Source organism: Triplophysa rosa, linkage group LG21 (assembly GCF_024868665.1).
Source record: "Triplophysa rosa linkage group LG21, Trosa_1v2, whole genome shotgun sequence".
Taxonomy (NCBI): domain Eukaryota; kingdom Metazoa; phylum Chordata; class Actinopteri; order Cypriniformes; family Nemacheilidae; genus Triplophysa; species Triplophysa rosa.
In genome coordinates, this window is record NC_079910.1 from 11,419,440 (window position 1) to 11,559,077 (window position 139,638).

Below are 139,638 nucleotides of genomic sequence, written 5' to 3' on the forward strand. Positions count from 1 at the left end.
TGATTGCAGACGCAGACCTTTGCTGTAACCTACAGTAGCTATTGCACAAATGCATATGTTTACACATTGTGCCTATGCCCATATAATGTTGATCTATATTGAGTCAAAACATATGGATGCATTAAACACCTATTATATCGAATCGAAAAGAGGTTGTTTAAGTTATTCCAATACCATGTAGTATGTAGTACATTAATACTACAGGTAGGGGGCGATAGAGAATGTAAACTAATACAGATTCTGATAACTGGGAAAGACTGTGGGACATATCAACAATGAAACGTGTGTTTACTATTTTAATGCTTATTCATGAGTGTCAGGATATTGTACGAAATTCCGTATTGAAGCTTCAAATTCTTGCCTACATCTTTCACTATGGCATCTGTGCCTCCCTGAACTTGGCTCTGTCATGCATTTATTCATGGACAGTAATCCTCTCTGTGTTTGCATCGGTGGTTTTGACTGAAGATTTGTATCTGCTGAATCACGTGTTGCAGCTTTTATTTACAGTGCATTTCTCTTGACTGATCTGACTTGGTAGTCCTTTACTAACTGAAAAAAGGAGTATAAAGTATAACAACTGCGTCATATACTACACACTTTCACACAAATAATCCTTACGCTTTCCTAAACTTAAATCTATTTAAAACAATAAATGTGGTATTGTGTAACGTTTGATTTATTTTGTAACAGTAGAAGAGACTCATTTAAATATGCGCGCATTGCTGTTCTAATACGCACATTCAGGCAAAAGGCTCCCCGGAAAACGTGAAGTGGAGTTTTTCTAATGGCGTCACTGACGATGTCCGAGGACTGTGGCGTAAATCCGCTTCAGGATGAAATCCAGCGCGTTGTTTCTATCAATCGTTTACACAGCTGTAACAAGACTTCGGAAAGTCCGTCAGTGGTTTTTGATAGCTGTGAAAGTCTGTGGCGCTTCTCATCTCAATGGCTTTATAGTAAAGAGCAGACTGACCATTGAGAACAACCAGAACAAACATGTGAGTAATCGCTTGGATAAAACTATAATGCGATGTAAATAAACGCGGTGTTTTGTTGGCACGTTTATAGATTATTATTGATATTACAGAGTGTTTAATGTGAAAGTACATTTTGTCCAGTAGTTACGTATGATGATTTATGAAGATGTATGACATACGATTGGTTATTTTCACGTTTTTAGAGGCGCGCGACAGCACAAGAAGGCTAAAGGACCATGCGCGCATTTCTCTTGCTCTTCATCTGTGGTGAGTGTAACATAACAGAAGTGATAAACATTGTGCGATGTGTTTTGGCTAAGTACAGTACTATAATAGACTGTCAATATTTAACAAGAAGCTAATATCTTTCAATATATCTTCATGCAATAGCCAAATCTAATGTAGTTTCACTTGCTTGTACATAATGGTTTACATGTGCAGTTATTATTTTTATAAAATAGTTTTTTTAGATGCGCTTTGTTACTTTTCCATCTTTTGAATGATTGAACTTTATATTAGAGGACATCATTTACGCATCTCTGTTTGGAAATGAAAAAGAAACAAATTTCTTTCATAGTAACTAACTTCTATAAACATTGTTTATTTTGATCTCGCCACTAAAGGAGTTGAATACGAATGTGTTCGTGTCAGGATCAGAGAACCGCAGATCCTAAAACTCTCCTATGTGCATAGTAACTCATCTAAATGTACTGTATTCCCAAGTTTAATCATTCACAGAATGTTATCAGGACCCATGATGAATCTTTCTCACCTGCTTATACAATAGAAGTTATCAATGTCCCAGTACAGTTCAGCTGACCTGTCTGAAAGGTAGTGCAGACCATGTTATTACCCCTTCCAGCACCCAATTAACTTATTTAGTTTTTTCGTGATGTCAAGTTAAGGCGGAAATACATTTACAGGCATACTGAAAGGTAAACAAGAGGTCGACTGTATAGTTAGATCAGATTCTCTCATCTTTGTAATAGTGTTAAACATATGAAAACGTTATGTTTTCTGTGTTCTTTGATGAATGAAAACATCCTTTTTGGAAATCAGACATTAACCTCCCTTTAAAGAACTACTGGACGTTACAGAACAGAGGTTACATCACCAAATGTTTTTACTCAATCTAATAAGGTTTATAATGTGAAGCCCACTTCGCATTCTGATTCTCCGTTTTTATCTTGTACACATGTTATAGTCTTAAAGTTGTCGGATATATGTGCCATATTTACTCGTAGGTTCTCTGGTTCCCCTGCTTTACTAGTCTCGCTCATTAGACCACTTTCTCCACTGTGGATTTACAGAGTGCCGTGTCTTTCTGCATCATTTAGCGTTACTGTCCAGCTTTCCTCCGCTGTGAGTTTGTGTAGGTAATGGGCCGCAGGGTTCAGCAGGAGCCTCTCTGCCTGAGATGATTGATAAAGCTGACATGTGGAGCTGTGGAGAACGTAAAGGTGTCAGAGGAAGAGCGGTGATGAGACTTGTGGGAGTGTTATTTTTGGTAATGCTCTAATGAAAGGAGCAGCCGTGTGGTATAGGCAGACATCAGATGAGATGCTCTGATTTAGTTTTAGTCACATTATAGACTGTCTACTGCCCGTCTGAGTTTAATCTGAATTTAAAAGCCTTTGAAGCTGTTGTACATGGATCTTGTGACTTGGGTAACAAAGGGTTCACTAACACTGATGGTGGTACACTGTAAATCCCGTAAAAAAACAGATAAAGTACTGGCAGAAAATTACCAGTACATTTTCCTTTATTTTACGGACATTTCCATTAATGCTAAAATGCAAATGAATGCAGTGCAAAATGTAAAATACAGGTAAAACAACTGTAAAAATGAACACGGAAAATTCCTTCATATTAATACAGTATATTGTGCCCTATTTTTATGGCTTTATTTAGAGTGTATAACAGATCGTCAGATACAGTAACAGTGACGGTCACAAAAAGTGCATACATGTACATACACAGGAAGGAGCATGGAAAAGAAAAAAATGGATTTAATTTAGTGTTACTTTATAAACGTGTTGAGTTAATTCACACAAGCATCATGGACTTGATGAAACTAACATGAAAAGCGAACAGAGTCTTTGTTCGTAATTTGCTCCTAAGGCAAAGCTTTGGTTCAGTGTGAGGAGAGAAAACTTCAAAAATCTCTTTCTTCTTATTTGCCTTTAAACTTTCTTTTATTCCATCGATGTGTGATGAGATCATACATCCCCCAGTGTGCAGCTGTGTGATAGGGATAGGGATACAGGTAACTATCCACAGTGGTTGAACACTGTTTCCAGAACCCTGAACTCTATTACAATTGGGCATTAAAACTAAGATTGAGAAGGGAGAATAGAGGACATGGTGAATAAAGGGGGATGGAGAGGTGCTTAAAGGTCCAATGTATGAAATTTAGTGGCATCTAGTGTTAGGGTTGCGAATTGCAACTAAAGGCTCACTCCACCCCTCCCCCCTTTTGAAGCACTACGCCGGCTAACGCAGAACTAAGATGTCCCCACGTTGTTTCGTTTCTTTGCCGAAGGAGATAACTTATTTACGAAACCCGCTCTGTAGAGCAGTTTGTCCATTTAGGGCTATTGTAGAAACAACATGGAGAATTGCATGTAAGGGGACCCGCGGTGTATGTAGATAGAATAGCTCATTCTAAGGTAATCAAAACGCTTCATTATGTAACTTCTTCATACACCTCTGAAGACATAGTTATGTATATTATATTGCATTTCTGTCGATAGAGCCTCCAAAAATTACACACTGGAATCTGTAAATGAAAAGAAAATGACAAATATCTGGTTACATGAGAGAGATTTCTCCCCTCTATTTGTGAAGAGCGAGAAATGCCAGGCGATATACACTACGGAATCAAATATACAATGTCAAGGAAAAGCCACGAGAGTTTCTGTTAATTACAGCTCACATTCCCTCAGACATAACATCATATTTACAAACTATTTCAGTAGGCCTGTCTGTGTTATGTTTGATAGTAACTGGCGTGTCAGTTTGACGTTTAATAAAAGTCAGACCTGCTTTCTCACACAGAGTTTTGGCTGTTCTTCTGTGTCATTAAAAAAGCAGTTGTTCGCTTTAAACCTGACACCCCACACAACATAAACCACACATGGCTTTAGTCTCAACACGCACCTTTGGACAAAGTGTATTATCAGTGCATGTTGTGAACTGTAGTGGATGCTGGGTGGTATGAGGACTGGCATTTTGATCATAACTATATGATGGTTTCTTTGTTCTATTCTGTATGTTTTCCATCTCTTGGCCTCTATATGTCATGCTATCTGCGGATGTGTATTACAGATGTACCCCTTCAGTGAGACAGTAAATGAAGTACTTTAACAGACTCATGTCATGCAGGTCAGAAGAAGGTGTGCAGCGTATTACAAGGCCTGAAAGCTTATATTTCAGGACTGTCTTCAACAGAACATCGTTTTTAATTAGCTGGCACAGTCCCTCCAACCTCTCCAAAGGCCATTTCAATAGATAAATCACTTGATATGATAATGAATCTCTTTACTTCATGTCATTTTAAGATGGCCTGTGTTTATACCATGTGCATGTAAGACCTCACGAGAAAAAAAGATATATAGCTCACAAAAGTATGTTTTAATATGTTTTAGCTTTATTTTCCTAGATGAGAAATACATTCATTTTGAAATCTGTTGTATATTTAGTACTTGATATGAATGAACAAGATGTATTCATCTATAGAGTACTATATGTATCATAGATGTGGAGCGTAGTAAAAGTCGGTGAATGGATCGCTTTGGTCATTTGGGTCTGAAGGGTTAGGGCAGAGGGCATCATGAGGGGTGGATGTGCGAGAGCTGGAAATAGCAGCCGGGCTGGAGGAGAGAGCAGACTGAGAGACTGGGCTGTGGGCTGCAAATAGCAACAAATACCTCTTGTCAGACAAATGTCCAAACTGCCAAAATAAACATGGTGAGAAAGGCAGCAGCAAATAAGCAGCAGAAGTACTTAGCATCCGCATCTATTCTCTATATTTCACATTTGCCCACAAGGGTTCTGAATGCTGTATTGTTATTATAGGGATGCTTTTGCCAAGACTGTGACAGTAGTCAGAACTGTGTGAAAGTTAGTAATGTCAGTTTTACTGACACCTAAAGTGTAAAGTGTCCACACCTGCCCAATTACTTGCAGAGGACATGTTTACATTTTATTCAAAGGAAGGAGGACATATCACCAACATCCCAAAACCAAGTGGCATTTATTTTTCATATAAAATAGTGTATGATTGTACAATCTCAATATATGCTGTTCAAAATTGAGACAAAAAACACGTTTTCAAACTCAGTGATACATTTCGTTGCTGTCGGAAACCCTTAAAACCTCTTGGGGCGGTTTCCCGGACAGGGATTAAAACTAGTCCTAGACTAAAATAAATGTTACAGCTGTCTAAACTGAAAACAACTTGCTCTGACATCTTAAAATACATAAGTGCCATTGTGTTGTCTCAAAATGCACACAAGTAATTTTTTTTTGTAAGGCATGTTTGTAAAAACTGCTTAAATGTCCTAAATTAATTTGGACCTAGTCCTGATTTAAACTAATCCCTGTTCGATAAACCATCCCTGATCTCCAAAACTGCCACTTTACAGGAAATTTAAAAAATATGTTTTTTGAGATGACATTTGGTTTGATATTGTATTAGCTAATGTAATGACATTTTTACTTGTGGTTTGAGTGTCCAAATATTTTGGGGTTGGACAACTGTATAGCAGATACCAAAATCACTCATGCTTGTGGAGACACTGGGGATTTTGTGTGCAGGCCTGGGATTTGATTTTTTTGAAGCTGTATCACAGAAAGGGTCACAGGGTCGGTTCTGGTAGCACTCATTTAGGAGTTCTGGCTTCCATCCATCCCAGCACAGATCCCCTCCCTTCCCCTAGAGGATTTTTACCCTTGGATAAAATATTCTGGACGAATGAAGGAAATGAGTCTCTGCATTGAGCCGAAACAGGAAATAGAGGTTTAAAATGAAAGAATGGATTTGAAATGAAAATGCTGTTGATATTTGACATGCCCAAGTAGTTTGTGCTAGTGGCGTTTGTTCTTTCGTCAGTATTTGTGTTTTTCTGTCCTCCTACTGTAAATGGACTATTTAGGACGTGACCGGCTGCTTTCTGTCACTCAGCTGCTGAAGAATGTGCCGAGTTAGTGTCACTTTTTCTCCACCCGTCCAAATGAACACTCCTCAAGATTAGAATTACACTCTGGGGATAGAAACAGACACAAGGAGGTGATTCTCTGCCTTCCCCGGTGGAGAACAATCAACCCCTGAAAGCCGAGATGCAGAAAAATAAAAAGTGGAGCTGGCGTCAGCTTTGAACAAAGCAGATAGTCCCAGTTGTGATAATCTCTATCATACTCTGTGCCAAACCCAAACCAGCAGAAACGAAAGACTGCCGATAAGAGTGGCATGGAGGTAGGCTATATTACATTTATTGAAAAATTATTTAGGATAAAAACAAGAAAAACACTGTGTGTGAGAGAGAGAGAGAGAGAGAGAGAGAGAGACTTTCATTTTGTCTCATCCTGTGGGTCATGATGGGAGATTAACTCAAGCAGGACAAACAGGACACCGCAAAGTATGATGGGAAATACAATGTCTACAGTCATTGTGGATGCGTATTCAGAGATATAGATAACACACTCTGCCCTACTACATGCTTCACTGTTAACATTGTGTCTATTCTCAGTGAAGTCAGTGAACCTTATCAGGAGTTCCTATACCCCCCACTCATTCACAGCAAGAATTAAAAAACTCAACGGGACTCATTTTGAATCTACGTGTCTGACTGTATAGCTCAATTGAGAATATAATGGAAAATATAATAAAATACATTAAGTAATACATTTTCATAATTGGAACCAAGTGCTTATGTTTGTCAATATATGAAAAGCAGCAACTCCTTCAGTACATTGTTATATTGTAATAAATGAACAATGTGTTATTCTAAATATTCAGATATACAGTATATGAATTGATTTAATAGGCATACAGTATATTGACAGCTAATATAAGATAATATATTTTCTATGCACAAGGGATCAAACATCGTTCAGAAAAGGATTTTTTAAGCCAACATGCATTTTTTTATGAAAACATAATCTTCACTAAATTTATGAATCATCTGTTTTATAATAGTCAATCTGCACAAAACAGGATTGGTACATTGTACATTAGATGTTTTCTTAAAGAACAGACTAAACTGTGGGGTCTTGTGAGATCTCAGTCAGTACAGTAAGGCAACAGCAGGTCTTTGTTAGCTCAGAGGTATTCTTGCCCTGCCAGCTGTCCACCCACATTCCTGAGAGCTTGTCCATGTAAGGCAGGAGCTGAGAGTGGCAGACTGAAGGGCAGCTTTTCTTAACCAAACCTCCAGGCCCAGTTTAAAAGCTGGATATCTGAATAAGAGCCTATTAAACCAGGCCAAATGGTAGCTACATGACAACTGTGTATTCCGCTTACACTCTGTGCTTGAAAATGAAGTGTGGGTAACTTTTATTAACTTGTTTTACCCCGTGCAATACCTTGCTGACCGCCCTCTAACTTTGACTGCTGTCTGTTTACACCATTCTGCTCTTAAACGAATGAAGAATGTTGGAAACCAAACATTGGCCCCCATTGTCTTTTATTGTATGGACACAAAGCCACTGAGACATTTCTTAAAATATCTTCTCGAAAAATGTGAATAAAAGATGGATTGACAAAATTTTTCATAATGTTATGTCCCTTCAGCCACCTGCTGCGTCATTTCATTCCATGTACAGAGGAAGCTGAAACAGACACTTCTCTGCCCCTCACACACAAATTTAAGCCTTTGCTTCGCATAATTCAGCCCGTGTGTTCTTTCTCACCATATCTCGGGTCATCCCATTGCCAGAAAGATTAAATGTAATACCAGATTTGTCAGGGCCAGATTTGTTATTGCTCAATAACTGTATTTGGTGTATCTGGTACTGTCTCTGAGGATATATTCATCCTGTAGGAAACAGAACAGAGATGCTTTAATTCCCTTCGTGTTTAGAAGGATCATTTTTTCTCAGAGACATTGCATCCCTCCTGCACTTTGCCATGATGCCTTATTTAGGAGTTTGGTGCCAGGTCTGTGTAAACTGCAGGGTGTGTGGCTGTATGTGGATTTGTAAGGTTGGGTGTGTGGTGGCAAAGTGGTGAGAGATGGAACAGTTCCAGACACACATCTGTCTGGTGTTAGAGAATCAGGTCTATGATGAATGTGTCTGTAAACGCTGTACACAAGAAGTTCCCAGGCCTCTCAAGTTGGTTCATGTGACCACACTTCCTAATGCTGTTTGTACATTAGGTTTACATTGATTTCATTTCTGATTATGGCGTGTTTAAAATTAGACGTCTGTTAAGCTTTTGTGTTGCTGTCTATCTCCACTAAACATTTCTTTTGTAGATTTTTTTGAATGAGCTATTTCTATCTACGTACACCACAGGTTATACACTGGACCTTTAAGTGTTATTTTTGTAAAAACTATTTCTTTGTTTTTGATATGTTATGAAATATGATATTTGTATTCTATATTTTATTACAATTGGGTTTAAACCATAGACTGTATAAAATATGGACGTAGTGTCCGTGACGTCACCCGTAGGTTTGTGAAGAGTAAAAATGAGTCCTAAAGTAGGCGGAGCCGGTCGTCGCCATCTTGGCAACACGCGTCATTCCTGGATAATCGTAAATTGGCAAAGAGGCGGACGTGGTTGGAGCTGAGGCGCCCGGTTGGCTGAAACCACTTGTCACTCAAGTGGTCACGCAACTATTTTGCAGAATTTTAAGGCTTAATATAAATTAAACTCGTGAGTTATGAAACAAATCACCCGGCTCACAGTTGTCATGAAGGGTAAAATTACCTATATAAACCAAAATAATTTTTTGTTCCAGGCTGTAAACATGATTTTTTGTGCTGTAAAGTTGGCCATTTTAACATGGGGCTCAATGAGATTCTGCTCTGTTATGCAGCCAGCCTCTAGCGGCCAGTCAATGAATTGCAGTTTTAATCACTTACGTATTGGTTTCACAAGAGAGACCATAAGATTGCCCCTTGGTTTAAACACTTACATTTAGTAAACACTTTCAATTAGTTAAACCAGATGAAGTATTTTCAATTAATAGACAATATGGTATGTGTTATATTTCATGAATGTGTTCTCATCATGAAATACAAACTATTTCTGACACTGTCTCTTATCATATCTGTCCTGTTAATAAAGATAATCTTTCCTGTATTTGTCCTCACTTGTGCGACTCGTAAGGCAGTAAACCCAAAAACCCAAAACATGTCCATCATACTGAGGCAGCAGTACTCCTCACAGAGCCACAGCTTAAGAGAAACTTGGCCTTCACTGAATGTTAATGGAAAATTGCTGTAGCTCTGTTTGACCAAGCTGGCAAAACGTTAAGGTTCAAATATTTCTTCTTTCAGTAGAGACAAAAGGTTCTGTCCTGTTCTTCAACATTAAAGATAAAAGAATAAATCATACTTTCGCTGCTTTTCTCTTTATTTAAAAGTCCTGGCGACGTCCAACGCACAGGAGCCTGACCATGCTCACGGCTGTACTTATGGAAGCTGTTATCCCGCAACCGGTGATCTCTTAGTGGGTCGGGAGAAGAACCTGAAGGCGTCTTCCACCTGTGGCCTGCGGAGGAGAGAACCCTACTGCATTGTTAGCCACCTACAGGTAGAGTCCTGTTAGTTTACCTAAATCATTACAAACATCAAATACAGAAGATCTGACCCTTTCCATGTCCAACCTTTTATCTTTTGTAGGAGGAGAAGAAGTGTTTCCATTGTGATTCCCGACGGCCCTATGATCCTTCTTCCAACACCATGAGTCATCGTTTTGAGAATGTCATCACAACCTTCAAAGAACATCGCAAGAAGTCCTGGTGGCAGTCTGAGAATGGTGAGAGCACGAGAGATTCATGTTCTGCATGTTGGATTCAAACCTGCAATACTCACATAAGCACCAAAGCTGCAGGAGTAAAGATCCATTGATGTTTTGATGGAAATACGCATATCCATTTGGTCTCAGAGCACTGTATCACATATCAAATTTAAAGTATAATGTGTGTCAGGAAATCTGATTGCTTCTCTGAGCCCTCTAAACCCAGCTGCATGGCAAAGACTGAAAACACTTCACATAATATTAATAGAAGCTTTATGTTCAGACTGCTCTATTAATAACATACAGCGAGAGGTCAAAGTTTGCGCACAGAATGAAGCCCAAATGGGACACGTTAGGTTTAAATGTAAAAGCCTGAGTGAATTTAAAATAGAGATTCTAGAATCAATGCATATATTTAGAATTGAAGTTAGTACATGATTATAAAAGAGCGGATAGGAGGATGATGTTGGTTGGTTGACTTGGCTGTTTATCAAAGCTCACCCTGACACACACTCCCCAAACCCTGCAGTATTAAAGATAATTACAGACGGGGTCTGCTGCTGGCATACCAACAAAGAGACGCACAGAGGCATGAAAGAGGCGCCAAAACTCTGAAAAACATACAGATCTGTTGAAGCCAAGCTTGAAGTCTCCTGAACCTAATGCATTGACAGAATGTGGCCTTTGTATTGTTTAACTTGTTGGGTGCTTTACTTTAGTATGTATGAGTGCACTTGACATCACATTGTAAGGTGTTGTGTGAGTATCGCTTAAACATATCTCTAAACATTTGCTGGTGTTGGTGTTTTTATAACTTAATTTCAAGGCATAATTTACAAAATACGTACTTCTTATTTACTCACCCTAATGTCAGTCTAAACCTGTGTGCATTACTTTCTTAAGAACATTATAGGCACAACATAAAGTGTAATTAATGAATATGTGTATAAATATTTTTGTTTATTTTACAAAAATATATTTTGATTGAGAGTCATTTTATGCATTACTTTTATCTAATTCAATACCCTTTTAATTCTTAACAAACTGTACTGACTAAGTTACATTTTACTGATATGTTCCCTTAATAGTGTGAAACGGGCCACTGTGTGACTCCTCTTTGAACACCGAAGTGAGAGAATTAAATATGGGTGTTCACAGGAAATGGACACTATTTTTGGTCATGGTTGTCATGGCACTGGTGACTTCTCAGAACAATGTTGTATAATGAACAGCAATGAACAGTAGACCAGTTGTCTCCTAAGAGTGCACCCAAAAATGTCCCCTGTCACGACCCCTGTGTTAGGGTTGTGTGGAATTGCGGTTAAGGGAGTTTTTGTCTGATTATTATAAAGAATGTCTTGTGTGATGTTCTACATGAGAAAAGCAGGTGCTACACACTCATACATGAGAGCAGCTTTCATAATGGCTCTTTGCCATGTGCTCTGGATTGAGGCTTAACAACTTCCTCCTCCAGCCAAAACACAGCCATTGAATCCCTTTCCTCCACTTCACCCCTCCTCCTCATTCTCTTCGGCTGCTGCGGTACAACCTCAACATCCCTTTCCTTCCTGTTTTTCTTGATTAGCTCTTGCAGGTTAAATCCAGCAGCCACACTTCTGGCCCACTAGAACAATTACTGTATAACATGAACTCTTTTCTGTGTTTAGGAAAACCTGATGTTTACCTTCAGCTGGACCTGGAGGCAGAGTTTCACTTTACTCATCTCATCATGGCTTTTAAGGTGAGAGTCTTCACTAGCTCGCTTCACGAGAAGTTTATGAGCAGTTAAAAAGAGTTTTTCAGCATAATTCACCTCAGGACTGATGCTTTGCTCTGTTTTGTTTTTAGGGTAACTTTGTAACATTCTGTCGAGGGTCTACAGATGAAAAATGGCCTTTTTGGTTCATTCTGGCACATAAATGTTTATTAATAAACACACAAAATATCAGACTCTTACAGTGCCACTATCATGAAGGGTTTCATTGATTTTATTGAGTATTTCAAATTAATACCATTTAGATCAACGCATTCAACAATGTCTATTTTATATCAAAATACATGGATGAATTATATACATAAACAGAACATGGATCATGCTGTATCTATGCATAAATGACATGAAGTCAAGTGAAAGTTAAACACTACACAGCTCCAGTCTCACTTGTTGTTTTTGTACACAGACGTTCCGTCCAGCCGCTATGTTGGTTGAGCGATCAGCAGATTTTGGACGCACCTGGCAGGTGTACCGTTACTTTGCTCACGACTGTGACTCTATATTTCCGGGAATTTCCCAAAGTCCTCTTCACAAAATTGATGATGTCATCTGTGAATCACGATATTCCGACATTGAGCCGTCGACAGAAGGAGAGGTGAGGACAGTGTGAAGAGGAGGTTGTTTATCAATAAGTTGCTATAGACAGTGAACGAATGCAGATCCGGTAAGGCATGATGCTGGCAATGGTGAGGTCATGGGTTTGATTCTTAGGGAAAACTTATAGTTATAACATGTATACACTGTGATCATTTTGAATTAAAGCATTTGCCAAATGCATAAATGTCCAAAGTACTCATTTCATTTCAAATATACACCTTCCTGCATATTTCTTTTCTTAGGTGATTTATCGTGTCCTAGAACCTGCTATCCGAATCGATGACCCATACAGTCCCAGCATTCAGAGTAAGTGAACCCTAACATCCCAATCAAGACACGACATGAACTTTAATGATACCAGACATACACAGAGTTACTGGAAGACACAGGTTGTGCACAGTTGGGATGTATAACCCTTCAGTCACCCACACACATAACTTAAAAACTCCATGTTTTTCCTCTCTCAGCACTTCGCCTTATAAATCAAACAAGTCCAAAGTTATTGAGTGTCCGTGAAGCGTAACTACAGTCCATCCGGCATGCTTTTGCTAAAGATTTCCACGCATGACTTACCGCAAACCTCCCACTGAGTACTGTGACTACGGCTCATGGGAGACAGGGTCAGAGGTCATTGGTTAATTGGTTAACAGGGATTACAGAAGTTTTACAAAAGTTGAAGGGAGTTCTTAGAATTGGTTGGATTGATTTAGGGCCAGCGCACACTTTACCAATATCATGTTTTTTAGTGTGTTACTTGCATTATGGGTTCTGTTATTCAACTAACCCCAACGTCTTTCTTCGCCACAGATCAGCTGAGGATCACTAACCTCCGTGTGAACTTCACCAAGCTGCACACTCTGGGTGATAATTTATTAGACTCACGGCCTGAGATCAAAGAGAAATACTACTATGCCATGTATGAGCTGGTTGTCAGGGGCAACTGTTTCTGCTATGGCCACGCCTCCGAATGTGCTCCAATTGAAGGGATTAGGGGTGACATAGAGGGCATGGTGAGTATGACGTGTATACTGAAACCATCAAACAAATGTAAGAGACAAATGTAATAATTTAATTGTCAGCTCAGTGACTTTGCTTCTTACATCTCAGGTTCACGGGAGGTGTGTTTGCAATCACAACACAAAAGGGCTGAACTGTGAGAAATGTGATGATTTTTATAATGACCTGCCCTGGAGACCGGCTGAGGGACGCAACACTAACGCCTGCAAGAGTAGGTATCCATTTCTAAAAATATAGGCAGAACATATATTAATACCAATAAATATACACACAATGAAATTATTTTTCAATCCAACTTTTACTTTTCCCCAGAATGCAACTGTAACAATCACTCCAATAAATGTCATTTTGACATGGCTGTATATCTGGCTACGGGTAACTTCAGCGGAGGCGTGTGTGACAACTGTCTTCACAACACCATGGGCCGCAACTGTGAGACATGTAAACCTTTCTACTACCAGGATCCAACTAGAGATATCAGAGATCCTGGGGTCTGCGTGGGTATGTATTGAATGATTTATTATCCTCAGAAAAATAACTTACATGTGATTGCTGGATCATAAACTGTGTCTGTTACCTCTGCCAGTATGCGACTGTGACCCTGATGGTTCTCTGAATGGCGGTATTTGTGATGGACATGATGACCCCTCTCTGGGCATGATCGCTGGTCAGTGCCGCTGTAAAGATTACGTCGAAGGCCCACGTTGTGATAAATGCAAGCCTGGTTTCTATGGGCTCAGCGCCAATGACCCTCGGGGATGCTAACGTGAGTACAGGGCAGTAGGCCGAAGGGTTTTAAGTTCAACCCCTTAGGTAGAGTTTACCCAAAGGGCTAGTTTACCCAAAATTGCAATTCTTTTATCATTTACTCACTCTCATGTCATTCCAAAACGGTATTTCGGCTGCAGAACACAAAAGAAGATATTTTGAAGGATGTTGGTAACCAAACAACATTGGCTCCCATTGGTTTTCATTGCATGAACACAGAATCACTGAAACATTTCCTGAAATTTCATCTTTTGTGATCTACGGAAGACAGAGGCATGTACAGGATTTTAATGATTTGAGGGTGAATAAATAATGACAGGATTTTTATATTTGGGTGAACTTTCCCTTAAGGCCCTCAAGGTTGCATTAAAATGACATTTGGATAAAAATGTGACAAAAAATACTTTTTAGGCAGGCAGTCAGTCAGCTATTGGCGGAGTAGTTTTTAAGACCTTTTGAGTTAAGGTTAGAAAAGAGTAGGACACCCAAGCACTTTTAGACAGATCTATTTGTGGTAGCATTTTTTCTGGTGTATTTTTACACTCGATAATTAATCATTCTCACTTCCTCTCACTGGTTGCTTTAGCATGTAAATGTGACCCGAGGGGTACGGTGTCCGGAGGCCCCCAGTGCGACCCTGTGAGTGGAGACTGCTTCTGTAAACGCCTGGTTACTGGACACAGCTGTAACCAATGTCTGGTAAGTGTAGCTCTGACAAGTATATCCACAACAAACACAATCTGCTTACAAAATAACATAAAGGTAAAATAAAGGTATAGATGTTCATTATTTATCATTTACTCCCACTGATGCTGTTCTGAAAAGGAATTTGCTTTATAGTAAAACTTAATGTCTGCATTTAGCTCAGAGGTTTATGGCTCCTGGTGTAAGTTTACACATTGCTTAAAATGGACTGAAAGGGAAGAGCTGCATCCTGAATTTAGACAGGCAGTAAACAACCTTAGTGTTATAGTTATGTGACGTCATTTTAAAATATTTCACCATATCAACAGAAGTATCTTGGATGGTATAACTGTACCATGGTATTATCATTTGATACCATCAGTGTGCCACAGTATAACAAATTCTTTAGATATTACATCTGTTTGTGTTTCATGTGCTCCTCCCACAGCCTGAACACTGGGCCCTGAGTCATGATGCCAGTGGTTGCAGAGGATGTGACTGCGATGTGGGCGGAGCCACAGAAAACCAGTTAGTTTTGTCCAATTCATTGCATTTTCATGAGCAATAATTTAAACTAACTAGGGCTGTCAAACGATTAATCGTGATTAATCACATCCAGAATAAAAGTTTGTTTACATAATGTGTACTGTGCATATTTATTTTATATAAACGCATACACACATACATGTATATAAATTTAGGAAATATTTAGTATTTATTTATATTTACCAATAATTTAAATGATATATAAACGTTTATTACGTTTATATACAGTATATATATGCATGTATGTATATGTGTTTTTAAATATAAAATAAATATGCACAGTACACAGACATATATTATGTAAACACAAACTTTTATTCTGGATGCGATTAATCACAATTAATCGTTTGACAGCCCTAATATAAATGCATAAACATTTATATAATTAATAATAATTTAAAAATAAAAATTTGAATTATTGGTAAATATAAATAAATACATGTTAACATTTCCTGAATATGTATACATGTACTGTATGTGTTTATAAATACAAAATGAACATGCACAGTACACAGACATACAAACTTTTATTATGGATGCGATTAATCACGATTAATCATTTGACAGCCCTAAAACTAACACAACAATCGCGTATCTTATTGTTATTGTCAACTGTCTCCAGGTGCTCGATGGAAACAGGGCAGTGTCACTGTCGAAGCCACATGATTGGTCGGCAGTGTAACCAGGTGGAGCCTGGGTATTTCTTCATGGCCCTGGACCACTACATCTATGAGGCTGAAAAGTCCAAATTTGGTCAAGTGTGTACCACAAAAATGCTACCATCAAAACACTTACTGTACATTACAGTAACATAAAGATTTCGCTTGTAATATTTGCATTTTACCCATTTACTTTGTCATACTACCACATCCATAGTACATTTATTTAATGATTAAACCCCAAAATGATGAAGTGTAAAATTAATAGAAATACAAAATGTTCAAACTTGTCTGTGCAATAGGGTTCCACTTTTGAAGAGAGAGAGTACCAGCCAAACCGACCAACCTCATGGACTGGCACTGGGTTTGCACGAGTCCCTGAAGGTGGTACTCTGGAATTCGCCATTAACAACATTCCCTATTCTATGGAGTATGATGTCCTTATTCGCTATGAGCTTCAGGTAAACAGTACACGTTTACCCCATTCCATTTTGAGAAAGAAGTGTGATGTGTGTGTATGCAGTTTGTGTATTTCTGTATGTCTTTATGTGTTGTTTAAAGATGCCACGGGATTGGGAGAAAGCGCGTGTATTGGTGATTAGGCCTGGCCCCATACCCACCAGCAGTCCATGTGGAAACGCCATTCCTGCAGATGACCAGCTAACCGTAACACTCCCTACAGGTGCCAGGTGTGTGAAATATACACATGATTAAGTACTGTATATGCAAATCAGACATGTTCTTCCTTTGCCTACAGTGCTTCAGTGTTGCTCTGTTGCAGGTTTGTTGTCCTCCCTCACACTGTGTGTTTGGAGAAGGGAGTGAGTTACAAACTGCGTGTGGAGTTTATCCGTTACGCTGACAGAAACATTATCCTCAGCTCCTCTAATGCCTTTGTACTGGTTGACTCTGTAAGTAGTAAATCTCTACATTTGTAATACATGTCCGCACAATGCTATTTACTTTCTTTTTATTGTTGTATTCTCCTTCCCACTGTAGATCGCCCTTCTTCCTCGCTACTCTTCTCTTGAGATGTTTACCGCGGGTGACCCCGCCTCTGTCACGCGGAAGCAAAACTATGAACGGTACCGTTGCCACGAGACCGCCAAGAGTGTGTCCCGTCCCCAGATGAGCGAAGCGTGTGCTAAACTCATCACCAGCATGTCAGCGCTCATTAATGACGGTGCACTGCGTGAGTGTCAGTTGAGCAGGGGGTTGTTTTTCCTTGTTGTGTTGGTGTTAATTAAGTTTAGTTTTCTTCCGCAGCGTGTGAGTGTGATTCTCAAGGTTCGCTCAGCTCTGAGTGTGATGTACGTGGAGGTCAGTGTCGCTGTAAGCCCAATGTATCAGGTCGGCGGTGTGATAAATGTGCGCCAGGGGCTTATGGGTTTGGACCCTCTGGATGCAAACGTAAGAGTTGTATTTGAAAATATTTTTGTTGCACTGTTATTCTGGTACATCTGTAATAGTGTGCAAATGTTTGTTTTTTATTTTTCTGTCTGTAGTTTGTGAATGTAGTTTGGAGGGATCTCAGAGCCGTTTCTGTGACCAGCGCACAGGACAGTGTCCATGTCAGCCTGGTGCCTTTGGCCAGCGTTGTGATGGTTGCCAGGGTGGGCACTGGGGCTTTCCAAACTGCAGGCTGTGTCAGTGTAATGGTCAAACAGAAGAGTGCCATCAGAGAACTGGAGCCTGCCTCAACTGCAGAGGCAACACGGCAGGAGACAAGTGTGAACGGTGGGAGCCAAAAAGCAGACATTCTACTGTTTAATTTTCTTTTTTGCAAGGTTATTATAGTTTCCTAAAACGATTAAACTTGTCTGTTAGTTGAAATAAAAAAAAACATTGGCCTAAATATTGTTTGAAAAACTTAACAGAACTAAACAAAAATAAGAAATGTTGCCTCAGCAATAAACTGAAATAAGTTTATATTTAAGAAGCACTAAAATTATTAATTTTAAACTAAATTCAAACAAGTTAAACATATTAAGCAACATAAAAAGTAAATATAAAATGAAAAAAGCACGTAACATTAACAAAACAAAAAATATAAAAATAAACACTGGTTCAAAATATGAATATAAGTACATTGAAACTGAAAACAAAACTCTGATGTATTCATAATTACAATTGTTAGACAATTTTACTTATTTGAAGGAATAAGGTCACAATATGTTTTTAAATAATCTTGCAGCCAGACAGTGAAAAGGTTTTATTTTTGAGTGTTTAAACTCATTCTCAGCCCAAGCTAATGTAATAAATACCTCCTGTCACAGGTGCGCTAATGGTTACCATGGAAACCCACTCATCAGTTTAGGGAGTCTGTGTCGACCCTGTCCCTGTCCTGAGGGCCCCAGTAGCGGACGCCACTTTGCCGCCACCTGTTACCAAGATAACCGCAACCAACAGGTGGTCTGCAACTGCAATCAGGGTTACACAGGTAATCTTACCCATCTGCTCTCTCTCTCCTCACAATTACATTAGATAAAGTGAATAAAGATGAGTTTTTATGCACACATGCAGCAGAGGTTGAGATGGGGAAAAAACGCTTTAACAGTGTGACATCCCGTATTGTGCTTGGTTGGTTCTTGATATGGCCATTTAACACTCCGAGTCCATTTGCATCTGAAAATGATGCAGGGAATGACAATATTAAGCAACACCACATGAGCACTTCTCTCTTATCCCGATCTGTTTTCTGCATCTAAACATCTGCTCTTCTCATCGATCAGGTTCCCGCTGTGAAGAATGTGCTTCTGGTTACTACGGTAACCCCTCCCAACCCGGCGGGCGGTGCCAATCTTGTCGTTGCAGTAACAACATCGACCTATCAGACCGCGGTGCGTGTGACAGACGCACTGGCCAGTGTCTCAAATGCCTGTACAACACTGAAGGACCAGACTGCGGCGTGTGCAAGAGTGGATACTACGGTGATGCTTCCCGTCGTAACTGTCGGAGTGAGTTGAAATGAGTTTTCAGTTTGTTTCCTACATTATATGACACTATTTTGAGTACGACAGCATGAATGTCAACACTTTCTTTATCACTGCCGTATGAATGAACTATTGCCTACCCAGAATGCACCTGCAACTTCTTGGGCACGGAGCGCAGTCAGTGTCAATCCCGAGATGAATGTGTGTGTCAGCGCACCACAGGGCAATGTCAGTGTCTGCCTCACATTATTGGACAAACCTGTGACCACTGTGTCCCGAACTATTGGAACCTAGCCAGTGGGCGGGGCTGTGAGCCCTGTGGGTGTGACCCCAACAATGCTTACACATCTGCCTGCAATGAGGTAATGTTATTAATATAAATAAGGCTTTTCCGATAGCTTAACTTAATTTTGATTTCTTTTTTCATTTTTGAACCCAAATTCTCACAGTTCACAGGCCAGTGCCAATGCAGACCAGGTTTTGGAGGAAAGACATGTACAGACTGCCAGGAAAACCACTGGGGAAACCCAAAAGTCCTGTGCAGAGGTATCTTGATATTTTTTAGCACTTGATATACAGTACTACCTACATATGTCCATTTCAGAGAATAACTCACAAAATCAAATTGATTTGGTTTCATCCACAGCGTGTGACTGTGATCCGCGTGGCATCGAGACGTCTCAGTGCGATCGCGTGAGCGGTCATTGTGGGTGCCGGCAGGGCGTGTCTGGCGTCCGCTGCGATCAGTGTGCACGTGGCTTCTCGGGCACTTTCCCAGATTGCAAGCCTTGCCACCAGTGCTTCGGGGACTGGGACCGCATCGTTCAGGATCTGGCAACCAGAACCAAAGCTCTCACAGACCGAGCGAAGGAACTGCAGACAACCGGCTTGACTCGAGCCTTTGAGAGAAAATTTAATGATTTGGAGGGAAAGCTAGCACAGGCGAGAGAGATTGTAAATGCCCGAAATGCCACAGCTGAGGCCGTGACCATTCTAATGGGCATGATAGAGGAACTCAGGTACTCATTATTTAAACTCACCACATGTGAAGGCCGTGATTTCTTATGACTTACCCCGACAGCTATAACCACGCTCGTGCTCTCTGATCTGCAAGGCTTTGCTTTTCCCTCTTAGAGGTCAAATTGGTGAGACCACAGAGACACTGAACCAGCTGGAGGGAGACCTGACCGCTGTGCAAGATAGTAACTATGAAGCCAGCAATGCGTTAAGTACACTGGAGAGAGAGGCGAAAGAGCTCAACCTGAACTCAGATCAGCTGAACCGTCAGCTGGAAATCCTTAAGAATTCCAACTTCTTGGGTAAGTCATTACTTCTGTTTCTGATGCTTATTTTAAAGGTACAGTGTATGAAATTTAGTGGCATTTAGTGGTGAGGTTGCGAATTGCAACCAACGGCTCACTCTGCCCTTCCCTTTCGAAGCACCACGGTGAATGACACATAACTGAGATGTTGTCACGTTTTCGCTTTTTTGCTGATGGAGATAATGTGTTTAAGAAATGCGCTCTGTAGAAAAATTACACACTGGACCTTTAAACAAATACTGTACAAACGACATTTAAGCAAAACATGTCACAAAAAAAATATTTTAAAATGAAAACAACAATTATTTGGACACTTTGTGGTTATAAATGGTGAAACATATTTATTGTGTACATGTGTAGATACTGTGACTGCAGACCAATCAGTTAAAAGAAATTGCAAAATGAGAAATTGAAAATTCACACATTTTTGTGTGATTTATTCAGCCACTGTACACACATTCACAAAAAAATGATTTAATGTGTTCTTTTACATTGGGAATTTGTATATTTCAGCAATGCAATTATAACGCAACGCAAACCATTTACTGCATTTATTGTCATTTTATATCCTTCTTAAGGTGCATATGACAGCATTCGAACCTCCTACAACACATCTCGGGATGCAGAAAACCGCGCCAACAAATCCGCCACTGACATCCCCAGCACAGTGAGCCAATCAGCAGACACCCGCAAGAAAACAGAGCGACTGATGTCAGAAAAAAGAGACGACTTTAACCGCAAGAACGCTGCAAACAAACGCACACTCACAGACTTAAATGCGAAAGCTCAGCTTCTGGACATGAAGAAAATCAATGAAAAGGTAAAACAGCTCAGTTCCATTTTAGCTTAAGTTTTCTAAACATTTTCCAAATCTGCTTCATGGGCTCTTATTTAATGTTTTCTAGGTATGTGGAGCACCAGGTGATGCTCCCTGTGGAGACAGCCGTTGTGGTGGTGCTGGTTGCCGTGACGATGGGGGCAAGCGCCACTGTGGAGGCCTGAATTGCAACGGAGCTGCAGCAGTTGCCAGCAATGCACTGGATAGATCCAAGCATGCAGAGAACGAGCTAAACAAAGCTATGTAAATAGTGGAGGATCTCTTCAAGCAGGTAGAATTTAATCTGACTGGTCATCAACATGATTTAGACCTTTTTTGTTGAGGTTGTTTATCAACTATTGTCTTTTGTTTGATTCTTATGTTCCCTGATTGGGCTTTCAAAGGTGGCAGATGCTAAGACCAAAGCTCAGGAAGCTAAAAACAAAGCTCAGGCAGCACTAGAAAAAGCTAGTGATGCCAAGAAAAAGGTGGATCATTCAAACAACGACCTGCGGGACCTCATCAAACAGATTCGTGAATTTCTCATGCGTGAGTTATCCTACCGATTTTATGGACGTTCTGTCTTATCTGACAATTATTAATGATCAGTCGAAAGTGGTTCACATGTCACACTTTGGTCATGTTAAATATTCGCAGTGGAGGGGGCGGATCCCGACAGCATTGAGGCAGTGGCCAATCGAGTTCTGGAGCTGTCTATTCCTGCCTCACCCAAGCAGATCCGACACCTTGCGGACGAGATTAAAGACCGGGTCAAGAGTCTGTCCAATGTGGATGCCATTCTAGAGCAGACTCAGAATGACGTCCGTAAAGCAGAACAGCTGCTGCTAGATGCCAAGAAAGCCAGGTATGTGTTAAAACGATTTAGCGTGTGGTGATTGTCTTTAGTTGTGCATTGATTTTGTGATTCATAACAAAGTCTCTGCGTTCTCCTACCATAGGAATAAGGCAGAGGGGGTGAAAGACACAACAGTGAGTGTAAAACAAGCACTGAATGATGCCGGCAAAGCCCAGGCGGCTGCCGAGAAGGCCATTGAAAAAGCTCGGAATGACATTGGCTTAACCCAGAACCGGCTTGCACAGGTATAACTACTTTAATGTGAACATACATTTATCATTTTTATACAAGAGCCCTTACAAGCATTATGTTGCTAAAGATCCAATCAGAGACCACAGCTCAGGAGAGAGATCTTGACAATGCTATGGACAGGCTAGGAGATCTTGGGCGCCAGATTGAGGCCTTAAAAACCAAACGTGCCAACAACAGCCTGGATGCGGCACGGGCAGAGGAAACAGCCACCATGGCACGAGACAAGGCCAATGAAGCTAAAGAGGTGTGTGTGTGGTCATGACTTGCAAAACACTTTTTAATTTTACTTTATTTATCAGTAGTTTAGTAACTTTCTTTGCCTGTTTTAGATTCTGGATGGCGAGCTATCCGATAAGTATCGTACTGTTCAGGGCCTAATGGACAATAAAGTAAAGACAATGCAGGAAGCCAAGCAGAAAGCTGAGCGTCTGCGAGATGAAGCCAAGGAGTTGCTAAAGGACGCACATGATAAACTCCAGAGACTGGAAGGTGAGTGTGAGGGAAAGTAGGGATGTAGTTTTAGATCGAATACAGTGTATCTTTATATTCTTTTTGTAAATTAATACAACAAAAAACAGTACATGTTATGGCATGCATGAAATATAATTTTATTACCATTAAATTCTAAGCAACATTTTAAGTTAAAACTTGGTTTCATTTATCTCTGTGATTGTATGTGTTTTCTTGCTAAAACTTATATTTCTGGGTTTAAAAGATAAAATAACAGATTTTCAATATGGTTTCAGAACTTTACATCCAACTCTATTGTTATGAAGATTTTCTGTCAAATAACCAAAAACAAATCGCCCTCTTGTGGTAATAAGTAATAGTGATTTTTTAGAGGAAGGTGGTTATTGTTTTATTTTCTAGTACATTTTTCTAATAAATTTGTGTTGTGTGTTCACAGAGCTAGAGAAAGACTATGACGAAAACCAACAGGTATTGGAGGGCAAAGCCAAGCAGCTGGATGGCCTGGAAGATAAAATGAAGGCAATCCTTAGTGCCATCAATAAGAAAATTCAGATCTACAACACCTGTCAGTAATCTGTCAAAGAAAGGAGTCCTGAAACTGCTGCTGCACTGTTTTAAAACATCTGCCATTTCAATCCTTTTATGCTGCTACATTTTTGACAACAGACTTACAAGATGCCAAACTGCCATAACATACAATGTCTGGAAAAAACTGTTACCAGTACAGCTGTTTCAGTGAAAGGCTATCGTTATTTATTAACATTCACATTAAAATATTAAAGGGATAGTTCACCTAAAAATGAAAATTCTGTCATCAATTATCCACCCGCAAAATTAAATTCCTTTGTTTTGCTTAACACAAAGGAAGATATTTGGAAGAATGTCAGTAACCAAACAGATCTCATCCCCCATTTACTGCTATTTTAGGGAAAACAAATACTATGGGAGTCAATGGGGGATGAGATCTGTTTGGTTACTGACATTCTTCCAAATATCTTCCTTTGTGTTAAGCAAAACAAAGGAATTTATTTTTGGGTGAACTATTCCTTTAATGTTGAATGGATTTCTGCAATAAAATACAGATGTGTGCTTGTAAGGAAGAGCAGTATTCCACTTTCTTGCCATTTGTGACAACTTGCTTGTTAATGACTGTATACATACAATAAATGAAGAAACTGAGTTTGCTTGAATGTAAATTACACTGAATCCAATTCTGCTTGTCCTTCTGCAGCAACACCCACTTGCTTACTATTTTTTGAGTGATGTGTTTTTGCATTACACATAACATTTGTCTAATAGTGCCACTGCCTACTAAACTAACTAACTACTGTAAGAATGGAAAATACATTGTGAAGCACAAAAGTGAAGATTCTGTAGAGGTAAGCTGTTTAAGTTTCATATCTGTGTATAATGGCTGATCGATGTTGTCATATGAATGTGATATCAATGGCTTACAATGTAATGTGTACATAAGGTTATTTTCCCAAAGACAAATTAACAATTTATTAAAAAATAAAACAATAATTCCCTGTGGTATTTTAACTGATTTCCTTTCATTGTAAGTTATGTTGGACTGGACCATTAACCGACTGAATGACAAGTAGAAAAAAATTCAGCTGCATAGACTGTGTATGAAAAGGGAAAAAATATAAAATACGTTACTCTGTATTTTCTTTATTGTTGTTTTAAATGTATTTAAATGAATATTGTATTTGTCCCCCTTACGCCTCACAAACATATTTTTTTCATCGTTTCAAATACATTTTGTGTATGAGCGCAAATAAACGCACTGAAGTGGATCTAACGTTATATAACTACAGTGTTTCTTAAATTTTAATAAATTGTCTCTAATAATAAACACTTTACAGACAATTTCATTTCACGGTTTAAAAAACAATTCACTTGCGACTGACCGCAAAAGCACCCGGAAGTGGAGTGTATGTTTATGTGTGTGGGGCAGGTTGGCGAGATCTCCGTCTTTCCCCGGTTTGTTTTTGTTCTCCAGCAAAGTGCGAGACAGTGAGCAGAGACCGGCTCATCAAGTGGAGGAGTCGTTCCGTCTTCTTTGTTTCTCTACAAGACAGATCGGTTTCTGGCTCAACATTGCAACATGGGCCCTGGTTAATACTCTTTTGGAAATAAAGACAAAATTGATATTTTAGAGGAGCGCTGATGCGGCTCTGGGGCGGTCGGCGGCCCGTTGCCGTGTCTGAAGCCAGGGGCTGAATTTAGCCGCAGTCGCCGCTAACGGAGATAGGACGCGCCGCCTCAACTCGTCGTGGCACTGACAAAGCAACGTAAGATTTCTTCGAAACAACAGGTGTCATACACAAGTATCATAAATTGCCTTTAATTCTCTTACAGATAACGTTAGATATACGTTTGACAACGCCGCACCACCCGACCTTGCGGTAAAGTATTCGACAGCGCGTGCTATTATAGACTAAACGCGTGATTAGCTCTTGCCGGTGCAGGTTGGGAGGCCTCGCGCTGTGTGTATTTAACACAACACAGCTCTCTGCCTTGTTACAGCCAGCAAACGATGTTGAGGAAGGAGCTACCCTGGTTTACGAGATTTAGCACCATTAAGTTAACCACTAACAAACGTTAGAGTGTTAGCTAGGTTAAGGTTAGCAGCCACGGCATTAGCGATCATTATAAGCTGATCGAGTTTCCACTGTTGACTTGTTCTCTGTCAACTGAAATAAAGAACACATTTTTGAAGACTTTATTGACAGTGTCTTGTCAGATTTGTATGATGTTCATGATCTAGCTGGTCTTCGTCTTGGTAATGACAGCGAAATGTCAGCACAGGAACAGCAACCGGTATCTTGCTGGAACACAGTGCTTTCTAATAAATGGCCATAAAGGAATTAATTGAAGTATTTAGACGTTTGCCGAACGCACTGGCTTTTTATGAAGCGGGTATGAATGTATATTTGAGGAAAATAAAAAGTCCAGTGGAATCCTCCAAGTAATAGTGGAGTCAGAACGCCTAAGTATATTCACATAGGATTTTTATGAATATAAACCCGTAATATTTCAGGTCTCCCTTACGAAAATGAACCATGTTTTTTGTGGTACAATTGTAGTAACCATGGTCTTTTGGTGCAATGATTACTTGGAGCAAAACCATGATTTTACTACAGTTACCATCGTTTACTATGGTTTTTACAAAAACATGGTTTTCAAATCATGGCTATTTTGTGATAACCATTGTTTTACTACAGTAACCATTTTTTAAATTTTCGTAAGGGCTCTAGTAAAACTGACCATGGTTATGGTTTCTGTGCCGTTTCACACTAACGTTATATGTTTTATTTTAATTGTTCATTTCACATTTAAAGTGTAAAGCCATTTCAACTCTTCTTTTCCTCTTCAGTCTCCATCTGATTCTCTTCTGAGAGTACTCTCACTTCAAACGCCGCCAAGATAGCTGGACCGGGCAGGAAACGTCACAATTCAGATCCAGACCCCTGTGGAAGCAGCTCCGGAAGTGGGAGCGAGGTGGGTGACGGCCGACCGGTTAGTGGCAAGTGGCTGAAGATGGCCAGCAGCAGTACAGGACCCAGCTAATCGGGCCGTAGACGTGGTCAGAGAGGAACAGATGACACGGCCGGTACCAGCAAGAAGCAAAAGGAGAGAGCTAACCAAGAGAGCAAGGAAGCCAAGAGGACCGTCTCAGCTACCAAAACGGGGAATAGGAAAGGTGAGCAGAGGGCAGTTTCGACCTTTGTTTGTAAACGCTCATAGTAAAGTAGGTGTCAATCACTTCTCTTACTCTGTCTCTTTGCTTCAACTGGATTTATTTGATTAATCTTTTTGTCCATATGGAATTGGAGTTACTATTAGTTTTCACTTTCTCTGTTTGAAAGTAGTCATGTTGCTTCAATGTCTTTTGCACTGCACAGTGGTGCAGTGTCCTTTTTGTCTGTTTATAAGAGGCATTCTGGACCTTGACTCGGTCAAAGACATTAAAGTTGTGTCCTACCTTTACGTGCAAAACTCGGATGGTTTCCAATCTGTTACGTCGTGTAGTAGACATGGAATTTTTAAATTAGGTGAACAAGACAAGTGTATCTAGTCTTTATTAGTTATTGAGTGTTTGCCGTGGTGCTAAGTCTGTAAAGGGTTTTCACACTTGAAATGGTTAACCCCGGGTTATTCTAAACCCCAGGTAAACAGAATCCTGGGTTATCTGTTTCAGGTTTCACACTGCTTATAATTTACCAGGGGTTAAGAGATAACTCTAGGTATTCATAACCTGATGTTTCACACTGTACATCACTAAACCCTGGTTAACATTCTCATTTGCATATTTGCGGTGTCAACAGTCATGATTGGATAAATACTTCAGCGTCAAACTGACTGAATAAAAGTTGTTCTGCATCCGGGGGAAAATGACGCCTCGCAAATCGTTTTTGGCTGTTTTAAGCCTCCTAAGACGTTACTTACTCAAATAAATAAAAAAGTCAAAGGATTGTTTACACAGGGCACAGAGTTTCTGTGACTGTGCTCAGCCTGTGAAATGAGGTAAGTGCTGTTCAGCTTTTGATTAGGTGGGTGTCTGTTGCTGAGTGTCTTGTTTCTACCCCCGCTTCGTTTCACACTGCACATATTTGGCACCGCAATGCATGGTTAACCCTGCAAAAGTGGCGCTAACCCTGCTTCGGAGCAGGGTTTCATAACCCCGGGTTAAATGCGGGGATAAGTGTGAAACGTTCGTTTACCCGGGGTTAAAACAGAATGAAGATAACCCGGGTTTAGCGCAGTGTGAAAAGCCCTTAAGTGTAGTTAGCCAAGCCCTAGACCAGTTTAATGAAATTAATGCTTTGTGGAATTAGATAGTGGTTTTACTGGTATGCTGTAAATCCAGTTTGTTGTTTAGACTATCATTTCTGGTAACCATGAATCATATATAGCTTTGAACAAATAACAGAAGAGCGAATGAAAGTAAACTACAAATATGTGTCTTTAGCTGTGGTATTATCTCTCTTTATCTATAAAAGTAGCCACTAGCCAGAAGTTTTTGGGGGGATTTGTGTTTGTAGTATTTTTCCTGTTCTGACAGAAGTGTTGTTAAAATTTTACAGTAATGATGGTCGTCCTTAAGCCATGTTTTTCTTGTTGGATGTATACAAAAATGATCAATGAAAGCAGACTTTTCAGTCAGACCTAGTTCAAAGATACTTGTCTTAAAGGGATAGTTCACTCAAAAATGAAAATTCTGTCATCATTTATTCACCCTCATGCAATTCCAAACCTACATGACTTGCTTTCTTCAGCAGGACACAAAAGAAGATATTTTGAAGAAAGTTGGTAGCCAAACAACACTGAACCCCATTGACTACTATTGTATGGACACAAAACCACCGATTTCTCAATATATTTGCAGAAGAAAAAAGCCATACAGGTGTTAAACAATGTAATTGTTGGGTGACTCTATCGCTTTAATGTTTGACTTGGAAAATCACCTGTTTCCTGGTGATGTTTTTGTTAAAGAATCCCTAATGAATGTTGACGCACGTGACTACCAGGCTGGCAAGTGTATCTGAATGTTTTATTTGTTTAGTCTCGGTGTGTGCCAGCCTGTGTCTAAGGCTGTGCCCCGTCTGCTGGGCGTGTTTTGCCTCTGCAGTGCTGTGCTGTTGTAATCTAACCCTGTGAGACTCTAGTTCAGTAAAGAAGGGTTTTGTCAAGGTCAGTGAAGTGGCTCTGCCTAGCACACGCATGGGAAGATTTCTCTCAGCCTATCAACAACACTCAGCATTCCACAAGCCGTCCAAAGTATTCATCACACTTAATTTATTCTCTGCCCTCATTGGTGTCTCTCCATAGAGCTGTGTGGATCTTCCTCTTTTTATTCTCTGATCCAAGTGCTGTGCATGTTCTCCAGCTGAGAATATGAAATGAAAATGTGCTGAGCCCTATTCGTGCACTGCACTTGGTCTGTGTTTGTGTCATTTTGGTCATGCTGTGAATTCTCACGGGATACAGGCAGAGCTGAGATGACATCACATGGAATAGGAGCTCGGCTGTAGGGTGTGGGTGGCTTCTGTTTGACCTTTTAGAAGGTCAGCGTGAGCGAGGGGACGGGACTAGCTGTCACTTGACTCTAAAGCTTGAACCATGGAGATAAACATGCTCTCGCTCTCTCTTCTTGCTCTTTCCTGCACTCGCACCTGCTTACAGACATGCATCAATGCAAAAGTCAGGAGCAGAACTGGGGGATTCCTTGCTTCATACAATAGTTTAAAATGAGAGGAGTTTAGCATGAACTTTGGTTGTCAGGTTGTGTTGTGTTACCATGATTTCAGGTAATGTTCTTGAAGTTTTTTATGGGGTTTAATGCATGTCATTTATTGTGAAGTATTCTTTTTAAACGTATTAAAATGATTTTATAGCTGGTTGCGACAAACCTAGAATTTAAAACTATGATTTCATACCGAAAGAAAGTCATAGTTACTTTTTTGGCTATGAAATATTTTAATGACTAGGTATTACACTTGTCTTGACAAATATTTCATGAATATTCATTTGTCTGTAGATTTGTTGCTGGACTGGAAGCAGAGTGCATACGAGGTGATCGTCAGACTAAACTGTGGAGATTCAGGGGTGCTGAGAGCAGAAGATATCGACTCTGCCTTCTCCGATACATCCTGCCACATCCGCCTGCCGGGTAAGAATAGCGTGTGTGCACTTGTTTGTCTATATCACTATGTTATACAATCTGTGTGGGTTATCTTTTTGTCAGCGTTTGCTGTGCTTGTCTCAGGTTTATAATGTTTGCGTGTGCTGTATTCTTTGCGCTCTCAGATGGTCGGGAATGGAGCTGTCGTCTTTATGAGGAAATTGAGGCCTCCTGCACTAAATTGCTCTATAAGGAGAAAGCAAATGTTCTGCAGCTTGTCATGCACAAGAAGATCCCCCTCAACACCTGGCCCGCCCTCGCCGTAAGAACAACCACTGTGACTCTGCTGTCATGATAATAGACAGTGAATAGTAAACCATCCTGTTCAGTTTGTACTTTATTAGTGCAATGTTTTCACGGAGAAAAGATTTGGTTTCATAATAAAAATCAATAGATGTTAATTTTTAGTTGGAACACTGGTCTTATTTTTGACTCCCATCTGTGTACAGTCACACACTCACCCAGCTTTGAGAACAAATTTTTCTCATGTCTGTGTGCCCGATCATATTTTTTTGTATGGATGTTTTCCCCTACACAGAGCAAGAAAGAAACCGAGCCAGTGAACCTCCTTCGAGAGAATGGCAGCAACCAGCACCAGTCGACCACGGGGTGGTCAGAAAAATCTGCCGAAACGATTGAAACGGAGAGAGCGCCTGCTGTGACCTCTGCTGAGCAGAAACGTGGTAAACCTGACCGAGGGTTAAAGCGAGGGATGAAGGGAAAACAGACGGAGAACCCTGAGAGCGCAGGTGTGAAAGCAGCTGAGCCTAAAGCGAGCGATAAAGTGGACCCTGTCAGTGAGCCTAGTGCTAAGCGCACCACACGCCCCTCCAAAAACACGACCCCGGTAGCCCCCTGTGTGACAAAACCGGCAGTTAATGGAAAGACACAGGCATCAGCTAATAGCGGTGATGCCGCTTTATCTAATAATGCGAAGGACAATAGGGCTCAGCCCCAGGGCAAAGGGCAAGGGAGTCAGACATCACAGAAGGACAAGGAGCTAGATAGGAATCCAAAAAGCAATGGTCAGGTGAGTGTAACTTCTCAATATGGAACAGTTCACACCAAAATAAATATTCTAGCTTTATTTTTTATGTTGAAAAAGCCTTTATGTTTTTTTATACATTACAGGTAAATCATAGTAGTAGGTCTTAGTTATATATGTGTTTAATGCAGTGGCCATCCTGTGGCCCATTGTTTGTGTTTTATAGGTTGAGCCAGTTGAGAGCAAAACGGTTTCCTCATCATGTGAGCTAAAGGTGTCACGTCAGGAGAGTTCCTCCCCTCCTGTAAGAACGCAAACTTCTGGTGACACAAGCGCTGGAAGAACATCCTCAGATGAGGCTGAAAACATAGCCGAGGTGAAGAGGCCGCAGACGGATGCCCAGATTCCTGCAAAGCTTCCATCTCAGAATTCAGGATATGGAGAGCCTGTCTCTGCGACTGCTTCAAAAAGAGAAGAATCGCCTCAGAAGAGCTGCGCAGAGGAGAAGAGAGACATATCAAAAGAAGAGCCACATGGAGGAAACCAAGAGGAGGATGCGGAAGGTCAGTTCAGAGGGTGTCCATGTTTTTATGTCACTTCACTACTGTTAGGAGTCATGCCTAATGTGTGTTCAGGTCCTGAGCCGATGGTGAACTTGACGTTCGTGAAGAATGACTCGTATGAGAAAGGAACAGATCTGATGGTTGTGAACGTCTACATGAAAGAAATTTGCAGAGAGACGTCCAGGGTGCTGTTCAGGGAACAAGATTTCACTCTTATCTTCCAGACCAGGTGAGAAAGTCAACGTTGTTTCAGAGGCAACAACATAAACTAACGTTATGCGGCCCAAACTTAAGTTCCGGTAGACCTCTGCAAAGAATCAATAACTGTTGAATAGTTTTAATTTAATTCAATTAATATATATATTCATATCAATTAAAAATAAAATAAATTGTTATATTATACCCAAACATGGACTGGAAGTTTACTTTGGGCCAGGCGCGTGCATTCAATGAAACCATCTATTAGGAGTCAAGTAGTTTCAAATGTAGTTGACCACTAATTGTCAAAACGCTTTCCCCAGTGATCCCAATTTTTTGCGCCTTCATCCGGATTGTGGACCAAACACTGTCTTTAAATGGCAGGTTAAACTCAGGTAAGATTTTCTGATGGCAATCTTAAGTGCAGGTTGTCCAGGGTTTGTTCTGTCAGTCATGTGGGTTTCTCCCATCTGCTGATGTTTCAGGAATCTAATCCAGCCGGATCTGTCCAGCTATGCCTTCACCCCATCCCGTATCGACATCACCCTGAAGAAGAGACACAGTCAGCGCTGGGGGGGTCTGGAGGCCCCTGCCACACAAGGTCTGCTGCCTGGAGTGGATTCTATCTTGCTTCTGAGCAATCCTTTGCAAACAAACACATGTACATGATGTGTTTACATTTTCTGTTTGTTTACATCAATCAACTGTGGTACTTGTGTATATAGAGTTTCATCTTGGAAACATGTCCGTGTCCAAGCTTTGCTTGATCTCAGGGGCAGCCTTTGTTTGAGGCGGCATACTTTCCAAATTGAAGTATTACTTGGTCGTGATATATTTGACTACCTAATGTCACAATGTGATGATTATGAAATCCAATTTTCCTCTTTTCTAGGTTGATTCTTTAACTGCTAACCACAAGCTCTTTTGTCCTGTTTAAGGTGCAGTGGGGGGCGCCAAGGTTGCCGTGCCCTCCAGCCCTTCATCACTTGAAAAGAGTCAACCAGGAAGCAGCCAACATGCACTTCCTGCTAAAGAAGAACCTCGGGTAGGGGAAGAGAAGGCCAAACCCTCTCGAGCACCAGGGGACACGGGTCTGGATGCTGTGGCCCCTCGCTCGGTCTCCGAACACATGCCCCTAAAACAGGAACCAACTGTTACCACGGTAATAAAAGAATCCGAAGTGCTGCATTTTGTTTTTTAACATCATCGCTTGGGCCTTGAGTATGTAGGTTGTTATTACCTGTGTTTTCGTCTGTCTGTAGCCTAAGCCCACCTGCATGGTGCAGCCCATGACTCACACTCCTGCAGGCAGTGAGAGAGATGAAGAAGTGGAGGAGAAGAAGGTGTGTCTCCCCGGATTCACTGGATTGGTTAATCTGGGAAACACATGCTTTATGAACAGTGTGATTCAGTCTTTGTCAAACACACGGGAGCTCAGGGATTATTTTCACGGTAAGGGGCATTTTCGCTATAAATTTTCTGGTTAGACTGAATGGAAAATTGTGTCCAATGTTATATAGCCATAAGAAATGTATTTGATGTTTAATTTGTGTTTGTTGTTTCAGATCGAGGGTTTGAATCTGAGATTAACTGTAATAACCCACTGGGCACAGGTGGTCGACTGGCCATTGGTTTTGCTGTTCTGCTTCGAGCTCTGTGGAAGGGCACTCACCATGCCTTTCAACCTTCCAAATTAAAGGTTTTTATCCAGCAACAAAATTACTCTTATTTTTTCCATAAGAAATTAGCTTCATAACTGTTGTGTTTGTCTTCACAGGCTATAGTTGCCAGTAAGGCCAGTCAGTTTACAGGTTATGCGCAGCACGATGCTCAGGAGTTCATGGCTTTTCTTCTGGATGGACTCCATGAGGACTTGAACCGCATCCAGAACAAACCTTACACAGAGACCGTTGATTCAGACGGCCGGCAGGACGAGGTGAGCTCATCGCTATTGTCTCAACACGACATAGATCATATGTGAGAGGGATTTAAATGAATTGAGCTTTGTGTAGTAGTACTTGATGCTTTTTTTGGTGCAAGAATTTTAACTTTTCAGTTTATGCTGGTAAAATTATGACTTAGTTTGACTTACCGCGTGCGTTTCATGTCCGGCATCTTCAGTTCTATCAGTTTCAAACAAGCTTCAAATCCAGCTTTATATCCAACGTTTATATAACATTCATCACCGAAATGCAGAGAGCAAACAAACACAGCTAAACTTCCGTCAGCCGAGTGAAGCGGCATTGAAGGGCGTGGCGCATGGGCGTGCTCTTTTGCTCGGTGGGTGGTGCGTGGGCATGCTTTTCCTGGAGAATGGCCAATAAAAGGAATAGGATCCCCGTTACGAAACAATTTGATCATGTTAAGCATGAGAAGCCAGCAGGTTTAACAGAGTAAAGAAGTCAGAATGCATGAAATAGCATGTAACCCAATCTTTAAATTCTCATGTTAATTTTTTTATTTAAAGTGTGTGTGAGCACAGGTAACCTTTCATTACCTCTCGGTGAGCCTCCTTCTCTGTGACTAATAAATCCGCGGGACCTTGTTCTTGTTGATGGTTTAACAGGTTGTTGCAGAAGAGGCGTGGCAGAGGCATAAAATGAGGAACGATTCCTTCATTGTTGACCTCTTTCAGGGCCAGTACAAGTCAAAGCTGGTGTGCCCGGTGTGCTCGAAGGTAATACACATCTGTTCATGTAATAACACCCAAGTTACGATTTCAGTTTGTATTTGTGTGTGCGTGTATACGTTTTCGGTATGAAAACTTGAAGGGGTCCTATGACACGGCTAAAACGAATATTATCGTTTGTTTTAGATATAATGCAATGTTTATACACGATTTAAAGGGGTCATATGGCGTGAATACGTGTTTTTCTGTGTCTTTTGTGTGTTATAAGTTGCCCATGCATGTATTAGACACGTAAAATTGCAAAAATTAAAGTGTGGGAACAAAAGATGCATTCTATCTAAAAGCGAATGCTCACCCAGACCTGCTTGAAACGCCTCGTGTAACCACACCCCCACAAATCTACGTCAGTTCGTGGTATGATTTGACTAAGACCGCCCAAATGTATACGCAAGTAAGGTGGGCGTACCTGTCAGTACAATTGCTTTGTAACCTGATGTTCCACAAACTGTCGTAGATTTGTGAGGGTGTGGTCACACGAGACGTTTCAGGCAGGTCTGGGTGAGCATTCGCTTTTAGATAGAATGCATCTTTTGTTACGACACTTTAATTTTTGCAATTTTACGTGTCTAATACATGCATGGGCAACTTATAACACACCAAAGACACAGAAAAACACGTATTCGTGCCATATGACCCCTTTAAATAACTGGTTTCTCTCCTTCGTGTGTGATATGCTTGGGATAGTAGAATGAGTCAGATTAAAAGGTATAAGAGTGATTTGATCAGCTCTGTACATGTAACTGAATAATAAAGGGCTTTCTCAACGTCGATACGATTTCGTAGTTCCGAAATGATTTACCTGAAGTACCCAAACAAATTAGCTCCTTCTCCGGAGCAGGGTCTAACGACAGCCCTCTTTATTCGTTCCGCAACTTCGTTTCTAAAATTATCCGGTGTACGTATGATCGCGAATCCGATTTGTTTTTATCTTTCTTTTTAGGTTTCCATAACCTTCGATCCCTTCCTTTACTTGCCTGTTCCCCTACCTCAAAAACAGAAGGTGCTGACTGTTTTTTATTTAGCTAAAGAGCCTCACAAGAAACCAGTCAAGGTAAAAACAACACAACGTGCTTTAAAGTTAAAGGAAGGTTTTTTGTATTATATAACTAGTCCACTTGCTTGTGTAGTTTCTGGTCAGTGTGAGTAAGGAGAACTCAAGCACGAGTGAAGTACTGGAGTCAATATCTTGCAGCGTGAGGATCAAACCAGAGAATCTGAGACTGACAGAGGTATGAATGTAAAGATTCTTCTGTTCATGTTACTTGCCGTTTTGTTCTGTATAACAGCCAGTCACATGCATTAGTCAGAATCTATACAAAGTTGAAGCTGATTATTCTTGAAGTTCTTTAGGCTGGTTATTAAGCAATTTCCCCTTTCTTCTCTCAGGTAGTGAAAAACAGATTCCACAGGATCTTCTCACCATCTCACTCCTTGGACACAGTCTCATCTAATGACCTGCTCTTCTGCTTTGAGGTGCTGTCTAAAGATCTCGCCAAAGAGAGGGTGGTGCTCCTGAAGGTCCAACAGGTACATGTTTCATCTTGTGCTCAGATGGATAACACCCATTCTCACATTATGTATAATATTTACTGGTCATTCATTAATTGAGTCCATCGTTTGACATTCAGAGACCTCAGGTTCCCAGCATCCCAATCACAAAGTGTGCCGGCTGCTTGAAGCCTCCTGCCTCTGACGACGAGAAGCTCAGGCGCTGTACACGCTGCTATCGTGTGGGCTACTGCAATCAGTGAGTCATCTCAATGCTCTCATCTATAACTTTACTACATGTTGTGCTGTCTGTGAGATTGTGTATTAGGCTTTAGTTTGTGTCTTTGACTTAACGCTGTTTTTCGTCTTACTAAAGGGCCTGTCAGAAGAACCACTGGCCCAATCACAAGACCTTGTGCCGGCCCAACGTGGAGAATATTGGACTGCCGTTTTTAATCAGTGTGCCTGAGTCCAGGCTTACTTACACTCGCCTTACGCAGCTTCTGGAAGGCTTCTCCAGGTATTCACATCTCTGTTGTTATATTTGGAATTATGCTCTTTTTAAAGTATTTAGGATCTTGGTTTTAGAAGGGGATATATTTGTAGTTATTTCTGAAGTTTTGGGTCATTTGGCAATATAATATGCTTAAGAAAAATCACATATAGTGCAAAAACATTCCTCAAATAAAAGTTGTCATTTTTGTTCAAACCTATATTCTAATATGCATCCTATTTCTCAAACTATGACTTATGTTCCTTTATTTTAATGTGTTTTCGTCCTTAAACACCATCATCTAACTCCACATTTATGTCTGCAGGTACTCTGTCAATGTGTTCCAGCCACCTTTCCAGTCCGGTCGGACGTCCCCAGAGGCCAGCCTGTCCCGTGTTGACCTGACCTCCATGGCCAGCAGCGTCTCAGAGGAGCTGGAGGAGACGCCATCCGCAGGAGAAATTGAGAACCAAGTAGAGCAGTGTGAATCTGTCGCTGCCCCGCACACAGAGACCGCATCCTCACTCCCCACAGCAGATGGAGACGCCGCCTCCACATACACCGGTGACTCCGGCTGTTGTGAGCTCGCCTCCAGCTCCCAAGATTCTTTGGTGGAAAAGGAAACATCATGCGAGAAAGCTGTTAAACCGGAAGGTAGCTTTGCTAAAGCATTGTAGACTACTAACATATATTGTGCATATGTGTGTGTGTTTGTGGACTAATAGTCTATTATGTTTGTTGATTGGTAGCTGTAGTAACCGGCTATCAGCAGCCATCGGAGTCTGGAAGCGGAAGTGCCTCTCAATTCTACATCTCCATTTTGGATTCAAAGGAGGACAAAAAACTCGAGGACAAAGGTCAGTCGACATTCCTTTTGGCTTGGCTATCCTTTGGGACAGTCGCTATGTTAAAAGCAGCAACGCATTTGAGTTTGTAAATGACTGGTGCCCTCTACAGACGATGACGTTTTGGAGCTGCCAGATGACTGCACGCTGGAGCTGGTGTGGAAGAACAACGAACGCTTGAAGGAATATGTGCTGGTGCGTTCTAAGGAGCTGGAGTATGATGAAGACCCAAGCTCTGCGTCAGAGACCGCCAGGGCAGGACACTTCACTTTGGAGCAATGCCTGAACCTCTTCACCAAACCTGAGGTGCTAGCCCCCGAGGAGGCCTGGTACGTCCAACCGCGTCTAAACTCGTTGCAGTGGACCATAGAGTTAGGCAGGACTGTTGGTCTGAGTTCAGATTAGATGTTTTATTAAATTACATTTTAAATGTGATGTTTTGATATTTTGTTTCTGTGGTGCAGGTATTGTCCCAAATGTCAACAACACAGGGAGGCTTCCAAACAGCTGCTTTTGTGGCGTCTACCCAACGTGCTCATCATCCAGCTCAAACGTTTCTCATTCAGGAGCTTCATCTGGAGAGACAAGATAAATGACATGGTCGATTTCCCAGTCAGGTACACCAAAACATTACTGACATTACTAATCAAAACTCGATTAACGTCAATTAACTTTGACCTTGATCATGTTGTGACAAAATCTTGGTCCAGTGCAAAAAAATTTGTGATAGTTCAGGTGGAGTTAAACAAGATTGAATCCATGGCACTGCTTTGTCGAATCTTTTGCAAATCTTTTGATGTTTTGGCTGGCCAAATTACCAATATCACGTCTGCGTTTCACATAACTTCTCTATTAACATTAGAAACTTGGACCTGAGTAAGTTCTGCATCGGTCATAAAGAAGACATCCAGCAGCCTCCCGTCTACGACCTCTACGCTGTCATCAACCACTATGGCGGAATGATCGGAGGACACTACACGGCCTATGCTCGGCTCCCCAGCGACAAGAACAGCCAGCGCAGCGACGTCGGTACGTGTGAACTATGGTCGCTGGTCTCACGATTCAATTTGATTTCGATTATCATGTCAGCAATTCGATTCGATATTACGATGCATCGTTGTGTGATCAGTTTTCAATCTTACTTTCTGTCTCCCGGTCCCTCACACACCCTGTCTACACCGCATGCGAGCAGTGTGATGCAGCGTGACAAAGGGCTTGTTCTTGATGGTTTCGATTGACTTTTGTCAAAAACAGCTTTATCAAATAAGACAAGACATAATAAAAATACTTTATTTACAAAAAACCAGAAACCATTGGCCCATTTGATATTTAATAGCATAATCAGTTATTTGGTTTTTATGCATCAATGCAGAACTGCGCACATCTGCATTGTGATGCATCGTAAAAACGATTTTTTAACAGCCCTAGTGTGAACCCCTCCAGCTCAATAGCAGTTGGTTGAACATCCCGGCCTTTTTACTTTCGCAGGCTGGCGTTTGTTTGACGACAGCACAGTGACGACGGTGGAGGAGAGTCAGGTGGTGACGCGTTACGCGTACGTGCTGTTCTACAGACGCAGGAACTCTCCGGTAGAGAGGCCTTCTCGTCTGCTCAGGCCACACGGTGCCGAATCTTCCGCTGCCACAGGTGGCGCTGCCAGTCAGGTGAGCTCAGAAGCTTCTCTAGTCACATTAGCTCAATGGAAAAAGGATTTGGTTTTGGCAGAGGTGCTATGTAATTGTTCATTAAAGTTGCAGAGAATTGTGTGTGTAATGTTGCTGTTGGTGGTTTGAAAACGTGTTTTGAAGTGTGTGCATATGCTGGATATAATTTAAGGATTAAAGGATGGTTAACCCAAAAATATTTTTGCCGTTGTTTATACATTCGTGTTGTTGAAAACCTGTTTATGACTCTGTGGAACACACAAAAAAAGATCTTTTGATTAATGTCTCAGTGGTTTTATGTCCATACAATTATAGTCAATAGGGGCCAATGTTGTTTGGTTACCAACATTCTTCAAAATATCTTCTTTTGTGTTCTGCAGAAGAAAGAAAGTCATACAATTTTGGAATGACATAAGGGTGAATAAATTATGAATTTTTTTGGATGAACTATCCCCTGGCTATAATAAGTCTTTCTGGTCCTCTGAGCTTTGTGTTAAATGACACGAAGACCATTTTATGGTCTACACAGATCTAAAATATTCTATTTCCAGTTATGTGATCAAAAGCAATAGTTGAAATTCGGTCTCTGTGGCATCAGTCAGGAGAAATCTAGTCTCTGATACTGTATTGGAGCCACATTTTCTGTGCTTGTGGGTAGACATTTTGCAACAGTGATGTGATCCAAACTTAAACGCACTCATATTGATGTAGGGAGGAAACAACTTGCTTTGAGTAAATAGCCCTCATGAGAGAATGGACCTTCAATTCCAGCTTCTATTACATAAGATGCTGTCCATCAGAGTATAATAATTAGCCTTTTTTGGTCCTAGCAGGCCAAAGCGATCCATTTGATCACTTTCATGTTAATCTGCCTGCTCATCTGCCTGAGTGGAGCATGAAATTGAAACAGTCAGCTGAATTGCTGAAATTTGCTGTTCTGATGGTGCTTTTTTGAGGCAAGGCCCTTTCCGAGAAGCTGACACAGGTTTCCGCCAATCGCAGGCGTCTCTGATATGGCAGGAACTGGAGGAGGACGAGGAGGGGCAGCGAGAAGCCTCTTTTAGAAGCTTGTTCCGCCCCGGTCTGCGTGGAAGAAGAGCCAGGACGAGGCTGAACGCAGAGGAGGAGGCCAGGGGAGGGCTGTCTCGCCGGAGACGAGATGCCGTCTCGGATAACACGGACAGTGACCGTCTAAGATATTTCATCCTGGGCACTGTGGCAGCAGTCCTTGCATTGCTGTTCAACTTCATTTATCCTTTGTTATACAGGTCTAACCGGGGTTAACTCACTACGGCTAAAGACCGTAACTAACTTGTAAATGCAATCGCAGCTGTAACAAAAGATTTGCACTTTACATTTTTTACGTAACTTCGTAGTGTATCATTTATTTACATATTGATTTTGCTGTTGGGCATCTTTGTTTCTAATGATGACGTTAAACCTCTGTTTATTTTAGGAGTCTAATAGATCATCATTTGTTCACATCTAAGCTATCTCAGTTTTGTTTGTTGCAACAGGTCAAGTGGCAAGTTTAAGAGAATGTTGAAATTGAAAAACACTCAGGAAATCTTTTTTATGAAGGTTCAACTATAAGCAACATTAACGTACTTGATGTATACTTTTAATGGATGTTAACCATTATCAGAGAAGTTGGAAGTGCTTAATCTGCTTTTCGTCAGATGTTTGATTGTTATTTCGCTTAGCATCATGTATCTGTGTTCTGTATGTTCAGAACAGAATTGAAATTCCTTTAAAAACGTGAAGGGCATAGCCATTGAACACACTTTTTCCTATAAACTGTTTTATGTCAGGGCTTAGTTGAAGTAAAGCTAAAATCAGTGCATTTTATTTCAAAGAGAATAGTCGTGGTAATCTGTCATTAAAATGTTTTAACGTACTTCACCTCTGCAATGATTTGGCTGAGGTCACCTGGGTTTGTTTGGTGGAGAAAACTAATGTTAACCAATAGCCATAAAGCGGTTTAGGTATTGTTTTATGCTACTGTGTTCTAGGGTAGAGCTCCTATTTTCTCCAATAGATGAAATGAAGTCTTTCGTCATTGCATTTTGTTTTTCAGAATGTTACTTGGTATTTTGGTATAAATCTTTGCTACTGAAAGGGACATTTCACCCAAAAATGAAAATGTTGTCATTTATTTACCCTCATGTCATTCATGTATATGATTCTATTGTAAAGAATACAACAGCAGGTGGTTTTGTCTCCATACAGCGGAGGTTAATGGAGACCAGTGTTGTTTGGTTATAAACACTCTTCAGAATATCTTCTTTTGTGTTCTGCAGAAGAAAGAAAGTCACACAGGTTAGGAATGACATGAGGGTGACTAAATGATGAAAGAATTTTTATTAAAATAATTACATTTTAAATGCATTAAGAAATTACTTTTTAAAGCATTGTTTAATGTAGGCATATTCACACATTTTAACCACTTAAGTGCTTTTCTGATTAATTGTCTGAGAAAGTTGATCCGAGATGTTTTGTTTTCCTGGCATTTTATATTACTGTTTTTTTTCTGTCAGTGAGTGCATTACTCGGAGTGAGTTTTTCTGTTCTCTGATATTGATCCAGCGCTTAGTTGCACGTGCTGTATAATGAGAGGAGATCCACATGTAAGATGAATGCTACTTTGTTGGGATGTGGCAGTTCCAAGATGCTGGTGGTATATAAGGGTTTACTAGGCTGTCCACACTACAAAGCCTGAAAATATTTTGGCTTCTGTGAATGCCTCTGGTGATATTAAGCCACTTCATTGGACACACTGACCAAAATAAAACCATATGATGTACTGTTATACCTTGTAAGGTCATACGTCCATTGTTGCTAATTATTTTCAGGATGGTTGTTTCTTCAAGGAATTCAAGTAACTGTCAAATGAAATGTTACTGCTTGAATTGAAAATCTTTTTGCAGTTTTTGATCAAGGGCACCAGCACAATATAAAGACCGTGTTCATGTATGTAATCACGTGCCATGGATAGGTTCATATTTAAGCAGTACTTGAACAGGCTTGGGGTTATGTTTTCTTTTATTATTTAAATCTAGTGGATAAAATGACTAAATGTTATTTGTGCTGCACCACAAATTGTCCCAGCAATAAATGAAACTGATTTTGGAGATATAATTTAAAATGCTGCTCAGTTGTAAAGGTGCCTGTACTACCGCCTTCAATAAAAATGTAACATCACGCGGCCTTGATATCAGTTATTAATAATTATGTCTATCAGGATTAATTAATTGAACCCTTTGTTTTGTCTTATCTGATGTGTTTAAAATGTATCAACAGTTGGCGTTTTACTCCACGAATAAAGAAAATATCTCTGTTTGTAACGATGGTTTATTTTACAGGCCTCTAGCCAGACTCTATTTGGGACTGACCTGGACCCAGACGGACCCCCTCCGTTGAGCACGGAAGTGACCTCTGACTTGTTTGCACACTCTGGTGAATGCTCCGGTCCGTCCTACAGCAGCATGGAGGAGGTGGATTAAAACTTGACCTTAAAGCCAATGATAGTGATCACCGATGGCAGCCATTCAGGGAGTCTTACTTCCTCACAGAAAGACCTTTATTCTCACAGGTGGATCTAGCATGGCAGAGGTGCTCGTTGCACTTTTTTTTATTTGCGATTTGGACAAAGATTTGTGCAGACGTTTCCAGCACTAAGATGGAGGAAACTGCACAATATTTGGGCTGTATGCTCAACTGATGTATAATAAGGTTAATAATCTTAATGCTTAAAGATGAATAATCCTCAAACAAATACATAAGTCTATTTGAAGAGTGATCTCCAAGAACTCTTCATCATGCACAGATCTGTACGTTTTTTTAAAGTATGTAAACATTTTAACACCTAAAAATTATGCCATTCACAATTTCACAGCTTGGGTAGGTTTCTTATAACTTGCTTGTATTTACACAAGTGTGTACCTTGGTAAAACCGATAAATGAGCACGATCAACATGATTTGTGTGGATGCACAGAAGAACTTGTTTAAACGTTTTGTTTTGTTTTTGTTCTGAATTTCTTTGAAGTGTTCCTTTGTTAGTGTCTTTAAGTGATTTACAAAGTGGTTGCATTTGTAAACATGTTGTAAGAGTGGACAATTGTTTAGGGTTTTTGAGACACTCAGACAGCTTGATGTCCCGTTCTTTCTCATAAGACAATCCAGCGATTGATTTTCTTGGTTTAACACCATGGTAAAACCTGTGGAAATGCATACATGAAGTGCAAAACAGGCTTGATTAACTGACATGCATGTTGACCTAAAATAATCTAGTACTGTGTATTATATCTTTGTTTTTCCTCAGTTTTGAGTGAGTTGTCTTGTTTCCTCCATTCCCTCTGTTTTTGTATTGGACTGCATAGTAAATTGGAACTGGGGGTTTGATCGGAAGAATGCTGCTGTGAATAAAACAGAAATGGTTAATATAAATAAAAGCTTTTTTGCGTAATACCCTTAAAGGTTATAGCTGTATGTTTGTTTATTTCAATTTTTACATTAAAGATCAAGGACATTTAAAGAGATAATATTTCACCTTTAAATCAGAAGAGAAAAATTTGTTGAATTTGTCATGCTAGTATTTGCTTTCTTAAATGCTTTATGCTTTTTTCCTTTGACTACTTTAAAAAGGTTAATTTTGTATTTTAAATAATCTTGATTTATTTATGAGATTATGATGATTAGATTCGTGCAAATGTATTCTTTGCAGTATTTTAGATTCCGTTGTCGCGTAGTGCCAGTAGGTCGCGCTCTCACAACCTATGCTTATCCGTTGCCGGCCGCCCAGGCAGTCTCGCGATACTTCACACTAACAAGGAAGTCAAACTTGTCATTGTAGAAGCCGGTCAGAGAACTCCGCGATTTAAACGCAATAACGATCCGAAATTATTTTGCACAGAATTACTCGACGAATGATTAAATCAACTAACTTCCACAAATAGCATCATGTATTACAACTATCTGTCTGTTGGTTGAGATGCGAGTCATCTGCCTAACCTACATGCAATCTGGATGAACTGTCACTCATCCCCAATTTAAGATCCTTTAGTTCGTCTACTTTATTGTATCGTTGTCTTTATTTAAACAGGCATAGCAGTACGTCGTTTTTGAATATACAAGCATATCAACATTTAGCGCAATGTATAACTCGGAGTCGGAGAGGACGCGTGAAACAAGTTTTGATGAACTCAAAAGCAACGGATGCAGAACTGATGTGAACTCTAACGGGACACGTGAGGATAAAGCATTGACTGACTCGCGAAGAACTGACAAATAACTTGTCCTTAACTTTGATCTCAACAATACAATCCTTGTGTCTGATGCAGTCACAAGACAAGGAAGTGTAGCTGCTCTGGAATACTTCCTGTCCACTGTGACCTGGGGGCGTATGACGAAAGGTAAGGGGTTTTCTCATAACTTACTTTAAAAAGTAAACATTTGAAAATGACCTATATCGTGTATAACGATATTTGCGTTTTTTTAGTATTACGTAGCATCGTGACGCAGACATTATCAGCATAACCCTTAGTTCTGCTCTCTCTTCAGGTAAATGGGAGTGGATGTCTGATTCACCATCTTTACTCCAGCCTTGTACAGGTGCTGTCACATACTACTCCCAGTTTGGCAGGGTGGCAGGATTCACCACAGTAGGCCCAGGCCGACGGTTCCGGAAGGTCCTGGAGGAACATCTGGAGCTGCTTCGATGGCCACCCGACTTACCTGAGGATAAGGAGCTGTCTGTTAAAGGAGAAGATGGGAAGCTGTACCACTGGATCCTACCTTCATTCTTCCAGATGCTGCACGACTTGACTTCAGAGGGTGTGGAGTTCTCCATCGTCTTCCGTACCTTTGGCACAGACCTGCCTCGGGTTTTGTCCACTGTCCGACGTGCTGTTGAGGATGGGTCACATCCGCTCTTTCCCGACCTACCGGCTCTGAAGGTATTTCATATTTGATGATGTGTAAGTCTTCTTGGAGTTATCCTAGATGAGCCTCATGAACGTTTAACCTCACAGTTGAGGGTGAATGTAACTGCCGGGCGGATTAGGTGCAGCAGGAAGGGTGCAGTGCTGACTCGTGGAGAGGAGCGTGTAGCCACAGGAGAAGGAGAGCGATGTGTGTACCAGTATCTGAGTGCTGCCGAGGGTCTAAGTGGCTTTCAGGACCACTTTGACTGGTGAGGAGGCACTTGAAAAGGGTGATCAGTTCTATAGAGTGCTGAATTATTGTTGTTTATCAATGGCAGACTTTCCTTTCCTAATAGGTGGGCACGGAACACATACTCCATTTTAGGAGGTAAACCACTCTGGATTGACCCTTTTGACTCCAAGGTTCAACATATCTTCATTGATGACAATATTAGGCAGAATGATGAGGACACTATTGTCCTTCCTAAGGTGTGTGATGTGCTTTTTTAGAATTTCCAACTCAAGCTTTATAAACAGTCACTATATTCTCTTAAATGTTTCTGTAGGTGTTTTTGGACCCAGAGGGCTTGCAGACTCGAACAGCTTCAACATCAGAGCTGTATGATCTGTGCCTTGTACAGAATGATCTGATGAAGGCTATTTCTGACCCTGGTTATTTTACCCAACGCATCCTGATCTGCATGGAGAATTACGAGGGGAACATCCAAAAAGGATAGCTAGGTTAACCTAAGATCATACCAGAAACTATAAGATAGAATAGACAGATGACGAGACTCATTTTGGATAAACACAATCACAGGTCAACACAACAAATATAATGAACGATGTCACAATGCACAGATCTATATACAGACATATTTTTACTACCTTGTTTTATTTTAGTTTTTGGTTAAATTATTAGATCACAGAGAGTTTTAATGGTTTCAGTTCTACAGGTGTGTGAATAGAGCAAATTTAATCTTAAAGAAGCCAGGTCTTATTTGAACCTTTATGAAATGGGTTATATATTGAAGAGCACACGCACAGTTTTTTAGAAGTGTCATATAGTGTCATATAAACATTGGCAGCTGTTCCATAGATTTTTTGTTCTTGGCACATGAACAGAGGCATGAAGATGGTTCTTGCAGAGACGTCTTGCCGCCATCAGTATTCTCAGGGTTTGAACATCAAGGGTATTTTTAGGATTATTTCCATTTAGATGCATTTTACAAAAATGTTGAATACGGACACACTTGAATTTGTAGATTTTTTTTAAATCTTCGTTTTTGCACTTGGATTGTGTATTAAGGCTATTTTTGTTATATTTTGTTCTAATACCCTGCTTGAAGATGTGTATCTGAAACTAACCAAAACAGAATTTCAAGAATGTTTTATTGATTGTTTGAGTTACTTAAAATTTGACCTATACAATACACAAGCACTTTTACATGTACATTCTCATATTCTTCATTTTAACATCATGTCAGATGTTTAGGAAGATGATGACTATAAATACACTTGTTTACATTATTTACATCACATGTTGCAGTTTAATGAGAATGTGTCTGCTTCTCAAAATTCATCATTTTAAAGTAACTTTAAAGAGATTTAAAGCAATTTCTAATCGTAGTAAATTGTTTAGACAATTGTTGCCTTTAGACTGTGAACGGTAATAGGATTTTCTTTCGCTATAAAAGTGATTAAGTTTGTCCTACTGGGGTGGCTGCACAGCTTCTGCTCTTACGTGATGGTTTATTTATTATACTTGAAAATTGGGTATTTGTGGGGTTTTTTTTGTTTTTGGTGAATATTAAACATTGTTTTAAAAAGGAGCACGTTTGTTTTATGCCTCTTTTTATTTTAACAGCAGGTGATTTCTCTGACTGATTTCATCACTTCACATTAACAAACGCGGTAACACTTGATAAGAGCAGTAAATAATAGTGAGGTTTCATGTAATCTCTTTAATGGCAACATAACTACAAAACACAAAGTCGCGTGCGCGTGAGTGTTACCATGGTAACGTGCATAAACACGGTTCTGTTAGAGGCGTCAGAAACCGAAAACTTCGGCTCTACAACTTGAATTAAATCGGTTTGACTTTTACATTAACAAAAAAATTGTGAGCGTGGTAAGAGAAATTCTTGTTTGACGCAACCTGTTTTCACGTTACCTCGCTAGTTTGCCTGTTGAAGTTGTGATCGCAGTTAACTGACGAATCATTTTTATAAAAGATTAATGACCTAAAATGTCAGACTTTGATGAAGATGAGGTGCTAAAAGTGGACTCTGAGACAGAGGATGAGGAGCAAGAAAGTGAGGTTGGTCATGATAAAGAGGGGATACCAGAAGACCAGGTAACCTACATTTACAGATATTATCCACCAACTACAGTTCTTTTTCGAAGAGAATTAATACCAGATGGGATTTGCCTTTTTTCTTGCTCTATTATCAGATTGAGCCCTGTCCACTAAACCAGGACATGGTAGCTAAATGCTTATCTTTACTGTGCCACACCGGAAACAGTCTGTCCCATGCCTATGTCAGACTTGATCTTAACAACAAGTAAGAAATGTTTACAATACAGAATATATGCCAGTTATGTGACATTAATCTGTCCAAGGGTATTATTGCAAATCAAATAAAAAAATCAGTTGTCTTATTAATTGCTTTTGTGTGTATAACTCTGTTTTGTTAGTTGCTTTTAATGAAATAGTTAGCTAAAGGAACACACTTAAATGTCTGTTTCTGTGACCCATCTCAACAATAGGGGTCTGACGGATTTGGTCTTGCTCAGCTCTTTCATCCATCTGCGTTACTTAGACATTTCCTCCAATCATTTGTCAGACCTCTCTCCGTTGGCTGGCCTTACCCACCTGCTATGGGTTAAGGGAGATTCTAATCTGATTCAACGGTGTGAAGGCCAGTGGTTTGACCAGCTCGGTTTCCTACAGTGGCTCAGCCTTGCAAGCAACCGTCTGTGTGATGTGAAAGGCCTCAAAGCTACAGCACTGGAAACCCTCAATCTTATTGGTAAGTGACACTTTTTTGTTGTACTTTTAATATAATGCTTTCTTTTACACTATAGTACCAATACTAGTTTGTCTCAATAAATGTAGAGTGTAGACATAGCTGTGTAATAAATCAATAAACATTGTGTGATGTCATATTTTATAGACAACTTTATTGTTACCACTGAATAGCAAAATTCTTTATGATTTTAGGTAATGGCATTCAGACAATGCAAGGCTTGGAATGTAATAATCTGACCAATCTGGTGACACTTGAGCTTAGAGGAAATTGCTTGGAAACTACAGATGGCATTTACCTTTCTAATTTACGTCACTTACACCTGGTATGGCTGGTAGTTACTTTGCTGTACATAAAATTGCAAGTTATTTATCTCCAAGGATCTACAGTACCATCTCATATGTCATCTAATTTTACAGGCTAAGAACAACATCAAGCGACTGGAGGGTCTGGAGAGGCTAGAGCAACTAAACACTCTTCACCTCAGAGATAACCAACTAGAATTATTGGATGGAATCAACTCCAGTATGAAATGTCTCCAGTATGTTAACATCAGGTAAGTGACATACCTTAACTATGCCACTATAAGTTTTAGTCACCGGTCATGTTATTTGGTATCATAAAAACATATTTTTTCACTTCAAGGGGTAACCTTATATCTTCTCAGAGGGCTTTGCAAGCTCTATTTAGTGTGGAGAAATCACTGAGGGTCCTTGTAGTCCTGGACAATCCTTTAGCAAATACGGATGATTACAGGCTGTATTTGATCTCACATCTCTCCCAGCTGGAGCGATTGGATAAAGACCCCATAACTGCTGATGAGAAGTCTGAAGCCCAGGAGAAACTCAAGGTGCGCATGTGTATTATTGTATGTGATGGGTTTAATATATACATAGTAATTTGGATCAATGTCCATCAAATATAAAATAGATAAATAAATAATTATAATTTGTTGAGTTATAAATACTTTTAAATTGGTTTAATTTTAAAAAATACTTTTTTTCCATAGGAATTTGAAGATGAATCTTCCCTGGATGAGGATAACTGAATAGGCTGCATGAAGCACTGAAGAAAAATCTCTAAAAATGATGAAAATCATAATTTTATATTCAATAAAGTATAATCACATTGTTAATCTGGTTTTATTTAATTCACTGTTTTTCCCTGCAAATATTGATTGCCACTTGTATATGTTGTAACATACCACTGTAATGGTGCGTTCAAGACACCCCGGATTTGGGATATTTCCCACCACAAACCAGGAAGTAACGTCTGCATTTAGTAACATAAAATGGTTCTAAAGACATTAATGTACTAATGATTAAGTAGCATTAAAACGTGTTTATTAACAATAAAACCGCGGGAAATATCCTAAATCCGAGGTGTCTTGAACGCGGCGTAAGATGATCACGAAACATCTTTTTAGGTTTGTAGACTTGCACTGTACATGCTGTCATTTACAAAACAAAATCAATTTGTGATTCTGAGGTAAAAGTATGTGAACCGATATTTCACATTAAACATATACATTTGAACAGCATTTGCTAATAATGTTAGCATATTCTTTAAAAAAATGAAAGAATGTTTCTGCAATGTCACACACACACAGATTTTCTATCAAGAATGAGAGAGAGTGCAGAAAAAATCGAGACGGGGTATCTGCAGGTCGGAGAACTGGGCGTACCGAAAGTTGGGGGCGTACCGAAAGGTAGGGGAGTGCCGAAAGGTCTTTTCAATTGGACACGAAAGCTGCCTGTTCAACATCAGCTTAAACGCTATTGGCCTACATCTAAAGCCACTTTTTCACTGTGGTGTTTTTGTATTGAAGATTTTAAATATGAAACCAAGAATCTGCAGTTGATTTATAAAGATACTAGTGCCTATTTTAAAATTGGCCTCGACGCGAATCTAATTGTATTTGATTAAAAATGAAAATAATCACATTACCTTAATTATTTAAAATGAAAACGAAAAGTAGCAGGTGCTAATGTCATATTGCGTTTTATTGTAAATGTAAAATGAAGGTACAAGGGATAAACATATTGGATTTGAAATATTTAGAAATAACTGATATTTAAGGAACATCTGATAAGTGTCACAATCAAATGTGAATTACAAATATTATTTAAAGGGCGGTACAATGTCTCTAAAACAATAACACTTACAATTGTACTAGCGTTTCATAAGTTCAAACTAATTTACTTTCCTTGGTGTCATGATAGAATAACAACATGTCATACTGTAAAAGGCATTTCTACCGTTTTAGTATACAACTATGATTTAGTATATGTAAACAAAAACATGCAGAAAAAGACTGAAATACTCATAAAACATAACGACAGCTGCTTCTAGATGAGTAAGAGCTATTTACTTAGGCCTACCTTCTGTAATTTATTATTAAGCAATTTAGCAAAAAAAACACAGACTTGTCTGATAAATTTTGATTTCGTTTTTAAGGGCTTATGATCACAAATTCACAATTTGAAACCAATTTGAAAGCATTACACACCTAGGGCAGAGCCTAGTTTCCAAATAGTTTACACACTCCCATCCTCATGACTGTCATCATGACTCGACGATTCATTTGATTTCTTTTGATACTTCTTCATTGTTTAACAACAATCGCACCACCATTGAATCATTACACCAGTGTTTGTAAATAGTGGTTTTACTCTAGTATACGAAAGCTTAACACACGTCCGCCCTAAACTAACCATGTGTGAATCATATTTATTACAAAACTAACGTTGTTTTTCGCGCGGGCTCTGATCTGATCTGGCAACCTCGCTGCTGCAGTCTGGCCCGTGAGGTTGCGAAAAGCGTTTCGTCCAATGGCTCGCCTCATAGGATGAGTTGACAGCTGACGTAAAGCGTCACATAAAAGCCTCAGCCCACCACGTAATTTTTGTCCCACATCGTGCTCTGCTCCGGTGATAATTGCGTTTATCTTTTACCCTGCAGATTAATGTAGGATCGGGAGACTTTTAAGTCACAACGTTTACATTTATTTAGCGCATTTCCTGCACACTGGTGAAACATGAGTTACCACAAACCCGACGAGAAAACTCTTCAGGGCCTGAAAGACATCGCTAACAAGCTCAGGATCCTTTCCATCAAACAGACATGCGCCTCAAACTCCGGGTAAAACCGTTTATTAAAATAAAATTTCAGGTTGCTAAATACAATTGCAATCATGCATTAATCTCTTTGGTTGTGTAAATGAAACTTCTCATTCTTGCATTACGTAAAGTTGGACGGGGGCAGGGCACGCTGTGGTGATTTTGCAGATAAAATTTGGCTTAGGTATGGGGAATTGGTGCTGTCTCTGGGAATGATTATCGATTTAATTGAATTGTTATAACGTTAAATGAACCAGCCGAAGCTTGTGCTTAAGTAGCACGAGTTGCGGTGCAGTTGAATGCACGTTTCTCCTCTGCTAACAGGTTGTCACGTGGAGGCGTGCGTATCTCGTGGTGTCTGTTGTACCTTGGGTTAAAAAGTTTGCCTCCTATTAATGAAGTTTCTACGGGCTTCAACAGAAGCTTTTATGAAAGGAAAACTTTGCTTTACGATTGCTCAATATCGATTTGTCAGTTCGCAGTTGCGAGACTGACCAGTGCGTTGCCACAGACGCTCATTTCCCAACGTGCACTGAAATCAAAGTGGCCATTTTTATTTATATCTTATTAAAGTAAATGCCCCAGAGGTACTTGGTGCATCGCTACTTCCATCAGACATGTTGGATTTATATCGTAAAAATGAGGGAAATGGAAGGGCAGTCCTACAGAACTGTAAATAATGTTCATAGGTCACCCATTGTGTTTGGCCATTGGCCTTAATGCATTTGTCTTATAATGCAATTGAATTATTATTTACTTTGTTTAGGGTTGAATTTGTTGCAGTTCACTTCACACACCCTTATTCTCAAAGGTTATTTTGCAATCTTTCATTCATTGAGAGTATTATAGGAATTTCCCTGAGTTTTGAAACTTTTACCTGATACAATTTATTATGCGGTTATGACACTTCCTCCTTTTCTGTTCCCTGTCATTTCTGAGATTAAGATGATGCATACAAGGAAAGTTGCCAATATAAATGTTACTTCCTTAAAACATCTACAAGGAAGTATTGATTTTCACTCAGACCTTTAGGATTCCTTTGCAGCCATAGTCTAAATTGTGCAACTGAGCTAGTGCTGGGCGATATACCGGTTCGTACCGAATACCGGTGTGTATTTTTGTTATGATATTAATTTTTTATATACCGCATAAACAACGTGCGGGACGCGGCGCAGCGCGACACTGTTTCAGTGGGGTCCCTTTTCACTGTTGCACTGTGACTGGTCATTCACACACAATCCGTCTTTCTATGCTGCGCACCAGTGCTTCCAAGGAAAAAAGTTAATTTCGAGCCCTGTTCTCTATTTATTTGCTTAAATATTATGTATGCATTTTACCTTCGCATGCTATTCAGTTGTTAAAGAAGTCTAAACTTTGCAGTTATTATAGGGGATAGTGTCACTGTCACCATGACAGTATAAAAGGGCATTTTAAGTCAATCAACAGCACTATTTCCTCTCTCAATCAGTAGAAAATGTGCTTAAAAAATACCTCCATGTACCGGGAAACCAGTATAAATCTGGAAAACAAAATATAAATTTTTGGTCATACCGCCCAGCCCTAAACTGAGCATTCAAGAAGTTTTTCTTAATCCCTTTTTCAATTTTATTTTTCAGCCTGTTTGAATCTCACTATAGGACAGATGGTAATCCTTGGTGTTTTGTTCATTTGAAAAACAAAGAGTGTATTAAACAATAACACGATACTGCATGTATTTTGAGTGAATTAAAAAAGTAGTTTTTTCATAGCTGCTATTTTTGTGCCCACTGAGTTATAGTAATCGCATGGATATTTTCTCACTGTAATATTTTGTGAACCGAAATAACAGCTCTACAATATTATATATTTTAACAATAAACGTTTGTGCTGCATTTGTACCTCTGCAAGTTTGAACATGTTTATAACCAGTCCCTTGGTTTTATTTAGCTTAAAAATGGTTTGGGATTGTAAACCCACTTAACCTTTTACCTCATCAAATAAGCTAAAATGTAGATATATTGCACAGTGGACCCCATATTTGATTTGATAACTAATAGCAATAGCCCTACTTATCATGGTATGGTTCAATTGTTTTATGTGTAAACACAACTGTCTGGGTTAGCAGTAGCTTGATTGATAGTCATTGGTTCTTGATTCTGATAAGCTATATTACTACACCTCAAACTCCAGTGATGACTGTAGCGACTTCCGCCCTTTAGTACCATTTGCAATCAGCGTTCTACTTTTTAAAGTGAAAGATAACCCGCATGTTTGAGTGGTCTTCAACTCATCCAGCATGTATAAACTAATAGTTAATGGTTGATGAATTGATCTGTGATGCTGGTGTGTACTCGCAGACATCCCACCTCATGCTGCAGCGCTGCTGAGCTCATGTCTGTGCTGTTCTTCCACACCATGCGCTACAAAGCCAAAGACCCACGTAACCCCTGCAACGACCGCTTCATTTTGTCTAAGGTGGGCTGTCGTACATTGTGCATTATGACTTTTTTCTTCAGTTTGACCTTCCACCCCTTATGTACCCCTATATTAACTGTATTACGCCTTTCATTTGACTGTTTTCAGGGCCATGCTGCTCCCATTCTGTATGCTGCCTGGGCTGAGGCTGGGTATATCAAAGAGTCCGATCTGTTAAACTTGCGTAAGATCGACTCTGACCTGGAGGGTCATCCCACTCCTGTAAGTAACGCCACTGTGTCACCTCACATATGAACCCTCGCATGAAGTCATATGACAAATAACTTAATGTTATGAGCTGTTTTAGCAAACTGCTACATTTATTTCAGAAACTGGCTTTTGTGGATGTGGCAACAGGCTCTCTTGGTCAAGGTCTGGGGGCTTCTTGCGGCATTGCTTACACAGGAAAATACTTAGACAAGTCCAGGTATACTTTAATTGAATAAATTAATTGATTGAACTAAAGTGCAGTACATAAGTCCACTTTACTGCGTATGTACGCTAAAACAAAAATCCAGGTATGGCTCCAGGTATCTACCCTCTGTACACATGCCAAAGATGCCTGTCATTTATTCTAATGTGGCACAGGAAGAGCTCCGTGTCTGCTGCTCATTTGATGGTGATGTAACTGAATGCGTCTTTATCTCTGGTTCATTAGCTACCGTGTGTACTGCATGCTGGGGGATGGCGAGTGCTCAGAAGGGTCGGTGTGGGAGGCCATGGCGTTTGCCTCCTATTACAAGCTTGACAATCTGGTGGCCATCCTTGATGTGAACCGTCTGGGCCAGAGTGAGGCAGCCCCACTGCAGCATAACATGAACACCTATAAGGAGCGTTGTGAGGCGTTTGGGTACGTAGATCTGATCTTGATTTTTACGCCCTTGCTATGTTTAATATATTATAATGCTATACACCTGTTTGCATATTGTGAATTTTGTACCTGGAAAACATTAATAGCGACTGTATCCCATAATGCAGTGCATCTTTAATTTCCAATATATGAAAAAGAAGGAAAATAAGCATTTGCAGCATGTTTGTGTAAATATCTTAACTTCATGAAAAAAGTCAATACATCCTAAATTAAACCTAGTTAATAGTCATATGACAACCTACATGTTTGTTACACACTGCATACTGCTTTACATGCTATTTAATTAAGAGTATGCCATATTCTATTCAGAACATCTCTTTCTTCGATGTCTGTTGTGAAGTGTTTAATACCAGTAAATATTATTTTTGTTTGTTTATGCAGTTTCAACACCTATGTGGTGGATGGCCATGATGTGGAGGAGCTGTGCAAGGCTCTGTGGCTGGCAGAGCAATTCAAAGGGAAGCCCACTGCCATCGTAGCTAAAACATTTAAGGGCAAAGGTCTTAAAGGTATGTCACTATAGAGTAACTGAATCGAGTTACCATATACTTGTGGCATTATTCTTGTTGAAGTTGTTTTTTGCTGATCTGTGCCTCTGTAAACAGGCATTGAAGATCAGGATAACTGGCATGGAAAGCCTATGCCTAAAGATCGTGCTGATGAGCTTATTAATGACCTCAAGAGCCAGATCCAGTCTCCCAATAAGCCCCTCCATCCTCAGGCGCCCACTGAGGATGCTGCTGCGGTTGACGGCACCCCCGTCCACCTGCTCACAGCTCCAGAATACAAGATTGGAGACAAGGTGATGAACTGGCACATCGTTAATCTGTATTAATTAGGCCTTAATGGTTATAGGGATCTTTGACTGTTAAATAGTTCAGTATTTTTCATAAAACCGTAACATTTACTGATTATAACTTGTATGCATGAGTATATTTATACTTGTAATAAGCAGTGTTTACTTGAACAGATTTTACATCAGTAATATTTCGTTTGCCCGTTCAGATCTCCACCAGGAAGGCGTACGGTGTCGCTCTGAAGAGAATGGGTGATGCAAGCACTCGTGTGGTGGCCCTGGATGGTGACACTAAGAACTCAACCTTCGCTGATATCTTCAAAAAGGCTCATCCTGATCGTTTCATTGAGTGCTTCATTGCTGAACAAAACATGGTGTGTAACTGGATGGTTTTCTCATTTATGCTGAAAGATAAGCAATGTTTGTGTCGTGGTGGCAAGACAAATAATCAAGCCAGACTGTCTACACATGTGTATATAGTCACATTAAAGTTTAAGAGGACGGGAGATGTTGAATACTTTTATTTGTACAATAGGGTGTGGTGCATTATTCATATTGCATTGTGGGTACTTGACATAACCTGGTTAAACTGTAATCTGCTCAGACGTTACTATTCATTTTCCAAATCCCTCTTTGTTATGCATATTATGCAGATGATTTAAAAAAAGACATGACTTTACAAATTAGCAATATTCCATTTTTTCACATGAATATCTATCCATTTATGATTAGTACAGTAAGAGACAAGGATCTAGAATGAAGTATTTCTAAGTAAGGCCTTGTTTTTAAATACGTTAAATGTCTTATGCAGGTAAGTGTGGCCATTGGTTGTGCCACCCGCGACCGTACCATTCCGTTCGCCAGCACTTTTTCTGCCTTCTTCGCTCGTGCATATGACCACATCCGCATGGCAGCCATCTCCCAATCCAACGTCAACTTGGTTGGCTCACACTGTGGCGTCTCCATCGGTAAGACATTGCGACGTGGGGTACATGAATTCTGAACTTTTTTTCAGACTTCAAGGAAATTCTATCTTAGTGTTTCATGGAAAATTAATGTTACAGTTATCCTCTTTTTATTTCCAGGTGAAGATGGCCCCTCCCAGATGGCACTGGAGGATCTCGCAATGTTCCGCGCTATCCCGACATGCACTGTGTTTTATCCTAGTGATGGCGTATCTACTGAGAGAGCTGTGGAGCTTGCAGCCAATACAAAGGTGAGGTGCATTTTACTTTTATACTAGTAATTTAACTCTTACTGCCACTTAAATTATTTACAGTATTAACCCAATATCAATAAACCGTTATTGATCTCACATTTATTGTTGACACCGGTATATTGTGACACCCCTATTTTAAATTATTACTCAATCTGTTGTTTGTTCTTTGTATTAATGCTGGTATCTGTTTTCAGGGTATCTGTTTTATCCGCACCAGCCGCCCTGACAATGCTGTTATCTACGATCCTAAAGAGAAATTTGAAGTTGGCAGAGCCAAGGTGAGAACAAAAGCAGCCCTCAATACATCTCTTATTAAATTACCCAAAAAGTACTGTTGAGAAATAAGACTGTATTAAAATGTAACTTAACCAAACGCATTGTTATCCTTTACTGCAGTGTGGATATGGCGCCCCCTGTTGGTCAGCTGTAGAATTGATTTTTTTATAACAATTCCCTGTCTGTCCTGTAGGTGGTGCGCAAGTCTGACAACGATAAGGTGACTGTTATTGGAGGTGGAGTAACTCTGCATGAGGCACTTGCAGCACATGAACAGTTGGCCAAAGAAGGTTTGTACAACCCCTACTGGTCATAACAGCGTATTACATCGCATTTTGCAATTCTTAACAGGTCCCTTTTTACATATGGATTTTATTTTTAAGGCATAAAGCTTGTGTCTTAAAGTGGTCACATTTTATCTGTTTCAGGTGTGAACATTCGTGTTATTGACCCATTTACTATTAAGCCTCTGGATGCTGAAACAATTGTGGCAAGTGCTCGTGCTACAGGAGGAAGGGTGATCACTGTAGAAGACCACTACAAAGAGGGTGGGCTCGAGTTCTTTTTTTCTCAAATATAATTAAGATGACAAAGTACTGTGGATATTTTCCCTTTTGCTTGAGGTTATTTATGGTAGTTACTTTGTATTCTCTTTGTAGGTGGTCTGGGCGAGGCCGTCCTGGCTGCAGTGGGTGAAGAGCCCAGCATAGTGGTGCAGAGACTGGCTGTGAGCCACGTGCCCCAGAGCGGCAAACCACAGGAGCTTCTGGACATGTTTGGCATCAGTGCCAAATCTATCGTTGCTGCCGTCAAGCGCACGTTTGCAAACTAAAACCCTCCCATCATTAAACAACCCTGAACTACACCCTCCCTCCTAACTCAATACTTCGAGACCAAGCTTACAACATCAGTATCATTCCAGCTTTTTCACAGTGAACATGAAAGGATGGAGAAACCATCTTTAGTGTGTGGGTTTTCTAACTTGGGCATTGTAGTGTGAAAGGCCCCATAGATTTGCATTTCATTTTTGAACCAGTTTGGCCTGTTTTGAAAGCTTAACATGCTTTTAAATGTTGCATTCCAGTTGACTCTTTTTCAACACCCTAAGACAAATGACCATTTCACATTTAAGTGTTTCATCACCTTCCTGTAGCTTTTGACTCTGTCTGCTTATAACTCAAGTGTATATATATGGAAGATGATGCTTTTAGGGAGAAAAAAATATAGATTTGTCAGTTTTTGACTGTTGTTGTGTGAAATGCTGAATAAACCAGGTAATTTGACTTGGGTGACTTGATAATGTGTCATGTTGCAGAAAGGGTCTCTGTTAATACTGTAAGCTTAGTTTGCACTGGATTTGGTGTAAGGTGTTAGTAGAAGTAACTTCATTTCAGTCTGCCTGTATTAGCGCTTGGCATATGTATTAAAGTGATAGTTCGCCAAAAAATGACAATTCTGTCATCATTTACTCAGCCTCAAGGTTTGTTCCAAACCTGTATACATTTCTTTGGTCTGCCGAACACCAAAGATATTTGAAATAATGCTAGTAGCCAAACTATTATGGGATCAAATTGACTACCATGGTAAGAAAAAAATACTGTACACATTGCAATGTTCTGTTGAACTCAAAATAATATATTTTAACGAATGTAAGAACGCAAACAGTTCTTGCATTCAAAAAACAAAAACACTTGTACCAATACCACTCTACTTTCCCCACTGTGGTAGTCAAAGGTTACCCAGATCTGTTTAGTTTCAATCTTTCTTCCAAACATCTTCGTGTTTCGCAGAACAACATTAATCATACAGGTTTTTGAACTTGAGGGTGAGTAAAGATGACAGAATTTTCGTTTTTCAAGGTTACAAAATGGGTTTACTGTGAATAAAAAGTACTACAGAAAATGTTTTTATTGTGCACAAATAATATTGTCGTTTTTGAAAGTAGGTTATGATACCATTTACAGTATAACAAACAAATTTTAGAACATGAACGATCACACATAATCCGAAGGTCCGTGTGGCGGCCGTGCGGTGACGTCACAGATTTGGGTCTGGGAATACAACGTAGGTTTTTCTTGCGGTCTGTCGAGACGGATTTTACTCCACACCCTTCATGAATTCCAAGAACTCTGTGGGTTTAAAGTAATAACCTATGCGTTATATATTGAGGATCTGGTAAGTTGTCAGGTAATTGTTCAAAAACCGTTGCAAATTTACCATCGTAATCGATCTTGCCGTCGTTGTTTTTATCTCCGTCCTTCATGAGTTCCTCGATGTCGTCCTCGGTAATGGCCTCGCCTGTTGACTCCAGCATGTTCTTCAGCTCGTCTAAATCAATATAGCCATCTCCATTCCTTACAGAGATATTGATAAAACATGTCTTTATTAATTAAACCCCGCATGACGGAAGCTGAGATAATGTGACATGCGTTGATATTATTATTAGGGTTCGTACTTATCAAACATGCGGAAGACTTCCGCTAACTCCTCTTCTGATTTCCCTTTGCTCTCCTCTTTCATACAGCGCACCATCATCACCAAGAACTCATCAAAGTCCACAGTCCCGCTTCCTACCAACACACAATTCGTATTAATGACTGACACGTGACTATAAATCATAACTTAAGATATTATTTCTAAATGTGGCGCTTGTTTCTTGTTGTAATGTTCATCATACCATCCTCATCTACTTCATCCACCATTTCCTGCAACTCTTCTTGGGTGGGGTTCTGGCCCAACATCCTCATGACCTTCCCCAGCTCTTTAGTGCTGATGCAGCCATCCTCAGCATCCTGCACGAAGATGTCAAACGCAGCGCGGAACTCTGCCAAATGCAGCGTGTCAGCCAAATGTCACAAGTCACCAGCAGCGTTTCGAAAAGAGCTGCAGGGCTAATCTTGTATTGTGTCACAAGACTACCACAGATATAGGCTACAGTTAAAACTGACAGACCATGTATGATGGAAACTTACCATTTTTCTGTTCTTCTGTTAAGTTCTCTACCTGTTAGGTGGAAGAGAGAAAAAGAAATAGGTATAGTTGACTGTGAAAACACAATATTCCAGAGGTCCATATATGTTCATTCTCTGTCCTATTACTTTAACCTCAGTCTCTTTAAGGATCTCTCAACTCCCCACCCCTAAAAAGTTAAAAATAGAATAAAATAAATAACTTTTAAAGGTGAGTACTGTGCTGTTAAGCAATATGCCCTTAAAGGGCACCAAATGCCCTCTGTTCCATTTACTGATTTAACCTTGAGTGCCATTACTGCAACTTTAGTCCATACATTATTAGTTATAATGCATAAATGTGTCATTTACAAAGGATTTAAGGCTAGTTTAATCTTAGTTTCTGCATTATCTATAAATAATTATACATCCTTTTTAATTAAAACATGCATTATGGCCCTGTTCAATAGTAAACAAAACACAATTATTATTCATTTTGTCATTTTTAACTTTTTCTAACTTCTGTGACTCTCCTTACAGTGACAGTCCTCCTTCAAGAACGCACAAATCGTAAAAAAAGACAAACTGCCATTGCGTTCCCAACTTACCGCTGCTTTATATACATCATCCATGGCTGTCCTGGTTTTCTTTCAAAATTCCCTGTGCTCTTCTCACCGGTAATCCAGCACTAAAGTCCTATCACCCGGCGCTCTTCTTACCACGGCAGACACAGGACGAAGAGTTCCGGGGCCACCTGTCTTGGCCTTTAAGGCTGGAATGGATGGCTCAGAAAAGACAAAGCCTTTTGTCACTCCCCTTTTCCATCTGGGAGAGAAAGGAGGGATGGGGAAAAGGATTAAGAGTGGGCTTTAGGATGGTATGGACTATAAATAGGGGAGGAATGTCAGAGACAACAGGCAGGAGGACTCGAGTTATGACAATAAGTCCTTGGCACTGGTGTCCCTGGCAGCCTGAGTGACAGCCTCATATCAATTTCTAAATTTATCTGCCGGTCACCTGCATTTGCCAATCATGTTGAACAGCATCGTGGCTCCATTCTTGTGGTACTTTTATTGGTTTGTGTGGGAATCGAAATCCATGACGATGGTACTGTTTGCGTTATCAGTTAAACTATTGGCTTTGATTCCCCTTCTTACAGTTATTCTTGACTCGCTTGTGCTAATTTACCTCTTTCTGCCAAAATGTGTGTTTATTCAGATTGCAGGTTGTATTAGAATTGTATGTAATATTTACATATATAATATCTACAGTATATCAGACATACTGCTGGTGTCACATTAGGGCAGTATCTCAAAGCATAAAGTCTAATGCATGACATCACAATGACATGCTTAGCTATTCTAGATCCCTCTGGCCTAAAAAAAGAACCTTCCCTTACAAGTAGTATCAGAGTAGGACATTACAAACATTGTGCAAGGGTTCATAGTTTCCATGTTAAGATGAAGCTTCTTCCCTTGCTTTCCTTGGGAAGTCTAGCCGATAATAAAATGTTACTTATTTCTATTTGCAATAGCATGTTCTCGGCAGCTCTGTACAGCAGCAGGCATCAACTTCAACAACCTCATTTTAAAAACATGTAACAGCTGAGACACTAAACAGGTTAAGAGGCCGGGTGTAGGACAGGGAGAATGAAGAGTCAGTGGAGCAGACTGACACCAGTGACTCACTACAGACAGATATTTGGATATGGAGTGGGAATCTGGCAAAGTGGTTTTGCCAGATAGCATTAAATTACAGCTATTGTCTCGTTCGTACCCACTGTTTGTTTGGAGAGTAGTACAGGGTCATCCCTTTATAGAGATACTTGATGAAGCAGAGATTCATGGACCTCGGTTAAAGGAAATTTTAAGAAATTTTAAACAGTCTGGTCTACTCACCCTCATGTCATTCCAAACCTGTATGACTTTATTTCTTCTGCAGATCGCAAAAAAAAAATTTGAAAAACGTTGGTAACCGATCAACATTAGCCCCCATTGACTTCCATTATAGAGACATTTCTCAGAATATCTTCTTTTGTGTTGCACATAAGAAAGAGTCAAACGGGTTTTAAATAAACATGAGGGTGAAAAATAATAACGTTTTTATTTTTGGGTGAACTGTCCCTTTAAGGTGCATGTCAAAGAATACGCTCCATATGTCAACATATTTTGTAGCTTATGCCGTCTGAGTAAATTTGAACAGGCTCGCTCTGCAGTGATACTGTGTGGTGTTAATGTAAATGCAAACAACCTCTGCCTATACAATGTGACCCTGAGAGCTCTCTGTTTGTGTGTGTGTGAGACCATGGCCCAACCTCTGGCTTTTTTTAAACACTCTGTCTTACTCTCCCACAGCCAACATGTCTGATTTCTCTCTAATAAATGAAGTGAGGAGATCTTGGGCACTGAAAGAGGGGCTTTAAAAGGTCTTTGGACACTTGAACTACAGATAGATAGCAAAACTATTTTAAATTTTAAGACATTTACAGTAACTGTGGTTAGTAATACATACGTTTGTAAATGTGACTTAAAGGGACAGTTCATCCAAAAAAAGGAAATTCTGTCTTCATTTACTTTGTTCCAAACCTGTATATATTTCTTTGTTCTAATGAACACATAGAAAGATATTTGGAAGAATGTCAGTAACCAAACAGATCTCATCCCCCATTGTCTGCCATAATAGGGAAAATGAATACAATGGGAGTCAACGGGGGATGAGATCTGTTTGGTTACTGACATTCTTCCATATATCTTTCTCTGTGTTCATTAGAACAAAGAAATTGATACAGATTTGGAATAATCTGAGGGTGAGTAAATGATGATGGAATTTTCATTTGTGGGTGAACTGTTCTCTAAACACTTGAGGATACACTGTAAAAACTGTAATTTTACAGAATTGTTCGGTGCTTATGGGATGTTTTAAAACCGTCAATTGACAGAAAAACACAAATTTGCAAATTTACAAGAAAAACATGAAAACATGTAATTATATGGGACAAAGTTGTTATTTTACAGTATTGTTTCTGGCACCCCAGCTGCCAGAAGATTACCATTTTTTACAGGATTTGTTTTATAGTGTACTGGACAGTATATTCATTTTATATTGGCTATTTTATATCTTTTATTAATCAAACAGAGTTTGTAGCTGTATGTTTAAGAGAGACATTTGTCAGAATGCCTGTCTGCCTCCATCTGTTTGTTTTATGAGTTAGTCAACCACGTCTCTCTGTTTTTGGCAATGTCTTTATCTTCTTACATACATGCTAATGGCAGTGTGCCAGCAGAAATATGTTGCGGACGAGACTTGGAGCCGGAGGGAGTTGTGTATGGGTCAGTCCGACTGCTCGCTTCCTCTCCTGTTTGGATAGCTCCCTCATTTGTCCATCTCAAGTGTTACAAGGTGTGAACACTGACAAACATGATGTGACTGACACTGGGCATCACTTTCCTCTGCCTCTCTCTCTCCAAACTCTAGTGTCTGTTGGCACAACCATTGACTGTAAGGGATTGATATTTTTGGAATGAACTTGAATCCTGCATGAAGGTTCTCGTACACATCTGACCCCAAATCTGCAATCTCCTCCCTGTTTTTTTTCTCCTCCTACTTCTTACGGCTGGCCATGAGGGAATTTAAGAGAGCTAGAGGTGAGCCTTCAGGTACACTGCAAGTGAACAGTAAGAAGGGATCGGATCAGAACCATGCGGACTCTCGTGGTGCTTTGCGTCTGCTTGGGTAGTTTAAGTGTAAGAGCAGAAGCATTGAATGAACTGGGAAAGACGGCAGAGGGAAATGAAGTTATTGGCTCAGATTCACTCATCGGTTTCTCGCCTGAGGCCGATGTTTCGTCCGTGCAGCATCAAATGGTGGATTCAAGTCCAGAATTAAGTGAGTACAGCAACAATTATAATTCAAAGTAGCACAGAAAAATATTTCTGGGTATGTCAGATGCGAAGCTATTTCTTTCTTTATGGAGCTTTACACCATGCATATTGTTTCAAAGTGCTTTTAAAGAAAAATATTGTGGTCTTAGTGTCATAATTGCATTTGTGTGTATCCGTGGCCCCAAAAGATATAGGACACCCTTAAAAAATATGAATTTTATTACGTTATATACCGCAACAAAATTTCAAAAAGATGTATTTCTTAACAAAGGGTGCTCTAAACCTTTCTTTAGAATTATTTCTTATTTCAATTGCTTTTAAAGGGATAGTTCACTCAATAATGAAAATTCTGTCATCATTTACTCACCCTCTTGTCATTTCAAACCTGCGTGACTTTCTTTCTTCTGCAGAACACAAAATATGATATTTTAAATAATGTTGTTAACCGGCACCCATTCACTTGCACTGGTTTCTTGTCCATACAATAGAAGTGAATGGGTGCCAGTGCTGTTCAGTTACCAACTTTCTTCAAAATATCTCTTTTTGTGTTCTGCAGAAGAAAGAAAGTCATACAGGTTTGAAATGGCAAGAGGGAAAGCAAATGATGACAGAATTTATATTTTTGGGTGAACTGCACTTTAAGGTCATTTTAATGGATGCGTGTATTTGAATTGACAGGTTTTCCAACTGTAACTAACAGAATATTGCCGCATCATTCTGAAACCTTGGATGTCCAAATTAGCTGTTTTTCAGGAAATTGAAAAAACACTACTTTTAAAATGATTACATATGGTGTTGTCGAAGTTTACAAGCACTTTTTTCTACTTTTTATTGGCTCAATATTTGCAAAACCCAGTGTCAAACAAAGGGGCACTAATAATAATAATTTATGGCAAAAAAATAATAATAATATGGAGATACAAGGTTTCAGAAGGACAGCAGCGATATGTATTTTTATAATGTAATTTCAAATATCATATAATAGATAGTTTGTTTGACTGAAGTCTATTTTTTTCAAAATCTTTCAAATAAAAGTCACTTGTTTGTATGTTTTGCAATCTAATGTAATACCATTCATACAATCTGAAATGTGGCACAGTGTCCAAATACTTGTTGGTTCATATTTACAGCTCCTTTTACATACTGTCCATACATGTGTAGCTTTTTCTGTCTTCAGTCTAGTTGCATGTTTACACAGATCAGTGTTCAGATTCTGTTTAGTAATTTTGGTGTTATTGTGTTAAATCATGACTGTATTTTCAGGTGGACCAAAAGAAACACGAAGAACAAGGCACTTGAGGACCACAGATAATACACAGGTGAGGGATGTTTTTCTGTGTACATTACACCACCAGCCCGGCTTTATAACTGGAATCATAAATTTTCCATCAAATAATAAATTGGAAAAGTAAATATTGAATACTTGGACATACTTGCACCCTATAGTGACATCTATTTGCTACACAAGCCACTGGTGTTGTCAGAGGGAGGCTATGTGTACTTTGGCAGTCTGAAATGGCACAACCATTCGTTAAATGCAAATTATAAGTCTAACTTTATTCCTCGTCCTAATGTTTAGCCTCTTATTTTCCACCTCCTTTATTCCTGTCTGTACTATTTGCCCACTATATTTAGTTGGTTTAGTTTGTTTCTGGTCATTCCTGTGTCACTAATGGGTTTGATGTTCCTGGCATTCTCCGTGTGTGGATTGCTCTACCTTCAGTCTACTATGGGGAGAATCGAGGCTGTGTGGGTGGAGCTTAATGCTGTGTTAGAGAGATGGGCAGGAACATCAGGAAAACTCAATGCAATCTTGAGGGACCTTACAGCTGAGAAAAAACACCTGTTGGACCAAGGTGAAGAGCAAAAAGTGAAGAAAAATAAAGAGGAGGAGGAGGAAGAAGAGGATGATGATGACGAAGAAGAGGAGGAGGAGGAAGAAGAGGAGGAGGAAGAAGGAGAGGAGGAAGGAGGAGAGGAAGCGGAAAAAGAGGAAGGAGAAGAAGAAGCAGAAAAGGAAGAAGAAGAAAGTGAGGTGACTAACAGCACCCTGACCAATAATTCCACAGACATGTTACCAGACGGCTGCCTACTGGAAGGAGCTCGAATGTCCTGCAAGCTGATTGGCTTGTCTCACCTGCCCGTCATAACAAACCTGGAAGTCACCGTACTTGAAGTGTCTGGTAAGAACCAACATAATTATATACATCACTCAGACACTACAATTAAAAACCCTTTCATATAAGAGTCAAGGATTGCTTGTTGTAAAACAGCTTGTAACTGTTTAACTTCTAACTAATGTTCTGTTCAATAGGGAATAACTTAGCAGAAATTCCTCCCGGTGGTTTTGATGCACTTCCAAATCTCGAAGAGCTTGACCTAAGTATGAATATACTGGAAGACTCTTCTTTTGGCCTGAGTCTGTTCATGGTACTGCCATTTCTTGGTTTTTCCTTTAATTACACCAATTATATACTTTTACAATCTTTAAACAGTATGTATAGGCCTCCACCCTAAAATCGTAGTTTTTTATGTCAACATACATAATTTAAAAAAAGATTGAAATTATAAGTGCTGTAACTCGTAACTGTAAAGTCTAGCCAAGATAAGTCCAGATTCCCCTTGAGAAGTGACCACATGCACCTCCCAAATCAAACACTGCTCCAAAAAATAAAGAACCACACTTTGACCAATGGAAACTTCTTCAAAGTGCCACTGTTTTGCAGTTTTGTGAAATTAGCATGAAGAGCAAAGTTTTACAGTGCCCAGTATAGAGCTAAATTTAAGGAGTTTAGATGGATAAGGGCATGTTTTTACCTTTCCAGACTGAGGCTATTCATTAGGTGGTAGGCAGAGTGGAAACATTGCTTTATTAGACTGGTACACCATTCAAACACGTGTGCCCAAAAACAGACTCATAGTTTTTTTATTCTTCCCAGAATCTGACAAATCTGAGACGTCTGAACCTGGATGGCAATGGACTTACAACAGTTCCACACTTGCCGTCTTCTCTGGTGGAGCTAAAGATACACAACAATAAAATAAACCAACTGGCCTCACACAGCTTCAAAGGTCTGTTGTGTCAGCTGCACAGACATGATGAACTGAGTTTATTTATGCCTCGCTCTGCACTTTAGTTCAGTGTAGGTTTAGATTATAATAAGAAAAGTCAAAGAACATTTTTAATGTGCACTTTGAAGGTGTAGATGCCAGTCAAATCAGTAGTGTAATAAAAGTTTTTTTTACATGGACCAGGTGATCTCATGTTGGCTTGAATATTCATTGCATAATAAACAGAATATTATTCATTTTATCTGGGTGACCCCACTTTTGCTCAGAATAATGGCTCAATAATAGCTGTCTAAGAATAACACATTTCCTACATCTGCACCCATGCCACTAGGTGTCAGTATACGTCCAGGATGAGGACCATATTAACCATTGGAACATAAAAAATGTGGATTTTTTGCATGACCGCTGTTAAGGTCTCAACATAGCATCACCCATTAGGGCCTGAGCGACTGGTGTTTTCATCCCAAGTGTGTATGACATTAATCATATGTCCTGAAGGGATACATGAATCACTTTAGGTTTAAAATGTTTTTAGTTAATAAAAAATTGCTGTGTCCGTCAAGGAATTAATAGATTTTTTATTCATAGGCTTGACCAACCTACAAGTCTTAGAACTGACAGGAAACATCCTCTATGAGGGCAGCGTTGCACCCTGGGCTTTCAGACCTCTGAAGGCACTTAAGTTCCTCCGAATGGATAAAAACCGATTCAGTTCCATCCCAGCAGGATTGCCCCCATCTTTAGAGGTCAGTCCTTCAATACACACAATGTCTCTCTGAAGGGCAGGTGTTTATGTTTGTTGTATTTTTATGTAATTTATTCTTGGTGTATTTGCAGGAATTGTGGATGCAGGAAAATCAGATTGTGGAGGTGCAGGACAGGCTTTTACATAAATGTGTCAACTTAAGGGTGCTTGATCTCAGTCACAATCATCTGAGAGAGAACAATATCTACCCCAAGGCCTGGATCAACCTGCCGTGAGTCTTGCACATATTATACTCCATTCATACAAATTAAAATGAATGACCTGCTTTAGCAAAAACAGTTATATATTATTAATTTGAACTAATTGTGAATAAAACATTTATTATTTTTTCTTCACCGTGCAAAATATTGTATTACAAACTAATTGCTACACATCCCGGCAGCATTACTATTATTATCTCATCTGTATTTCTAAACTGTAATGCATTCCTCTAACTCGCCACTAGGTGGTAGACAAACCACGCTGAGCGCCTATTAAATGCATTGTGAGCATTCTCCATCATCATAACCAGTTGGAGGACTAAGATCATTAATTCTGTCGCAGCTGTCATCCTGCATCTGCCTCACAGTTTCGATCCTACCGGAGGAGATGTGCTTTTCCAAGGCCTCGCATCACTCATTCTCAAGAGCGTGTTTTACAGGAGGCAGAAGAGACAGATCTCGCTCATCACTCACTCTGCCCTCTTCCCTCTCAAACACATTGAGTGATGACGTGATCTTAGAAAAACAAGATTGAAAACACTCTTACCACATCCCGGCTGTTTGGGAACGAAAGCTTAATTTCATGAAGGATCACAGAAAGTATAGAGATTTTCTAACGTATGTTTTGAATGACAGGGTGCAGTTATTAGTATTGACGGTGAAGAGCAGATGTGTTATTTCTGTGGCTATTTCTCCTTGTGAATTTTCAGTCTCCTTGTAACAGTACCATTTAAACTCCCTCACTTTATTACCTTCAACATCTGCATTACCACAAAAGCGGAAATTATTACTGGAACTGTCGCCATGGCTGTTCGCAGTTTTCTTTTTACAGTAACCTGTAATTAACTGCAGTGTGTGAAAGTGAGCTTTGATCAGCCACCGACTCAACTTTACAGGCTCTTTATGTCCAAGACTGATGTCACATTGTCACCGAATCGCGCTGTTAGTGGTTACTGTAAACATGTGTACGCGTTCATGTGTGTGATCTTGTGATCTACCCAAGCACGTTTCCGCACCATGCTATTATCTCAGCATAAATCTGTGAACCTCCCCGAGTTAAGGCAGGACTTTTACTGTCTGCTTTCATTTCCTCAGTCTTTATGAGTGCCTGTTAGCCCAAACAACATCCCGGACCCAGTCTAAGTAGCACTTAAACCCCAGCTCCATCAACACCTCCTTTAGGCTCCAAGCATTTCTCATACTTTCACTCATTAACTCGTGCAGCACAAACAGTATGTACTGCCCTTATATATCAATATACTGTAGTGTATATACTACAGCACCATTCAAAAGTTTAGGGTCTCATGGATCTATTATTCTGGATTTGGGCTTTTTTGTTTCAGATTACTTTTACTTTTGCAAACAAAAACTTCATTGTTCCAACATATTAATTTTTTTAATTAGAAAAATGTCACGATTTTGAAATGGACGACTTGACTGAATAATGAACAAAAAAGCAGGGAATAAGAGCCAAGGTTATTATAGTTTACTAAAGCTATTGAAACATTTCTGTTAATTTAAATAAATATCAATAAAATCATTGGATAAAATTAAACATCGTCCTAAGTATTATTTGAAAAAACATAAACTAAATGGAAATAAAAAATGTGAAACAACGTGATTCACTGGAATTCGTAACTTTTTTTGGCAAGGTGGCTAATTCAAATGAATTCGTGTGATGTGAATTGTACAAAAACGTACGATTATTTGAAAAAAGCAATAATTAAGCCCCTCCCCTAACCCCACCCCCAAACCTAACATAATTTGACGAAAGCAAATCATAGTAAAATGTACGAATCATATCATTCGAATTCATACGAATTAGCCACCTCGTAAAATAGTTACGAATTCCCTTGAGATATTAATAAAGAATAAGTGACCCTAAACTTTTGAGCAATAAATAAATTCTTTGTAACAACACTGAGAGTGAAATCTGTGTTGCTTACGGTTGATGGACTTTGTTGCTCTGTGTGGTTGACCAAGTGCTGTGTGTTTATATAGGTGCACAAATGCATGTTTGTGCGTGAGAAGTGACACCATGTGTCCCATGTCATCCGGACTGTTGATGGGTTCAGAGAAGACTTGGGTCAAGAACAGGGTGTGCTGTTATAGGGCTCCGCTGCAGGCCAATGACCTGAGACTCTGAGGAGTTTGATGTATGCTGAGAACAGTGTTGATGTGTTGCTGGACTGAGTTTACGGGAAGTTTAGAGGCGAGGGGGTGAACCAGAGGACATGCACTGCTTGTTTTTCACTAAGTTGTCTTGCGGGGAGACACAAACGTGAATGCGCTGCATGGTGCAGTTGTGCTTCACAAGGAAGTCGACTGCACAATCTCATTTCATAATGAATTACGTAAAGTGTCCCTGCCTGAGGAGACAACAGAGAGCCAATGCTTGGGTAAATATGAGAATCTGTGGAGACATATGCACACACTTTTAAATGAGAATTATGAAAAAAGTCCTGTCAGGAAAAACAGCAATTGCAGAATCACAGCTGGAGATGGTTATCTCACTGCATGCTCTTTCTCGATCAAATCATGGTGCCCGAAATGAAGGGGGGTGAATTTGGCCCATGAGCACAGGTCTCCCGCATGCATGATATAACATGAGATCCAATGAAATCCTCCTTGTCGTGACAGTGGTCTTCCTGTCCTGCGTGCCAGGTTATGTAAGGCTGGTTGTGCAACTCTGGCACCAGCGTGCCCTTGGACGTGTGGTGGCAGGGGCGTTCTCCGTTCCTCATTGCTAGTCTGCTCCCTGAATATCACTTTTATCATTGATTTCATTTGGCTTGTTGATGGAGGGGGGGGATTTGTGGAGAAATAGTCAATCGTGTCACAATCTGATTTAGCTATCAGAAACCAATACTCTTGAAGAGAAAAAAAACGTTACAGTCTGCAATTATCCTTAAAAGTCTGTATTTTTAGCTCTTTTGATGGAGTTTATTCCTTACTCGGATGGTATCTGGACACGTTTAAAGGATTACAAGATAATTTTGGGTATCTACTTTTTTTTTAAAAAGTGGCCAATGTCAAAAACTCTTATTCAAGGCTTTCAGGCTTTCTTTTAGATCAACTTAATAATATACTAAGATTAAGATAAATATAAAGTAAGTAAAAATATTAATAATTCATATTTTTGTTTCATTGTGGAATGTAAATTACAAGAAGTGGTCAAAAGTGGATTTTGAATCCATTGTGTGCTTTAAATGAGAAATGTGGAGAGTTTAGTGGCATCTAGTGGTGAGGTTGCGAATTGCAACCAACGGCTCACTCCACCCCTCTCCCCTCCCTTTTTAAGCACTATGGTGGCTGACAAAAAACTAAGATGCTGTCACGTTTTCGCTGTTTTGCTGAAGGAGATAACATATTACGAAACGAGCAGTTTCTCTAGAGCAGTTTGTCCGTTTAGTGCTACTGTAGAAACAACATGGCCAATTCCATGTAATGGGACCTGCGGTGTATGAATGTAGATAGAAATAGCTCATTCTAAGGTAATAAAAACATAACGCTTCATTATGTAAGGTCTATATACACCTCTGAAGACATAGTTATGTATATTATATTGCATTTCTGTCAATAGATCCTCAAAAAAATTACGCACTGGACCTTTAAGCAACATATGGACTACAAGGGTTGTTTGATTTATTTAGCTTGTAAACTTGCATCCTTGTGGTTGTAATCTTTATGTAGTAATGTATGTAGAGCAAAACGTCTCTTCCAGCAATTAACCGCAGACCTTATTTTTCTCATAAATTGGAAGCCGCTATTTTAAAACCCAATTGAAATCTCCAGAGGGAGCCCATAGTAAATTATCTTTCTGGGTTGGCCTACAAATTGACGTCATGACTGAACAGCTCTGTTCTGTTTTTTTATTCTAAACTATTTGTTTCCACGTAGTTTAGTTCATTGGAAGGGCACACATGCATAATAAAACATTTATGGATTTATTCAGCTTTAATAACAACCCAACTGTTGAAGAAAATCTCCTAAAGAGAGACGAAGAATTCCCACTGTTTATTAGCATTTACACTTATTTCAAAATGTAAACCGTGATTAGAAAAAAATGGTTTTAAACACATTGTCCAAAACCCCACAGTATTCCAAATATTACTAATATTTAAATTAAGCTGATACCAAAAATGATTATGTTCTTTTCACAATACAACATTAAACTACAACAAGTGGAAAATGGAGATAAAATCGAAAGATCAGAATTTTCAGTCTTTCGCCCAAACTTCCTGATTGATATTCTGTCGGCACGTCTCATGTCTCATCCGTTAGAGATCTTGTTAGTTGAAAAAAACCCCACATGGAGGTCATTGTAGCATTGATTTTTAATAATTCTCCATGCTATATGAGTGTGTTATCTCTTGTCAGAGGAACTATGCTCCGGACTCCACAATAGTAACCTTAAACCAGCAGAGCCCTCTCCCAAAGCCAAAAACTTCTCATGAACCTAATACCAGATCTTTTGTGCATGTGTCACATACATACAGCACATGCACACACACCGCCCCCATTAACTGGAAACACATTTGTGCTCCTGTGCTTCCTGGTGTCGCCTCAAAACACACATTCTCGGACTTCACATTCTTTTTTGTAGATAGTGTTTTTTGGCTCCAGCTGTGTTGTGCTGGCTTAATGACCTGCCATAGGGCCCGTCTCAATATAAACATGTTTTTTGAACATGTTGTGGACACAAGCTCCTTTAAAGAAACCCATTATGTACAGTATAATATGATGTAAACGTGGATGGCACAAACAATATATTGACATCATTTACAGATATACAGGCAATTTGCTCAAGTTATATGTGATAAAACACTGCAGAATCTTTTAAAGGGATAGTTCACTTAAAAAATATATGACTCTTTCTTCTGTGGAACACGAAAGAAGATATTTTAAGAAATGTCTTTTTGTGTCCATGCAATGGAAGTCAATGGGGGCCAGTGTTGTTTGGTTATCAAAATTCTTCAAAATATCTTCTTTTGTGTTTTTGTCATGGCTCTGCTTCATTTAGTCATGTTTTTCTTGGTCCTGTAGCAGAGCCATGGCAAAGCCTTAGGTTTTGTGTGAGAAGACCATGGGATGTTTATCTTCTGATATATCATGTGTTTTCTCGTGTCTTGTCATTGGCCCCGCCCCTCTCGTCTCATGTATTGCTTTCCTGCCGTGTCTAATGTTTCCCACCTGCCCTGTGTAATTATCCCTCGTTTGTCTCTCCTTTAAAATGCCCTCTTGTTTCATTGTCTTGTTGCTCTTGTATTACATTTGATGTGCTATGTATACCTGTCCCGTGTCCCGTGTCCCGTGTCCCGTGTGCTTATACCGTTGTGAGTATTCACCTTGCCGTGTTGTTTTTTTTGGTTTTCCTGCCCCTGAACGTTGTGTCGTGTCGTGTCGTGTCGTGTCGTGTCGTGTCGTGTCGTGTCGTGTTGTGTCGTGTTTGGTTTTGTTTTGTTTTGCCCCACCGAGGGAAGTGTTTGGTTTCTAGTTTTGTGTTTTAGTTCGTTCCTGTTTTTGACACCCCCTCGTGGGTTTTTGTTTTGTTCTTTTGTTTGTAAATAAAATATTTCTGTTAACCCCTTCATCACTGCCTGCCTTCATCTGGGTTCTTCTCTCCCGCCACGAATCCGTGACAGAATACAAGAGCCACTAATGAACCCAGCAGGCAGTATGGACACTGTTCGCTCCCACCAGGCTCGTCTCCTCTGCGGCATTCGCCAGGGAACCGGAGACGTAGATGACTACGCGGGCCGGTTCCTCGAAGTCGCAGAGGAGACGGTGTTCGGGGAGGAGGAGTTGGTGACGCTGTTCAACGCCGGTCTCAGGGAGCCACTCTCGCGGGCGGAGATGAGGTCGCTGAGACCGCTGGACTTTGATGCGATATGGCTGTATGCCGTGGATCGATCGGAGTCCAGGGACTCCGTTCAACCCACCTACTCATCTCCGCTGGTCGCGATCCCAGAGGGCCGTCCCCTGAAGATCTGGGTTGTGGGCGTCGCCACACTGTCAGTGGCAAACGGGGAAGGCGAGAATCCTGGGGTTCCTCGTCAGAGGCCTCCAACCCCGAGCCAGCTGTACCCTTCACCTCCACCAGGCGGGTGGCTCGGCTGAAGAAAAAGAGGCAGCGGCGGGCAGCGCGGGCCTCTCCCCAGTCCGGAGCAGCCGGCGTCCAGTCCGGTGCAGCCGGCGTTCCAGCCGGTGATCGAGCCGGTGTCCAGTCCGGTGTCCAGTGTCGTTTCCAGTGTCGTGCCCAGTCTGGTGCAGCCAGCGCCCAGTCCGGTGCTGCCGGCGTCCAGTCCGGTGCAGCCGGCGTCCAGTCCGGTGCAGCCGGTGATCCAGCCGGCGTCCCAGCCGGTGATCCAGCCGGGAGCCAGCCCGGTGCAGCCGGCGTCAAGCCCTGTCCAGCCGGCCTTCCAGCCGGTACAGCAGCTGGCCTTCCACCCAGGTCCCAGCCTTGTCCCGCCGACGCTCAAGTCGACGGTCCCCCCCAGGACTTCCCCTAAGTCCCCCAGGACTCGAGCGCAGCCGGGGACTAAGACTATTCCCTCTTCTCCCTACCCCCATGGACTGCCCCCTAGGAGCCCTTGTTTGGCCCCACCCCCTCCCATGTTTGTTATTTTTATTGTCCCACCCAAGCCCTGTTGTTATTTTGTCATGTCTGCCGTTGATTTTGTTTTGTTTTGTCCCCTGTCCCGTGTCCCGTGAGCTTATACCGTTGTGAGTATTCACCTTGCCGTGTTAGTTTTTTTGGTTTTCCTGCCCTTGGACGTTGTGTCGTGTTTTGTTTTGCCCCACCGAGGGAAGTGTTTGGTTTCTAGTTTTGTGTTTTAGTTCGTTCCTGTTTTTGACACCCCCTCGTGGGTTTTTCTTTTGTTCTTTGTTTGTAAATAAAATATTTCTGTTAACCCCTTCATCACTGCCTGCCTGCATCTGGGTTCTTCTCTCCCGCCATGAATCCGTGACAGTTTTGCCGAAGAAAGTCATTTTTGGGTGAACTATCCCTTTAAGTTACACTGTGTGTCTGAATTGAGCATTTTTGTGGTTATTCTCTATCATTTGGTCATTGTTGCTATGATCACTGTTATAAAAATATGAAGTCCAGATTATGTACCAATACAAAGTAATATATGTTCAACTTCTGACACCTCACCTCATTGTGTGCTTTCTCAGGAAGCTTGAAGTCCTTGACTTGTCCCACAACCAGATGTCCGTAGTGCCCTCGCACCTGCCCAGGGCCTTGCGTCAACTCTCTCTCCAGCACAACCACATTCACGCCATTCCGCCGCTCGCACTGAGTCACCTCCGTCCAGGCTTAGAGATTCTGCGTCTATCCCACAATGTGTTGGAGGAGCAGAGGGTGCTGGGGAAGTCGTTCCGTGGCGTTTATCAAACACTGATAGAGCTGCACTTGGACAATAACAGGTTTGAAATTGTGCCACGGAACATACGTCACTTCAAAAAGCTCCAGCTACTGCATCTAGATCACAACCGTATAAGGTTTGTACACTTTAATTGTGTTCTGAAACACAAAAAGTTGCCTTATTGCATACTGCATACATAGTCAGCATCCTATGTAGCATTGAGAAATATTCAAACATACTTCTTTTAAACTAAAGATACTTTCAGTTTACTTGTACTTCTCAGGAATTTACTTAAAATGACACTTAGTTATGCTGACAGAAAAGTCTAAGCATATTTCAGTTATTTTACTGACAGTACACTTCAAGTTGTAAACTAAAATGTGCTGCAAGTATTGAACTAGTAAACTATCAACATACCTGTAAGTTCACTTGTAGTATAGATGCATTTCAAATCAGTGCAGTTATAAACTAGTTGTGTACTTACTAATGTTACGCTTAAAGTATACTTAAAAGTACACTTTTATAAACTAAAAATATTGCATTTACAATTATACTATTAGTATATTGAAAGTAGTATACTTACTACAAAAAGTATGTTTAAAATATTCTTGAACTTTATAAGTATACTTAATAAACTTTACTTGAAGTGTATTTGTTTATTATAGAATATGTATACTTATTCATACTTAAATACGTAGTTAATACTTATTTATAAGTAACTAATTTGAAATGGTCAACAAAGGCAACACGGTTCATAAGAGAGCACATTAGCATGTTACTAAACTAAAAACATATTCATTTTATTTAATAAGATACGAGTAGATTTGAAATATATCTTATTCACCATTTTACTCAGTTCATCATAATGCATTTTGGGATTGACTGAGCCATGATTTAAATAAACTTAAAATTAGGTGTCTAAGAATGCATCATAATTATACTAGACATTTAATGCAGTCTTGATGTCTGGAGCACACCTACAATGATGTTAAAATGGGTAGACAGCTCACTAGTATTTGGAACAGAGCCATAAAATCCAGCTGCTACTCACCCGTGGATATAATCTTCATTTGTAAAACTCTAGCCATATACTGTATCTAATCATTTACTGTGTCCTGTTATTATACAAAATCCCTAGGTTTGTTCTTTATGCTCAGACTTCACTCATCTGATGTGATCTTTGCATTTAAACTTTTTCTCTCATTTCTTATGTCACTCGTTCTTTTAATTGACTTAGTTTGTATTTCAAAACCATAGACTTGGTCATAGAGAGGTCTGCATCCTCTGGCTATATACTGCAACTAATATGGAAGCAGAAATGGTGACCATCTCACTTCCCAACTCAAGAGATAGTGAACTACTCGAACTCCAGGCTAATAAGAATATTTGTGTTCTTACTTTGGGGATTTCTAGACTTTGGCTAGACTTTATCTACTTATTCTGTATTTTGAATGTCTTTATACGTACAGTTATTAAATTAAGGTTTCTCCAAAGTCTATTTTATACAAAGTGTGAGAAACTCTTGTAGCACAGTAAATCATATGTATTGTTTTGTCTTTTCAGCTCTGTTCCAGTGAGGTCTCTATGTAAGGTTAAAGGTACAGAGGAGTCTCATATGTCGGATGTCCATTTAGAGTACAACTACATTAATGTGAAGAAAATCCCTCGTACTGCTTTCTCATGCATCCAGGACCCCAATAGGATCATTCTTGAGCCCCAGACCCCAATAGTGTTATATTAAACTCCTGCAGTGTTATTTCAGCCTTCACTCGGCTGCTCCTTTCATCCACTCATATCCTGTTAGAATACTGTAAACACCATGTCCTTTAGATCTAATAGTCTGCTAATAGTATCTTCTTTCATCTTTCTATTTGGTAACTTCAGCAACACTCCATGGATTCATTAGTAAAGCTTTAATCTTTGTATTTTATGTAGGTTTACAAATGACATTTTATTGACGTGATTCTCTGACTGTACTGTTTTCATTGTTAATAGTATCAGTACAATTGTTTTATAATTCATGTTTTCTTGTAAGTGAAGCTCACATGATTTTTTTTATTTCACAATATCTATTACACTTGCATCTATATAATATCATGTATCTTTATTATTCTCATATGTCACAATAAACCAGATTAATTTATAATACTTTAATTTAAAAAATCCTTGGCTTGTATTTATTTATGATTTCATTTAAATGCGCTAAAATAAATGAATGCAATAGAAGCAAATATGTATGTAATGGTATTATTATTTTATTATATTACCATATTATTTTTTATTACAAAATAGAGCAGTTTTCAGCATAACAATCTGAGTAAAAGGTAAAAAAAAATTGAATTAAGAGAACTACTCATATTTGGAAAATTTCTCTTTGTTGTTATTATGGTCAATGTCACAAAAGTATAGTAATGACAATAATACATGTCTTTGTTCTTATTTTCAACCTTTCTGGTTTCTATAAGATTAGAGCCACGTGTGCTTTTAGATCCCACTGTACTATGGGTGCTGTTAATAGATAGCATGTCTCAGACCATTTTTATGTGCTTTCTCGGTGAGGGTTTATGGATCATTATGATCCATCACCTCAAAAACACACTGCAGGACTGCTCAGGTGAACAGCTGGAAGCTTCAGAGCAGATGTGATGTTTTCAATGAACAGGTAATGAGACAGAACTTATGAGCTGTGATGTCTGCTGGGTTCAGGTATAATTGACGCCTGAAGGTTTCTGGGCCTCTTAATGCACATTCAGCACTGCTTCTGGGTACAGAATGGTTTATTTCAATGCAGCTTCCATAAATACCAAGATTTCTTAAATCCAGGAACTTAAGGTGCAGAGCCTCAGTATAAGTTTTTTTTGAACATCTATAGCCTACCTAAATCACATTTCTAGATTATTGACATCAAGCTGTGGATGACACCAGTGGCATAGCCTGGAAATTTAGAGGCAATATGATAGCATGTTTAAAACAAGTCACTCTCTGGTCACCATGACAACATCCCCCATCAGCTATTACCAGCTAGGCAAATATAGCTTCAGTGTACTTGAATGGAGAAAGACTAAAATCATCAAAACGGTTTGCTAAGCTTACATAAGTAACATTTAAAGTTACCTATAACATCTGACAATGCTATGTAAATTTATACACATTATATATATATATACAGGTATATATATATATATATATACATACATACATACAGTATATATGAAGAGTTTGGTTCCAAAATCATGTTTTTTTATTGTGCATTCTAATTAATATAAATCAAACTGCAGTTGGTTTGTTTTGATTTAAGCCATAATAACTCAAAAAATACAGCTAACCAACACAATAAATAACAATAAAACATGATAACATAATGAAAACCATGATTTTAGATTTTTTTTAATTGGAGTTATCTCATTTTGGAACCAAACTCTAAAATAATTAAGAGATCATTCAAAATTAGCATTTAATTAGCATTTCTACATTTATTGTGGCCATTCTAGTCCGGTGTCTGTTGAACATTCTGTTGTCTGTTGATTTCAACATAATCAAAGTTCATGGAGTGACACAAAGTCATCCAACAGCAATGTGAAAGACTGACAGCATGACAAGACATGAAAACTGTTATAAAAGTTTTGAACTTTTCCTAAATACATACAAATATTACTGTTGTATTACTGTTGTGTACTTAAAAGTGAAATATGTACTTGATTTCTTTGCAGTATTTGAGGTCTGAAAAAATACAGAGCATTTTTTTTTTGCAAATAAATGCAAATAGACACAATATTTTTATTTGAAATCTGGGAGGAATATTGTTAGCGGTTCACAGAATGAAACTAAAATGATCATTTTACCTAAACACATACATATAAAGAGTAAATCCAGATAAACTGAAAATAATTTTGAAATGGTCTCTTAATTTTTTCCGTGTCTGTATATAGTTATTTTTAAAGCTGCTGCATAAATGTATGTGTGTACTATAGAATAAGAACCAGGTAATGCTTTTTTACAGTAATTCATTGCTTGGATTTCTCGCAGCTGTCACGTTGAGTGTATACTGTCTCTGGCTTGCTTTAAAAGTCGCAATGTATACTCACATCTTGTAAACATTGACCCCATCCATATCCTGTAAGCAAGAAAACAGCTGGACATTAAATACAGGAATGTTTGTGTTTGAAAAATGAACAACATATGAGATTACACATACACATCTCATACACTGTGTGTTGCAATCTAAATGTTTCTGTCTGCACCTAGTATGATAATAATAATATGATTTTAGGTATTTACCATTTTGCCTCTTGTAAAGCAAGTTTATTAAAAGAGTATGTGTTCTTGTAGCAGGGGGCAATAGAGAAAAAATACTCATAAAGAGCCGAGCACAGAGACGTACATTAAGCTGAGGATCTGCTGTACTGTACTGTATGTTTGTTCCACTCCAGCACATCCAGGCCACAGAAACCCTGAAGTTACCTGCCCTGGCATGACATTTCATTAACATGCACATGATCAAACCAAAACACTTCATGCTTAAAACCTCAATCTCTTTCATTTGTACCAAACATGCTCATAATCCCGTGCTTACTGTAGGATATACAGTAAATCCATTTTTTTATTATATTTTACTCTTCGATTTCTGTCTATTTTTACCATTTTCCTGGCAATGGCTCTCATAGTTCCAGACATCTGAGGGAGGTTTGAAAGATTCTGGTAATCCTACATGTCCCCTGTTTGGAGAACGCCATTCCTCTCCATTAGCCACACACACATAACAATGCATTGCTCACAAGTCAATTGCCCACACAGCTCATAAAAAACTTTCCTTGTAATATTAATTTTATATTTTCAGCATCGGTCTCTAAGGCCTGATTCATACCATTCGTAGGTAAAAAACATCTTACAGCATTTGCAGAGTGTGTATAGATGAAGTAACTGAAGCATATTTTCTGTCACTGAGCTATAAAGCAGAATAAAATAATTGAGTTAACCACTTATTCGTTGTTAGCTGTGAAGGGCAAAATATGTAAGCAGTTTATTACAATTTAGGTAAAGTTCCATGTAGATGAATAAAGATCTCGCTCCTGTAAATTCAATTTCATGACGATCAAGTTTGTTCTCAGAGGGTCATTCCTGAAAACCTTTTTATTATTGATGGTACTATTAAATATTTAAAGGGATAATTCATCCAAAAATCAACTTTGTGTGATTTTTTTACTCACCCACACGACGTTAAACATGTTTAGAGAACTTCCGAAGACGAAGAAGTGCTCTCGTGAACGCGCGCCATACACTGACAAGACAGAGGAGAATATATCGATTAAAGTCGGTATTTTGGTTTGTTTTTCGCACATAAAGCATTCTCGTCGCTTCAAAAAAATTCAACTGAGCCACTATGCGCGGATGGACCATTTTAACGATGTCTTTCTTTAGTACTTTTCTGGACCTTGGCAAAAACTGACACCATGGTTTCAATAAGGAAGCCTGGAAAGCTCTCGGGTGTCACCTAAATATCTTTATTTGTGCTCCGAAGACATGTTTGACGTCATGTGGGTGAGTAAAAAATCACACAAAGTTGATTTTGGGGTGAACTTCCACTTTAATGTACACTTCATTTATGCTGTCAGTGTGAAACAGGCACTATTGCTTCAGATTATGCAAAATATACCAGTGATCAACTCTCTCATCATTTTCAGAGCAATGGATGCATCACTATTTCCATAGACACTATTTCCATCACTTTCTTGAGTGTGGTTTAAAAAAAAGAGAGAGATGATAATGGTATTTCATAACGCCAACAAACAGCTGTCCCAGAACAACAATAAATGCATCTGGATCACAAAACACATTGCAGCTCACAATTTCTATTGTAACCAAAAGTTTAACGAAGCAACTCTTTTTTTCTAACTCCCAACTTTTACCTCCATAAGCACCACTGAGCTGGACGGCGCTGTTGGCTCTCTGTTTTGCACACAGACTAACCTTCATTCACCATAATTGTACAGTCATTTTGAAACATTGCATTACTGTCTTAGCAAGAAGCCACTACAACCAGCATGTTCTTGCTCATCATGTTTCTTCTGGGTTTCATGATAACATATCAGACGGTTATTTTATCTTCGGGGAGCGTATTTAAATACAATTTAATGGCATGTGTTATTTCAGGTCCATCAGAACATCTCTTCATCATTGTGACAATGTTGTGCGCCATGGTATCCCAGTTCAACTGCAGAAGACCCTTCTACATGGTCTGTATGGTGATGGCATCTACTCTTCTGATGGCATAAACTGACTGGCTCAGATTCCTTGGATTGAAAATTAGAGCTATGAGGATGTTTTTCTCTTTACCCAGAGGAGATCCATCTCATCCTTCATATCCTCTTTGGCCGGCTGACAAGCTCTGTTCTTTCTTCAATCAGCTTCAAGCTTTTTCATATGTAAAAACATATCCATTGAACGCAAGACGGACATACTGTATAGCACAGGCAAAGAAACATGCAAATTCAGATACTTTGCATCTTATTTCCCTTCTGGTTATTTAAGTAGTTTTTATAAACATGCTTTTTACAAAAACATTACTTGTGGGCATTTTGAGACCAGACAATTGCACTAATAATTTTAAGATATGTCAGTGCACGTTCTCTACAGTGTATTAACATTTATTTTAGTCTAGGACTGGTCTTAAAGGTGGGGTGTCCGATTTCTCTTAGCCGTTGTTGATGTTCAAATCACCAAAACAAACACACCCCTACCCCCATCTTTCGCTTTCGTCAGCGCTCGGCTCGGCTAATGTCCGTCCTGTGCATTGTGCACCTTACTGATGATTGGCTACAAGGTTGTTTTGGTACTCGGCCGACTCGGTTGTCTAAATCGTAATTCGGAAATCGGTTACCCCGCCTTTAAACGGATAGTTCCCCAAAAATGAAAATTATGTCATGATTTACACACCCTCAGATTGTTCCAAACCTGTACACATTTCTTTGCTCTGCTGAACACAAAGGAATATATTTGGAAGAATGTCTGTAAACAAACAGATCTCATCCCCCATTGACTCCAATAGTATTTATTCTCCCTACTATGGCAGTAAATGGGGGATCTGTTTGGTTACTGCATTCTTCCAAATACATCTTCCTTTGTGTTCAGCAGAACAAAAAAATATATACAAGTTTGGAACAATCTGAGGGTGAGTAAATGATGACAGAATTTTCTTTTTTGGGTGGAGAATCCCCTTAAATGAAGCAAGCACATGCACCTGCTTTCTGATTAACATTGACCTTAATATTACAAAAGCCCTTGACAAATACTGTATTTTAATTCATTGCTGGTCTGAATTAAATTAAAATTTTCTTTGTTTAACAGTGAAGCATCTTGTCCTTCTGCTGTTCTTCTTCTGCCCTCGTCCGGCTACACCGGCTTCCTGTGTTTGTTATTAGGAAGAAGGGGGCATCGGCCTAAAAACCCACCCACTGGACAGTGAACCCACAACAAAGACAGCGTGAGGCATTCCACACTTACAGAGAGTGAGAAGAAAATAAAACAAGTGAAAGAGATGACAGAAAGGAAACGGTGTTCGTGAGACAGAGGGTTTTTAAAGACAAAAAACCATTGTTTAGTAAGTTTGACTGGCCTCATAAGATGAAGTGGACACAAGAGGTGATAAACATGGGGAAGATGTGTAGAAAGGAAAAGAGAGTGTTATGATGGTGTGGCATTGGTATAGCACTTTGCAGTAGTATACCTTGCCTTTATGTTCAGGGCTGGGCAGAATATCTCAGTATCTCATCCACTAGCCCATTGATATGAGCAGATAAGTGATGCTAGAACAAATATGTCATATGCAACATGAAAGGACTGGATTGGGAACATGTACCAGTTTTCTGTTCTCATGCCTCCAGCTGCTGTTCCATGTGAGCTAGCCATGGCAACAGGATTAACCAAATGAATAACGGCACAGGTTGCCAATGCTAAATAGGAAACAGACCTTTCTGAGGATTTATATGGTTTAGATTTTCATAAATCATGAGGTTGAAAATGATATTCAACTGGTACTGTTAAAAAAAGTCATTCAAAACATTCACCACAAAATATACAGTATAGTTACCATTTCGAATTAACAATTTAAACTCTCTTAAAATATGAGCATGTTTCTACGACGATTTTACAGTGGCAGACATTATGGTTTCTCTGAAAATTTCTCACGTAGGCCTAAATGTTGAAAAAAGTTGAACTTTGATCATCAGTTTTTTATATGATATTAAACACATGGTTTGCTCGATTACACTTGACAGTATCAAAAATGCGGACGAAGTCATATGAATATTTTCCGAGTGCTGGTGGACATTACTCGGTGTCCATTTTTATGAGGGTGGTTGTCTTAAATTCGGGGCACTCAACCACCCCATCCCGCATGTGTTCGCCCACTTCCTCTGTGTTTATTACCACTGCAACTCTCCGACTTCCTGACAGACACAGACTTGATGATGAGAGGAGAGGGAGTTAGTGACAAACTCAGAGACAAACTCACAACAAAGAGAATATATGTCTGAAAGTGCGAAATTCAGAGACAAAATATTAAGCACTAGAGTATCAGGCGCAAGAGCGCAGCGTGGAAATAATACAGCTCAGTTAAAGGGTGAGTGAGATTTATTTTTCTTGATTTTCAGAAAGAAACTAAGTTTTGGTTAGAAGACTTCTTTACAAAAAACCGTCTCGGTCAAAACGTTCTCAGCTAAAGCGCGTATTAATCTTGTTATATGCGCTGAACATCCCAGCTCTTTTTGTTTTTAATTTTTGAATTCATAAATTGTATGCAAATTAATTTAGATGCATTTATGACTATTAAAGTGTTATGCTCTTCAAAGATGTCACTGCATAGGCTACATGTGATGTTTTCCCCATGTGTTTGCGCCAATTTGTTGCACTGTTGCATTTAGATGAATCGCTGAATGATGTAGGCTCTTAAGATAAAACGTTTGTAAATCGGCTAAATGAATGTAAATAGTGATCGTTAATATGATGATTAAGAGTTAATGTAGGCTACATGGGAAATATTTAGAGTTTTTAGAGAACTTTGTATGAATGCTTGTGAACGTTTTCATGTAAATAATTAAATAACCAAATAAATACCGTGTATACATCAAACTCTTCAAGTGTAGTCACAATGAAGCTCTTGTTGTAATGTCAATAAAGAAGCAACAGAGGCTTATTGCCTATTCTGCAATGCTTCTGTAGGCTATATAAAGTGGATGCAGTTTTTAAATGTGGACTCTGAGACTGACACTGGAGAGACAGATGCACAGCACAGGAAAGATACACGTTTAGATGTGAGTGATATAGAATAGACGGCTGTGAGTGACTGCACTCATGCACTGTATTTATCTTTCCTTGTGATGTTTGTGACCTGTATGAGGTTGTGACATCTTTCAATAATGTTCAATTCACGTGAATTCTGCAGTTCTTGAAATTACTTTACATTTTCCATCAGGATTTTCTTTTTACATTAATCCACTTAGGTCTTTAAAATGTTTTTTTATGGCACCCCAACTGTCAAAACTGGTAAAAGACAACCAAGCTGAGATGTGATTATAAGAGATAAAGCTTTTCTGTAAATCTGTCTTTCCCCCAGAATATCATTTATTTTAAAGGTAAATCATCATAATGCTGACAATGCTAAATGATATCCCATATAAAGCAAATGAAACTCATTTCTGGTTTGTCAGAAGAAGTACTTGAATATTACTGATGTGAGGGCAGTAAGACTTGACTCTGTTATCAGGTCTGACCTAATTGTTCCAGCTATATTCAAGTAAAGTGGTGACAGTGGTGACATTACAAAAGTTTTTGGGGGGGGGGTGACAGAAGTTAACAAATTACATACAAGCCAGCAGTTAATTCACTGCATAAGCATTAAACCATGAACCACCACTGCCTGTCAGGAGCGAGAGAGATAGAGAGAGAGAGAGAGAAAGAGAGAGAGAGAGAGAGAGAGAGAGAGAGAGAGAGAGAGAGAGAGAGAGAGAGAGAAGTAGCAGGTATGCATGCATACAATATAACTTGTTTGGTAATATATCTGACTTTTACTGTTAAACACTGAAGGCAAGTCGCACACTCTATGTGAAGCATTAAAGTTGTGATTTTGAGAAAAGTTCATATACAAAAGTACACCACAAATTCACCAAGGTCATGTGAGTTCATTGCAGTTAACCAAATAACTTGCAACTCCCATCTTTGGTAGTCATTTAGAAATGTGCCATCATTTTATTCCCTACCTTGGGTTGATGCAGACGGTTGTGTGTTAAACTGCATATAAGCTCCTGATAAGTGCTGACTGTGAGCTTTGGTTTCTCTACTGATGCTTTTGGCTCAGGCTGTGGCATAGGATTATGTTTGTGTCTGCTTATGTTTATGTGTGTTTGTTTTCCTTCTCTTTGTCAGGATGAAAATGGAATCAGTTTAGTGCTGTATGTGCTGAAAACTTAACTTTGAATGACTTTGGTGATTTGTAATTGTAAATCTCTTTCTTGACCTAAACCACTGATCTATATAAATGACTGGATTGCTAAACCAACGGCAGAAGGTGAAGCCACTGGAAGCGATCGCGCCGCCATCTTGGGATGCCCAACTGACAGAGAGCGCCATTGACTTACAGTCAAAATGACCATCTAAAATAACCCATTTTTCAGCTTATTAATCGCACAATATGTTTTTAGTTCACATGTGTGTCAACATTAATTGTTACTTCTGATGTTTTTCCAAAGTTTGTTTATTTTGAGCAGAATAGTGACATATAGAAATCAATGTATAGAAGGTCATTGTAAATGTTTAGAAATAAAGCTTCATGATTTAAAGAACACATACAACCTGTATTAATCAGTATTTAGATTTCAGAATAAGAACATTTGTCATATGTTGAGGTGTCTCATTAGTCTGCTGATCTGATATGTACGCTACTGTAATGAAAACTCACTCTATAGCTAGTAAGACGCGTAAATTCCCAACTTTAAATAATTAACCATTTACATGCTTAAGACATTTGCGTTATAAGAATGTACTTTGAGACTTTAGAAATAAAAAGAGTGACTGGTAAGTTACTGTTTTTTCATTAATATGTGATAACTCCCTATTAATTTAATAGAACGTTTGGGCATACCAACATGGCGGCGCGGTAGCATCAGTGTAATGACGTCATGAGCAATCCAGTCTTTTATATAGATCAGTGGTGTAAACACACTGTTTTTGGATTTTCAAACAGAATTGACAACCACATTACCACCTCTTGTGAACACACCCATTGACCCAGTGTGAAAGTGCTGAGAGCAACAGATTTCTGTTCTATAAAAACAGAACTTGCATATTATGGCGTTTTTCAAACTCCTTCGTAGAGAGAAAGATGCTGGGACTTGTATATAATTGTGCCTCATCCTTTCTCTTGCATTCCTCTGTCCCGTCCAAACCAGACCTTTTTTGGGGTGCACGGTATAATTTAGCCACTATTTTTACAAATGGGTACATTTTCTTCCCTGTTTGCTTTTTCCAGGTCAATAGAATTAAAAATGGCTGCTGCTTTCCCACGTGTTTGACTTTTAAGTGAAAGATGGGCAGACAATATGAGGAGAGTACACATAGGCCTAGTTGTTTATATGACAGGATAAAGAATGTGATTCCATTGGACGACGCTACAGGCTGTAATGGCTTCCTGGAAATGCCACTGCACAATGGTATTTAACAAACGTTTGCATCAGCTGTGTATGGTCCGTTTTGGGACCTGTCAGCCACGGTGACAAATTTTTCATGTATATGTCTCATTGTGAGCCTATTTCAAAGATCTTTGTATTGCTTCAGTTTAAATAACAAGGCTAAATGTTGTGAGAATGATTGATGATTGAGGAGTAGCCATGGTGATTAGCAAAAGCATCCCATGACATATGCTCATTACTCACACGGATAAAGGTTAAAGTGTTGTTGGATGATGTGTTTGATGGGGGAAATAAAAGACTCAGTAGGCACGTTTGGTTGAATAATGTTTGTGTGGGATCCCAGTCAAATTTCATTGTGGGAATTTTCACTGAATAAAAAACTACACTGTAAAACAAATTCAGTAAAAAAAACAGAAATTTTCCTCAGCTGGAGCGACAGAAATATACAGTAAAATTACAGGATGTAAGGAAAATGATACTTTTCCCCTGTGCTTATTATAAATTTGCGCTCTTTTGTGAAATTTACAGTTTTTGACCGTATTTCAAAATAAACTGTAAATAAATCTTGTTAAAAAAACACATTTTCTGGCAGCTGGGCTGTAAAATAACAGTTTTCCCTGTAAAATTGCATGTTTCCTGTAACGGTTTCAGCACCACCGGCCACGCCCCCCATGTCGTCACCACCAGCTCGCTTCACCCGTTCCCTCTCCCCGGAGTTCTGAACTCAGTTTCCCAGCATGCACCGCACATCCACCATTTTTGATTAGTCCACACCTGCATCACATCATCAGGATTCTATTTAAGTTTGCACCTTTTTGTTCTTCCCTGTTCAGTCTTGTTGTCTTCACTGCAATTCTTTACCCCGATAAGTATACTTACCTGTTTTTGAAATACTTACCTGTTTTTGGATATTCCTGTTTTTGAAATACTTACCTGTTTTTGGATATTCCTGTTTTTGAAATACTTACCTGTTTTTGGATATTCCTGTTTTTGAAATACTTACCTGTTTTTGGATATTCCTGTTTTTGAAATACTTACCTGTTTTTGGATATTCCTGTTTTTGAAATACTTACCTGTTTTTGGATATTCCTGTTTTTGAAATACTTACCTGTTTTTGGATATTCCTGTTTTTGAAATACTTACCTGTTTTTGGATATTCCTGTTTTTGAAATACTTACCTGTTTTTGGATATTCCTGTTTTTGAAATACTTACCTGTTTTTGGATATTCCTGTTTTTGAAATACTTACCTGTTTTTGGATATTCCTGTTTTTGAAATACTTACCTGTTTTTGGATATTCCTGTTTTTGAAATACTTACCTGTTTTTGGATATTCCTGTTTTTGAAATACTTACCTGTTTTTGGATATTCCTGTTTTTGAAATACTTACCTGTTTTTGGATATTCCTGTTTTTGAAATACTTACCTGTTTTTGGATATTCCTGTTTTTGAAATACTTACCTGTTTTTGGATATTCCTGTTTTTGAAATACTTACCTGTTTTTGGATATTCCTGTTTTTGAAATACTTACCTGTTTTTGGATATTCCTGTTTTTGAAATACTTACCTGTTTTTGGATATTCCTGTTTTTGAAATACTTACCTGTTTTTGGATATTCCTGTTTTTGAAATACTTACCTGTTTTTGGATATTCCTGTTTTTGAAATACTTACCTGTTTTTGGATATTCCTGTTTTTGAAATACTTACCTGTTTTTGGATATTCCTGTTTTTGAAATACTTACCTGTTTTTGGATATTCCTGTTTTTGAAATACTTACCTGTTTTTGGATATTCCTGTTTTTGAAATACTTACCTGTTTTTGGATATTCCTGTTTTTGAAATACTTACCTGTTTTTGGATATTCCTGTTTTTGAAATACTTACCTGTTTTTGGATATTCCTGTTTTTGAAATACTTACCTGTTTTTGGATATTCCTGTTTTTGAAATACTTACCTGTTTTTGGATATTCCTGTTTTTGAAATACTTACCTGTTTTTGGATATTCCTGTTTTTGAAATACTTACCTGTTTTTGGATATTCCTGTTTTTGAAATACTTACCTGTTTTTGGATATTCCTGTTTTTGAAATACTTACCTGTTTTTGGATATTCCTGTTTTTGAAATACTTACCTGTTTTTGGATATTCCTGTTTTTGAAATACTTACCTGTTTTTGGATATTCCTGTTTTTGAAATACTTACCTGTTTTTGGATATTCCTGTTTTTGAAATACTTACCTGTTTTTGGATATTCCTGTTTTTGAAATACTTACCTGTTTTTGGATATTCCTGTTTTTGAAATACTTACCTGTTTTTGGATATTCCTGTTTTTGAAATACTTACCTGTTTTTGGATATTCCTGTTTTTGAAATACTTACCTGTTTTTGGATATTCCTGTTTTTGAAATACTTACCTGTTTTTGGATATTCCTGTTTTTGAAATACTTACCTGTTTTTGGATATTCCTGTTTTTGAAATACTTACCTGTTTTTGGATATTCCTGTTTTTGAAATACTTACCTGTTTTTGGATATTCCTGTTTTTGAAATACTTACCTGTTTTTGGATATTCCTGTTTTTGAAATACTTACCTGTTTTTGGATATTCCTGTTTTTGAAATACTTACCTGTTTTTGGATATTCCTGTTTTTGAAATACTTACCTGTTTTTGGATATTCCTGTTTTTGAAATACTTACCTGTTTTTGGATATTCCTGTTTTTGAAATACTTACCTGTTTTTGGATATTCCTGTTTTTGAAATACTTACCTGTTTTTGGATATTCCTGTTTTTGAAATACTTACCTGTTTTTGGATATTCCTGTTTTTGAAATACTTACCTGTTTTTGGATATTCCTGTTTTTGAAATACTTACCTGTTTTTGGATATTCCTGTTTTTGAAATACTTACCTGTTTTTGGATATTCCTGTTTTTGAAATACTTACCTGTTTTTGGATATTCCTGTTTTTGAAATACTTACCTGTTTTTGGATATTCCTGTTTTTGAAATACTTACCTGTTTTTGGATATTCCTGTTTTTGAAATACTTACCTGTTTTTGGATATTCCTGTTTTTTGAAATACTTACCTGTTTTTGGATATTCCTGTTTTTGAAATAAACTCCTTTTTCTTATCTACCTCCGTGGTGTGCTCTCCGTCTACCAGAACCCTGACAGTAGACTGAACCACACACCATGACCACACCACAGACTTCTCCCGGTCCTTCACCTCCAGCTCCCTCTGATCCCCTCTCTGAACTGGTCACCCTACTCCGGAACCAACCCGCACCTGCACTCCTTCCGTCTAACCCACCATCGGCGTCTAGTCCCATGGCCCTACCCAACCGATATACTGGCTCCGTGGAGGAGTGTAGCGGGTTCTGTCTCCAATGTGAGCTCTACATACAGTTGCACCCCGGTCAATTCTCCACGGACAAATCCAAGGTAGCCTTCATCATCTCCCTCCTGAGCGGTAAGGCCCTGAACTGGGCATACGGGATTTGGCAGGCCGGAGGACCACTTACCACTAATCTGAAGTCTTTTCTTGAGCACTTTAAAGGGGTCTTTGGCCAAGCAATGGATTACCTTTCGGTGCACGATCTACTGCTGAGGCTTCGACAAGGACGCCTTTCAGTGGCGGATTATGCCCTCCAGTTCCGCACCCTTGCGGCGACCAGTGGATGGAATGAGCCGGCGCTTGTCTCGGTCTACCGCCAAGGGCTACAGAACTCGATCCGATTACACATGGCCATCTACGATGACTCGGTCGGTCTGGAGGCTCTCATACAACGATCCATTAGTATCGCCCAACGTCTGTCAGCCTGTTCGCCGTCATCACCCGGTACATTTCCTCCACGGGTTACGACCTCTGCTTCTCGGACTTCTTCAGACCCAGAACCCATGGATGTGGATCGTTTTCGACTATGTCCTGAGGAACGTACACGGAGGCGGAACCTTAACCTTTGTCTGTACTGTGGAGGGTCAGGTCATCGCCTAGCCGTCTGCCCCGTCCGTCCGGCTCGACCAGCGGTGAGTTCTATCCATACACCGGCCTCCTTACCTCACCTTGCTCTTACCCAAGTGGTCATTATTGCACCTAACTTCTCTGTTCCAGTCCATGCCCTGATTGACTCTGGAGCCGCCGGGAACTTCATTTCTCTGAATCTTCTTACTCAGTTGGGCTTCCCGCGCCTAAGGAACGAGAGGACCATGTTTGTGCAAGACATCCTAGGAAAACCGCTGGGCCGAGGTCGGATCACACACCATTCCCCACCCATCACCCTTCACATCTCTCCCAGGCATACGGAGAAGATCTCCTTCTGGGTACTGGAGGGGTCCACCTCCGATATCGTTCTGGGACGACCCTGGCTGATGGAACGTCAACCTATCGTGGACTGGCGCACTGGCATCATATCCGGATGGGCGGGTCGCCCCGCCAACACCAGGGTCCCGATCAAGGAGGAAACTTTCCTAAAACCGGTACTACCCATCCTAGCCACTACCGTCGAGAGTCCTGAGGTCCTCAACTCCGGGGAGGTTCCCGTAGATTATCGGTCGTTCCAGGACGTCTTCTCCAAGCTGAGGGCTACGGAGCTGCCTCCTCACCGGCCATGGGACTGCGCCATTGAGCTGCTGCCTGGGGCCACAATGCCCAAAGGAAAGATCTATTCCTTGTCCATCCCGGAGCAGAAGGCCATGGAGGAGTATATCGAGGAGGCATTACAACAAGGTTTCATCCGACCGTCTGTCTCCCCTGCCGCGTCAAGCTTCTTCTTCGTAGGGAAAAAGGATGGAGGTCTTCGTCCCTGCATAGACTATCGGGTTCTCAATCGTCACACCAAGCGCTTCGCCTATCCTCTTCCCCTGATACCTGCCGCCCTGGAACAGTTACGCCATGCCACATTGTTCACCAAGCTGGATCTAAGAAGCGCCTACAACCTGATTCGGATTCGCCCAGGTGACGAATGGAAAACGGCCTTTGTGACTCCCAACGGTCATTACGAATATAAGGTCATGCCCTTCGGCTTGGTGAACGCCCCAGCAGTGTTCCAGAGCTTTATGAATGAGATCTTCCGGGACCTGCTGGGGAAATTCGTTATAATTTACCTCGACGATATACTTATTTACTCCCGCTCTCGACCCGCTCACGTTACCCATGTCTCCATCGTCCTCCAACGCCTACGCCAACATAAACTATACCTGAAACTCGAGAAATGCCAGTTTCACCAATCCACCATACAATTTCTGGGTTATATCATCTCTTTCAACCAAGTTACCATGGATCAGGGGAAGGTGGAGGCGGTCCAGAACTGGTCACAACCCCATACGGTGAGGGAGATGCAGCGGTTTTTAGGATTTGCTAATTTCTACCGGCGCTTCATCGCTGGATTCAGCTCTATTGCAGCTCCCCTCACCGCCATGACTGGAAAAGGCTCGAGATCCCTGTCCTGGAATCCCGAAGCTCTCAAAGCTTTTGACCAGATGAAGCAAGCCTTCTGTACTGCTCCTACCCTACTTCTACCCGACCCAGACCTGCCTTTTCTCGTGGAAGTGGATGCCTCTTCGACCGGGGTAGGAGCGGTGCTCTCTCAGCGGCAGGGGAAGCCTCCTAGACTCCATCCATGTGCCTACTTCTCCCGCAAGCTATCCCCGGCGGAGTTAAACTACGACATCGGGAATAAAGAGCTCCTAGCCATCAAACTGGCTCTGGAAGAATGGCGACACTGGCTGGAGGGCGCGAACTATCCCTTCACCGTGATCACCGATCACCGTAACCTGGAGTACCTCAAAGAGGCCCGGAGGCTGAATTCTCGTCAGGCCCGTTGGGCACTCTTCTTCTCACGGTTCGACTTCAAAGTGACTTACCGACCTGGCTCGCAAAATGGCAAAGCTGATGCTCTCTCCAGACAACACTACGTCACCCCAGATTTAACCGAACCTGAACCAGTGCTTCCTCCAGCCCTGTTCGTCTGCCCCATCCAGTGGGCCCTCGACCGGGACATCGCTGAACTCCAACACCCTACTCCGCCGGGAGGTCCCGAGGGTAGGATCTTTGTGCCATCCGAGCTCCGCACTACCCTCGTGGACTCTGCTCATTCTGTTCCGGGATCAGGACACCCAGGCAGACAGCGCACCCTCTCGCTCATCTCCGCCCGATACTGGTGGCCTGGGATGACTCAGGACATCGCCCGATTCGTCAAAGGATGCTCAGTCTGCGCCATCGCAAAGACACCACGTCGCCTGCCGGAGGGAAAACTACTCCCATTGCCCATACCCCAACGACCGTGGTCTCACCTCGCAGTGGACTTTATCACCGACCTGCCCCTGTCTGACACATTCACCTGTATCCTGGTGGCAGTGGATAGGTTCTCCAAAGCATGCAAGTTGATTCCCCTCACTCAGCTCCCCACTGCACTAGAGACGGCTGAGGCCCTGTTTACCCATGTGTTTCGCAATTACGGGCTTCCTGAAGACGTTGTGTCAGACAGGGGTCCCCAATTCATCTCCCGGGTCTGGAAGGCCTTCTTCGGAATACTGAACATCTCGGTGAGCTTGACCTCCGGATATCACCCTCAGGCGAACGGCCAGGCTGAGCGGAAGATACAGGACATCGGGAGGTACCTGAGATCATACTGCCATACTCACCAACACAGCTGGCACCGTTTCCTACCCTGGGCGGAGTACGCCCAAAACTCCCTTCGACAGACCTCAACCGGTCTCACCCCGTTTCAGTGTATCCTAGGATATCAACCTCCCCTGTTCCCCTGGTCTGGAGAACCCTCATCGGTGCCAGCTGTCGATCACTGGTTTCGGGAGAGCGAGAGGGTCTGGGACTCAGCTCACCACCACCTCCAGCAGGCTATCCGCAGGCAGAAGCTCCATGCGGACGCCCGAAGATCCCCAAACCCCCAGTATGCTCCAGGGCAACGGGTCTGGTTGTCCACAAGGGACTTACGCCTGCGACAACCCTGCCGGAAGCTGAGTCCCAAATACATCGGACCATTCCTCATCACTCGACAGATCAATCCCGTCACCTTCCGCCTCCAGCTGCCCAAACACTACCGGATCTCCCCCTCCTTTCACGTTTCCCTTCTCAAACCCTTTATTACTCCTGTTTCTGTTTCCTCTACAGACCCTGCTGTAACAACAGATCTGCCTCCTCCTCCACCACCTCTGGACGCCGCCCAACAGATCTTCAGGGTAGAGGAGATCATGGACTCCAGGAGACGGGGAGGTCACCTCGAGTACCTAATCAACTGGGAGGGCTACGGACCTGAAGAACAATCCTGGGTACCACGGATTGACATTCTAGACCAAGCACTCCTACGAGAGTTCCACCAAACCCATCCTGAACGTCCGGGTCCTCGACTTCGAGGTCGACCCCGTCACCCTGGTAGGTCCGCTGGAGCGGACCATGGAGGAGGGGGTACTGTAACGGTTTCAGCACCACCGGCCACGCCCCCCATGTCGTCACCGCCAGCTCGCTTCACCCGTTCCCTCTCCCCGGAGTTCTGAACTCAGTTTCCCAGCATGCACCGCACATCCACCATTTTTGATTAGTCCACACCTGCATCACATCATCAGGATTCTATTTAAGTTTGCACCTTTTTGTTCTTCCCTGTTCAGTCTTGTTGTCTTCACTGCAATTCTATACCCCGATAAGTATACTTGCCTGTTTTTGGATATTCCTGTTTTTTGAAATAAACTCCTTTTTCTTATCTACCTCTGTGGTGTGCTCTCCGTCTACCAGAACCCTGACAGCGTTCTATTATCGCATCCGGTGTAGACGCGGTGTAAAGAGTTTTTCTGAGTTTCTCCATTATAAAAAACATATCTTCTAACATCTCTTGGTCATCGTCATGTGTTTCTCCTCAGCATGTATAGGGAACAACTTGGATTACACTATGGTAAGAATGTGGCAAATCATTAAAGAGTCACTTGAGGAACTCTTGTGTAGACTGTCAACTTCACTTAAATCATTTTGCTCTCCAGCTAAGATTTGTAAGGTTGCTGTATTCTGAAGTCGTTGTAGATTCCTTAGTTTTTGCCATAAAAATCACATTTAGTGATTTAACATGATTTGAATGTGCATGATTCAGAGTCTTAGTTCAGGATGAAGATTTAATGTACGACAAACGTTGGCTTTCATTTTAGCTCGTGGTTAAATCAGGTTTATCTTGAGGGCTAAGGTTAAGCCAGGAACCAACAGTTTAGCTGGATTTGAAGCTTACACCATTTTGGTATCAGTGGGGTCTCCCTGTGTGTTCTGCAAACCCCAAATCCTTAACCACATCTCAGCCCCACCTTAGTGATGACATCACAAGACTCAGCTGGAGCTCAGAAATGACATCATGTGCCATCCCCACCCATCCATTCAGACTTATGCACTCGCACACACACTCACATACTGCCAGAAATATTCCCTCCTTACTCCTTCCTGTCTAATGAATGGCTTGTTTTAAAAGGTCAGGGTGAGTTTTTCCACCACCACACACTGTCTGACCAGATCTGTCCTACAGACACACATGCACACAGACGTTTACACTGTCTGTTTATTTTCCACTGTTTATAACATTTTTGCAACATCAGTGAATGAGACCTCAAATTAAAGTTAATACGTAATCTCTGTAAAATCTAATACAATGACCAGAAGTCTATAAGGGGTGCATATGATGCCCAGTTAGCACATGCAGCACAAACGACTGTTCATTCACACTGTAGAGTCCCTGTGTAAACAACCACACAACAGACAGTCTCCATAATGATTGATTTCACATCCCTTGCCATATTTCACAACTGAATTTAAATGCACATGTGTTGTGTGTAACAGCACATGTGTTAAGTGTATAGGCATGAATCCAACAAACCACATGATAATTTGTTAACTCAAAGGTCTTTTGGTCTGTTTTGGTCATGTCACATACAACTGCTCATGTTTTTATAAATTTTTGGTCATATATGAATTTATAATAGAATTAATCTGTATTACTAAATAAATGAATAAGTGCTTTTAAATCCTACATTTAACATCACGCCACTACATTTTAACTACTGTTAAAATTGTTGAGATGCTGCCTTTGGTGTTTTCTCACCTTTTGGGCAGATTTGTAGAATATTTGAATATGAATGAAGCACATTGTTGGTTCAGGGCCTGTGCTAAGTGTCAAAGATTGCACAGTGTTGTACAGGAAGGGCACGTCCAGTGATGAATGATGTGCTTATATTTAGATGGCAATGTTACAATGTCATCTCAGCAAACTCTCAATCCTTCTTTCATCCCTTTTCTCTCATTTACTTTGTAAGACAGTCTAAATCTTCATAAAAAGAGCTGTTTGCAGGTTCCAAAATTAACTTTTTCTTTTTCTGTGTATTTTTATCTGGCATAAAATTGTATTTTGCATTATTTTTTATAAAGAAACTATTTTGTTCCAATGACAACGGGGTTATTGGTATAACAAACACAAAGGAAAATAATGTAAACATCTAGCAAGTTTTAGATTAGGCCTATTACATTAGAGTTACCATAAACGCCATTTTATAATAACATTATCAGCCAACCAGTTACAGTAATTGTTTACTTGCCAAAGCTACACATTGTGTTCAATTTGAAACCTGGATTTAATGTTTAAAGCAGCCGAATTATTTCTCATTTTACAGTCGTATTCTTCAAACGCAGAACACATTGTCCTCATTAGCAGGGATAACAGTACATAATAGAGACATTGTATGCTAATATGAGTCATTTGTTTTAAGACTTACATAAGTCTCTTTCTCTCCCTCTTTTTCTGTCCTCATCCTGTAGGTCATTGAGTGTAAGTCTCATCATCTGCAGTCATGTTCTCCAGTCTCTCTCTTCTGCTGCTGTTGCATATCTGCAGCCTGACGGTTTCCTCACTGGCCCTGCCCTTTGAGCAGAGAGGATTCTGGGACTTTGCCATGGATGGCAATGGGGGAGATCTGACGTCGGTAATGATGAGAGATGAAGAAGGTTCAGGGATGGAGGAAGAGCTGCCACCAGACGTGCCCTTATGTCCTTTTGGATGTCACTGCCAGCTTCATGTGGTCCAATGCTCAGACCTTAGTGAGTATGTCACTGTGGGTGTGTTTGCCTCAGATATACACACCTGCTTAAAGCATGAATAAGCAGAGCAATGAACCAAATAAAGGCTAGTTCACCCCAAAATTAAGATATTTATATATTTATATAATAAGAAGGTATTTTTAAGAATGTTGGTAACCGAACAAAGGCGATACCCATTCACTTCCATTGTTTGGACTCAAAACCAAATCAATGGGTATTGCCTTTGTACAATTACCAACATTCTTCAAAATATCTTTTGTGCTCTGTGGAAGAAAGAAAGTCACACACATTTAAAATGACAAGATGGTGAGTAAATGATGACAATTTTCATTTTTGGGTGAACAATTCTTTTAAGTTTTATGATTTTGTCCTGAAGGTAGTCTGGGGGAAAAGCAGACTTCTTGTTTGAAGGAAACTTGCTTGAAGTCCATGAGTTTTGTGTTGTTTTTGTGACGCACACAGGATGTATCACAGGAAGAAAGTGTGAGAGGGAGAAAGAGAGGCACATCATCTGAATGTCTTATGTTTATTTCAAAATGGCTGAAAGAAAGCAGGTCACTATCTATCAACAACAGAATCCATTAAGGGCAAAAATGGATGTTCTAAATATGACAGGCACTTCACTTCAGTGTGATTGTTTGAAGCTGCTCTGTTTTCATTTCCACAAACAGAAAAAAACATTACTGATTTGTTACGTAATATAAGGCATTTACATTGTGATTAGAATTCAAGGCAAAGTTGTTGTTGTTTTTCAGAAAGACTTAAAGAATAATCACAGTTCTTATTATAAATACAAACTGTGGTCTGTCTGTCTTTCTGTCTCCCGCCAAGTCTGTCCAAATTATGCTCTTCAACTTCTAAAACCATTGAACTGACAGTCAACAGGAGCTCAGGAATTCAAAGCTTATTATTTTAAATATATGCATTCATTTTTAGTTCATGGGTCTGACTGAGTTTGTGCATTCACGTGCATTTTATCATAGAGGATTTGTTTTTGTTTTCTTCTATTTTTCTAGTGTTGCGTGTCACTTTTGTTTAGGGTTGTGGATTTTATATAAAACTGAAAAATACAGGCTTCGCTTTAAATGGCCCTTTATATGGTTCCTTACGCAGTTTTGAATAATTCCTTGTAATACATCGATTGGTTGTGTTTTCTCTTTTTTCCTCAGCGTCTGGAAGTTGTTGTGTCATAGGCTCTAATTGAAGTTGAGTTTTATTCATAACATATGTTTAGGCTCATATTTATTTGGTGGTTATCATGCCTCTATCATTGTACAATTTGTTTATATTTAGGAGTGTAGATGTGTGTAACGCTGTGGTTGAAGGCTGACGTGGTCTGGACAGCTGGTGGACGTCAGCTTTAATCTGGAGGTTTGGCTTAGTTTCTGTCACTGCTTGATGATGTCATTCACAGAGCACTTGTTGGTTTAAGTGGCAGGTGAGGAAAACAGGAAATCATCTTTAATTTAAAAACCTGCAAAGACTGGCAGACTTTTAAAGCTGTTCGGGATAGAAACCACCAGAAACATTTTTCTTGGCCATGTGATGATGACTATAAATCAGTGATGGGGCTATAAATTTGTCTTTATTGTGGGGGGCCTCATTATAAAAATGTTTTCCTGGACGCTGTTCATTCAAATGACAGCCCTGGCTCTTGAAGATATCCCGTGGAGGTGTTCATTGTACAAACACGCAAACAACCAGAACTTCTCGTCTACTTTGAGACAATTCAGACACTGACAGTCAAAAAGTATTTCATAAATTAAACTTGCTTTAAAAAACAAATATAAGCTTAATATTTATCATGCTCGAAAGGCTTAGATTATAAATGCATTTTCCTTTTTTATTTTTACAAACCAAGGAAGGGAGGACTAACCATAGGACCACTAGAAAAACTCATATTGATAGACCAATAATATGAATATTTTTGAAAAATAAATATCCCCTGTGGTTATGGCTCTGTACCAGTGAAATGTATTTTGTGGTAATTGACACCAGGCCCTGGATGCTGTTGAAAGAGTTTATGCTGTATAGAATCCAGAATGTCCCTTTAATGTGTTGAATACCTCTTCTAGTGATTTCACTCCCCCCCTACTGAGCAGAAAGCGGGCTTAGCAGTTGCGGTTTGCAAGAGCATTAATGGCTGGAGGGGAACAGAGGTCGAACCCAGCCTAGTATAAATTATTGGGCTCTGCTGGATATCATGATGAATCATTGCACTGATTTAGACTCTTGGACACTGGACTGGTAAAACAGACACAATTTTGGATTTGTGCTTTTGATGCGGTTCTGGTGTAATTTAGATCTAGTTTGTGATGTGGTCCGAGTGTGGCAGATTCTAAAGTGCTTATACATACTGGAGTGGACGTATACGAAGATGATGTGAATGTCAGCTGTTGGGATGCTCAATAAACAAACTTTTGGACACAATAACTAGTTATGATTTCTTGGAGATATTCTGTTCAATTTTCTTTTGATGTTTTGATGACACAAAGGAAATCCTGTCTTGGAAGACTCACAGAAATCTAAACCAAATGGCGAGCTAATGATCTGTCCCTGTCTTTGTAAACAGATTTGTATACAGAGATGTACATTTGGATGTCGTAAACTGGTGTATAAACATTTTATCTTTTTGTTTAGGTTTGACTGTGGTCCCCAAGGAAATTCCCAAAGACACCAAACTACTGGACTTACAGAATAACCGCATCACAGAACTGAAGGAAAATGACTTCAAGGGACTTGCGAACCTTTATGTAAGACACATTCTGATCGGAGCAATAAAGGTGGACCAGTAATAAAATAAAATGAAAGAATAATAAAGGAATTCTTTATTTACAATGAATAATTGAGAAAAAAAAGACTGCTGTATGACAAAAATCATTTTAATTCTAAGAAAATAATGCTGAAAATAACTGATATACTATAACAGATATACTAGCATTTTGGGATCAAAATAAGAGTATGTCTGTTTTCGAAAACTTGTTTCGCAGAAAAAAAAGAGTTTATAATATTATAACTCATTGGATGTTTTTTTTTTTTCCGTCTGTTAATGCATGCCAGTCTCAATGCTTAATTCTTTACTTGTTTGTTCACCATTGCCTGATACAGCCAAAAAGTGTGTTAGCCAAATATTTAGCTTTTGCTAAGTGCTTTATTTAATTCTTTAATGCTGACATACACCATTTAGCTGTATTTAGTTTTAATATTTAGATTTTAAAGTTTATATTTAGGACATTTTTCAAGAAAAGTGATTTCAAAACATTTTTAATGCATATTTAGGCTAACTCTTGAGACATTTCACAGTCAGCTATGTCACCCATTCATTTGGCACTTTATACAAAAAGTCTGACAGGATGTTAAAGCTGTCTCTAAAGAAGAATGCTCCTGTAGTTCTGGACACATGACTGTACCAAACTGAATGTTTAAGTTTCCTTCTTAATACTTGGAATAACTATTCTCAATATTTATGCAGTCTATCCCAGACCAAACAAAATATTTAACATGGCCTAGAAGTACAAGAGATTAAGTTATTAATATAAAATTTCTTTTTATGTGCATTTTCCATGGTCATTCTGATATTAAGGATGTTTTTTAAAGTTGCCATGACCCAACAGAACCTCAAATAAAACCTCTCACTTTTTCTCCCCAGGCCCTGTCGCTGGTCAACAACAAGATCTCCAAAGTCCACCCAAAAGCCTTCACACCCCTCCTACACTTAAAAAAGCTTTATTTTTCGAGAAACCTCCTGACAGTGGTGCCCAGGAACCTGCCCCCATCCCTGGTAGAGCTGCGCATTCATGAGAACCGTATTAAGACAGTTCCAGAGGGGACGTTCTCTCGTCTGGGCAGCATGAACTGCATCGGTTTGTATGCACGCTTGCCATTATGTGGTATAGAGGTCACAGTCTGACCAAACCATTTCCTTTTTTAGATGGAGCCTGCTGGTTTTTGTGATGGGATATTCTGTCTGATGTTGGTCTTCTTATAGAGATGGGCGGGAACCCTATTCAGAACAGCGGCTTTGAGCCCGGTGCTTTTAAAGGCCTGAAACTCAACTACCTGCGCATCTCTGAGGCCAAACTTACTGGAATACCTAAAGGTGATTAATTTTAATAAAAAGTTATTAAACGGATTGTCAAAGGAAGGTGCATGCTAACTTTAAAGAAGAACATTTGGATAAGGACCTTGATTTGATTGTCCTTTATACAGTTTTGAACATAAATGAGCTTTGTAATAAATCACCATTTGCATGATTTAAAATGTTGGTGAATGTGGTGTTAAATTCAGTAATATAATGATGGATTTTCATAGATCTTCCTGACAGTCTTCATGAGCTTCATCTGGACAGTAACCAAATCCAAGCCATCGAACTAGAAGACCTGAAACGCTATAAACACTTGCACAGGTGGGTTACGTGAGTCTGAACTCGCCTCATACTCACAATCCACTCCTTATAATGCATTTGGCCCTGTCTGTGGGACCTTTCTGAGGCAACGGCGCCACCTTGTGTCTGAAATCTCAAGGACATATGCATTAAAACAGTCCCTAACCCTAATCCAGACCAAATACAGATTATAGATTACAAAGGCAAAATTAAACCATTGTAAAAAATATTTTTTGTACCAAACACAGATATTTTTTATCATATCATATTTTCAAGACCCCCTGAAAATGTACAATCAAATAAATATTCACATTACCAGTCATTAAAAAGTTCGTAAAACCAAGTTTATATGCAATTATACATCACCATCTATTGTCTATTGTTTATTCATTGTTGTGCTTGTCCTCATTTCCTCAGGTTGGGTTTGGGTCACAATCACATTCGCATGATTGAGAATGGCAGTCTATCGTACGTACAAAATCTGAGGGAGCTCCATTTAGATAACAATCGCCTGACCCGTGTCCCGAAGGGTCTGCCGGAGATGAAGTACCTTCAGGTGATGAACATCTGATCAGATACAATATCAAGCCAATGACCATCCACACATGCACACCATTCAATTGTGATTCTTTTCTTTCAGGTGGTCTACCTTCATTCAAACAACATTAGCCAGGTGGACGTCAATGACTTCTGTCCTCGAGGTTTTGGCATAAAGAGAAGCTTTTACAATGGCATTAGTCTTTATGGTAACCCAGTTTACTACTGGGAGGTGCAGCCTGCTACTTTCCGCTGCGTTACTGACCGATTGGCCATTCAGTTCGGAAACTACAAGAAATAAAGGATGTGGGAGATATTTGGGAACGAATAATGCTGGAAATGAAACCAAACAGACAAAAATGGGCTGAAATGAGAAGGGTGTGTGGGGGCCAGTTGCATTTCGAAATAATTTCTACAGCGTATCTTTGGATGTTTTTGTGATGTCTAAGGAGAAAAGTAGAATATTGGGTCTAATTGGATTTTCTAAAACAAATGGCGAGAATTGGCAAGGCTCTGGCTCGATTAAAAACAGAATAATGACCGAATGAATAATGACAATAATGTTTCGTACAGCAAGCGTTTAAAAGTCTTACCAATATTTTATCAATTTAAGGGCTCTTTGTTTGATCTAGTAATATTGATATGTATTGTTATAATGATTATTATTTTATATTTGTTTGTTTTATTATTATTGGTAAAGTTTGGAGGTACTGTTGAAATGGTACGGTTGAATCTAGATTTTAAATTCACTTTGCTTAATAATTGTTCTTCTGTGTTGTCAAGATTCTTCCTTTTGTGGCTTTGCCTTGCTTTAGGAGCCTTATTGTTGAAAAACTTTAAATCAATGGGGGAAATGTTTGCAGCACGCTTTAAAGAGACAAGCACAGTATTCACGTTCAGATTAATTCAACCAAAGGCCTCATGTCCTTTCCAAACACTTTTGGTTTTGAGGCTGATTAAAAAAAGGACTGTATTGTATTATTATTTTGCACAGTTTCTTTATAAATTCAAAATCGTATCATTTTTTGCTGAATTTGGCAGTGATACTGGATGCATATACACTGCCGAAATTTGCAATAAAGAATCTATCGGCTTGACTACAGGTGGAGGTACATCATGCTGTGACTAATAAAACTTGAGTTAACATGAGTTTAATGTGTTCAGTGGAGTAAAACAGTTGCAATGTTCTCTTTTGTTAAAAAAAGAACAGGTCTCTTATTTTATCAATAAAGCCGAATATTGATTGATTTGATGATGATCAGCACAATGTCTTTTTGTGATTGTTTTTTTTTTCAATCACAAGACATTCCCCACTTCAATTATTTTATAATTATCACTTAATTGTTTTATTAAGCTAGACATGATTGCCTATCTAGGCTAAAAATAAAAAAATGTAACTGGTAATAAATCACATAAATGTAAATCTCTGGACTTTATTTGTTCAAAGTAACTGTGGGGTGTTAATTAAATGTCCTGATGTCCAAAATGTCCAAAAGCTAAAGAACGTTGGTAACAAAACAGCATTGACTTACATTGTATGACATAAACCACCGAGACATTTCTCAAAATATCTTATTTTGTGTTCCACAGAAGAAAAAGTCATATACAATTTCATGATGACAGAATTTGTATTTTAGGGTGAACTGTCCCTTTAATTCCCTACGCTGTCATCAGCGTAGTCTAAACTATGAGAACAGTGTGGAAAAACAAGCTACAGTACAAGTACAAATCTGTGGAGTTCCTTGAAAGCATTATTTCATTTTCAAGAATCCCACACGTGTGAACTGAGCAGTGGTAACACTAGGGGCTTTTATTTTACAGCTGTGAAAGCAGCGCGTCACGTCACCCCACCGGCCGCCGAACATGTCTGTCAGATCAGGCACGAGCGTCTTTCACCACTGCAGACCGCGACGCGAACAATGCGACAACAGGCTGATGTGTGATACGCTTTTTTATGGCGCGTTATAAAGCAAGGACTGTCGACTATCTTGTAATTAATATTGAATAAAAGGCCTGGTTATGGACTGTCGCTGGAGCCCGAGACTTGGTTCGATATATCGTTGTGTTTTGGGTGAGTCAACCGCAACGTGTGATCTGAGCTTTTTGTATTTTGGAGAAATATAAATATTATTTTTAACGATTATTATTCAACTGTTTACTGGTAGCGTGTTCACATATGTCGTTGTTTGTCATTCAATTTGAATGTTTATTTTTTAAATAAATGCAAATCGCTGTCATACAAAGGTAAGCACGCGCTCTTGTTGATCAGATCTGCTTGTCTTCAGAATCTTCTCACCATGTTTTGTTACGGACGAGATGAGCATGAAAACAGATATCTCTTTAACCATTGTTTCCTGCTATGACCAAGAGTACAGGTACAGTACTACTTCTATAAAATATTGCTCTGCTATTCCAATGTAAAAAAGTGTCTGGTCTGTGCTGATTTCATCTGAGATCTGACAATAATCCTGATGCTTTCAAGTTCCCCTTTGTAGTTGGATGTGATGGATCTGTCACTATTGATTTTGTGTTCCTCTGTTTCCAGTGACACCCACTCATGCCATAGATGTGCAACCCCTAGCTCACGGAGCTAACTGTATTTCTCCAGATCACCCCTGGTGTTCCTCCACCTGATGCCTCTTGCTCCCTCTTCACATCATTCCCTTATCTCCCCCTTTGACTTTCCTCACCTTCCTTCCTCCCTCGCTGGCACTGTCACTTCCTGTCAGATGTCATAATGGTGTGTTGTGGTCGAGCGCTGGATGCTCCCTGCACTCTGGCTCTGTTGGTGGGCTTCCAGTTCGCGTTTGTCCTCTACTTCTCGCTGGGAGGTTTTCGTGGCCTGGTGTCTGTTCTGGTCCATTCCTCTGAGCCTGAGTTTGACTACTCGCGACCACATGACGTCTACACCAACCTCAGCTCTCTGCTGCTCTACCATCCGGGACCCAGTGGACCAGTACAGCAGCTGAGAGACTGCACAGTGCCCTCTCCGTTACTGGGTATATAGAAATTACCATTCACCTGTTTAACGTCACTGGATGTCATTTTAGAATGAATGAAACAATGCGCTTTAAATTTGTTTACACTTTAAACCAGAAGCGTCATGCCCATTTAGACATATCCCTGGATTTTCCGTCAGTTCTTGTACCTATTAATGGTTAAACTGTGGTAGACAATACTTATTTACATGTCTAAATTATTTACATGTCTAAATTTGTTCAGTGCGGTTGGTCAAACCTACTGAGGGGTCATTTGCATAAACGGACAACTCTGTCATCATCTCGTTGCCTCCATGTAGGTTCAAAATTCAGTGCAAAACTATACTGCTAGCAAATCTGACTTTCACTCAGAACGGCTACCAACTAAACGGCATAATAATAAATGCATGACGCTGCTGCTTTAAACAGTTAATTCTTATGTTTTGCAACACGCTTTTTACAAGTGCACCTGTCCTCTTCCCTGCTATCTGCAGTGGGTCCTATTTCTGTCCACATCTCCCCACTCCCCTCCCTGGAGGAGATAAAAGAGAAGAACCCCTTGGTGACCTTAGGGGGTCATTACCGCCCGCCAGACTGTAAGCCACGGCACCACACAGCCATCGTGGTCCCCTACCGGAACCGCCAGACCCACCTCCGCGCCCTTCTCTACCATCTGCACCCCTTTTTGCAGCGCCAGCAGGTCCACTACGGCATTTACATTGTGCACCAGGTCTCTTGTTTGTTGATACGCTGACTTGCCACATCTATTGTGTGTGAAAATCCTAGCGGTGGATGTAGCCGTCGCAGAGTAAACATGCACTGTGTGGACAAAAGTATGTGAACACAGGAGCTCCACACCCAAGTGTGAAAGCTGAACATTAATTAACTTTAAACGATACAAAGACAGTAGCGGGAGGGGCACTTCATTCCAACAATGTTTTGTAGGCGTTTTATGCAGTGTGGAATTGAAAAGTGGTGTCCACGTACTTCTGGCTACTGTATGATATGTTAGACCTATATTTTTGCTTCAGAATGCATTTGATTAACTCATAGTTTGTATTATCAGTCAGGTAATTCCACATTTAACCGAGCAAAGCTGCTGAACGTCGGGGTGCGCGAGGCACTGAAAGAGGAAAACTGGAGCTGTATTTTCCTGCATGATGTAGATCTGCTGCCTGAAAATGACCACAATACTTATACCTGCCATCCGGAGTACCCAACACACCACTCGGTCGCTATGGACAAGTTCAGATACAGGTCATTTATCCACTATAACCATATTTCTGTGGTTTTAAAGTTTATATACACGTTTCTAATTAATCAAAGTGAAAGAAATTTTACAGATTTAATGTTAGCAGTAAAAAAAATTGTGCAGTTTCCTAGACTGGGGTTAGCTTATGCCAGGCCTAGGCCTTATTTTAAATTATGACACTTAGGTAGTTTTTACAAACAAGCATTACAAAAAGACAAAACAATGGCACTGATGTATTTTAAGATATGTCGCGGTACGACAGCTTATCCAAAAATAAAAATTCTGTCATCATTTACTCACCCTCGAGTTGTTCCAAATTTGTATAAATTTCTCTGTTCTGATGAACACAGAGAAAGAATGCTTTGGAAGAATGCTTGTAACCAAACAGTTTTTGGCCACCATTGACTTTTATACAGATTTGACATTTGACATTTATACAGATTTGGATAACTTGAGGGAGAGTAAATGATAGCAGAATTTTCATTTTTGGGTGAACTATTTCTTTAAATTCAGTAAATATAACTATTAAATACTGAATATTAAACCGAATGAAAAGCACGTTGAACATTATATTGAATGAAAAAGTATACAAGTATTTGCAAAACATTCTTTTTTACTGTTTCAAGTTTTACTGATTACCCTCCTGAATATGACGTTTAAAACTTTTAGACTTTTTATTTCATGCCCATGATGATCTTCTATTCCTTGTTTTCGATAAAAAGAAAAGAAAAAAATGTGTATTTCGTGCATGGTACAATAGATAACAGTTCATAAATGTCTATTATTCATTATCAGTTCAGACAAAGGTGTACAGGTAATTCATGGGTCTGGTCCTATAAACAAGTGGTTCTCAAACTGGGGGGCCCCAAGATGGGTCTAGGTTTTTGTGGCATTTTATGAAATATAGAAATTTATTTAACAGAAAAATAAGACCACCAACCAAAATTATTGATGTTCCATCATTGTATTATTGAATATGTCTTTGGTTTAATTAAAATTCTAAGTTAAGATCATAAGTCTTTATTTGGCGAGGCACAAAGCAATGCGACCCACACATGGGGGGCCTTTCAACAAAAAAGTTTAAAAACCATGAGTTTGTTGTCTGCAGTCACATTGTCCACCTAGGTATAAACATTTTCTTGGAAAAAGAACATTGCAAGGAAAACAACCCATATATTCAGTCCACCAAGGCTGAGAGAATCATCAGGACCTCTATGATAAATTCACTGAGGGCTGTAAAGCATTTAGACACTGTGAGTTGGTCCTTGGTTAGATATACAGAGAGTTGAGGACGAAAGGCTGTCTTACCAAAATGTATTACATAATAGAACTACAGAGTATACAGTAATTGAGGTGTTGACAATATGTACTGTAGCTTATGTCAAGAATGCAACATAAAAACAAAAAAAATTCAAACTTGCCATTTTAATCAGTATTGAGTCAAATGTGCCGCTTTTCGAATTGCAAAAAAAACAATAGGAGGACCAGGTCTGCATCTACCTCTATAAATGTCTGTTATGTTGTAATGCAGAGGTACTAGCATTGAGTTGCAGTGGATGTTATGACACATCTGATGGAATTATTGATGATGGAAGGTTATTTTCTCTGCGCCTCTTCAACGCAGGCTTCCGTACTCTCAATACTTCGGAGGAGTATCTGCCGTAACACCAGAGCAGTACCTCAAAATGAACGGCTTCCCCAACCAATACTGGGGCTGGGGAGGAGAAGACGATGACATTGCAGCTCGGTGAGAATACATCAACATTGCATTGTGTCATGCATTTGTGTCGCATGTCTGTTGGCTCTCCTTCATCTTTCTTTTTGCAGTTCACATTCGCATTTCTCTTGTCTCATTTTCATTACATCCATGTATCCCTCATGCCCTCCCCCACGTAACCACAGGAGGGATCAGTAAGTACATGCATGAATCACCACTTTGGACTCAAGGCTTCAAACCGTATAGCTTTCAGTATAACTTCAGTGATTATTACCATTTGATTACAAATTCAATTTTGTTTTTGTGGCAATGAGAAACTGTACTGTACTGTACTGTAGGGAATGCAAAGTTGTTGAAGCCTTTAATCCAAAATGGGTCAGGTTTAGTTGTTTGTTTATAGTGTTGAGGATTTAAAACGCACTTTCTTTGTGGTTAGTTCTTTGCCCTACACGAGTTTTACACCCTAAAAGGGATGAAAAATCTTTCATCATTTGCTCACCCTCTTGTCATTTCAAACCTGTATGACTTTCGTCTGCAAAACACAAAAGATATTTTGAAGAATGTTTCCAACCGAACAACGGTGGTACCCATTGATTTGCAGTGGTTTTGTGTCTGTACAATACAAATGAATGGGAACCGCCGTTGTTCGGTTTCCGGCATCCTTCAAAATATCTTCTTTTGTGTTCTGCAGAAGGAAGAAAGTCATACAGGTTTGAAGTGACTAGAGGGTGAGTTAATGTTGACAGAATTTTCATTTTTAGGTGAACCACCCGTTTAAGGATGACAAGGCCCAACCAGGTTTTCTAATTTTACCTTACTATATTTGGTCTTTCATGTAGTTTAGTTGTACCTTTTTGTGGTTTTATGTTTTAAAGAGTAAATATTTTCAAGTCGAGTCAAATTTTGTGATTGTTAAGGTCCTACTTTGGTTTATGGAGTGTCCAACAAGTTTACTTGCAAGGTGTAAAAACACTTTCATTTTCTAATAATAGGCAGTTATTATTACCTTACTTCTTGACTGACTCTCAATGATTCGTTCGGCGATTCATCTGTCTAATCCCCTCCTTTCTGTCAGCCTACTCCGATCTGATTGGTCAGATGGTCTAGTCTGCTGTGATTGGTCTACCGCGTACAGCGTCGCAAATGGAACATAGGCGGGCATTACACCGAGTGACGCAAATCTGACCCGGAACTGAAATTAGAACGACAGATGACTCGTTCTCATGATACAGGGTCGACTCCTTTTTTAAAGGGGTGTGTCATGCATTCTGACTTCTTTGCAATGTTAAACATGCTGTCTTCTCATGCTTAACATGGTCAACTTGTCAAAAAACGAGTTTGGCGTATTACGTAGTATTTCTGTGCTGGATACACACCCCCAGCGATCGTACAGGTTTCGGAAAGTTTTTTTCGAACATATAAAACTGTTTCGTAACTATTTTTCTTAGTCCCTTATTGGACAATTCTCCTGGAAAAGCACGCGGCACGCCCATGCGGCAGCAAGGAGAGTAGGAGAAGGAGCATGCGCAGATGTCACTTTCACTTTGAGAGAGTGAGAGCATACGTTCGCGAAGTTCAGGTGTTTGTTTGTTCACTGCATTTGGGTGATGAATGTTATATAAACGGTGGATATAACGCTGGATTTGGAGATCTTTTGAAACTGATATATGGAGCCGTCCCAGCGCTAAATGATGCCGGACATGAACCGCATGTGGTGAGCGAAACTGATGTCTGTGTTTTGTTGGCAATGGGTTCGCACGTGCTTTAGTTCAGCCTTCTCCTCCCCCCCGCATGTGCTGTATGCTTTCGGAAATAATCGTACAGCTGTATCTATCTTTTATAAATGTGATCAAACTAAATACTCTTCGAAGATACGAAGTATGCAATACTGCTCTATAGGTACTGAAGATTAATATAAGATTGGCAGAAACCGTGTGTGTTAAGGCCGCTTTAACTTTGTTATTCATTCACTTACGGCTGTATAACTTGGCAGACTGCTTACATTCACACACAGCAACATTACACTGCATGAAATGTAATTTTAAGGACATTGTAATAGTTACTCTTTAAAAACGTTCACAAACGCATGCAAATCCTCAACACTATTTTTAATCTTGTTAGTGCACATCCATTTGGTCCACCATGCAGATGCTGTAAATGCTTTTCTGCTTTGCGTCATGCTGCACACTTTTTTCTGTGTTCTGTGTTGTCTTTTTATACTTCATACCATACTTCTGGATGTTTTTCTTTATATTACTATTTCTACTTGGCCTGTGGTTTTTCTTTCAGAGTGCGTCTTTCTGGCATGAAGATAATGCGCCCCCCTTCGTCTATTGGTCATTATAATATGATCAGACATAAAGGAGATCAGGGGAATGAGCAGAACCCTAGAAGGTAATGTCACATGACCTCTTCTGTTGCCATATCACAAATTCTTGATTCTTGTCTGTATCTGTTTTTTTATAGTCAACTGCTTTTCATTCTTCTAGGTTTGACTTGCTTAAGCGCACAAGGCTGAGCTGGCGATTGGACGGACTGAATTCGCTGACTTACAAGCTCCTGTCCAAAGAGTTTGAGCCATTATACACTAATTTGTCGGTGGATATTGGGGATGATCCACACTATCCCCCTTTAAAGACTTCAGTCCCAAACTCAAAGCATCACCAACCTGCCCCAACCAATAAGATAAAGACTTTAAAACGGGGTGTGGTCAACACTGATGCTACAAAAGTAGAAAATACCCACTTAAAGGCCAACAATGAAAGTACGAATGGTGTTTAGAAAGCTGCTACGAAAGATGTAGGATGACGTTGATGATCTACAGGAAAGGCAACACAGGGTGATTCAATAATGGAGCTTGCTCTTTATTATCACATACATTTTATATAGTAAACCACTATAGGCAGATAAGTTCACGTCTGGAATAGTGTCGAGCAAACTGTTCAGCCTCTTCTGAATGTCTGACAAAATACTGATATTGGTGACATTTGCACAAGGCTGCAATCATTCGCTGAATATCTCTCTGCTGGAGAAGTCGTATCTGAGAGGAGGCGGAGCTGCAAATGGCCTCAACAGCGACCTAGCAGCATACAGTCCTGTGTATTTTTTGAGCCAATCTGCTGCCAGCTGCTGTTCTTCACCCCACTGTGTGGGTCTGTTTTTCTGTGCCTTTTCTTGCCCTTGAACCAGTCTCTTATCAACATGTCATAACTCAGTTAAAACATCACATCACTGGTATGAATACATAAATAACGCTAGAGTGTTATGCTTAGTCCACATATTCATGTTTTTTTTTCTCTTTTTAATCAGGATATGTTGCTTTGTGATTTGGCGCTTGAGCAGACTTGTATCACTGTGGTCTAATTTTGGTCGTACTGAATAAACCTTTATTTTCTATTTTAGTTAGGAAGGTTTGATCTTGAGTAGTAAGCACTGGTTTGTTTTCTTTTTGAGCTGCTTAGGTACTTATTTTATTATAGAGGACAATATTCTTTAGGTATTGTGTGGTGCCTTTGTTGGTATAAGTTTTGGTTGTAGACAATCACTTGGATAAGCATTTAATATGGAGTATATATTTATAAATCTTATAGCTTACTGTTCTTTTATTTTAGGCATTACATATGTAATACATATGGATATATTTCTGTTAAATCGAATAGATTTGTTTAGGTTTAGTGTGACTTTAGTATAAGGTGTTAGTTGACATATTAAGGAGTCAATTGGTGCAGGCGAGTTTCATGTTCCCATTTGTTAGTCAAAAAGTTGTTGGATTGTATTGGATTTGATTGGATAAAATGAACTCCACTCTTGTATACAATCATTAACATAAGCTTGTTGGAAAAACAAAGATATAAGACATTTTTCCTGTAAAATATTTTTTAGGTAAATATTATGCTCCACATTATATTGTATTTAATAGACCCCCTGATTAATTTTTAATGTCGTTGACATTTGACACGCAATCACATATTTAAAAGTTGCGGTAACTAAGTCTAAACTGGCTTTACTAGAATTTCTATAGAAATAAAATCCAGTCACAATATTTTAAAATTCACACAACCAGGCTGCAATCTAGATTTTAATGCATTGCTTTAAATGTTCATACTGGTTATATTAAAATACAGTGATTTTTTTGGTCCTCATGCCTTTTACTACATACTTTTAACTAAGTGATGGATATATTATTTGTCGCTATAGTTGTTTAAATAATTCAAGATGATAATATGAAATGTTGCATGTGGCAAGGAAAACTATACTAATATTTCACCCATGTATAGAGTATATATAGTATATATTTAATACATAGTTTTTTATCAGAAATTTGGTAGAAGTGTTAAACTACGTTAATACATAAAAGTCTCTATATGAAATCTACTCTGTGATGATCTACTCTGATTTATGTTAAGGATTGTGTTTATTTTTTTGACATTTTATGTTAGAAAATTATGTGATTGTGTATTTGGACTGGTGACTGTTGATTTTATAAAGATTTCATAATGTTGCTAAAGGTTACTCATAACAGATCTCCAGTTTAAACCTCTGCTAGTATCACAGTTGTGTAATAGTTTTAAATCTGACTTCTGTCAGGTACCGTGCAATTACCCCTGATTGTGAATAAACACAGTACACAGCATTGTAACATTGTGACCATGCAACTGTTTTATATTTATCAACAGAGTAGAACACAGTTATACTAAGTACAAGCTTTGATTATGTAATTGACTTACAGGACCCACTCTTACTGTAAGTTCATCTTCAATTCCTCAAGCTTACAGTTCTGCTTGTCTTAAAATCCCTCATTTGATTTCGAGCACCAAAAAGACAAACCGATAACTAGTGAATCTTGCTGATGCTGTGTTCTAGTGGGACTACAGATATGTCAGTGCATTAAATTATTTCAGCAAATAAAGGATATGAAAAATATCTCATGTTGTTCTCATCGCTTCAGAATATTATTAAAATGCAGATATTAAAGCATTATGAAAGTGAAATGGGTATATTTTCTTAGGATACTTATCACTGCATCATGGCAGCATTTCATCTGAGTAGATTCCATTACAAAACCAATTTAGTAAGACTAATCTTCATTGAAACAATTTAGTTAATGTGTTCAGATCCACACGGACATTGTAATGCAAATGGAAGAGCTAAGCACAGCTGTAAATCAACAGAAACACAAATATCCATGAAGTAACCCTGTTTTTGAAGAAGAAAAATAGATACAAAACATTATGAAGAAGGGGATATGTGATTATTCAGGTGATGTGTCTGCTGCGATGCTGGTCTGCTGTACTGGGTTTGTGGTCTTAAGTTTGTCGTAAGCTTTGCTGAATGATCGGTCTGGACCGTGTCGGGTGGCTGTGTTGACTTGCCGGTCTAGATTGGGCCTGGTTTTCCTGAACGTTTACCTGTTCGGGCTGGACTTGTTGACCAGACTGGCTTGTTGGTCTAGACTTGGCTTGGTTTTGCTGTGAATTGGGTCTGGGTTGCTCTGTGTGAATCTCTGGCCCATCTTGGCTCTCAGGTATTTGCGACTCTTTAGCAGGCTGGCTCACATTTTGGTTATCCTATAAAAATAATTATTAGTCAGGATCATTTATATGTAACATATGGACATAAGACAACAGCAGGACCAAATGACAACATGGGAGAAATGAATGATATTAAATCCTTACCATGTTTTGAGAGGCCTTTGGAGCCTGACTTGTTGCAGATTTCGTCTTTCGCAAGGTCCTGAGGCGATCTAGGCCCTCTTGTGAGCGGGCAGTGGGGTTAACATAAACAGGGGAGAAATGGTGTGGTAAATCCCATGTGCCCTGGACTGATGGCCATGCACTTCCCATCTGACAATGAAATAATGTTCAATTACATTTACAATAAGATCTAAGAGCAAAACTCTTACTGAATAGAATAGAATAGAATGAGCTTTATTGGCCAAGTATGTTTCCACATACGAGGAATTTGTTATAGTGACAGAAGCTCCACAGTGCAACAGAAAGACAGCAACAGGACAGAACACAGATGATAAAAAAATATATATATATACAATAATATAGAAATAGGCAATGTACAAAACAGCAAAAACACAATATACAATATAGATATATGTCAAATATGTCATTTGGACACACCAGTAAAAAGGCCAGTAAAAAGATAAGCAAATTTAAATCCTTTATATGCAACTCGTGCAAATAATAATGCAAACCTTTGTTTTTACACCAGGCAGAAGGTGGCCGCGGTCTGTCACTATAAATGTGGTGTAGCCATCCGCTGCAGACGGTCTCTGGAGTAAAAAGGCAGTAAATAGGCCAATTACATGTATACAGTACAGTAGGCATGTAGCAATTTGTCCAAAACATGCATCATTAAATAAAATAAGTTTGTGAAGCCTCAAGCCAAGAATATTTTAGATTTTCTAACATCTAACTTTTTTCAAAATTCATGTTTTTTTGTTGTGCATTTCAATTAATATCAATCAAACTGCAGTTAGTTTGTTTTGATTTAAGCCATAATAACAAAAAATACAGCTAATTAACACAATAAAACACAATAAAAACATGATAACATAATAAAAAACATGTTTTTGAAAAATGTTTAAAACGGAGTTATCTCATTTTGGAACCAAACTCTTCATTTGTAGATGATGAGGTTGACATTGAGATAATAGCAATATGAGCAAATACGATACTGTTACCTCTTTGAAATGTTTTGGAATTGTCCAGTTCTGGAGCTTTTGCGACTTAAAGGCGCTTTCATACTGCACACATAATTATTAAAATATGATTCAATAATAAAATACATATGTTACCACAGAATAAATACAATTTACTGTAGGTACCTGGTTGGCTGAGTAACCAGTCGACATGTTGCAGCTCGAGTTTGTTGGCTGTGGTCTCCTAGCAACCCCTCAAAGTCAGGGAAAATCACACGTTCACATAAGAATTTACTTATGTTGTTTGAGCCTTGTCATAACCAAATTTTTAAAACCTGTTATATTATCTATAATATAAAAAAACTAAATATTTTGTTTAATAAATAATATTGTATTCATTGTGTAATGAAGGTGTCTTCCAGTGCGTAGAGGGCGCTGTGGACGAATCGAGCGCTGCGTTGCACAGCAATGAAGAAGACCCGGAACGTAGAACATTTACAACGTTGTATTTTAGGACAGACGACTTCACTCAACAATTACATTATTAACATAAATACAACTAGTATACATTGATTGACACCTTTGTAAATAAACAGTTTTCTCCAGTATTCTGTTGAACTAGCATCTGTCTGTAGTTTAACTTTTAAATAGACGACGTAGCGTTTGCAAGTGCAAGCGTTTGGTCAGCTTTTTAACGCTATATTCACCGCTTTTGTGAATGACATGCAGGCGTCAACATCTGGAGCTGACAATGAGGCGAGAGAGAGCATTACTGAAGATGAATCAAAAAAACATTTCAGAGTCTGCCGGTTTATTGTCGAAACAGGTAAAGTCACTCAACAAATTGTCAGATTTGCAAGGATGCTGTAGTGTTTGCTCTTTCGTATCTTATCAAATGACATATTTCCATGACATAAATTTTCATACGGAAGGCATCTAATGTGTTTTCATATGTACAGGTGTAAAATTAGGCATGAGATCTGTGCCAATGGCTACAGCATGTGTGCTGTATCACAAGTTCTTCCAGTCTGCAAGTTTGCAGGTCTATGAGCCTTACCTAGTGGCCATGTCTGCAATTTATCTCGCTGGCAAAGTAGAAGAACAACATCTCAGAACAAGAGATATCATAAATGTCTGTCACAGGTATAAGATATCAAGTGTCAGTTTATTGCAATTAACTTTTCTGAGATGACACGTAGTAGCTCCCCCTTTCTTTTTTCTTGTGTTTCAGGTATTTTCATCCAGAAAGTGATCCATTGGAACTGGATGGAAAGTTTTGGGAGTTGAGAGACAGTATAGTTCAATGCGAGCTCCTCATTCTCCGACAGCTTAACTTTCAAGTGTGCTTTGAGCATCCACACAAGGTAATGACTGAATTGCATATCTTCTTTGTCGTCTTTACTGCTTTTTTGTATTTTGTTTGATAAGCAATGTTTTGGGTGTAGGGCAGACTTGCGTGAAGTAAAGTTTGTGATCCACGCAGAACTTATTGTAGTTATTCCTGCTTATATATTATTCCTAAGATAATCATGTGTTAATTATTTCTAATATTAGGAGTTTACCTATATGTTCAATTGTTTCCAACCAAGATGTTCACAAAAATTTTGATGTGCCTAGTCAGATTTTCTTTGATTTAAAGAAACCATAAACGCAAAATTGTATCTTCAAATCTTATCAAGCAACTTGATGGGTCATTTTACAAACATTTGTCTGGCAACTTCAGTATGCTTCTAAACTATACATGTTTGTATTTTGCCTCTTCTAATAAACATAATGTTGTTTGTCCCTTCAGTACCTGCTGCACTACCTTCTCTCTGTAAGGAGTCTGTTGAATCGCCACGCATGGTCTCGAACTCCAATTGCTGAAACAGCCTTGGCTGTGTTAAAAGACAGTTACCATGGTTCTATGTGTGTCCGACATAAGCCTCAACACCTCGCTGTCACCTGCCTCTATCTCTCTCTTCAGACGTATGGCATGCAGCTTCCCAGGGGTGAACTAGAGTGGTGGCAGGTATGTTAAAAGGTTTCATAAAATCTCCAGGCAGCATTTCATGCGAGTCACTGAGAATAAATGTTCACTAGTTTGGTTCTAGGGACAGATCAGGCATCGACAGAGCAACAATTGCAGTAACCTTTAGATTGCAGCAAGTTGTTCCCATGGCAATAGGGGCACTTAATGGTTTCTGCTTGGTCTGAGAGAAATAGCATTGTTCTCCAAGTTGTGTTCCCTAATATTTGAAAAGAATTGAGAAGCATTTCAAAACTCAGGGAACTTGCCCAGCTACATGCTTTGCTTTGGAATCCTAGGATTTTGTGTCTTTTTAAGAATTTCTAAGATTTTTTTAGTTTGTATTTAGTATTAAGTAAAATAATATTTTTTGTAGAATGAAGGCGCATTAAAGCCGCTCTAAACTACGTCATTCATTGCCATTTCAGCAGGAAGCAAGAGAGTGAGTATGAAGCCAAAAACAGCAACATTTGTTTTAGGAAAATAATAACAACGCAGATTTTTTAAAATAATTCAAACATGCATTTTTCGTTTCATTTCTTCATAAAATGTTTTATTGAGGAAAAATGTTTGGAGTATTTTTGTTTCTGCTGCGGCTGTTTACTCAGGCAGGCTGTGGCACATTTTGAATGCATGATTCCTGTAGCTCAGTGAGTATGGCGCTAACAATGTCAGAGTCATGGGTTTGATCCCAGGGATTGCACATACTCAGAATCAAAATGTATAGTATGATGCAATCTAAATCGCTTTGGGTAAGAGCATCTGCCAAATGCATAAATGTAAATGAAAGCATGATGTACATTTTGAGACTGTTTTCAGCCATTAAAATAGTTTTGATTATTTTTTAATGGCAAATTAAATTTATTCCATTTCGTTTCTTTTTAAAGTTAATTTAGAAAAAAGTTTGGAGTATGATTGTTTGTGACTCAGCAGATTTCTTTTATTTGGACATAAAAACCTTCCGATACGTGGGACACGATCACATGCAGACCTGTGTTACCGCGTCTCAAACTGCTTCAAATATTAGGTTTGTCGGACATTATGCAGTGCTGCAGAGTACCGCAGGAGTTATTTGAATAGCCTCTCGTGTTACTTAAGCGGATGGGTCTGCGCAACACGCACATGAAGTCGACCACATAATAAATCACAAACTTAACATTACTCTATTGTGATGAGAGAGTGTGTGCTTCTCTTACCTCAAAACAGGCGCATCATAATAATGTAAGTGTGCTTCGGTCCAGATCGTAAAGTGAGGACAGTAGGAGTGGGGACTGTAGCGCTTGTGCACAGATGCCCGGCCCTAGGAGCGTAAATTATTTGGGTCTCATCGGGCTAGGATTGAAATGAAGGATTTTGTCGTTATATTTCCAAACTCATCTCATTGAGGACAATATTTCATACACGACAATGTTCTGGTTACATTTGCAGTAACACCGGAACTGTTCATTTACCTGGTCGACAGTGACTTTCAGGCTCTTTAAAACAACTTTTGGTGTCTTTCAATATGCGGTGAGGTGCCCGCTAATAACAAATTTCTATGGAGTGTTTGTTAGCTAGGAAATTCATTTAAAATGTTGCATTTATAGCCTAATATTGCTTTTATCCAAAGTATGCATTGTTAATATTAGTGTCAGTATTTTTCTGGGAGTTTATATCGTTTAATTTAAAGTTTAAATTTTAAGACATTATTTTATTTGCATATTGTTAGAACTGTGCTTTTGTGGTTATGTTCAGCATTATTTTGCATAATTTTAATTCCTGTGTAAATGCATTTATGACGCTTTAGAGCCGCATTAACGGTCAGTGTAAATACACATTTTCGTGGTTTTATGCCACTTCAGATTCGGTTTCTGTGCCGCCTTATAGAGGCCATTATAGTCAGACTTAAGACTTTAACATAAGGACCACAATGCAGCTTATTCAGGAAAAGAACTGCCTGCTTAAAGGGGTCATATGACACGGCTAAAACTAATATTATGGTTAGGGCTGTCACGATTATTAAATAATCGTCTCATCGCGATTGTTTGGCCTCATCGCGATGGTTTCAGATCATCGCAATTATTGCACATCTCTATAGAAGACACTAGGGGGGGGCTGTAGTGCCTGCATTTTACATATTTTAGTGTATTTATTGTAACTAAAGCATTGTAATACTTGTAAAATGTACCAACACAAGACAATAAAAACTAAAGCATATACCATAAAAATAACCTGCAGTACAATTTAATATTATTTAAGATAATCTCAGTGTGAAAACCAGTCTACCAAAATTTCATTAACATAGAAGTAAAATCTTATTGTAGTCTTGTAAGTGAGAAAAAAACAAGACTAGAAGCTTTTCTATGACTGATAGCATTTTAATGGTGGCTTCAATTCACTCCTGATCAATTTACTTAATTTACAAGTATTTGGCGCTTGTATTATTGACAGGCAAAAGCCTAAACCTTAAATATATGATAAACCAATATTTTCCGATGTATTTCCAAGAAAAAAAACATATTTTTTATAATCAGACCAATATGGTCGTTTCAAAGCTGAATCAAAAATGTATGAGAATTAAATGTCAAAGCTCTAAAACAGACAATTAATCGCCATAATCGCCAAAGCCCTAAAACAGACAATTAATCGTCATATTCGCAATGATTTACTAGACAATTAATCATCAGCCAAATTTCATAATCGTGACAGCCCTAATTATGGTTTGTTTTAGATGTAATGCAATGTGTATACACGATTTAAGGTTCAAAAACGCTGTATTTTCGGTTTATACGGTGCATGTTTGTATCTCCTCTTTGCCCCGCCTCTCTGAAACGCACAGATTTTTTACAAAGCTCATGGCTCTGAAAAGCGAGGTGTGCTATGATTGGCCAGTTAACCAGTGTGTAGTGATTGGTCGAATACTGCAAGCGTGTGAGGGAAATGTGACGCCTCTTACCATATTTGGAACATCAGGTTCCAAAGCAATTGTACTGACAGGAACGCCCACCTTACTTGCGTATACATTTGGGTGGTCTTAGTCAAATCATACCACGAACTGACGTAGATTTGTGGGGGTGTGGTTACACGAGGCGTTTCAGGCAGGTCCTGGGTGAGCATTCGCTTTTAGATAGAATGCATCTTTTGTTCCGACACTTTCGTTTTTGCAATTTTACGTGTCTAATACATGCATGGGCAACTTATAACACACCAAAGACACAGAAAAACACGCGCCATATGACCCCTTTAAACACTAAGAGACTGACATGTAAACATGTAAAATTACATGTTTGGGGGTTGATTTATTTCGAAGCACTACGGTGGCTGAGACAAAACTAAGATGGTGTCATGTCTTCGCTTCTTTGCTGAAGGAGATAACGTATTTACGAAACGTGCTTTGTAGAGCAGTCTGTCCGTTTAGGGCTACTGTAGAAACAGCATGGAAAATTCCATGCAAGAGGAACCGTGGTGTATGTTATAGAAATAGCTCATTCTGAGGTAATAAAAACATAACGATTCATTATGTAAGGTCTTCATACACCTCTAAAACATTAGTATGTATTAAATTGCATTTTTGTCAATAGATCCTTCATAAAATGTACACATTCGACCTTTATAATACCACAATAATAAATTGCTAACCAGCATGGGGGGGAAATGGCATGACTCATAGGATTCATAGACTGTCCGAATTCATGTATAACAAGTTATGAAGACATTGTGGTGACATGTATGTCACATCGGGCTGTAAACCTTAAAACAGCAGGCATTTTATTTTAAAAAATGTTTATGAAACCTGTTATATGTTGACCTTATGGTGTGTTTTATATCCCCCATCTTTTTCCTTTAAAGAAAAAAGGTTTATGTGCTCTTATTTCTTAAACAAATCTCTACTTATTTTTCAAATATTAGTTTTACTAACATGGCAAACTTTGGCAAATTCTTTCATAAGATCTTCCTCAAAAGCACTTGTTGTCTTCTGTCTGGTACCCTGTAAACATTATGCGAATAATGAGAAGCCTGTGTGCCCTTATTCCTAGAATTTGCATCAAGCCAGCCAATCACATTCGAACTGGTTATTTCAGACACTTTTTCATGTTCGGTATGCAACGTTCAGTCAGAGATTGAACTGTGAGCAGTCTGTGGGTGGGTAGCCTGAGACTGAGACTAACAGGCTTTTAGTACTATTATGAAATTCATTAAACACACTGTGCCCCACCATCTGCTTTAGACTGACATCACCTTTCTCACCCTTCTTAGGTTTTCTGTTAAAAATGATATAACACGGGCTTTAGAATAGAAATTTGATATTAGACTCTTTTGCATTACACCAAAAAGTGTAATATGACTAAATCGTTTAGTCTACGCCAATTAAATGAACTGCAAGAGTTCGTTCAAAGGTGTGGGATCTTCATCAAGGCTGTATTCTTTCATTTTTCTGCAGGTTTTTTGTTCAGACATCACCAAGGATGAGATTGAGACCATCATGAATGAATTGCTGCAGCTCTACGACATGGAGGCCAAGTGTACCTAAGAGAAAGGAAATAAACAGGTATTAAAACTGATGTGGCAGCCAAGATTCCCCGCTGTCAGTATTCCTGTCTAACTGCCTGAGGCCTGATGATGGTTTTACACAAGACGGATCCTGCATCACCTGATGTTGTGTTGTGAACCTAATGAGCTCTAATCTCGTAATTACATCACAAAGCGTCACGGTTTCAAAAGCCTCTCCAGGAATGACTGTGTTTGCTGGAGGATGATGAGGAGAATTTAGATTTAGGGTATGGATGGAGAAGCGTGGCGGTGTGAAAAACAGACTTTAGCCACAGCGCATCAATCAATTACTAGGCACCGACCTACTTTCTTCTTCCTACCTTGTGCTATTTTTCCCCTAAAATAGAGGGAGATGAGTAACAAGAGATGGAGTTGCTGGTTGAAGGTAGAATGAAACAAAAGTAATGCCAGTCAGTCTCCGTAGCTGACTTATGACAGGATCTGGGCTGTTGCTATTTTATATTTTAATTACTTTCTCTCTTTCCCTACAGAACTTGTCCCAATAGGAAACAGAATTACTGTGGTATGATGCAAAGTATTGGAATTTTATTAGAGGTCAGACTACATCATAGCTTATTACTTTAAATTGATCTCCGACATGAGCAGATTTTGTTTTAAAGTCTGTCTTTCAAAACTGTTTTTTTACTGAAGCCTTGTTTAAACAGCACCAATAAATAGCCTTTCTTTGCTATTTTTCTGATCTGTGATGTTCTACCTCAAATTTCTGGTTCTAGTTATGTCAGGACATTTCTTTAGAGTGGTTCTTAATAAGTTACTATGGAAACTGCTATTGTAGAGGGAGCCTTTGAAACATACAAATGTGAGACTCCATTATATTGCACCTGTCAACCTCAGCACGTAAGATAATTACAGTCGGAAAAAACTACTATTTAGTCATGATTTACTAAATTAGTCCTTGCTAACATGTTAACACACTGTTTCCCCTATAGCGTGCAACTGAAAATTGTGTTGACAGGCATGAAGCATTTCGATTCTCGAATTGAACAAACTGATTAATATTCTGTAGCCATATTCTATATTAAAGTTGTCATATTGCGCAATACGTATTTTTCTGTGTCTTTGGTGTGTTATAAGTTGCCCATGCATGCACTACGGCCTGGTTTCATAGACAAGGCTTAGCTTAAGCCAGGACTATGATTTTGTTAAATTAGTATATTTAAGTCACTTCTATTAAAATGCCATAGACAAAAACATTACTGGTGTGCATCTTCAGACAAAGCAATGGCAATTACATATTTAAAGTTATGTCAGGGCAATTTATTTTCAGTTAAGACAGCTCAAACTTTCATTTTAGTCTGGGTCTAGTCTTAAGCCTTAAGTCTGTGAAACCGGCATACATCTTATAAAATATTACAATCATCACGACGTCTTTGCGTGAATTGTGTTAGTTATGAATAGTCACACTATAATTTAATGCAATGCAGATGAATAACTCCCTTTATGCAAGTCGTATTTAAACATTCCTGCTTCACTTTCCTTCTCCGCACACAAACACGTATGTACGCACAAACACACACATCTCTCAGCAGGCAGGCCCTAATGCTGGGCATCATGAATAATGGAGAGGGTACATGTGCAGCCGGATTCTCTTCCATCAATAAAACATCAGCATGGCCCTCACTATGGGATACAGTGCTGGGAATAGGAAGGACAGGATTGATTGCGACTCAAACCGTCCTCCCTTTGCATCTCTCTAGTCTCTTGACTTTAAATCTGTGTCCCCCATTGCTAGATTTTATCCGCACTGTATCAAGTGAAAGCAAGCTACCTTACATCATTGGAGTCCTCCTCTTCAAGTCTCTCATCTCTCAGACACTTTACAGATCACGCTCAGCTCTCTATTCTCCCATTCAAGGTTGTTCTACTGTAAATCAAAAATGTTCTCCACACTAAATACCTCCTTTGGCTTGCTCTGTGTAAGACTTAAAAAATAACGGAAGTACAGCAATATGTTTTGCAGACCAAAGAGTAGTTTTTGTAGTCTTGAAATCTGAACCAAAGTCAACATTGGGACTGCAGCCAAATCAGTCTATTGATGTTCAATTTAGTGGGTGTTTAAGAAAAGATAAATAAAAGTGTTCTAATGTGTACATGTGTAATTACAGAACAACAGCAGAGGAAAGATAGGGATGTTAAATCTAGGTACCCCAAAAATGGGTAGGTGCGTGTCCATGAGTGCTGCAAGCGAAATCTTTCTGCTGATATAGCTGTGAAATGGTGATTTCAGTTTTAATCTAATCTTCATCAATGAACACAGAGCCTTCAGATGCAACAGAATAATTTTTTTAGAGATATGGCTTGGTGTTTATAGACACTCGGGTAGCGAGATGTAACACGTGATTGGGCGGATTGCGTTTTGACTGACAGCGAGACACCATCTCTTGGCTTGGGTTTACAGAAGATGCACTACCTGCAGGGCTAATGCATGGAGCTCCCTAAGGAACAGCCATCTCCTAAACCCTCACCTCTGAATTATAGATACAACTACTCATCTGAAACTTTCTCTTTACTTTACAGGATGTGCCTAACAAATATTTCAGTGTGAGCAGCCAGTGTGTTGCAATAGGAACAGTTCCAGTGTTAAGATAAGAGCGCATGCATGTTCTTTTTGTATGCAAGGAAGGACATGGAATAAAACATGGTTTGTTCATGTTGATTAAGTAAGTCTAAAAACTGTAGAAAAGACCTAACCTATCTTAAAAAAATGTGGTATTTCCTAAAAACATCTGGCGAAGAGCATTTAGCGCGTGTGTGTGTTTGCATATGAAGGAGAGGCTCACTTGAGCACTCGTCGGCACATAAAAGCTTTCTTTCGTTGGTCTGAAAGGCCTCCTGCATTAGGGCTATTAGATTTGAGCCCTGTATGCTTGGAGACAGGCAGAAGATTACACCTGCGTGGGTGTGATGGGGCGTCTGAATTTATGAATTGAAAACAATGGGAAAGCCAGACTGATCGGGACATGGAGAGGATTTCAGTCCTGGTTTTAATCTGATGCACAGTTGTCTTGGTGAAAAAAACGACTTTGCTCAGCGAGATATAACTTTTATAATAATCACAACTGTACAGTAAACTGGTCTACGGTGTTTATCAACTTATTTGCGTACCAGTTGATGCTTGAAAAAAGCCTGTAGTTTGCATCTGGTGTTGAGCTCTCATGCATAATGTATGTATCACAACATAATTAATATCTATGCGTGCAAATTCTGCACATACGCATGACCTTCAGAGTAAACATTGCGTGTCAAGGATGCTCTGCGCCTCCTGCATCCTGCAACGTTTGCCCTCCTGGTCCTAAATTTCATTGTCGATAAGGCGCACACGACACTATCTGTTCTGGGTATAGCATGTGTGCGTGAGCTGACGTGATCGCACTGTAACGGAGCAGAGTGGGAGGGATTTGAGCGATGAAGCGGAGGCTGGGGTGGGGGGAGAGAGAGTGAATCAAACCCCCTCCACCCCCTCCTCCTCCCTTCCGTCCTCTCCATCCGCGCGCATAGCAGCCCGCGCGGATGCTGCGTCCACGGTCCTCAGCGCGCAGCTCAGCGAGGGGGCACTCATCACACATCGCATATAAAATCCAAATATTGCTTCACCTCGCTTTTGATTTACACTTTGAAGAATAAGCGTAATAAAATATCCACGGGCGTAATACATTTTTACAGTGGTCGTGGCAGTCATCTCGGTGTCTCCATCTCTATTTTTTCCCTCTGCGGATCCTCCATCTAACCAGGCAACAACTGCACTATTATAGCCTATATTCGTAATCTCCATCCGTAGTAAATACACCACTGAACACCTGTGTGATAGAGGACGACTTGATAACAGCAAGTGAGTGAATTCAGTCGTTGTCGATGCGCTCGTCTGTATTTCTCTGAAGCGCATCCAGGATTTTCCCTTTCCACAGCAAACCGCGGCAATGTCCTTGGAGCATGGCCTGGTGAGTGCCTCGTATTCACACCTATGTGAAATGTGCTTTCTATAGTAACAGTTTTCATTGCATATTTTTGGAGACCGTTCTGTTTTACTGTTAAATTGTTCCTGCATGATTTGCAGATGCCGATCATTTGCCATTTTCTTATGATTAGTGATAACTGTCATGCACTAAAACTACTGCATTGAAGCTCTGGCCGCAAATATTTTAGTTACACTGTCATGCCACGTTTTGAATATGATTCACAAAGACGTCGTCTATGTTTTTTTTTTATCGTGATGTGTTTACCAGTTGTAATTTTTTGAGTGCTCTCACATTTTCCTAAATAGAAAATTAACAATTCATTCTATTTACAAACCGCGATGTTGTGAGGATCCATTTATTGATATTTTCATGTTGTGTTTATACAGTGCACTGTTTTTCTATAGCATTTCTATTCGAGTATAGATATGGAGTTCTCAAACTGGTATCCACACTGGTCACCTTGCGGATGGGGGCATTGCGCTTGTTCCGGATGCGAGTGGCGCACCAACCTCACGAGCAGGACATCCGCGCTATTCATTCAATTAACATTTCGAGACTCACAAAACAAAAAGAAATGTTTCGTTTGTCTGTATTCTCTCGCGTTGGTTTTGCTTAACGACCATTCGCTCTCTGAAGGTGACCAGTAAAGGTCATTTTATTTTATACACCTGACCGGCACATTCTGAGGGACCACGGAGCGCTGTGTGTGAAGTTGCCGGTCCGAGTTGCTCAAGGGTGCTCTCTCTGCCTAAATTTTCTTTGGGAACCCTTTCCTTCCTACCGCAAGGTGCACGAGTAATGCTGGGTGTGGGACGAGGAGAGGAGGGGTAGTTGTAGTCTCGCATGCCTCAGACAGCCCTGTGACCGTGTATTGAGTTCGTAAATCTATGCTCGATTCTGATTGGCTGTTTACGTATGACCGTCAAACCAGGATCCCAGTTGTGTGGGTTTACATCATTTCGGAGCGATTAAGAATGTAACACTGCGCTGGGACCCATTTGAAACACCCACATTTACTAGACTTAAAAACCACGTACAATTGATTATTTTAAACTGCTCTTCTCAGTATTTGGATCAAATTGAAGACACGGGAAATCATTGTACCTATATAGTTGTTGAACTGTGGTGTTTTCAAAGAATGATCGTTATAAATATGGTCTTCACAATTCTTTACAAATGTAGTTGCACATGTACAATATCTACAGGTCAGTATGCTGAATTGACCATTTGCTGAGTAACCTAATAGTGCTATAAACTCATTTCAGTTACCATTTTCTGTACTTCTTCATACCATTCAATAGCTTTACAGTTTACTCATAAAAAAAACTAAATAGACCTACACTGTAAAACTTTGCTGTAGTTTTTGCAGCAGGTTTGCCAGTAACTTACTGTAGCTTTAATTACTACTTAATATACTTTCCAATTAGTACTGTTTTCAATTACTTTAATCGAAATTCAAACACTTTTGAGATTCAAAATGAGCAAGAAGAGGCTGGCATTAGCACAGCAATACTGCAAAAAATGACATTCTTCCTAAGCATTTTTCTCTTGTTTTCTGTAAAAAATATTTAAAACCTAAATTACGTTACATTTACATAACAAGAAAAGTGACCTAAGATATTTAGTCTTGTTTTATGAAAGAAAAATATATAAAGTAGGTACGTTTATGCTTAAAACTAAATTGTACATTAAATCTACAGTAAGTTACTGGCAAACGTGCTGCGAAATTACAGCAAAGTCTTACTTTGTACCTTTGATATCCCGAATCAAGGTTACTGCTTTGATTTTGCTTTGCTCATTGTGAGGAACTTCATATTTGTTAACCATAGTTGCAGTGTTTCGTGTGTTTTACAAAAAGTGGTTGTTGGTGCTCCATTTCTTTGTCCGGGTTGCCCTAGTTTGAATGCTGTTGTTGCAAAGATGAGGAAAGTTGACCTACAAGATGTTTGGACAAAACTTCCGCATTAACTTGTGTGAATGGTTATATGTTGAAGCATTCTGTGGCACATTTTTATGTGAATTGAATGTATGGGATTGATGACAATCTCACTTCAATGTCTGTTGCTTTGGATTCAACAAACAGTGATTGTGATCAATTCTTTGAGAGAAAATCACATACATTCAGTTCTAATTCTGCCACAAAACGCTATTAATACTCAAATAAATGGTGTGACTGGTGGTATATCATGTGTAAGTTCTGTGACATGACTGATAGATTGCAAATGAAATATTGAGCAGCTAAAATCTTCAGATCAATATAAACCCAAAAGCCACTTAAGAACAATTGTGATATAAATACAAATATCTAGTATGAGCATGCATACGACATGATAAATGGAGAAGCTTGCTGTTTGGCACATGAATGTTAGAGATGATACTGCATTAGATATCGACCAAGGCATGATGCATAAAAATGGCCCGTGGAGTGGAGGTTACATCTCTGTTGAATAAAATAGTCTTCAGCTTCTTTAAATAGAGCACACATAAATAGAACAAATATCTTATCCTCTTTCATTTAACCTCAAACATGTCAAGGCAACTTCACACAATCGCCTGGGCCATTGACAGGTAGTCGCAATCGAAGGCAATGAGCTTTTGTTACTGCCTACTGGCTCTTATACGTCAATGCAGTCCATGTCTCGCTTTGAAAGCCTGAAACCAGTGTAACGTATACAGGCCACTGCAGTGAAGGTGGAAGGGAGGAGGTAAAAATGAAACAGCAAAGAACAGATGGACAAAGGCTGAGGATAATGGAATGCATGTGTTGGGGGGGACTTATGAACTTACTGTATAAAGAGAAGAGGTAATGCTCACTTAGCATGCGGTGAGTGGTTTTGTGCCAACAGGAGAAGACAAGGCATCATCGTAAATGAGAAGATTCATGTTTCAGTGCTGAGGAACGTGAATTTTAAAAAGTTGAGCATACAAGGAATACAAGGTGTGTTCATTTTTCTGCGTGCAAAATTTTGAAACTGAACAAAAATTGGACCCAGATCACATTGTACCAGCAGGTAGCTGCACGTGTTTATACAGTAAGTGTTGTAAGCAGACATCTGTGAAAGAATGAGTGTTGAAATATGTCCAAAGCTTTTGTTTGGTGTTGTTTTTTTGTGTGCTTCTTATAGGAATAAGTGAAGCAAAAGCTTTTTCTCTTGCTTCTTGCTTCTGTATGATTGACAGGGTCTGCAGACCTCTGTGCTGTATTTATCCTCGCTCATGGGAAAAACTGTTTATTTTTCTTTATATTAAGAACTAAATGCCACTTGGCAACTTGATAAATAGTTCTGTAAAGTGTAGTTACATTTGCCTTTGCACAAAAATAACTCAAGTGATGTCTGTCTGTTCACATCAAAGCAACATAGAGATGAAATGACTTTTTTAGTTCCCTCATTTCTCTTTGTTCCGTTTTTAGAAATGGAACAGAAGAAATGTTTTTTTCTGACTAAAGAAACTAGTGAATTAGCGTCAGGATTCTAATCTGTTAAGATGTCTGATGTCTGTTCATATTCAGTTTGTGTACGCTCTGAGGCTTCTTTCCTTCAGGGCTATTTTAATCTGCCTCAGCCACAAAAGCACCATCTAACTGGTGTTTTAATTTGGGAGTGAGGGATGTTTTGAAGAAATATGTGCTTTCTTCCCACAAAAACTGTCACAACTAGTTAATAAAGTATTCACTTTACTGTCACAACACCATGTAATGTACACAAGTATACTGTATATTAACAATAACATACAGGATAAGTAAGTGATAATGTACAGGCAGCCGCAAAGCGGAGGGTCTTGTATCACACCGAAGGGGCTTATTTCGCGATAATAGCCGGCTGCTTATACATTATCCTGCTTATTACACAGCTACTTGAGTTGCCACATGAGAAAAAATAGACATGAAATGTGAATTTGAAATATTTTATTAGCTCATTTTTACAGAATGCAGACCTTCCGTGAGGAAAAGCTGTTTCGGTTTTAAGGTAAGAAATGACATTCAAATGTCACGAACAGGCAATTTGGTTTAATCCTTTGTAAATATTTACATTTACACATTTGGCACATTGCATTATACAATACATTTGTTTCTGACTATGTGCAATCCAATATTGATTTGAACATCAATAACGGCTAAGAGAAATCGGACACCCCGCCTTTAATTCGATATCAGATTTTTATCAGTTGTCAGTTCCTGGTGGAGCATCAGGAAAATAAATTATTTCAAATTGTATTTGTCACATGCACACTCATACACAGTATGACATGTAGTGAATGCTTTTTACTACTGTTCTTGGGAAATTTTAATAAATTGAATTGAATTGAATAGATTAATTGGTCAAAAGATTGGAACTAACAATAGAAAAAAATAGATAAAGAAGCAATAGAATAGAAAAGATTAGAGGTGATTAGGGGAAGATATGGTGGGATATGGCACAGTATGTGGTACTAAGCATTAAGCATTCATATACAATAGTGAGATACACATTAGTGAACAGAAGCATGCCTCATCTGCTTCAGACTCTGTGTTCTTCTGACTCTGCCCGTGAGTCTGTGTCAGAACGAAGTGAGCAGCACACTGACTCATCAACCCTTGCTTGCTTTCATCTCTTGCTTTCTTGTGCAGCAGACCTTTATGTTGTTATGTCATTTCCTGCATTGTTTCACAGCTCTTGTTGTGAATATGCTGTGGTCCTAATGTTTAAATATGGGTTCGAGTTTCCTCCAGCTTTAGAAGGGAGTATGCAGGGTGCGCGTGCCGCGTGCGCACGCTCTCCTGTGAGTGGGTGTGAGTGTGAGCACTTTTCTGTTGGTTACTTAGACACATTACATAAGGTGGTGAACAATTTATGTAATGCTAAGGCCCGCTGTCTCTCCCTTTTAACTTTAGCAGATTGGGTTGGGTAGCAGCAGTCAGGGCTGTCTGGGCTAGGGAGACCTGGGAAGGCTCAGTGCACTATCAACAGTGTCTTGCCGAATGGCACTGGAGCACGCTTGCTGAAAGGTTCGCGAAAACATGGATCAATATGAATATTCAGCATAATCTCCAGACCATCTGCCTCCTACACACAGAACATAACTGCACGGTTAAGCAGTCTCTCAGTGTGGGAGATTTGGGGGCCGCATAGACCCAGTAGTGAATGTGTTTGTCTGTTTGCCAGAAACCCACATAGCGGGACCACATTGAAATTGTATTCATTTAAACTTGGATATAAGTTTGAGGATTTTTAAAATAATACAGAACTGTTTGCAGATCATTAGTCAAATGAGCAAATTTGTTACTTTGTTTATGTTAACTTATTTGTATAAAAAGGTCAGATTTCATTGCTTCCAAAGATACTATTTAAAACATTCACAGATTATGCTGGGCCAAATGAGAAATGTTATTGGGACAACATTCCAATTAACCAATCAAATTTGAGTTTACAGTTACAATGAAATTGACACTAACAGCCAGGATTATGTGCTTCTACACCATTGTTATTGACTCTTCATTTCCCTCTGATGTTAGGGAGTATTTGTTAATGGTTAGTGTTTGATGTGTCCATAGGGTCTTTCTACAAAAATGTTGTTTCAGTGTCAATAAAAGTATCTCTCATTTGACAAAATCAGTTTGACTGATCATGACATATCGCAATAAAAAACATTAAGATATATATCATAGAGCTATTAACATATGTATCGTAATGCTATGGCAATATATTTTTTAATGAAATATATTTTTATATTTTTATGTTAAAATTCAGTTAAATTTTTCTGTGACAGATCTCTTCAGTTTTTATTAGTTAACATAAAGATGGTTGAATGTTATCAGTTCTTTAACAAAATAACAAATGTTCTTTTTTCTTCTTTGTTTCTTTTTTTATATTGTGATGCAATCGCAATTGTAAACCCAGTATTGTGTATCATATCGAATTGTCAGCTGAATGTATCGTTACACCCCTAGTAATGGAAAATTGTTATAAAATTATTGCCTTTCAATTATTAATGTAATGACTTTCGCTTCGCGCTATAGATACAAATCATAATTTCTGATCTCATTGATATACACAATGAGACATACGGACCTGATGTGTTCTGCGTTCAAATAATTTAAGCACGGGACATAAAAATTAGACACGGGACATTTCACCGTGTTTAAAGGCATAATTTACCCTTAATAAAAACAAAAGTAGTGTGAACATTTTGTTAGGCACTTCCTTTTTATTACAGTAGAAACTAAAAAATTATAACAGAATTTCATTTTTGTAAACTAGTCATTTACTGTATGTCCATTCCAAAAAATAACCCCCAAAAAAGGTGGGAAATGCAAAAACAGTCCACACATTCTGGCTGGACCTGTATATTCCTCCTGTATGCACGCAGTGCATCTGACAAGAGGAGGGGGAAAGGGTGGTGGGGTTAGTGAGTTAGCTTTAGACATTGATGACACCCTGTATGTTACTTCTGCACACTCTTGGTCGTCTTGTCTGCACACACAGGTTTTAAAGACATACTCACCAGCATACCCATCACTGAGATACTAATGTTGTAACCAATAGCCAAGAGAGGATAGCAGAGCCAAACTGATGAAGGGGAACTCTCTGATAGTGTAAATGTGTTCGTAAAAGATTGTGTATAGGATCCAAGTGTGTGTTCGCTTGTGTGTTCGGGTATAGCGAGGCCAAAGCTTTGTGGGAGTTAGAGGCATCTGTGGGTTTCCATGGCAACTATGGGCTAATGCAGTGGTCTGGATCACTGAGAGATACAGTGTATGCTACATGCATGCATGCATCACCATCTGTGAGATCGCAGTCTTCATACTGTATACCTCACCGTGTGTGTCCAGAGATTTTAGCCTTTCTGTGACTGTCAGATTCGCATAACTGTTATATCAATGACCTGTGTAACACCGGCCTCATTACTGAAGGTAAGAGAAGTGTAATGCTAAATTAAAGCAAGAGCAAATCTTTGAATTAAGGTGAAAATGTGCAGACATGTTTAAATGCATCATATTGTGGCTATATGCTTAGTCTGTCTCCAAAGTTATGCCTACTGTTCTCTGCTGCCCACACCGGCACTTTGAAGACTAATGTTTTTCGTCTGTCTGTGTCTGCAGGCTTCCTCACCAGTGCCCACATCTTACACCCTTTGAATCCTAACGCATCAACGCGCCAGTTCTACAAAATACACCGCTCGACCTTCTCCATTTTTGTCATCTCCCGCGCTCGTTCCATGTGTCCTGATGGATTGGAAGCGTCCAGATCCGTCGTTCTGTTGACCCTCGGGGTGAAGGGGTAGAGACTGGATTTCTCAAAATAGTGTCCGGCCGCTGTTGCTCAACTTCGTTCCACCGATGGCGAGTTAGAAAAAGCGCGTGCCACTACTGGGGTGGGAGAGGAGTGGAGGAGACTAGCCAAAACCAAAACGCATTAAACAAACCGTTGAGACTGCATCGTTGAGTTCTGAAGATCTGGACGAGGGAAGCTGTATAGACGCGGATAAATTTATATAAAGTATTGTGGACCGAATGCCCTAAAGACCCAAGATGTCCACTACAGCAACCATGGGTGAGATGGCAAACAGCGCAGTGGAGTTTTACCCCAAACGACGCGCAGGCAGTGCAGAGGCCAACCATGCTGGTGACTTCGGGGTGACGTTGGATGAGCTCCGGACCCTCATGGAGCTGAGAGGACCAGAAGCCTTGCAGAAAATTCAGGAGAGCTTTGGAGATGTAGAAGGCCTATGCCATAGACTCAAGTCTTCCACCAGTGATGGTGAGAAAAATGTTCTGCCATCTCTTTCTGTAATTTGCCTTTTATATTATTTTCACCCCAATATGAAAATTCTGTCATCATTTCTTCGTCCACTTGTCATTTCAAACCTGTATGACTTTCTTCTGCACAACACAAAAGAAGATATTTTGAAGAATGTTGGTAACCAAACAACGCCGGTACCCATTGATTTCTATTGTATGGACACAAAACCAATGCAGGTGGATGGGGACCGCAGTGGTTCATTTACCAACATTCTTCAAAATATCTTCATTTGTGTTTTACAGAAAAAAGAAAGTCATACAGGTTTTAAGTGACAAGATGGTTTGTAAATTATGACAGGATTTTCATTTTTAGGTTACTTATCCCTTTAAGTTCTAATGGATCAATTTCTCAGGTAACCCCCAAACATCATCCTTTCATCCTTTTTAGTCTCTCTCTCTCTCTCTCTCTCTCTATTTCACTCTCTCCTCCTCACACTACTTGTCCACCACCTCTTTCTGTCTCACTCGGCCAACTTCCCACTCTGGGTGCACGCGTCGTGTTGGGTTGCTAGGCGACGGCGCTGTCGGTGCTGAGGTGGGTGTAGAGAGAGGGGTTACTGGGTAAACAGTGTTGGAGAGACTCACTCACTGGAATCAGGGACTTTAAATGTCCCCGTGGTCTGCAGCCACCACAAATCTTGGCATATCTACCCATTCTCTTCTGGGACGTAATTGAATGCGTTGCTGTAATGACACAATGATGACTCTAGATTTAAATTCAGATAGCAGCGGAGATGCTCAGTCGCGAGAAACAGATAAAGTCCATAATGCTCAAATTGAATTGTGTTGATTTTGAGTACTTTTGGAAGTGTAGTGTAATGTAGTCAAGGAAAGTACTCAAATGCAGACGTGAATGGTGCTTTGATGCTGTTGTACCAAAATCAACAGGCTGGGCTGTACAAACCTTTGTTCACAATTAACCTTCAAATTGTGTAATTATCAATTATCATTTTTATTATTAAAGGTCCAGTCTATGAATTTTAGCAGCATCTAGCGGTGAGGTTGCGAGTTGCACCCAATGGCTCACTCCACCACTCATCCCTCCCTTTCGAAGCACTACAGCGGCTGACAGAGGACTAAGATGTTGTCACGTTTTCGCTTCTTTGCTGAAGGAGATAACGTATTGTAAGGTCTTTATACACCTCTGAAGACATAGTTATGTATATTATATTGCATTTCTGTCAATAGATCCTCCAAAAAATTACACATTGGACCTTTAACTAGTTATTAATAAATTGCAGGTGTAGATTTGATTTTTTCTCAGTTATGACAGTAGTAAATGACAGGTTATGCTGATGCTTGCTACAACTTGCGGAGAGTGCAAGTTGCTTGTGTTGAGTTATGAATTATGTTTCTAACATATTTCAGAATGCAGTGGCTCGTTATATCAAGCCTGCCAAGCCGGGAGCGTTTAAACACTTGTGGAGAGTTTGTTTCAGATCTAAAATGAAACTAGAAAGTGGCATATAAGTGGACATGGATGGATGCAAGCTTTCAACAGCTACACAAAATATTATCTTCATTTTAGAATGCATGGCCCTGTTTAATAGTTCTGTTTTATTTTTAGAACGCAGATTAGTTTGTGTTTCACAGATGTGCTTTGCGACCTTTGCTTGATAATGTAACAAAAGCTAGTTTCCCATTGCGCTGCCTGATGCGCTGGTGGCATTCCATCTGACGTAAACCAACATTAAATCAATCCGAATCGGTACAATCACAGACTGTTTAGAACATCACTGTACTAACCGTGTCAGTTATATCACTTTAATTTCATTTCAAAATTTCATAATTGTATCACATTTTTTATCATATCGTCGCTGTCGGGCGGAATCCTCGTATCTCCAAAACCATTATTTTTCAGGAAGTTAAAAAAACGGCATATTTTTTGAGTTATTAAACATTGTATCATTAAAGTTGGTATTATACCTTATATTGCTATCATATACTGTTGTGTACCAACATTAACACAACATTTCCCCCAAACCATGTTTAATCGGAGATACGAGGTTTATAACTTGGGAGCAGGGAGATACGAGATTACGCTGTCATTGATAAGAATGGTACGGACACNAAACAGAAAAAACTATAACTATAAAATTTTACCACATAAAGACAAAGAAACTAAACATGTAACTGTACTTTTTTAGCACGTTTTCAAATATCAATGTGCTCAATTCCTCACCGGGACAGGCAGGATGACCTCTGGGTTTCCAGCAAGGTCAGCGATGTGGCGATAGAGAGGAACACCTTTTTCTGCCGCTCCAGCCTTGCACACAGCCAGGGACACACCCAGGATGGCATTTGCTCCAAATTTAGCTGATGTTTAAAAGCAAAAACATTATTTCACAATAATAAGATAGACACTACATAACTATTTCAAGTATGCTTGGTATAAGTATGATATCTTTATCATATAATTTGTGGTGTATCTGCATTTTTCATTACAATATCTCAAACACATGTTTGCCTGAGCAAAACATTAAGAGGAAATATTTTAATGTGATGTCCATACCATTTCCTATTGTTAAATGTGTAAACAGAGAAATATTATGAATTACACTTGTTTTCAGTTCCATCCAATTCCAGCATGAACTGGTCAATATTCTCTTGCTCAACTACAGTGATTCCCTATGCGGCAGAGCAAAGAAAGCGAAAAACAGACAATCATTACCAACCATTAAAATTTTCAGTAAGTATTTCTAACTGCAGATTTTAAAATACTCACCTGGCTGATCAGCGCAGGTGCAATAGTTTGATTCACATGCTCAACAGCCTTTGATACACCTGGATTGCATAGAAAAAGACATCAGATATGAACAACATATGATTACATCTATGTACTATGAATTAAATAACTACTACATTTTTATGATTAAACCTTTATATTGAGTCATGCCTGTATTAAAAAATCTACAATTTCTTGCGTGGTTCAACTGTTTTAGTAGGCATTTAAGCATTCAAGCCAAAAACATTCAATTTGCATTACATAATTCCATGCATTCCTACATAGTGCATTAAATAATATTACTATACCACATCAAATATCATTGCATCATTCACTGTTGTGATTTGCATGCTCGACAAGCATTGCACAAATGTACACATTAAATAATTTGGCACTGGCTTGCACATGCTATGCTATAAATTAAGATCCACCAAATCAAAATATAAAATTGAAAACACATTAGTTCCAGTAAATTTTCACTTGTCCACGGAGTACCTGTTCACACAAGGCTGAATCTGTATTTAATCAATAGGCTACATGTAATAAGTCCACCTTTCCAGTCTAATAGAAAAAGAGATTCGAGGAGAGAAAATGCCATTGGTCTGTAAATAAATCTTGCTTCACAAACATCAAGAGTATATTTAAGATGTAAAGTTACCTTTGCCCAGGTAACGGGACTTATCATCGTCTCTTAGCTCTAAAGCTTCATGGATTCCAGTAGATGCCCCACTTGGGACAGCAGCTCGAAACAGACCTGATGAAAAAACAGCAGAATTAGGTGGGAATATTTGTGCAGTGCCACCTGATTTAGCTTAAATTCAGTACACCAAACCATCCTCACATGTGTCTCTTTTATTCTAGTTTAAAAAGAAACTTGGGTTGAAATGAAAAGTCAGGGGAATCACCTTTTTCTGTGTAGAGGTCCACCTCCACAGTGGGATTACCCCTAGAATCAAAAATCTCACGGGCATGTATTTTCAGGATAGACATGCTTCTGAAAAATAAAGAAGGGTTAGATAAGAAAAGATATAGTGTTGGCATCATTATCTGTGAAACATATATAAACAGGAAGACACATAAAAACTCATCACCTCCTGTGTACAGTAATACAAGTGACCCACAGTGAGCAGGTTGGTTTAACTCTTGTTTTATGTGTCTGGATGAAAGTTGATTATTAGCCCAAACTATCATCAATGGGAAACATCTGCATTTTTAAATACACCATGAAAAATAATTCGACGTTTTAACCTAATATAAGAGTTATAGCTTTCAAACGTGCACAGGCACATTGTGTATTGAAGGATGTGCATGAGAAGCTCCGGTCTAATGTAATTGGATTAGCAGCTGTCGTTCACTGTTCATCGTGCAAAAACCTACTCGACTAGTCTAAACGTTTTTCGCATAAATACAAAAGACTCAAACAATATTATTTGTCTAGTATTATGGGTACTAACGGCCTGTTTCACAAGCACACATTTCCTGGCTGTGTCTTCAAGGAAACGTATGTCGTTATCGTATAGTTTGTTCTACAAATATTTAATCTCATTACAGCTCGTATGAAAATGTGTGGGCGTAATGGAAAGCACGACAGACCAGCTCGTCCTCAATGTCACGTGCCTATTTAAGGTAATTGCCACTTTATGAGAGTCATGCTCAAAACTAACATGTGGGAATAGCGTTTTAATGTTTAACATGATATATTACAAACTTGCAATAACAGATTTAAAAGGGATACTGCGACTTCCCAAGACTACATAAAACAACATTTCCTATATTAAAATATGTGCAATGTTAACTAAAATTGGGTTATAGTTAAAAACACACTGTTTCTTACCTCGGAGCCGGTGTAACTAAAGGACAAATTGAAAGAATCTACGTGAATTAAACTGCTTGATGGTTCAAGCTCAAATTCGTTAAGTCAGTATGCTCACTGCACAGTGCACATTTGGGCCCATAGAAATATACTAACCTAGTAGAATCTAGAATGGCACACCATTTGAACGCAAGATAAAGTAGGCGGGGCTTTGCGACCCGGATGTTGTCCCTCATTGGTCAGATACAAAATACGGAACATTTTCCTGTTTTAACTGGTAAATTAAAAATGTGAATTTAAATTGTCGAACTTGTCATGAACTAGTCTGTTCTCCAGTAATGTACAATTCAATAGAAAACCTATTTGTTTTAAGAATACTGTTATAGTATTTTATGCCAAATTTTATTGGTAAAATGCCTGTAAAAGTCGAGCAGCATTTTATTTTCACAAACCGAGCCATTGTTGTAGGCTACACACACACACACACACACACACACACACACACACACACACAGACAGACAAATGATCAACATAAATATTTCAAATTATTATTGTATGTGTATCTATGTTGGGGGGGGTTGATGCAACAACACAAGGCACAATAGAGTGTTTGTGTGTTGGAGAATCATGGTAACTCATTCCCTTGGGCCAGTAATCCCTCAGGTCACTGACCCCACCCCTCCTCCCTCCCTCTTTTCATCTCTCTCTCTCTCTCTCTCTCTCTCTCTCTCTCTCTCTCTCTCTCTACCTCTCTACCTCTACCGTCCCTCCCACACAGATGCACTTCCTCTCTCTAAACACTCTTATTCTTCCGAGAATCGGTCGCCAGTCCGTGCAAATTAGTTTAGATTTGTCTCACATGGAGTTTCGGTTCCCTTGTGCACATTTTGTTTCGTAGAACTGCTTGATGTTGTTTTGGTTGCTTCTCTCAGGTACGTGGTTTCTCAGGGGGCCTTCCTGACAGCCAGATGATCCTCATGTTCTTCCATCCTTTCGCCTCACAAATCAGACCTCAGGGATCTCATTAACAATCCACACAGATTGTGGATATAGTGAAGCAACGACCTGTTGCCGGGGAAACACTGTGGTCCTTGTGTCCCAGCATGTACTCCTCTAAGACTTCTTCGATCTTTTGTCTAATGCTTTGTCCATATTCTAAATTGTGAATTATTAGTAGTGAAATGATCTTTTAAAGCTTACAAGAAATCTGCATTTCTACAACTACACAAGCAATTTACATAACTTTTTATAGATGCATTGTATTATAAACAAAAAGAGTTAATAGTTTTGTAGATTTGTGTGAACCAATTTCAATTTGTTATGATGACTTTTGCCTCCCTGCCCTTTTCGAAATAGTCCATGCAACTTTTGCTACTGATCCTTGGCACGTCATCGAGTTCTGAACCGACCTTAAACACTTCATTGTCCCATTAAAATATTAAATATTTTTACACTTTAAATGCATCACTATAGACTAAAAGAAGAATGCAGTTGTGTATTTATAAAAAAATTGGGCTTGTTTTTAAAATCTACTGATAAAATGGCTTTTTCGATCTACAAAAATGTTTTCTTTACAGATTTATTATTTTAATTTTGAATGAAGGTTGACTAATTAAAAAAAATAGACTTTACCCCTATTTTGAGTTTCTCCTAATCTCTGCAACTCCAAACATGTTTTTTGTTCATTTGATTTTTCATAGACTGTTTATTTAGTTATAAAACAAGAACACACTTTACAATTTAAACTTAGGTCAGTCTGAATTTCACAGTCAAATTGACTGAATCTATAAAAATGAACATATGATTCAGACCTATGTTTTCTCAATAGAAGAATATAAACCTTGCATAATTATTCTCAAACAATCACAGTTATCTCTTTTAATTTCTGATTATACATGTGTGAAATAGTTTAGTTTTATAATCATTTTCATAGCCTTTTATGTATTAGGTTTTATGTAATCAGGTAAGTAGTATATAAAAAAGATAAGCAATATATAAAAGTGTTAAAAGAACAAAATATGTGTTAGTTGCTCTTTTAGTTTAATTTCTGCTGTTAACGTGTAAAATTTATTTATTGCCTCAACAAAGATTATTATCAGTGTAAACACTGGACCATTTATTTATGTTTGTCAAATTTCTGATTCCCAATAATCTTTTTATAACACTATTTATGATTTCATGATGAACGTACGAAAAAATGTGAACTCAAATAAAGAGTAAAGGAGGCTTATTTTTGTCTCCAGCCCTAAAGACTGACCCAGAACAAGAGACACCGAGTATTAGGCGTGGTCTTTTTGAAGGTTAAAAGCTTTCCTCATATGTGTACTCAGAAACCCAGAGGCCCTGCCACACTGAACTAACCAATCACAGAGCAGAAGACACACCTGCTCATAGAAGAAGAGAAAGGATTGGTTGCAGCGTAAAAATGACACCTGGGCAGGGCTCACATCGTTGAGTTCTGAAGATCTGGACGAGGGAAGCTGTATAGACGCGGATAAATTTATATAAAGTATTGTGGACCGAATGCCCTAAAGACCCAAGATGTCCACTACAGCAACCATGGGTGAGATGGCAAACAGCGCAGTGGAGTTTTACCCCAAACGACGCGCAGGCAGTGCAGAGGCCAACCATGCTGGTGACTTCGGGGTGACGTTGGATGAGCTCCGGACCCTCATGGAGCTGAGAGGACCAGAAGCCTTGCAGAAAATTCAGGAGAGCTTTGGAGATGTAGAAGGCCTATGCCATAGACTCAAGTCTTCCACCAGTGATGGTGAGAAAAATGTTCTGCCATCTCTTTCTGTAATTTGCCTTTTATATTATTTTCACCCCAATATGAAAATTCTGTCATCATTTCTTCGTCCACTTGTCATTTCAAACCTGTATGACTTTCTTCTGCACAACACAAAAGAAGATATTTTGAAGAATGTTGGTAACCAAACAACGCCGGTACCCATTGATTTCTATTGTATGGACACAAAACCAATGCAGGTGGATGGGGACCGCAGTGGTTCATTTTGTCACAAGGTGCGTGGAGAAGAACCCAAATGCAGGCAGGCAATGGCAATGAAGGGGTTAACGTAATATATATTTATTAAACAAGAGACAAAACAGAAACAAAACACCCACGAGGGGGTAAAAAACAAGACAGGAAAAATAAACTAGACTGGACTAAACTAACATAACACTTGACTAAACATAACTTGACAAACTAGACTAAACACTTACAAAGACTGGACTGGGATCTTTACACAGGAACACTGACTGACACGATACACATCCACGACGAAGTACAACTCACGAGCACAAGACAAAGAAACACGAGGGTATTTAAAGGCAAGACAAACGAGGGATAATTA

General features: G+C 39.4%; 15 protein-coding genes across 25 annotated transcripts in view; 12 read left to right on the plus strand and 3 right to left on the minus strand.

Annotated features, from left to right (window-relative positions):
* lamb2l (laminin, beta 2-like) overlaps nt 1-162 on the plus strand; it is a 42,734-nt gene extending 42,572 nt beyond the window's left edge. For both annotated transcript variants that reach the window (XM_057363251.1, XM_057363252.1), the window contains exon 35: nt 1-162. This exon is cut by the window's left edge and continues 511 nt beyond it. The gene's annotated coding sequence lies outside the window, so the exon portion shown is untranslated.
* Nucleotides 163-813: 651 nt separating this feature from the next.
* On the plus strand, nt 814-23,502 carry lamb2 (laminin, beta 2 (laminin S)). The gene is made up of 34 exons (XM_057363263.1): nt 814-1,001; nt 1,184-1,247; nt 9,575-9,744; nt 9,834-9,969; nt 11,619-11,692; nt 12,132-12,320; nt 12,565-12,628; nt 13,130-13,332; nt 13,430-13,550; nt 13,652-13,840; nt 13,926-14,105; nt 14,694-14,806; nt 15,240-15,319; nt 15,960-16,095; nt 16,299-16,457; nt 16,558-16,685; nt 16,778-16,907; nt 16,996-17,188; nt 17,263-17,406; nt 17,502-17,733; nt 18,273-18,436; nt 18,729-18,953; nt 19,074-19,291; nt 19,379-19,475; nt 19,576-19,948; nt 20,064-20,248; nt 20,830-21,071; nt 21,157-21,360; nt 21,473-21,617; nt 21,726-21,933; nt 22,028-22,169; nt 22,244-22,420; nt 22,506-22,665; nt 23,084-23,502. The coding sequence occupies exons 2-11, from the start codon at nt 1,217-1,219 to the stop codon at nt 14,102-14,104; spliced, it is 1,356 nt and encodes a 451-aa protein (XP_057219246.1). The 5' UTR covers nt 814-1,001; nt 1,184-1,216; the 3' UTR covers nt 14,105; nt 14,694-14,806; nt 15,240-15,319; nt 15,960-16,095; nt 16,299-16,457; nt 16,558-16,685; nt 16,778-16,907; nt 16,996-17,188; nt 17,263-17,406; nt 17,502-17,733; nt 18,273-18,436; nt 18,729-18,953; nt 19,074-19,291; nt 19,379-19,475; nt 19,576-19,948; nt 20,064-20,248; nt 20,830-21,071; nt 21,157-21,360; nt 21,473-21,617; nt 21,726-21,933; nt 22,028-22,169; nt 22,244-22,420; nt 22,506-22,665; nt 23,084-23,502.
* On the plus strand, nt 16,000-26,223 carry LOC130545339 (laminin subunit beta-2-like). The gene is made up of 22 exons (XM_057319775.1): nt 16,000-16,095; nt 16,299-16,457; nt 16,558-16,685; nt 16,778-16,907; nt 16,996-17,188; nt 17,263-17,406; nt 17,502-17,733; nt 18,273-18,436; nt 18,729-18,953; nt 19,074-19,291; nt 19,379-19,475; nt 19,576-19,948; nt 20,064-20,248; nt 20,830-21,071; nt 21,473-21,617; nt 21,726-21,933; nt 22,028-22,169; nt 22,244-22,420; nt 22,506-22,665; nt 23,084-23,212; nt 25,421-25,473; nt 26,053-26,223. The coding sequence occupies exons 1-22, from the start codon at nt 16,000-16,002 to the stop codon at nt 26,221-26,223; spliced, it is 3,771 nt and encodes a 1,256-aa protein (XP_057175758.1).
* usp19 (ubiquitin specific peptidase 19) lies at nt 24,584-41,464 on the plus strand. The gene is made up of 25 exons (XM_057363253.1): nt 24,584-24,944; nt 26,030-26,356; nt 29,195-29,326; nt 29,464-29,600; nt 29,877-30,368; nt 30,550-31,115; nt 31,408-31,479; nt 31,570-31,745; nt 32,023-32,246; nt 32,347-32,536; nt 32,650-32,783; nt 32,862-33,020; nt 33,651-33,761; nt 34,714-34,824; nt 34,901-35,002; nt 35,160-35,300; nt 35,402-35,520; nt 35,638-35,781; nt 36,080-36,408; nt 36,504-36,611; nt 36,712-36,928; nt 37,064-37,216; nt 37,462-37,628; nt 38,088-38,263; nt 39,266-41,464. The coding sequence occupies exons 4-25, from the start codon at nt 29,559-29,561 to the stop codon at nt 39,545-39,547; spliced, it is 4,215 nt and encodes a 1,404-aa protein (XP_057219236.1). The 5' UTR covers nt 24,584-24,944; nt 26,030-26,356; nt 29,195-29,326; nt 29,464-29,558; the 3' UTR covers nt 39,548-41,464.
* A 1,621-nt stretch (nt 41,465-43,085) lies between these two features.
* si:dkey-32e6.3 (uncharacterized) lies at nt 43,086-46,012 on the plus strand. Its single transcript, XM_057363269.1, has 5 exons — nt 43,086-43,675; nt 43,824-44,218; nt 44,294-44,454; nt 44,542-44,674; nt 44,752-46,012. The coding sequence occupies exons 1-5, from the start codon at nt 43,666-43,668 to the stop codon at nt 44,920-44,922; spliced, it is 870 nt and encodes a 289-aa protein (XP_057219252.1). The 5' UTR covers nt 43,086-43,665; the 3' UTR covers nt 44,923-46,012.
* Nucleotides 46,013-46,163: 151 nt separating this feature from the next.
* lrrc23 (leucine rich repeat containing 23) lies at nt 46,164-48,328 on the plus strand. Its single transcript, XM_057363267.1, has 7 exons — nt 46,164-46,541; nt 46,640-46,749; nt 46,955-47,217; nt 47,409-47,539; nt 47,634-47,770; nt 47,860-48,064; nt 48,224-48,328. Exons 1-7 carry the CDS (start codon nt 46,434-46,436, stop codon nt 48,260-48,262), a joined length of 993 nt encoding a protein of 330 aa, XP_057219250.1. The 5' UTR covers nt 46,164-46,433; the 3' UTR covers nt 48,263-48,328.
* A 1,759-nt stretch (nt 48,329-50,087) lies between these two features.
* On the plus strand, nt 50,088-57,853 carry tktb (transketolase b). The gene is made up of 14 exons (XM_057363258.1): nt 50,088-50,355; nt 52,670-52,787; nt 52,896-53,009; nt 53,117-53,214; nt 53,446-53,637; nt 54,040-54,167; nt 54,264-54,460; nt 54,664-54,828; nt 55,266-55,422; nt 55,540-55,670; nt 55,868-55,951; nt 56,143-56,239; nt 56,378-56,497; nt 56,609-57,853. Exons 1-14 carry the CDS (start codon nt 50,252-50,254, stop codon nt 56,779-56,781), a joined length of 1,878 nt encoding a protein of 625 aa, XP_057219241.1. The 5' UTR covers nt 50,088-50,251; the 3' UTR covers nt 56,782-57,853.
* tnnc1b (troponin C type 1b (slow)) lies at nt 57,840-60,385 on the minus strand. The gene is made up of 6 exons (XM_057363270.1): nt 59,506-60,385; nt 58,922-58,952; nt 58,627-58,773; nt 58,405-58,519; nt 58,167-58,303; nt 57,840-58,078 (listed from the first exon to the last, which is right to left on the minus strand). Exons 1-6 carry the CDS (start codon nt 59,527-59,529, stop codon nt 58,047-58,049), a joined length of 486 nt encoding a protein of 161 aa, XP_057219253.1. The 5' UTR covers nt 59,530-60,385; the 3' UTR covers nt 57,840-58,046.
* Nucleotides 58,034-76,316, plus strand: si:dkey-32e6.6 (extracellular matrix protein 2). Of its 4 annotated transcripts, none has more exons than XM_057363260.1 (10): nt 58,034-58,136; nt 62,170-62,782; nt 64,042-64,097; nt 64,502-64,961; nt 65,093-65,208; nt 65,718-65,850; nt 66,439-66,596; nt 66,688-66,827; nt 73,996-74,322; nt 75,750-76,316. In XM_057363260.1, exons 2-10 carry the CDS (start codon nt 62,596-62,598, stop codon nt 75,925-75,927), a joined length of 1,755 nt encoding a protein of 584 aa, XP_057219243.1. In that variant the 5' UTR covers nt 58,034-58,136; nt 62,170-62,595; the 3' UTR covers nt 75,928-76,316. The 4 variants fall into 4 exon arrangements, with proteins under 4 accessions (XP_057219243.1, XP_057219245.1, XP_057219242.1 ...); XM_057363262.1 differs by having other exon boundaries at nt 58,040-58,124; nt 62,181-62,782; XM_057363259.1 differs by lacking the exon at nt 58,034-58,136 and adding an exon at nt 61,672-62,103 and having other exon boundaries at nt 62,181-62,782.
* A 5,040-nt stretch (nt 76,317-81,356) lies between these two features.
* bgnb (biglycan b) lies at nt 81,357-102,178 on the plus strand. Of its 2 annotated transcripts, XM_057363265.1 has the most exons (8): nt 81,357-82,803; nt 95,650-95,928; nt 98,569-98,681; nt 99,578-99,791; nt 99,917-100,027; nt 100,240-100,333; nt 100,730-100,868; nt 100,953-102,177. In XM_057363265.1, exons 2-8 carry the CDS (start codon nt 95,682-95,684, stop codon nt 101,148-101,150), a joined length of 1,116 nt encoding a protein of 371 aa, XP_057219248.1. In that variant the 5' UTR covers nt 81,357-82,803; nt 95,650-95,681; the 3' UTR covers nt 101,151-102,177. The 2 variants fall into 2 exon arrangements, with proteins under 2 accessions (XP_057219248.1, XP_057219249.1); XM_057363266.1 differs by lacking the exon at nt 81,357-82,803 and having other exon boundaries at nt 95,665-95,928; nt 100,953-102,178.
* A 151-nt stretch (nt 102,179-102,329) lies between these two features.
* Nucleotides 102,330-111,710, plus strand: b4galt3 (UDP-Gal:betaGlcNAc beta 1,4- galactosyltransferase, polypeptide 3). The gene is made up of 8 exons (XM_057319920.1): nt 102,330-102,920; nt 103,135-103,224; nt 103,395-103,848; nt 104,322-104,557; nt 104,894-105,084; nt 106,704-106,826; nt 109,086-109,190; nt 109,286-111,710. Exons 3-8 carry the CDS (start codon nt 103,587-103,589, stop codon nt 109,575-109,577), a joined length of 1,209 nt encoding a protein of 402 aa, XP_057175903.1. The 5' UTR covers nt 102,330-102,920; nt 103,135-103,224; nt 103,395-103,586; the 3' UTR covers nt 109,578-111,710.
* A 166-nt stretch (nt 111,711-111,876) lies between these two features.
* cfap126 (cilia and flagella associated protein 126) lies at nt 111,877-113,666 on the minus strand. Its single transcript, XM_057319921.1, has 5 exons — nt 113,635-113,666; nt 113,491-113,553; nt 113,002-113,079; nt 112,472-112,639; nt 111,877-112,363 (listed from the first exon to the last, which is right to left on the minus strand). The coding sequence occupies exons 1-5, from the start codon at nt 113,659-113,661 to the stop codon at nt 112,103-112,105; spliced, it is 597 nt and encodes a 198-aa protein (XP_057175904.1). The 5' UTR covers nt 113,662-113,666; the 3' UTR covers nt 111,877-112,102.
* Nucleotides 113,667-113,912: 246 nt separating this feature from the next.
* Nucleotides 113,913-121,041, plus strand: ccnq (cyclin Q). The gene is made up of 5 exons (XM_057319452.1): nt 113,913-114,274; nt 114,408-114,591; nt 114,680-114,812; nt 115,241-115,459; nt 119,877-121,041. Exons 1-5 carry the CDS (start codon nt 114,172-114,174, stop codon nt 119,964-119,966), a joined length of 729 nt encoding a protein of 242 aa, XP_057175435.1. The 5' UTR covers nt 113,913-114,171; the 3' UTR covers nt 119,967-121,041.
* Nucleotides 121,042-133,913: 12,872 nt separating this feature from the next.
* Nucleotides 133,914-136,451, minus strand: LOC130545340 (alpha-enolase-like). Its single transcript, XM_057319776.1, has 6 exons — nt 136,303-136,451; nt 135,374-135,462; nt 135,127-135,222; nt 134,469-134,527; nt 134,302-134,371; nt 133,914-134,059 (listed from the first exon to the last, which is right to left on the minus strand). The coding sequence occupies exons 2-6, from the start codon at nt 135,456-135,458 to the stop codon at nt 133,914-133,916; spliced, it is 456 nt and encodes a 151-aa protein (XP_057175759.1). The 5' UTR covers nt 135,459-135,462; nt 136,303-136,451.
* Nucleotides 136,452-138,737: 2,286 nt separating this feature from the next.
* atp2b3b (ATPase plasma membrane Ca2+ transporting 3b) overlaps nt 138,738-139,638 on the plus strand; it is a 43,507-nt gene continuing 42,606 nt past the window's right edge. For all 6 annotated transcript variants that reach the window (XM_057362995.1, XM_057362996.1, XM_057362997.1 and 3 more), the window contains exon 1: nt 138,738-139,052. In XM_057362995.1, the coding sequence (XP_057218978.1) occupies nt 138,824-139,052 (229 nt within the window). In that variant the 5' untranslated portion in view covers nt 138,738-138,823. The remainder of the gene's footprint in view (nt 139,053-139,638) is intronic.

What these genes read in the sequence shown, in the direction of transcription:
- lamb2 (XM_057363263.1), top strand. Translation starts at nt 1,217, where the DNA reads ATGCGCGCATTTCTCTTGCTCTTCATCTGTG. An exon ending in AGCCGTCGACAGAAGGAGAG is followed by an intron (nt 12,321 to 12,564) that starts GTGAGGACAGTG and finishes TTCTTTTCTTAG; the next exon opens with GTGATTTATCGTGTCCTAGA. An exon ending in ATACAGTCCCAGCATTCAGA is followed by an intron (nt 12,629 to 13,129) that starts GTAAGTGAACCC and finishes TCTTCGCCACAG; the next exon opens with ATCAGCTGAGGATCACTAAC.
- LOC130545339 (XM_057319775.1), top strand. Translation starts at nt 16,000, where the DNA reads ATGATTGGTCGGCAGTGTAACCAGGTGGAGCCTGGGTATTTCTTCATG. An exon ending in AAAAGTCCAAATTTGGTCAA is followed by an intron (nt 16,096 to 16,298) that starts GTGTGTACCACA and finishes TCTGTGCAATAG; the next exon opens with GGTTCCACTTTTGAAGAGAG. An exon ending in CATTAATGACGGTGCACTGC is followed by an intron (nt 17,189 to 17,262) that starts GTGAGTGTCAGT and finishes TTTCTTCCGCAG; the next exon opens with CGTGTGAGTGTGATTCTCAA.
- usp19 (XM_057363253.1), top strand. Translation starts at nt 29,559, where the DNA reads ATGCACAAGAAGATCCCCCTCAACACCTGGCCCGCCCTCGCC. An exon ending in CTCACAAGAAACCAGTCAAG is followed by an intron (nt 34,825 to 34,900) that starts GTAAAAACAACA and finishes TTGCTTGTGTAG; the next exon opens with TTTCTGGTCAGTGTGAGTAA. An exon ending in CAAAAAACTCGAGGACAAAG is followed by an intron (nt 36,612 to 36,711) that starts GTCAGTCGACAT and finishes TGCCCTCTACAG; the next exon opens with ACGATGACGTTTTGGAGCTG.
- si:dkey-32e6.3 (XM_057363269.1), top strand. An exon ending in CCGACCTACCGGCTCTGAAG is followed by an intron (nt 44,219 to 44,293) that starts GTATTTCATATT and finishes TTAACCTCACAG; the next exon opens with TTGAGGGTGAATGTAACTGC. An exon ending in ACACTATTGTCCTTCCTAAG is followed by an intron (nt 44,675 to 44,751) that starts GTGTGTGATGTG and finishes ATGTTTCTGTAG; the next exon opens with GTGTTTTTGGACCCAGAGGG.
- lrrc23 (XM_057363267.1), top strand. Translation starts at nt 46,434, where the DNA reads ATGTCAGACTTTGATGAAGATGAGGTGCTAAAAGTGGACTCTGAGACA. An exon ending in ATTTACGTCACTTACACCTG is followed by an intron (nt 47,540 to 47,633) that starts GTATGGCTGGTA and finishes CTAATTTTACAG; the next exon opens with GCTAAGAACAACATCAAGCG. An exon ending in CTCCAGTATGTTAACATCAG is followed by an intron (nt 47,771 to 47,859) that starts GTAAGTGACATA and finishes TTTCACTTCAAG; the next exon opens with GGGTAACCTTATATCTTCTC.
- tktb (XM_057363258.1), top strand. Translation starts at nt 50,252, where the DNA reads ATGAGTTACCACAAACCCGACGAGAAAACTCTTCAGGGCCTGAAAGAC. An exon ending in GAGCGTTGTGAGGCGTTTGG is followed by an intron (nt 53,638 to 54,039) that starts GTACGTAGATCT and finishes TTGTTTATGCAG; the next exon opens with TTTCAACACCTATGTGGTGG. An exon ending in TAAGGGCAAAGGTCTTAAAG is followed by an intron (nt 54,168 to 54,263) that starts GTATGTCACTAT and finishes CTCTGTAAACAG; the next exon opens with GCATTGAAGATCAGGATAAC.
- tnnc1b (XM_057363270.1), bottom strand. Translation starts at nt 59,529, where the DNA reads ATGGATGATGTATATAAAGCAGCG. An exon ending in ATGATGTATATAAAGCAGCG is followed by an intron (nt 58,953 to 59,505) that starts GTAAGTTGGGAA and finishes TCCACCTAACAG; the next exon opens with GTAGAGAACTTAACAGAAGA. An exon ending in GGATGAAGTAGATGAGGATG is followed by an intron (nt 58,520 to 58,626) that starts GTATGATGAACA and finishes GTGTGTTGGTAG; the next exon opens with GAAGCGGGACTGTGGACTTT.
- si:dkey-32e6.6 (XM_057363260.1), top strand. Translation starts at nt 62,596, where the DNA reads ATGCGGACTCTCGTGGTGCTTTGCGTCTGCTTGGGTAGTTTAAGTGTA. An exon ending in CACCGTACTTGAAGTGTCTG is followed by an intron (nt 64,962 to 65,092) that starts GTAAGAACCAAC and finishes TCTGTTCAATAG; the next exon opens with GGAATAACTTAGCAGAAATT. An exon ending in TTGGCCTGAGTCTGTTCATG is followed by an intron (nt 65,209 to 65,717) that starts GTACTGCCATTT and finishes TATTCTTCCCAG; the next exon opens with AATCTGACAAATCTGAGACG.
- bgnb (XM_057363265.1), top strand. Translation starts at nt 95,682, where the DNA reads ATGTTCTCCAGTCTCTCTCTTCTGCTGCTGTTGCATATCTGCAGCCTG. An exon ending in AGGGACTTGCGAACCTTTAT is followed by an intron (nt 98,682 to 99,577) that starts GTAAGACACATT and finishes TTTTCTCCCCAG; the next exon opens with GCCCTGTCGCTGGTCAACAA. An exon ending in CGCTATAAACACTTGCACAG is followed by an intron (nt 100,334 to 100,729) that starts GTGGGTTACGTG and finishes TCATTTCCTCAG; the next exon opens with GTTGGGTTTGGGTCACAATC.
- b4galt3 (XM_057319920.1), top strand. Translation starts at nt 103,587, where the DNA reads ATGGTGTGTTGTGGTCGAGCGCTGGATGCTCCCTGCACTCTGGCTCTG. An exon ending in GCATTTACATTGTGCACCAG is followed by an intron (nt 104,558 to 104,893) that starts GTCTCTTGTTTG and finishes TTGTATTATCAG; the next exon opens with TCAGGTAATTCCACATTTAA. An exon ending in ATGGACAAGTTCAGATACAG is followed by an intron (nt 105,085 to 106,703) that starts GTCATTTATCCA and finishes TCTTCAACGCAG; the next exon opens with GCTTCCGTACTCTCAATACT.
- cfap126 (XM_057319921.1), bottom strand. Translation starts at nt 113,661, where the DNA reads ATGTCGACTGGTTACTCAGCCAACCAG. An exon ending in TGCCTGGTGTAAAAACAAAG is followed by an intron (nt 112,640 to 113,001) that starts GTTTGCATTATT and finishes TTTCATTGTCAG; the next exon opens with ATGGGAAGTGCATGGCCATC. An exon ending in CAAAGGCCTCTCAAAACATG is followed by an intron (nt 112,364 to 112,471) that starts GTAAGGATTTAA and finishes TTATTTTTATAG; the next exon opens with GATAACCAAAATGTGAGCCA.
- ccnq (XM_057319452.1), top strand. Translation starts at nt 114,172, where the DNA reads ATGCAGGCGTCAACATCTGGAGCTGACAATGAGGCGAGAGAGAGCATT. An exon ending in ATCATAAATGTCTGTCACAG is followed by an intron (nt 114,592 to 114,679) that starts GTATAAGATATC and finishes CTTGTGTTTCAG; the next exon opens with GTATTTTCATCCAGAAAGTG. An exon ending in GCTTTGAGCATCCACACAAG is followed by an intron (nt 114,813 to 115,240) that starts GTAATGACTGAA and finishes TTGTCCCTTCAG; the next exon opens with TACCTGCTGCACTACCTTCT.
- LOC130545340 (XM_057319776.1), bottom strand. Translation starts at nt 135,458, where the DNA reads ATGTCTATCCTGAAAATACATGCCCGTGAGATTTTTGATTCTAGGGGT. An exon ending in GGACCTCTACACAGAAAAAG is followed by an intron (nt 135,223 to 135,373) that starts GTGATTCCCCTG and finishes TTTTTTCATCAG; the next exon opens with GTCTGTTTCGAGCTGCTGTC. An exon ending in GTCCCGTTACCTGGGCAAAG is followed by an intron (nt 134,528 to 135,126) that starts GTAACTTTACAT and finishes TATGCAATCCAG; the next exon opens with GTGTATCAAAGGCTGTTGAG.